The sequence below is a fragment of the Vulpes vulpes genome, chromosome 16 (assembly GCF_048418805.1).
Source record: "Vulpes vulpes isolate BD-2025 chromosome 16, VulVul3, whole genome shotgun sequence".
NCBI classification, from domain to species: Eukaryota; Metazoa; Chordata; class Mammalia; order Carnivora; family Canidae; genus Vulpes; species Vulpes vulpes.
The window spans coordinates 78,759,515-78,880,414 of record NC_132795.1 but is presented as its reverse complement, the minus strand read 5'-3'; the positions used below and the strand labels follow the sequence as shown (position 1 = coordinate 78,880,414).

General features: G+C 40.5%; 1 protein-coding gene and 2 pseudogenes across 1 annotated transcript; 1 reads left to right on the top strand and 2 right to left on the bottom strand.

Annotated features, from left to right (window-relative positions):
• Positions 1 to 5,092: 5,092 nt before the first annotated feature.
• PPP1R21 (protein phosphatase 1 regulatory subunit 21) lies at positions 5,093 to 70,782 on the bottom strand. Its single transcript, XM_025992609.2, has 22 exons — positions 70,606 to 70,782; positions 59,848 to 59,916; positions 57,170 to 57,316; positions 53,708 to 53,809; positions 52,426 to 52,590; positions 52,189 to 52,247; positions 51,110 to 51,204; positions 46,915 to 46,967; positions 46,271 to 46,420; positions 42,538 to 42,639; positions 42,360 to 42,448; positions 39,514 to 39,650; positions 34,395 to 34,487; positions 29,436 to 29,563; positions 26,625 to 26,777; positions 22,756 to 22,848; positions 19,506 to 19,748; positions 13,226 to 13,258; positions 11,934 to 12,050; positions 9,213 to 9,311; positions 8,055 to 8,183; positions 5,093 to 5,758 (listed from the first exon to the last, which is right to left on the bottom strand). Exons 1-22 carry the CDS (start codon positions 70,660 to 70,662, stop codon positions 5,729 to 5,731), a joined length of 2,343 nt encoding a protein of 780 aa, XP_025848394.1. The 5' UTR covers positions 70,663 to 70,782; the 3' UTR covers positions 5,093 to 5,728.
• An 8,974-nt stretch (positions 70,783 to 79,756) lies between these two features.
• On the bottom strand, positions 79,757 to 81,057 carry LOC112915338 (homeobox protein NANOG pseudogene; annotated as a pseudogene).
• A 15,932-nt stretch (positions 81,058 to 96,989) lies between these two features.
• On the top strand, positions 96,990 to 100,955 carry LOC112915392 (large ribosomal subunit protein uL16m pseudogene; annotated as a pseudogene).
• Positions 100,956 to 120,900: the final 19,945 nt, after the last annotated feature.

The window sequence follows — 120,900 nt, the reverse complement described above, 5'->3', positions numbered from 1 at the left end:
TAGGAGCTGCCTGCAGAGTACAGAAGAGAAGGGGAGCTGTCCTCCCAAGGCCAGTTTGAGGGTGGCTTCTAGTCCCTATTCCATCACCTGCTAAGAGTTGACTCCAAGCAAGTCATCTGGCATCTCAGCCTCTTACACAAGTGAGTCTGCTTCACTGGGAATCAGTCAGAATGAAAGGAGTGCCTGTGCCTTTTATCCTGGAGGGACATCCAACCCCAGGATGGGAGGCCTGGACTGGGTTTGAACAGACTCAGTGCGGGGAGGGAGGAGGACATTCCAGACCCTGGGCCTGGTGCTTTGGAGGCTGGCAAGACTGGAAAGCTTAGAGGAGGTGGGAAATGTTTGGATGGAAAGGTGAAACTGGCAGAAAAGAGGAAACCCTGAACATTTTTAACCAAAGGACTATTTTGATCCAGGTGGTGTCCTGTTCACTTTTGTATTCCCAGAGCCTGGCATACAATCGGTACCAGTAAATTCTGTGAACTCAAAATGGCCACTGAAGAATATTGACTCAACAGTCTGAAAGACAAACTATAGTCCAAGGAGAGGACTTAGAAGGCACTAATGAACATGTATGTCAACCTGAAATGCTATGCCTGGATGGTAGAAAGGAAATGAGGGAATTCCGTTGACACTTCCTTGCCTTTGCATAGCAATGTGATTCTCTTTTAAATGCTTTCAGGTGTAGGCTTGTTTCTGACCTTGGATGGAGTTCCTTGGTGAAATAGAAAAGATATTCAGTATATTATTCAACCACCAGCCTGAAACTACATTCAGAGAGGGCACAGGCATGCCTGAAGTCATCACCAGGATGTATTTAGGATACTTGTATTCTCAGATAAAATTTCTAGTTTGTTTATGCTTAAAACACCCTCAGGGAACAGAAAAAGGGCCTGGGTCCTCCTCTTTATTTCCTCCAGCTTCCATCTCACTGACCGTCAAGGGTTGAAGAAGGGCATGAGAGAGAACAGTAAGTCAACTGACAGGTAGCTTCTCAGAGACTATTCTGTGGAACCAGACAGGTAATGGCCCCAAGTCAGCCTTCTGGTGAGGAGCCGAGAGAGGTGCAGAGTAAGAAGCACTAACGAAGAAAGAAGCAGAGGAAGGGAGGAAAAAGGTGCCTTGACCCTGGGCATTCTGGCTGAAGCTCCAAACAACCTCCTCTGTACTGTGAGCGAGCCAGGAGGCCTTCTGGGGAGGCGGGCCCATCTCAGAAAATGCTCAGGTAACAACCTGAGAAAGGACTCCTACAGGAAACAATACCACACTTGACAAATGACAATCATCACTGTATTTAAATAGAGTTCTGAGTGCACCTTTTTAATTCTACCATCTTTGAGTAAGTATTAGGGCTTTGAATAATAGTAGGTTGCCCACCTGGTGGAAAAAAATCTCTTTGGAAACTTTGACACTCGATAGGACCTTCATTTTTTAAAGACCAAATATAGTTGGTAGAAAACCACTTATCTTCACAAGGGACTGTCCCTCCCTGTTCTGTGTGACTCATCGTTGCCCCAAAGATGGCCACTTTCACACATACAGACTTCTTTCTTGTAACTCCACCACATATTTCCAAAGACTCCTTTCTGGCAATGCTTCATTGTATCCAAATCTGGTGGTAAACAGCTCAGCCTGGCCTCAAAGAGCTAAACTACCACAGCCTTCTATCACCAGCAGGGAGCCCATTTTACTCCACTTCCTGTTCTTTTCCTTGCTCTGCAATAAGTAGACTCTCAGACTAACTCATTCTTTTTATTAACAATTTTTCTTTTCCTGGCAGCCTTTTCACAGAAATCATTTAAAACTTCCATGCTGTTTAACAAAAGGTCCCCAAAGTGTCTGTAGATATGACCTAGTAGATTAAACTTGGAATTCTACAAAACTCAAATCAGCTGAAACAGTCAGGATCAATTAATATAAATTCAAACCGGTTTGCAGAAATGCCTGCAGGGGACATGGTTGGAAAAAGCGAGTACTTCAGATTTAGGACAAGCTTAGCCCTAAATGCTTGATAAAAACATTCCTCTCTAAAAACCATACAAATCTCTATTTATATTACAACATGCATTCAAGATAGAGGGAAGGCTTTTGGAAAACTATATTCAAAAAAATATTACCAAGTGGATGGCTTCAACAAAAGTGAAAATGAAACAGGGGAAAAAATATCACCATTTTACATACATGATGCATTCTGACCTGATGTCTGAACAACACACTATTTTTAAACAACTTTTTCCATGAGGAGACCTGAATACTCTTTAGATAATTTCTAGAGATAAACAAATCTTCATTGTCAATGAAAATCAATGATAGTCACAGGGTTGGTCACTTACTTCAGAATGGCCCAAGGTTGGCTCTCCTTTGTTCTGGATATGGGACACTCTTAGCTGCAACTTGAGCTACAGGTGGCCAGTGCCTGCTTCCTCAAATGTTTCCAATTAGTATTTACTGGCTGCCTGCTACAAAACATTCTGCTAGACACAGTGGGAAAGCATGGATAAAAGCATGGTTCTTGCCTCATGGCATCTGTAGCTGCTCAGGAGACAGCACACATCATGGCGACTGCATGAGCTATGTTGATTAACAGAAAAGGTGTCCTGAAGAAATAAAAGAAAGCTGAAGAAGAGGGTGAATATTCCTTAGCATCTGAGCAAGCCATGAGTGACATTTTGTTCTTTGTTAGTTAACTGAACTGTGTGGTTTCTATTCTTGGACCTATGGTATGTCACTACTCAGCTATTCCACTGGTGTTTAGGGAGCAGGGAGGTTGAGTTCAGATTAAAGCTCCTGGTAAAACAAACACAAAGGTTGGAAGTGGGGGAGGTGCCTTCGAGACCCCTAGGCCCACAGACAAGACAGTAGCCCCCAGCCTGTTTCCACCCAGAGTCAAATCTTCTAATCCCCTCCTTATGAAAACAGTTATTTTGACGCTCAATAGCCTTTTCTTTCAAAGATTGGAAGAGCTATAATGGGTTTTCCTGCCCTAATGCTCTGATTGCCAGTTAATTTCCTAATTTGGAGCTAATTACTAAACTGCTTAAAAATTTAAGGCACAGGCAACCATCTACTGACAAGCTTTCCATTTATCACCATGGTGTCTGAGGACATGGCCCTTAGCCGAGAACAGAAGCTTCCTCCTCTATCACAGAACAGACTCCTCCTTGTCAGGGTGGCTCTGCCAGATGGTTTCTTAGCCATCACCAACCAAGTTGCTCTCTTCATATGTTAAAGTTACAGAGGAGTCTGAAGCCTTTCAAGAGCTGGAAGCAGCTTCCAGGTTTAATGCTGCATAAAACAAAACTATAAACCGCACATTTTTCTGTCTGGGGATTTTTATTATAAAGAAGGCTTTAATTCATAGTCCTGTGGAAAGAGGGTTGTTTTTTTTTTTTTTCCTCTGTTTTGCTGGCTCTCTTAGCTAACTGGCTCCTCATTCTACTTATTTTTTTCCTCACATTTTTATTCAGAAATAGTGTAGCTGAGTTTTTGTTTTGACGGATAATGAATTTGGAAAGTGGTCATGTTATTAAAAGTATGTTAGTTTAGGGGCACCTGCGTGGCTCAGCGGTTGAGAGTCTGCCTTCAGCTCAGGGCTTGATCCTGGAGTCCTGGGATCAAGTCCTGCATCAGGCTTCTTGTGGGGAGCCTGCTTCTCCTTCTGCTTATGTCTCTGCCTCTCTCTGTGTGTCTCATGAATAAATAAATAAAATCTTTAAAAAAAAAATAACAAAAGGCACAGGCTATTCATCAGTTTCTCAAGCTGTGCCCGGAGGATCTTAACCTGGCCCAGGCTGCACATGAGAACAGTGCCCCCTCAAGCTGTGTAGCCGGCTAACCAACCACTACCCTTTCCTATTAAAGAGCTTTTTTTTTTAATTTGGAATTTCATATAATCTCAATTTTAATGAAAACTATACATCTTTATGTATGCATGAAAAAAGAGCAGGAATAAATAATGTTAATAGCTGAATCTCTACTGAGAGATATACACTCCTCTTGATACTTTTCCTCATTTTCCAAATTCTCAACAAGCCTTTTTTCCTTTTTAGTTTCAATACTACATGGACTTCAGGCAACCAAGTCCCGATTCTGTGCCTAGACTAGAATTGCCTCTCACTCTGCACTCCCCAGGTCCTGAGAGTCCTTGACAAGAAGAAGCACGTCTCTTGAGAGGTGGGCTGCGGTGGTAAGGAGAGGGATAAGGCAGTCATGGGAAGGACTTCTCTGTCCCAAACCCTCCAAAAGAGGCCTAAAAACAGACCAGAAATGCCACGAGGACTGGCACTGGAACACTAAAGGCCTGGCAGGACCTGGAAATCCTAGGTTTAGAAGGGAGCTCATCAGAATGGTTCTTCGGTCTTTTCCCACAGGGACTGGGGGCCTAGGCTCAGCTGCAGTGAAAAACAGCTGGTTCAGCTGTAAGAGAAGGGGAGATGACTAAATCACGAAAACAAAAAGGCTAAGGAGCCAAGCCTGGACAGGCTGAGCAGAATGGGACTGAGTTGATTCACTCAGAGGTCCCCAAACCAGGATCCTAACACTGTCCTCACTGTGAGGACCAGGCCTCTCTCTATAGCAGACAGCAGAGGCTGTACAGGCTGAGGCCATAGAACTGGCCTTTGTGCTGAGCACAGAGGGAGCTGATGATGAGCTCTCAGGAGAGCAGAATAAAGCACCTTGGAGGGGGACTAGCAACTGGCTAGATAGAGAGGAGGCTCAAAGCAGACGCAGCAGGTGGGGAGGTGGGGTTTTAGGAACACCTGAGCGAATCTGGGGACTTGCACATGGGGTGAAATGGGCTGGTACAAGCAGCTGAGAAGAGTGATATATTTAGGGAATGCTGGAGAAACAGCCCTGAGGTTTACACTGAAATGATACAATGTTGATGAACTAAACCAACAGGAGCCTGAGGTATGGTCGCAGGTGCCTGTTGAGGCAAAACTCAAAAGCTGTAATAAAGGATTAACCAGACAATTGTGACAATCTAGGGAATTAGAAAGGTTATATCTAAGCCAACTGGGATTTTGTAAATTTTGTAAAACATACTTTAATAGGTTTCAGTTTCCCTTATCAAATTTTCATAGCCTGAAAGTTTGATGGAAGTACGAATTTATTGACATCAATTTCCTTAAGCTATTATTCCAACACAGAGAAGGTACTGAAGAGCTGAAGACAATGATAAACCCACAAGATCTGAAGTTAAGTTTGCAAGACCCACCCCCTCTGGAGAAAGAGAGAGACAGACCATGAATAAGTCTTCAAAAAGAATCTGGAGACTGCTTTCAATTATAGCAAGAAGTCATGACAGTTGGACAATTTAAGCATTTTATCCAGAAACATAGATCTATATTCCATAGATACCAAATCGATTACCATATAATTGAGTTTGAAAATATACAAAATATTTGTTGTTCTTACATACTGAAATTAAAACCTAATTTTAAAAAGTGCACAGTAAAAACAGCGTTAAGGAAACCTACAATATCCATGGTACATGTATTGTTCTTCATTTTACTGCCAACATTAAATTCTGTATTTGCCTTACTGGTTACAAATATATTTTAAATGTTTCAAGGCCATTTACAACACTGACTAGTTCACTAGGTCCAACAACACCCCAGCTTCCTGAAGGCGGCCAGCACTGGACACTGGACAAGGGGTCTGGGTCCTGTAGCTCCGTGCAACAGTAGCAGCTTTGGAAAGAAGTCGCCAACCATCTATGTGTAAACTATCGACTCTTGTTCTTTTTAGAATTTCCCTGTGCAAAGAAAAATATCAACAATAAGAACACAAATTTCTAGAAAAATAACTCCCTAGTTTATAGGCCAAGCTGTCTGGAAGGCCATACTTCACTTTGGAAAACTTTAGCTTCCAAGAGGGAGAACAGCTGATAACCTTGCATTGTTTTCATTCAGTAATCAAAAAGCAGTTACTTTTAACTCCCGGACTCTCTATTTCCTGGGACCCTATCCCACCCCCCTACCGCACCTCTACACCCCAGGGCTGAGGATCAGCAACAAAGGAAGAAAACAAAGCTATCCTGGATTTATTCAAGCCTCAAATATTCGTTTTGTTCCAAAGACAGGGAGTTTATTGATTTCAGATACTGAATAAAAACTTTTAGCCTGAACATGTTTCTTTGTTGCTTAATAGATACCTTCTAAAGGTCTTAATAGATACTAATTTTGAATATGTGCCAACTAACACAGCAGGGGTAATGATCTGAAAAAGAAAGCTCAGACTGGCTGAAAATGAGCCAAGTGCAGACGTCATAACTCATCCCCAATCCCCCCACATATGGAGATCTGGACTTTCCTGTTTTACGTAACTTCTTTCTGGAGAAGTTCACTTTTTAGAAAAACATAGTAACTAAATTCCTTACTTAGCTGTTAGGTACAAATACATTCCTGTCATGTGTATGGTTAATGCTTGCAGAACACAAGCATTAATAACAAGATGATAGCCAATGAATGGTTCCAAGATGTTTACTTGGCATCCAATGGAGATCATGTCAAGTTGGCCAAAAGATGATGCTCTAGCAATCTATATTACTAACAAACCGGGTAGGGAAGAGCGCAAAATACAGGGACCATAGAATGATCATATCAAGGTTAACAAAATAAATGAGCTCTGTGTTTTATTAATAATAGATATTTTAGGAATTAGATTAAAAAGTTCTGAGAGGACTTGAAAGTTTCCTAACTGCTAAAGTAGCTACAATATAGCTTCCTTTGGGACAATGAACCTTGCTAAACTCAACATTAACCCTTCTCAATTCCGAACCAAATGCCTCCTCGATTCTGGAGTCTGAAAAGACCCCTATATCCCCTGATACTTCTTTCCAAATGTTAGGTGCTAAAACAGGATTTCTCCTAATATTCACAGTAATGTCGTGCTGTCTACAAGGACTAGGAATATAACCTGTGAACTAGCTGTTGTCCCACTGGAACATCAAAAAAGAGGCCAAGGGAGTTGCAGGAGGCAAGATTCAAGAGGACTGACTCAACACCTCCAAGCTCGTTCCTGAAGCACAAGTAACTGGAGAATCATAATCAAAACCACACTGTCTGGCTACAATAATCACAAGATGCCCCAGGAAAGTATCAGACACTCTCTTGCTCTCTCCAAAGTAGCCAGAGGCCAATCAATATCAAAACAATATTACATAATGCAGATTCCAACACACTCACGTGACATATCTCCAAGGAGACACCAACTGAGCAGAACGCTGCCCTCACCACCCTAGCTAATGCTAAAATAAAGCTATAGTGTGTTCATCTCTATTTCTTCTGCTGTGCCAGCACATAGAAGGACCTCAATAGGTGGATACTAGGTCAATAAGAGGCAACAGTAGATTTCAAAGAGAACAGGTTAGAGACAGTAAACCCCTGCTGGCAGTAGTACATACTGTCTGAGTTACAAAATGTGCTAAACATCTGAGATGATGCATGAAACCAAGTTCCTGACTTCCTGAAGCCTAACTTTCACGGTAAAAAAGCATATATATTATGTTACAACAGATATAAGATATGTAGATATGCACTTCAACATACAGGTACTACTAGTATCTATTGACCCCAGCCTTGACAAGCAGCAGCTTCATGGGAAATGAAATCAAAAGAATTTCTGGAAAGGGACAAGACATTCCTAGGTTATATGGATGTGTATGAAAATAAATCTGCTAAAGAAGGTTATTTACTCTTCAATAGCACCATTTTAGACTCATATAAAGAAAAAAAATAATAATCCCCATCATAGCCTCCCTAAAAGTCCCCCTAAATGATAAAATAGTAGCAGAAATGCCAAAAGTGCCCCCAAAAAAGGACATAGTATTAGGCCTTCTAGAGGTGAAACCTCCTCTTAACTTATAACTCAAAGAAACTCAATTTTACTTTTGGATAAGAGGACAAATGATACGAAGAAAAAGCATTTAAAACCCCTTTAAACTTCTTAAACTTTGCCCCTGAAATGCACAGCAATGAAATGCCTTATATTAAATATATTACATATTAAATATTATATTGCAGACAGACTCCTTTCCTCTCCTCCCCTACCTTACTGGACATCTTCAGTGTGTCAATCTCTTCTCTCTGTTTAGATAATGTCTCGTTCATGCTGCACAGGTGGTCACTCATCATACTTAACTGATCCTCATAACTCCTCTTGGTCGTTGTCAGCTCATCCTAAATGGCAAAAGAACAGAGGGGGCAAAAAGAAAAATCAAAACCCCACAGTCACACCACTCCAGAGTTTTTTTAATTTACAGAAGGAATCTGAGAAAAGCAACCTATCAAGATGGCCTATCTGATCAATTTACATGAAGGACAAGCCACAGACCTAACAAGAGAACAAAATTAAAACATATGGGGGGAGGGGGGAGTTTTTCTTCTATTCAGCCTTGAAAATATGTTCTGAATTTCTTTGCAAAAAGACTGTCCTTCTATGTCAGGTATAAAACTGTCACAGAAAAACAAGAGGGCTCCATTATCTTTCCTAATTCCTTCAGGTTTTTCAGAGCCTTTGGTAGGGTGGGCCAGTCTGTCTCCAGCACGTTCCCACCAGCCCTGCACCTGATGGCTCATGGCTCTCAGCAATCAGGCCAGGACTCCCTGAGAGAAGCACCTTTGTCTATCTTCCCATCTCTCTGCTCTCTCCAGCCCCTTAAAATCTAATCCTGTGCTCCTAGCTAATCTGATAAACTAATCTGAAACTAGGAGGAAGCAGGTGTTACTGTGCTAATGTGTTTTTTTTCTCTGCCTGTATCACATTTATATTTAATAGACGCTCTCTGGAGACAAAGCTTTAAAACAAAGCAGTGAGTAGGAGGAATATTTTGCAGCCCTACCTTTCAGTTTAGGTCAGTTTTATGAAACAGTAAAGATAAGAAATAGAGTCATGTGTCCAGCCTGCTATGACAGGGATTAGCGGGGGAACAGGGGGAGGGAGGACTGTGGGTACATAAGTATCATTACAGAAGTGCTGACTACAAAGCTATTTAAAATAAAATCAAGTCAGAGAAACAAGCAATATACAACTTTTTGCCTGACAGAAGTAAGATGTTACTTTAAAATGAGGTAGAAATAAAGTGGTTAGAAATATGTATGTCTAGAGGTTGAACACCACTACTTTAAAAAGGAAATGCTGACTTTGCTGCCCAAGAACTTCCAGGGAAAACCATATTAACACCATGTAGGTAACACTTCTGAACTCACCTGAAGTCTACTGATGTTCTGACCGGCTACTTTCATCTCTTCTGTCAGTGCCTCTTTAGACTTTTCAGCCAAGGCCAGTCTCTTAGAGAGTGCTCGGCACTGTTAAATCAGAAAACGTTCCATTATCTCAGGAGGCATTTCCCCAAACCAAATTCACTTCAGGCCTATACCACACACTGGAGTACACATGAGATGTGGTCTCCCCTTTACCACTTTAATAAGGAAAAAAAAATCTACCAACCCAAGGTCATCATGGTTTTTCATCAAATCACTCATGACCAGAGGTTATAAAAAAAACTTAATTGTTTTTAAAGATTTAATTTTTTTTTAAAGATTTTATTTACTTATTCATGAGAGACACACAGAGAGGCAGAGACATAGACAGAGGGAGAAGCAGGCTCTCTGTGGGGAGCCTGATGTGGGACTCGATACCAGACCCCAGGATCATGACCTGAGCTAAAGGCAGATGCTCACTCAACCACTGAGAGCCACCCAGGCATCCCTAAAGATCTAATTTTTAAGTAAACTCTACACCCAACGTGGGGCTCAAACTCACAACCCCAAGATCAAGAGTCACACATTCTACTGACTGAGCCAGCCAGGTGCCCCTTAAGAAGTTTTTAACATTTACCCAGGATTCATTTGTATTCACACTGGATGAAAACAGAAGTGGTTATCTCAAAAGTTATCAATGGCATCTGACTATGCAATATGAATCCCAAGGCACTTTTCTTGTGCTTTTAAGTCCTCTATTAGAGACAACATTACAGGAACAATAAAAGCTTTATAGTCCCAGGCTACAGATTAGACTCGATCTATGGGGAAAATGAAGTGAATGCAGGAATGCAAAGATCCCAGCGGCTTCCCTTGGGGTTCTATCAAAGAGACAGAGCTGATCAGGAAGAAAAAAAGGAAAATTCTGTTTCTTGCTATTGTTTAAAGATGGTGTGCCATTAAGAGGGTCACTAAATTTTCTGATATTTTCAGCCATGAGACTGACAAGGAGAATCTGTTGAGACACATCTCAATGCTGTGTCGACATCAGCCACCCAGACTAACCATTCCAGTAAAGTCTGGAGGGGTCACCACTTCCTGTTTATAAACAAGGAAAAACTAGGACACTGTAACAATTCTTGTAGCACATTGTGCTGAAGACATTTACCAAGATACCCAAATCTCTTGGAAGTAAAACAGCCTCAAATATTTCCCAGCTACTCATTTCATTCCTCACAAGAGAATTTTAGGAAAGTTCAGCCAGTCAAATCAGCCACCATAAATTAACCAAGCTTCTACTATGTGCTCAGCACCAAACCTGGAAAAGAGAGAGAGTTTTGCAAGCTATGGGTCTTCATGAAGATGGCGATCAAGGCTCTGACACTAACTCAGAAGGAAGCTCAGGACCTCAAAAGCGATGGCTCAGAAGTTCAGCATCCCTAGTAGCTCCACTGTAGGTGGAGCTTTTCTACAGCCCAACAAGCTGTTATCCCATTTTCTACAGCCCAACAAGCTGTTATCCAACAAACAGGTAATGGTGGCTTATGGACAACATGGAGCTAGGCAGATTATTTATTTATTTCAGCAAGAAAAAAAGAAGCAAAGCCCCTCTCCACTTCCAGCACCTGGCCTCCTATCAACCATTCCCTGTCCACAGTACAGGAGAAAAATCACAAAGGCAATCCCAATAAAAGGTGTTGTCTTTTCTTTCTCAATTTCTTTAACAATTTAAAGCATTATAATTCCTTGTCTGCCATCTATAACTGACCTTTTAACGTAAAGTTTTATTTCATTTATTTATTTATTTTTAAAGATTTTATTTATTTATTCATGAGAGACAGAGAGAGAGAGAGAGAAGCAGAGACACAGACAGGGGGAGAAGCAGGCTCTATGCAGGGAGCTGAATGTGGGACTTGATCCCGAGACTCCAGGATCACGCCCTGGGCCAAAGGCAGGCACCAAACCACTGAGCCACCCAGGGATCCCCCAACGTAAAGTTTTAAATCAGATACTTTACAGGTATTTTTGTATGTTGAGTGACAGCCATTCTGTATCATTTGTCTCTTATTCTGATTTCTATACTCTCTTCCTTCATTTTCTCCCTTGCAATTAATGAACTGTATATTAATTTTTTTTTGAACTGTATATTATTTTATGGAGTATCTTACATAGTGTTTTTCTAACTCTCCTAAGAAAATGAATTATTTGGTTAGGTAAGAAGAAAACGTAACAAAAAGTAAGATTATATATCAAAGGTTTAAAAAGGTTACAATTTTCATTTCCTCATTTAGAAGAACTCATTTCTACAACTTGTCACTTAGAAATTAAAGAGTATTAAAAAAAGAAGAGGAGGAGGAATCAGGCATATTTTGCTTTTTAATTTCTTTGCATGAAAACTCCTTGACTTGTGAATGTCTACCTGCCTCTAATTCCCTAAAACAAGTAATCTCTAATAATAATACTACAAACATATGTGACCAGAGGAAGGGAGACCTAGAAGTCTCTCAATCATCCTTCAGTAACTTGGAAATGACAAATCAGTCCTGTATTTATGGAAATAAAGATTTTTGGTTGAATATGGACCAATCAATGTGAACTCCAACCAAATTCACATGGATACAAAGACACAGACATCTCCCTTCCAGAGAACAGCAGGAGACATGGACAGTGACCTAATTCGTGCCGGGATTGGGAAAAGCCACCAAATAGAATTAACTCTCCACTCACCTCCGCATAAAAGTGCACTGACTTACTGTCAGCCAGCTGCAGTTGAGATGTCAATTCCATGATCCTTGCCATGTAGTGATTTTTAATTAAGTCTTCACGAGATTCCACATCTGGAACCTAAACAGAGCACACATAACTAAGTAAATAAATGCCTGTGAAATGAAGCAGTTCTAGAATAGATGACCATTACCCTAGAAGAAGAAGAAGAAAAGACATTTTGTACATTTTCATTTAAAATCTGATGGGGAATCATAGTTTCCCAACCCCTTAAAGAAACTTGAAACAAACCAGGTAAATGTATATTCCAACTTTCTCTTATTCAGCATCCTGCCCATGTCAGAATTAGGTTGTGGCTTCAAAAGAAGAGAGCAGCAGCGAAGCACCGAGAGGCCCACTACCTCTGGGGCCACGTCCCTCCATCTGGCTTTGATAAGCCACAAACCCGGCTTTCAAAATCTCCATCCATCTGATGCCCCGGTCTTCCTCTAAGTGGAAGAAGGCAAGCATTTACTGGAACCCCTAAAATCCAAGCATTCTTTTCCTCCCAAATTATCTTAAGACAGCTCTAATTCTCTTAAACACACTAACCAATTAAACTCTTTCTATAATAAACAGTTTATGGCCCTTGTCCCAGGCCAATGTTTCTTCTAGTCACTCTAGCAATGGTACACTACTGAATTTAGTTTAGAAATAGATACAGAAGTTCGAGATGACCTCAAGTAAAAGGCCAATAAGGAAATCAAGAGAATTTACCAACTTACTTGAACTATATTTACCAGCTTGCCACACTGAGTGGAAAGTTGAGTACCTTCAGTGTTCCTTCTATAGTTATTTATAAAGTTACATCTTATAATATTTCAAAATTCAAAAGCCAAATCTGACACTTCACACACTTGAGGGCCAGAAAGAAGTAGCAAGCACAATGTCGGTCAAGGCCCCGAGAAGTCCTGCTCCCCAGCCTGCCTAGTGGAAGGGCTAATGCCTCCAGCCTCATGTGGAATGCCAGCAAGCTGATGGCCAAGCTCCCACCACACCTTGTCAAACTGCCAAGCCAAGCCAAGCCGTTCAACAAGGCAATTACAAAAACAGGCTATAATTTGTTGGTGACGGTTAAAATAGAACCAGAAAGAAAAGCAACATGGATCCATGGATGGAGGAGAAAAACACTGGCTGCACATTTGCAAAAAGTGTCAGAAAATAATTGGACAAAGCTGACTTTTGCAGGCCTTTGTGAACAAACACACAGCCAAATATTTACAAACAAATGTGACGCCAAATACACATTACATTACCTCATTGTCAGATGTCCTGGTTAAAATCCCAATCTAGAACAGAAGAGGAAAAAAAATCTTTGGAACAGACTGTTTTCACTTCAAATACAACAGCTGCAACCCTTGTAATGTTTTCTCTTTTCAGTTCACATCGTTTTTAAGTGCACTGGAAGAGCAGTTCTAGATCACCTGTATCATCTTTTTTTTTTTTTAAATATTTTATTTATTTATTTATTTATTCATGAGAGTGAGAGAGAGAGAGAGAGAGAGAGAGGCAGAGACACAGACAGAGGGAGAAGCAGGCTCCATGCCGGGAGTCCGACGTGGGACTCGATCCCGGGACTCCAAGATCGCGCCCTGGGCCAAAGGCAGGCGCTAAACCGCTGAGCCACCCAGGGGATCCCCTGTATCATCTTTTACTACAAGGAAGCAGTACCTACAGACAGCTAACTGTATTCACTATTTCCATCATGTGGCAGTAACAGATAATGATCACTATTTCCTCTATCAAAATGCTGTAGTCCTTTTCACTGAAACTCAACAAATTAATTGCCTGGGAAGGGAGAGAACAGCTTTGACTCATCTTGTCATTTCTATGCCTATTTCCAAAGCAGTAGTCAAGGAGAGGTAAAGACAGTTTTATGGTGACCATAACAACTGAACATTACAAACAGAAAACACAAATAACACCCTGCCGAAAGTCTGAAAGGAGAAAGAAGAAATACACTTTTGATATAATGTTATGACCTTAGTAAGAATTAATTTCAGATTTAAATTAATGAAAACGAAAATATAATTTCAGACACACTGAAGTACTGCCAAGTTTTTTAAAGCTTGCTTTTGTGGAGTAAGATTTCAAAACCAGATAGGCATGAATACTGATTTCAGGTTATTGTCCAAAGTGGAAAGGCACGTGCTTGGGCGCCATAACTTCAGGACACTCAGAAACTCAGTTTCAGCGGATTTTGATACTCTCACAGATGACACCCAATCAACAGTTTTCACGGATCCTACATCATCTCAAAAGTTATTACTCTGAACAGTGCTCGGTGTATCAACTAAGTGAATGCTAATGAATGTCATGCCCACCTAACTGTAAAAGGATTGTTTATAAGACTTTTTTTTTTAAAATAGAACCATAATTTTCTATTCACTGAAGCAGAACTAGCAATTAGTCTTTCTCTTTTAGTTAAAAACTGTTTATGGTAACACACCAATCATTTAATTTTATATATTCAAATATGACTACATTTGGCAAAAGAAATTCCGAGTGTGCATCTATATTCTCCTCCCAGGTCATGGTTTAAGAATGTGTGACAGCACAAGACCCACAAAGGAATGGTATTATATAAATGGAAGGAAAACTTAATGTACATAATTTCAACATTTTCTTCATATGATGCTAATGGGAGTGTAAACTGATACATGCTTTTAGAAAACTTAGCAATAAAAGGCCAAGAAACCCAAAAACATACATGCCTTTTGACCTAGTAAGTTCTAACCCTGAAAATACATCCCAAAGTCATCATCTGAGATGCAGAAAAAACCTTTGCATAAAAGAAGATGCTATTTAATATAGTAAAAATTACAACCAATGTCCACCTATAGGTAAACTAAGGCATATTTTATGTAGAATACTATGCAATCAACGGCTAAGTTTATACAGATTTCTAATAATAAGATAAATGTTTGTGTATCCACATTACTCTAAAAGATTTGAAATTTTATATAGCACAATATGAACCACGCATGAAATTTTGCAGGAAAAATGTTAATGGTAGTTGCTTGGATATTCAAGGAGCATGTCAACTTTTCTCTTCCTTTACCCTTCTGTAGTTTTTAATTATCTACAAGGTACGTGTACTCCCTTTATACATAAAACATATATTTAAAATTCTATGAATGCTTTTTAATTCTAGCAAGAAGCAGAAATTTGAATTATTCTGTGGCTTTTTCTTTCTTGAGGTTACTGCCATCTTTTATTACAATAAATCAGCAGGTGGCTGAAAGCTCAAATTACACTATTAGGTACTTTAATGACAAATACTATGCATTCAATTACTGAAGTGCCATAGGGTTAGAAATAATCAGTTTCTATCTGATGTAACTTTTTCAGCCCCAAGGTGCTTGAATCAAACTAATCTTCTGGGGGCTTGTAGGATGAGCTTCCTTACCCAGTCAGTTAACTTTAAAATGGGCACAGATTTGGGGCACCTGCGTGGCTCAGTGGTTGAGAGTCTGCCTTCGGCTCAATGCATGATCACATAGTCCTGGGGTCGAGTCCGGCATCAGGCTCCTGCAGGGAGCCTGCTTGTCACTCTACCTATGTCTCTGCCTCTCTCTCTCTTTCTCTCATGAATAAATAAAATCTTAAAAAAAAAAAAAAAAAGGCACAGATTTGCTCCCAATACCCAAAGGAAGATGAGAGAAATGGAAGGTCACATAGCTGCATACTTTGTTCAGTGAAGTTCACTAGGGGTGGGGGGAAGGGGATAAAAGGCTAAAAAAGAGAAACATCAAGAAAGGCAGAAAACATCACTTTTTTTTTAAAGATTTTATTTATTTATTCATGAGAGACACACACACACACACAGAGAGAGAGAGAGAGAGAGAGGCAGAGACACAGGCAGAGGAAGAAGCAGGCTCCACACAGGGAGCTGACGTGGGACTCAATCCTTGGTCTCCAAGATCACGCCCTGGACCGAAGGTGGCGCTAAACCGCTGAGCCACCCGGGCTGCCCCACCATCACTTTTTTATCCCAATGTTCTCTAAGGTTGTTTTTGGTAGGAATCCTCCATGTACAAGAGAGAAGGAGGGTTAACGTAGTTAAGATCCTTTTCTCCTGGCCTGAAATACTCTTCTCCTGCCTTGGACTCCTGTTCACTTTTGAAACCCATTCATTTTACCTCTCCTGTGTCATCCTCCCTGAGCCCTCCAGCAGCCTGCTCTGTGACCCCACAGCACGCCACGTATGTCAACCCATGCTCGTGCTTCTTTAGACTGAAAGCAACAAAGACCAACTGTGAAAAATGAGGAGGCCAATCATGTCTTGGTTCTCTAATCCTAACCATGAGAGACAATGCCCAGGGGTTCACGGAGAATGTGGCACCTCAACTGTACCTAAAATCATAGGCAGAATTCTGAATTCAGCAAAGTCAAGGAGAAGGAAAAAGGAGCTGGAAGGCAAAAGCACATGAGGTGATAGGGGTTATGGATGAACAGATAGGAAAAGAAACAGCTTAAACAAAGACAGGAAAGGATAAATCCAAAGAATGTTACCAGGGAAGAGCTCAGTGTGGCTTTGTACAAGGAAATGTGGAAGACAGGACTAGAAAGGTAATCTGGAAAAGGTATCCACATACCTTAAATGCCAAACAAATGAATGGATTATATTCTACAGATAACTAGAAACAAGAGAGTTCATAATCAGTTATATACTCTAGGAAAAGCACTTCATTAGCACCTTAGATGGTTGGTGGAGGGAAAGAGACCCTTAAAAGATGCAAACAGATCAAGGCCATGTACACACATGCTAACTGGACACACTGGACACACTGGACACACTGCTTAAAGTAACGGCGGCTTCCAAACTGACCAAACACAAATAACATCATCATCACTCATGGCCCAACAGTGCTCAGCACTAACAGTTTCCCCTGTCCCTGGAAATCCCTCTCACTGACATACCTAAGAACCATGCTTGCCATTGAAGATGTTCAAAGACAGTTCTGAACTTTCAGCAATGGACATTACTGACTCAAATACACCAAGGCTGCCAACTCTCAGCACTTGAAGAAAGGCAAGCAGTAAACAAATGAGTTTATGTCAGCTGATCTGTTTTCTGACACTGATCAGAGCATGAGGCTTTGGTGGTTAAGAAGGAGGGTATACCTTGGATTCCAGCCTAGTTCTGTCACTTACTAATAAGCATGTGACTTCAGCTGAGTTATCTCACCTCTCTGAACCCCAGTCTCATCTACAAAATAGAAATACGACATCACCTACAAACTTAGAAGACTGCCTGAGTTAACATACTCGAGTCCTCAACATCAAGGCTGGCTCACGATCACTACAATCATTACTGGTGTAGGAGCACTCTTCCTGGTCTAGTCTGGTCCAACAGTTACTCCCTGGCCACCAGTGACTCTACTGCTAGCGCAAATGAAAGCCAAGGGAAGTAACAGATGTAGGGAAGCAGAGAAAGAGAGGGGAGAAAGAAATCAGACCAGACCAGAGCAAGAAAAGTCTGACCTGATCAATGAAACAGACTCTGAAGGGAAATCCAAAGATAGGTGGTGGCGGGCTTGTACTTTCCCCAGTGGTACCTGAAGAGACGTCAAAATTCTGCTAGGTATGTTGAATGTGCCTCTAGGCAGTTAGTCAGCTTCCCCTAGCCAGAGGCAACATACAGGACTTGTGTCTGGGACTCAGACCTGTGATCAAGGGGTCACTATAGGATCATCCTGTGAGCATGGTGTCCACACAAGTCAAAACCCTGAGAAAATTTTTTTTTTTTTTTGCTTTTCTAAAAATTTAATTCTTTTTTTCTCCCCATATTTTATTAAGAAAAGTTTCAAACACACAGAAAGCTGGGGGAATGATATATCCACCATCTACACTTAATAATTAACAGTTTATTTATCTGTACATGTATATTTTTTCTGAACAACCTGAAAGTAAATTGCATATACTATGATACCATACCTAAGTACTTTGACATTTATCTCCCCAAATTAAGATACTCTCCTAAATAATCATAATACCAGTATCACTTCTAGGAAAACTAATAATAAACTGAGTTCCTGACACTGTTAAGATGCAATAGGGTCTACATACATCTCAAAAATAAAAGCTGGTTTGTATGTTTCACTATCAGGGATGCCCTGAATGAGAAGGACCATGACTTGCTCTTCCACTGTATCAACAAGCTATGAGGAGGATAAAGTCAAGTGCCTTAGGACCTGTCCTAAGGTGCTTTCAATAAGCACCCTGGCTCCCCTCAAGATCTTCAAGAAAGGCTTGTAAAATGTACCTAACAATGCATATTTCTGATTATAGGGGGTTTTTTTTCCTTCTGATTTCTTCTTTCTTGGATTTTCTTTTCTTTTTTTTTTTTTCTTACTGTGGGTAGAATATTATAATCAGGAAACTTTTCTTAAAGTAACTTTGAAATTACTTGAAGTAATTAACAGCTACAGTATTGATGTTTCTTCACCTTCTAAATCACTGCAGTTAGGGGCACCTGGGTAGCTCAGTTGGTTAAGCATCTGCCTTCGGCTTGGGTCATGATCCCAGAGTCCTGGGATCGAGCCCCACATTGGGCTCCCTGCTCTGTGGGGAGCCTGCTACTCCCTCTCTCTCTGTTGTTCCCCCTGCTTGTGTGCTCACACATACACTCTCCCCCATAAATAAATAAAAATCTTTAAAAAATCACTGCAGTTAAATATAAGGCAAGAAACAGAAGGTTGTAAGATAACTTACCAATATGACTATCTTATGGAATGTAACTAAACTGATAGGTTTCTGTATTATATATATGTTGTAAAGCTTTATACTGTCTAGGAACCATATTTAACTTTTTTTTTTAAAGATTTTATTTATTTATTCATAGAGATGCAGAGAGAGAGAGAGGCAGAGGGAGAAGCAGGCTCCATGCAGAAAGCCTGATGTGGGACTCGATCCAGGGTCTCCAGGATCACGCCCCGGGCTGCAGGCGGCACTAAACCGCTGCGCCACCGGGGCTGCCCTTTAACTGGTTTAAAATGGTATTTGTGGCCATTTCTATGAAAAGGCAGACATTCAAGCCCTTGGTCAGAAATATAATCCCATATTACAAATGTTTCTATGGAAAAACAGGATCATCTTCAATTTAACTTACTAGATCTTTTCCAGGAATACAGTCCTCACCATGGGAAAGTCTCACGCAAAATCAAAGGAAATATAATGGAATAGCTCTTTGAAGGAGGCATCCTACTTACCACTTGCTTTTTCTAGAACACGTGGATTATACCTGTTTTATTCTGACACTTACTTGTTTATTTATTTAAGGGGTGGATGGTGAAGGGCAGAGGGAGGGAGAGAGAGAGAATTGTAAGCAGGCTCCATGTTCAGCACAGAACCCGCCTGGGGCTTGATCTCATATCCCTGAGATCATGACCTGAGCAGAAATCAAAAGTTGGATGCTTAACTGATTGAGCCACCCAGGGACCCCCAATGACATGTAACTTAGATGGTAACACCAAACACTAGGTTAAGTCCTTACCAATTAGCATTTTTAAAAAAGAAGAAGAAAACACTTACCAGACTGGTGCTATGAGCAGGCTCCAGTGCAGCCCTAGCCGAGGTTTCTTCCTGGCCCGTCGCATTCGCCCCAGTGGGATTTTCCTGGGCCAGTGCGAGACCCTGCCCGCTGCTCGTACTCCTCAGCTTATCTGCAAATCGCTGGTTTTCTTTCTCTAGCTTGATTTTGGCTAACTGTGCTTCCAACATCCAATGTTCTTTCTCTTGCTCCAGTTTAGAGATCTTTTCCAAACTCTGCTGAACCTTGAAAAGCAACAAGAGTTCTACACTTTAGATGATGATGCAGAAAAAAACCTAGTGGCTCAAGAAAGGCTTCACAGAACATCAATCCCAACTACCTCCCAGAGGTGAAAACAAAAAGCCTGATTGTTAAACAGGGCAAAGGAAATACTGAACAAAACACAAGAGGCACAACTGGAAACTGAGGAAGTGAAGAATAAAATTAAAAATCTCTATTCATCCAAAGATATCAAGAGAGTGGAAAGGAAAGCCACAAAATGGAAGGCATCTGCAAAGCATGTATCCAACAGAGCACTCATATCTCAAATATATCAAAAACTCCTACAAATTAGTAAGAAAAAGACAGCCCAAAAGAAAAATAGAGGGGAGAGGGGATCCCTGGGTGGCACAGCGGTTTAGCGCCTGCCTTTGGCCCAGGGCGCGATCCTGGAGACCCGGGATCGAATCCCACGTCGGGCTCCCGGTGCATGGAGCCTGCTTCTCCCTCTGCCTGTGTCTCCGCCTCTCTCTCTCTCTCTGTGTGTGACTATCATAAATAAATAAATAAATTAATAAATAAATGAAAGAAAGAAAGAAAGAAAGAAAGAAAGAAAGAAAGAAAGAAAAATGGGGGCGGGGGGAACACTTGCAAGGACACCAAACAAGACTAAAAAAGAAGGTATTCAAGGTCACTATCAAAAAAGGCAATTTAAAACCACCCACATGACTAAAATTAAAAAGGCAGAAAATACAAAGGTGAGCATGCTTGTGGAGCAACTGGAACTACCATATAGTGGTAGGAGGACTGGAATTTGGGACAAACACTTCAAAAAAACTATTAGGCTAGATTTTTAAAGCTGACGACATCATATCCTATGACCCAGCAATTCTGCTTCCAGGTGTACACTCAACAGAGGATGCACGTTTACCAGAAGACATGGGTAAGGACACTCACAGTAGCATTATGATAGCCAAACACCTGAAACCACTCAAATACTCACATTCAGTAAAAGAGGATAATGCATATTCACACAGTAGAATACTAAACAACAATGAAAACGGACAGACTACATTCACATATAACAGATGAATATCACAAATATGTTAAACGAAAGAAACCAGACCTGAAAGAATATATATTATTATAACCTCATTTAATGAAAATTGTTTACTGAACTTTTCACTAATCTACTATATTAGAACACAGGATGATAGCTCTCTTTGGGGGCAAGGAGAGTAATACCTGGAAAAAGGCATGAAGAAGGCTTCCAGCAATTTTTTTAAAGGTATACCTTACAAAAAGAAATGTTCTTTTTTAAAAATTTTATCTAGATGCTCATTACATCAGTATGTTTATTTGTGAAAATTCATTGAGATATACAGTTGACCCTTGTCTGTCTGACCCTTGTCTCTCGTTCAGACCCAGGTCTGAACTACATGGATCCACTTACACAAGGCTCTTTTTCAATAAACACAGTACACTACTACAAATGTATTTTCTCTTTCTGACAATTTTCTTAGTAACATCTTTTCTCTAGCTTACTTTATTGTAAGAATGCAGTATATAATACACATAATATACAAAATATGTGTTAATCAGCTATTTATGTTATTAGTAAAGCTTCCAGTCAACAGTAGGCTATTAGTAGTTAAGTTTTGGAGGAGTCAAAAGTTAGGGGGGGTGGTCAATGCCCCTAACCCTCATGTTGTTCAAGAGTCAACCATACATTAATTATTTGTACACTTTTCTTAAGTATGTTACATTCCCTTCAGTAAGAAATTTAAAAAACTAATTCTCAGGACAAATAAAAACTTGAAATTACATGAAAATTAAAGTAATCTTATAGTAAATTCCAATGCTCTACCAACTATCATGGTTGAGCAATTACTATGCAGCAGACGCTGTTCATGGTACTTTCCTGCCATTATCCCACTGAAGCCTCACAATCCTTCAATTCTCATTTCTCAAAGAGCAGAACTAAAGCCCCCAGCAGCTGAACCACCTGCTAAGCTAGCAAATGGCAGAGCAAGGATTTGGGACCCCATCTGTCTGCCTCGCAACTCTGATTCTTTTCACTGTATCACACTGCCTCCCATTGGCTCAATTAATCCCTACACGACCTGAAAGGCAGATATTATTCTCACTTCAGAGAGGCAGGAAGTAACACCCAGAGTGCTTCTCAGACTAGCCTGCAGCTGGTCAATGGCAGAGTGGGAAAAGCAATAGCTCTGCAGCCAGACAGTTCTCCCACTTCCCAGCTACTCTGGGTAAAAGCTGCTTACTTTCTTTGAGTCTTACTTTCCTTACATAAAATAAGAAGATTGAAAATCAATTTTTAAAGTATTCTACATTTTATTGCTTATCGCAGGATTTTTCTCAGGAATTACTCTCTGAATTAAATTTTTAGTTCCAACTTCATAGCATATTAATGTTGAAAAGATAAGTGATATAGGCCAGTACAGACAAAATAAAAGTCTTGGGTGAACTTATTTGCACTCTCTTTGAAGATAAATACTTCAAAAACTTAAGAGCAAGCCTGCTGTTGAAGTAAGTCTCTGACAAAAGCTAAACCAGGTCCAGAGTGCACCAACTTCTGGAAAAGTTAATCCCCCTCACCTCCACCTAGCCCCCAAATTCAATTGACCAACTAAGTGAATATTGGAAATTTTTCATTATTGCTCATTTAAAAAATTAAGATAACTCATTGAGTCTCTAACTCCTCCCTCTTTTTTTGCCTTATTTCCATTTAAATCTAATGCGTAGCAAAAAAAAGAACTACTGCATCTCAGGTGTGTTAATATCACTTTGGTGGCAATTACAATACCAACTGAATCAAAATGACTTATTTAGAGTATCAACAAATGTTCTTGAATGAATTATGCTCATGGTGCTTTTCACTATGTGTTAAACAATTAATTTTACATGTTTACTTATATTGCCTTTTAAATGGTTCTATCTGTGTTAAAAGGCTTCTCCAGGGGATTTAACATCTATGCTCAATTAAATGGCATGATTTATCAGGTGCCATACCTGTTGTGCAAGGCCTTCTCGACTTTCAGTAGAGCTAAGAAGGACCCGGCGGTTTGCCAGTGCTTCTTCGTAAGGCACAGACTCCAAGAGCGGCTATGGAAAAAGCATCATAAGAGTTAAAGAGAGCATAGCATTCCCTGATCCTATCTACATGAATAAGAACGCTAAATGGGGTTCAATCATAAACTCAGATACATGCCAACATATACTGCTTCCTTTACTAATGTGACAAGGAACTTTTTTTAAAGAAAAATAATAAAGAGGGACTTGTCATTTCACTTATAATCTACACTAACTAAAACCATATGCACTTGAACCGAATACCAGATGATTTCACTTCTATGTGAAATCTAAAACACAAAACAAATTAAAAAAAAAATAGAAACAGACTCAGATACAGAGAACAATCAGATGGTTGCAGGCGGGAGGGGAGTGGGAACATGGGCAAACAGGGAAAGGGGATTAAAAGGTACAAACTTCCTGTTATAAAATAAATAAGACATGGGATACAAATGTACAGCATAAAGGATATAAGTAGTTAGTAACAACTTTGTATGGTAACAAATGGTTGCTAGACTTATCTTAGTAATCACTTTGTAATATATATAAATGTTGAGTCATTATGTGGTACACCTTAAACTATATGATACTGTATGTCACTTATATCTCAATTTAAAAAATAAAAAAGCAGATTACCAAGAAATGGGGCAGAGAAGCAGGAGTAAAGATTACTATGAGGCATTGTCTTGTCCATGATTTCAAAGGTGTAGACAATATCAAAACCTATCAAATTGTAAGCTTCAAATATATGCAATTTTGGGGCACCTGGGTGACTCAGAGATGAGTGTCTGCCTTCGGCTCAGGGTATGATCCCGGGGTCCTGGGATGGAGTCCCATGTCAGGCTCCCCACAGGGAGCCTGCTTCTCTCTCTATGTCTCTGCCTCTCTCTGTGTGTCTCTCATGAATAAATAAAATATTTAAAAATACATATATATGCAGTTTTTGTATGCCAATTAAATCCCCAATAAAGCTTTCCGAAACAAACAAAAATAGATAAAAGAGGAGGACAGAAAATCTAGAAACACACAATAGCATAGACAAAAAGATGTTACGTGATAAATGGTGCATTTTTTTAATCAGTGGAGAAAGAACAGACTGGATAAACACTGTAAGGACAACCAGTTAATAATTTAGAAAAATATCTACTTAGATCCCCTTTTCACACCCATATCAGAATGAATCTAAGATGGATTAAAGACTTGAACTTAAAAATTTAGACCATGAAAATAACGGAAGAAAATGTAGGTGAGGGCAGCCCGGGTTGCTCAGTGGTTTGGCGCTGGCTTCGGCCCGGGGCATGACCCTGGGGTCCTGGGATTGAGTCCCACATGGGGCTCCCTCCATGGAGCCTGCTTCTCCCTCTGCCTGTGTCTCTGCCTCTCTCTCTCTCTCTCTCTCTCTCTCTCAAGAATAAATAAATAAAATCTTAAAAAAAAAAAAAAAGAAAATGTAGGTGAACACTTCTATAGTCTTGAAAAGTATCCCTGGCTGAGAATCACCACCATAAAGAAAACGACTATAATGATATAAGATTAAAACTTAATATTTTGAAAAAATACTACAACAAACTAGGGGAAATACTTGACATAGTACATAGTACACAGACACAGTATTGACATTTTTACTATAAAAAATTAAAAATTAAATAAAATTCTTAGTATATTAGGGAGCTCTTTCAACTCTAATTAGGAACATTTTTCTAAAATAGGTTAACAATGAACAGAGAACTGACAGAATGAATATAAACAATAACTTTACAAAAGGACATTCCACTTCAATAAGCAAAGAAATGCAAATAAAAATAACAATAAAAAACCTCTTGTCTCTGAGATAGATAATTATTAAGTTCATGGGTTAAATGTATACTTCTACTGCTGGTAAACTACAAATAGGTAATCTTCTGAAGTGTAGCTGGGGAAAATGTGCCAAAATTTGGAAGATTTACAGACTTTGAAGCAATTCCATTTTGGGAAATTAATCTTAAAGACATAATTAATTAGACAAATATAGAGAGATGGGTAGCCCTATACATTGTTAAGAGTATAAAACTGTACAGCTACTCTTAAGGACAATTTACAATAAATATGAAAGTTTTAAATGTGCGAACCACACAATCCATAATATTCTACTGCTCAATATTCCATACAAGTGCCTGAGGTATTTACAAAGTTATTCACTGCAGTATTATCATAATAGTAAAAAACTGCAATGAACTAAATGCCCACCAATAGGGAATACCTAAATGAGCCACAGAACATCCATATTATAGAATAGCCACCATAGGTTAATGACACAGATCTCTAAAACATTTTTTCTTTTTTTAAAAAAATATATTTGACAATGCTACTTTAGTTTCAGGTGTACAACATAGTGATTCTGCAATTCTATACATCTAAAACATTTTAAGTTTTTTTAAGTTTTTTTTTTTTTTTTTTAGTTGTCTCTACACACAAAGTGGGGCTCAAACTCAGGACCCTGAGATCAAGAGTTGAATGTTCTTCTCAATGAGCCAGCCAAGCATCCCTAAAACGTTTTAAATGAAAAAAATCAAGTTGCACAATGAAACGTGGATTTTAGGTTAAAAAAAGAAAGAAAGAAAACTCTACTTATTGTATATTGTCTGGAAGTTTAGATAAATGCTCCAAGAGTTTGGAGGATTATATGCCAAATTGAGTACTATAGTCACCTCTGAAGAGAAAGTGGAATTAGGGACTGAACTTTAGTTGTAATGCTCTAATGTAATGTAAGAAGGGGTTTATGCATCATATATAACTGTTTTTAAAAATTAGGGAAAAGGGATCCCTGGGTGGCGCAGCGGTTTGGCGCCTGCCTTTGGCCTGGGGCGCGATCCTGGAGACCTGGGATCGAATCCCACATCAGGCTCCCGGTGCATGGAGCCTGCTTCTTCCTCTGCCTGTGTCTCTGCCTCTCTCTCTCTCTCTGTGACTATCATAAATTAAAAAAAAATGTTTAAAAAAAAAGAAAATAAAAATAAAATAAAAATTAGGGAAAAAGGTAATAACAAAGGCACAAAAAGTTACATGTGCAAGAATATTTTCTGTAATGCTGCATATAATAGTGAAAAACAGAAAACAACCTAAATATCCACAAGCAATGGATTGGTTAAGTAAATTATCACACAATTTACAGAATGAAATACTGTAACAATTATTTATAGACCTATATTATTTGATACATAAAAATCACAATTTTTACATCCATGATTCACTAAGAGGAAAAAACCAGATTATGAAATAGCATACATATTCAGATACACCGCTTTTCATGGCAAATACATGTGTGTGCTTCCTTGTGTGTGTGTGCAAACATGCACTAAAAGGTTTTTGGATATAGATATACTCTAATAAAGTAGCTACCTCTGGATGGTGGGGATCTGGTGCAACTATAATTTTCGTCTTCACATACTGCTGTATCTTCTGACTTCTTTTTGCAATGACCTTGTATTCTGATATTTAGGAAAAAATTATAAATATATTTCTATTTTTTTGTTTCTACAAGTTTGAGATTTCTGAAGTTTGATACTTACTGGCTGCCTGGCTGCCTCATTCTAGACACTCCTACCGGGAACTTGGGGACATGAGTTCAACATGGCCTATGCATAGATCACACATTAAGATGTGGGTCTCTGTCACCTCCTCCTTCCCAAAGACCTCCCCCAGTACCCACCTACCAGCTGTGCCCCCAGTTGTGTAAAATCTAAACAATATGAACTTGGATAGACTCTTGCAATTCTCTGGAATGATTCCTGATTTTTCCTCTGATATGAATTCAACAGCAGCGCACAAACCTTTCTCAGAGCCTTCATGTAGGCAGCAGCTTTTTTCTTGTACTGCAGCATGCATTCAGCTGAAAGAGGACTAATGAAGCCACTCGCTGTCTTAGGCCCGTAGCTCAGAGAAGCAATGAAGTAGTCCACATTGTTACTGAAGAAAGATGCGATCTAAACCAAGTGTGACAAGAAGATAGATTTTGTTTTCCAGTAATATATCTAACATATATATCTAATAGTTTTTGGAGCAGTTAAAGGTGCTGAGAATGGAAATGAAATTTCAACACCTGCCCTAAAGCCCATACTTACTTATTTAAGGAGAATACCTAGGGCGATGATTTGTAATAAAAAGACAATACCAATATAAAGGTTGAGTCCAGACTTCTGACAGGTCTTAATCTAGACAAATTTCTATTCTTCCTGAAAACCAAGACTAATTCTGGTTTATTCTGTAGATGATATTCATGAGCTATCTGCCTCAGTGATTTCTGCCACTACTCTCAAAATATCCATGTTTGGATTTATACATTCTATTCGTATTTTAACTTTGAATGCTTCAAATTCCAACATGAGACATGACATGGCATCTTAAGTAATGTCCAGGAAGGTTAGTAGCCAGAAAAACTGGCTGTGTTATTAGATACATTGAAGAATATCCTATTTTGATAAATAAGAACATGGAGAACAAAATATCCTACACCTTGGCAGAAATTGTTCAAAAAGGAAGCAACAAATCGCTAATGGTCTGAAAGTTTTAATTTCTTCATCAATTATTCTACTATGTCAAATGAAATTCTACATGAGGTAGTATTCGAAAAAATAAAGGATTCTAAGCCTTACATTCCTTCTAAATGACATAGAGAATCACATACCAAGGGTTTGCATTTTAGGTCACAACAGTATACGGTGAGGTTTATTCCTTTTCCACCTTTTAATATTTGTACACTTCCTAAATGTTCTTCAATGTGCATATATGACATTTTCTTACTGGGCTTTTAAAAATCATACACTATAAAATTTTGCTTAATCAAATCATATTAGCTAAGAATTAAACTGCTACCGACTAATGTTAGTTCAGATACTTATTTCAGTTAAAAACCACTTATAAAAATTCAGAATGAAGATCGTAGACCTGTCCTTGAGACATTTTAAGGTTTCAGGTAAAACAATTCTAAAATTAGCTGTGAAGGATCTAGGTATTTAATATTTCAGAGTTTTCATAAAAGGTGAAAAATGCAGAGATTCCTTTAAAATGCCAATGTTCCCTTTTTCTAGAATTTTTCTTAATGGAATCTAAGTTAGAATTATCTTCAGAAAGCTTCGGCATGCCTGTAGATGCAAGCATTCAAGAGGGAGCAGCAGGGATGCTCTTCTGGTGGAGGAACCCTGTAGGCACAGATCTGTGAACTGACAGGACCTTTAATGATGGCCCCAAACTCTAGCAACATGTCACAAAGACCAGTCTGAGTCTGGGAAAGATGACACTGAATATATTATATGATCTGTGATCACTTCTGATTAACTTAATTCCTCCCCCCCCCCAAAAAAAGTGCTTCTATTATAGACAACCTGTCAGAAAAATAATGGTATATAAATACAGATAGAGAAATTTCCTTGAGAAATTAGGTTGCATCTGCTGAAATAAATGAACTAAGATAGCTCTGAATACAGTCCTTCAGGTTACACACATAAGGGCTATTCTCAGAGAAATCTGAATCACTAAAGGCACATGAACACATACTGAGAACGGGACAAGTGCTGAAACCAGAATATCCAAGATAGAATTTTTAGAGAAAATGCATTTTGGTCAGTTTATAATAATTAAGTGCTTAATGATCCAAATGATCATATCTAGTATTAATGGCTCAATGAAAAGACACATGTTGAAATCACCTTAAAAGCACTTAAGAAATAAAATCACACTGTCTCTGTGTCTCTCATGAATAAATAAATAAAATCTTAAAGAAAAAAAAAAGAGAAAGAAAGAGGGGGATCCCTGGGTGGCTCAGCAATTTGGTGCCTGCCTTTGGCCCAGGGCGCGATCCTGGAGTCCAGGGATCAAGTCCCGGGTCGGACTCCCGGCATGGAGCCTGCTTCTTCCTCTGCCTGTGTCTCTGCCTCTCTCTCTCTCTCTCTCTGTGTGTCTATCATAAATAAATAAATAAATCTTAAAAAAAAAAAGAAAGAAAGAAAACCACAGACATAGCACTGTAACAAATGTTACCAAAAACAACAACAACAAAAAATACTAAAAGGGAAAAAACCAAAATATTAATGAAGGTTTTATTGGTTATTTTTTCTTTTTATATGTTACCAATTTCTATAAAGCAGACATTTGATATACACAAAGATGTGTACTGATCATCAAGTACTTCCTAAAAAAGAAACTGTGAGTGATCTACTTACTCATCACATATGCTAATCAGTCAGTCACTCCCATATTGCTTTATTTATTTATTTATTTATTTTTTTAAAGATTTTATTTATTTATTCATGATCGTCACACAGAGAGAGACAGAGAGGCAGAGACACAAGCAGGGGGAGAAGCAGGCTCCATGCAGGGAGCCCGACGTGGGATTTGATCCCGGGTCTCCAGGATGGCGCCCCAGGCCAAAGGCAGGCACCAAACCGCTGCGCCACCCAGAGATCCCCCCCATATTTCTTTAAATATTGGGTAGGGAGAAGGAAAAAGGAGACAACTTTATTTTACAAAAAAGTCGGATATTCCAAAATCCTTTTACAGATTAGTTTCCCTGTGTCATTCAAGGGGAAAAAAGGAGCTTACTTAAAAATTAAATTTAATGTCAATATAAACCAGAGAAAACTTACCTTTCCTGCTCCATTTGTTAATGCCACTACTGATGACAGGATACAGTCATTCGTTGTAATGAGCTTCTGTGTTGCTGTTGGAAGTTCATGCTCTATTGCAGCTTTCTGACTGTAATGTTTAGAAATATCTATAAAAGCAATCAAATGAAAATTATTATTATCCATATACAAGTTGCATATCTACTCTTAGAGACATACACAGTAATATTTGAACAGCAACAACAAAAATGGTCCCAACTCTAACAGGATCACCCTGAGTATCAGTTAGGTTACAAATCCATGTGGAAAGAATAGAGACAAATGAGGATCTCTTTTTTTTTTTTATTCATTCATTCATTCATTCATTCATTCATTCATTCATGATAGACATAGAGAGAGAGAGAGGCAGAGACACAGGCAGAAGGAGAAGCAGGCTCCATGCCGGGAGCCCGATGCAGGACTTGATCCTACGACTCCAGGATCGCGCCCTGGGCCAAAGGCAGACACTAAACCGCTGAGCCACCCAGGGATCCCCAAATAAGGGTCTCTTAACACCATCTCGGTGTCTCTATTACAGCCACCAGCTTGTGGGTCTGATTATCCCTCATTTGAGTGTTTACCCTTATTCTAGTGCTGAGTAAATGACCCTGACCAGTATTTACCAGTTAAAAACGCTGTTTGGATAGTCTGGGCAGGCACAAATGAAAATTTATCTTGTACTCATATAAGCGAACCATGGGGCTGGAACAGAACAACTAACACAGGTACAATGTCCCGCAACCCTCACTGGACCTTAGCTAGTTTGCCAGCACACACCCTAACACTGACAAGGGTCTGCAGAGCCAAACCGGGAGTTAACACTCCGGCCTGGCTTCACTGCCTGGCTTCACATGCTACATCCTCCAGTCCCCAAATATTCCAACAAAGCCTGTGGTTAGAAAAGCACAGGAGAGGGACACCTGAGTGGTTCAGCAGTGGAGTCTCTGCCTTCAGCTCATAGCAAGGTCCTGGTCCAGGGATCAAGGCCTGAATTGGCCTCCCTGTGGGGAGCCTGCTTCTCCCTCTGTGTCTCTGCCTCTCTCACGGATAAATAAAATCTTTAAAAAAATGTAAAAAGCACATGAGAGAGAGACTTAGATAAAAGTGTTAAGAGAAATTGCAGTAGTGAAACTGGCCAAACAACTAAACTTGGGGTTTTTCTGGGTCTCTGAGAAAAAACGATTTTGTCCTGTAAATAAGGGATAGTGGGAGAATTCTTAAGACAACACTGATTTAAAAGGAAGGGTAATTATATTTTTAAATAACAAAGTGTTCACAATTCATTCCCCTCTGAATGGTTTTAGAATATTTCATTCACAACAGCATTATCATTACCAGCAAAGTGAAAAATAAATCACAAAATATGAAAATTAATTTTTATAACAGATGTGTATGCAGAGAATTGCATTTACTCAGAATCAAGGAATCTAGTTGATTTTAGACTATGGAGAATTAAAAAGAAATAAGACTAGTTAGAAAGAAATGGTATTTGAAGTTTAACCTGATATGATCATGCTATTTTAACACAAAATCATTATTTTATGGATAGAATTATTTTTACTAAAATTTTAAAACTGGAGAATTGTTTTATTTATATATTTAGTATACATATATACGTATATATATAAACTATAATTTAAGATAGTTTTACATTCACAGAAAAGTTACAGAGATTTTCTGTATACCCTTTAGCCAGTTTCCCCTATTGTTAACATCTTACATTACTATGGTACAACTGTCACAGCAAAGGAACCAACTAATTGGTATATTACTCTTATGTTTATATTTTTACAAATAAGTGATTATCCAAGTGAATAAAAATTCAACTGGAATACTGAACATTTCTTTTTAAGATTTATTTATTTGAGAGAGAGCATGCATATGTGCACACACGAGCTGGGGAGATGGGCAAAGGGAGAGGGAGAGAAAGAATACTCAAGCAGACTCCCCACTGAGCAAGGAGCACAATGAAGGGTTTGATCCCAGGACCCTGACATTATAACCTGAGCCAAAATCAAGGGTCATTCGCTTAACTGAATGAGCCACTGAGGCAACCCACTGAACATTTTTATATACTGAACTTGCTAGTCCCTAACACAGACATTTTCTTTCTACACATCACAGAAAGTTGTAGTCGCTATTTTACTGCAAGTACACAAAGGTATAATACAACTTGGTTGGCAAGTAATCTTAAGTGATTGGTATATGACTGAGATACTTATGAAAGTTATACAATACTATGAACACTGACATGGTTTCAACTGAACAGTGCCACTGTAGTTTGACAGTAATAATCCTCTTGATTCAATTGTTTACTCTTTATTGAGTCCAAATATTTCAATTATTTAGGGTGCTCCTTGACATTAAATTTTAAATCCAAAAAGAACAAAGAAACCATGTGACCTAGGCCAGAGATTTATTTTTCTGTTTCCTATGAATCTACCTGCTTTAGACCTGAGCCTAAAAATCAACAATTCTCACTTAGAATTCCCTTGTTAAATGATTAATTAATTCCTATTTTGAATCCATGTAGGATAGATATGTTTATAAAACTCTAGCTCTCTTTTTACACTGACACCTGCCTGCCTGCCTTCTGACTTCGATCAAGCAATTACTCAGGGCAAAGCAGGAAAGGAAGAGGTTTGAGAGTTCTCTGAAACACAAAGCTTCTTCTGTTAATACCAGCTGATGTTTCATTCTGAGTCCCTGAGAGATAAACAGCAGTCTTCCATGCTCGGTAAAAAGACCAATTTGAATCGTATATCTAACAACAGGACCCCATAATCTTGCCAACTGCCTTTCCTGTTTCCCAATATTCTCTTTATATTATGTTTGCAAGGACAGAAACAAATGGAGGCACTAAGGGGGTTGGGGGGGTGGGGCTCTGATCCTCCCATAAGTTCCATCGACTTATGCCTCAAATGACAACAGTTAACATTCTTCAATTTGGACCACTTGGTGGATTCTTAATCTTATGTATGTATGAATAAAAGCATCTATATGGGGGGGGGGGGGGGGGGGTCCAGCTGGCTCAGTTGGTGGAGCATGTGACTCTTGATCTAAGGATTGTAGGTGGGATCCCTGGGTGGCGCAGCGGTTTGGCGCCTGCCTTTGGCCCAGGGCGCGATCCTGGAGATCCTGGATCGAATCCCACATCGGGCTCCCGGTGCATGGAGCCTGCTTCTCCCTCTGCCTGTGTCTCTGCCTCTCTCTCTATCTCTGTGACTATCATAAATAAATAAAAATTAAAAAAAAAAAAAAAAAAAAAGGATTGTAGGTGTGAGCCCCACAGTGTGGATAGAGATTACTTTTTAAAAAATCTTTTAAAAAAATCTGTAAAAATCATAGATTAATTAAAATAGAAATAAAACCAAGATTTTTTTTTAATGTAAGTGAAGCTTTAAAACCCTTCTTATTGGACAGCTACCCTCCACTTTTCTAGCCCCTTCTTTATAGGAATGCAAGAGAAACCACTAGCACAAACAAATCATAATATGGGCATAGCAAAATTTAGAAAATAGAACCCAAAAATGTAGCAACAGAACTACCTGTGGTTTCAATGGCCTATTTCTCAGTTAACTAAAGTTCTGGAAGAGAGGATCACAGCTAAGTCTGAATTCCTCAAACCCAAAGCTGCATAGGAAAAAGGCACCAACCAGGCTCTTAGTTTCTCTGCACGCCAGACTAGTTCTGCTGAGTTGGGGCTGATTATGGTCACTAGCCACCAAGAGTATCTATTTAAGCTGTGATTCCCACAGCCAGGGATAGCTCCACAAGTATAATGATTTTTAAAATTCCTCATAATTAGAGACAAGCCAAAGAAAGGCTCATTCTCCATACTGAAGGGTAAGATGGGGCTAGCTAATACTGCTGGCACTAAGAAGGGTTCCCTGCCAATCTACAGAGGGGCCTGAATATACCTGTCTTGTACATGCTTTCCAACACTTCTAGGCTTTTAAAATTATTTTCTGTGAAACTCGTAATGGGTTCCTAATTGTTACTTCAACACCACAAAGAATATCTAGCATATTATTAATCTGGGCTATTTCTGGTAACTGCTTCTGCCCTTTCCTCCATCTCCTGCCCCAACTGTCTTCAAAAGGAAAAGAAAGGAAGGAAAAACCCTAGAAGCCATGCAGACCTATAGATTAAAAAGTCGACTAAGAATCACAGTTGGCTAAGAATAATATGAAATGTCCTTCAGCCTACTATATTCTTAGTACATAGCAATTAAAAACTGACCAAAGCTTAAAACCAGACCTTCACTTCTTAAGGTTCTCCTGAACAAAACAGGACTTAAAATGGGAACTTTATTTTTATTTTTTATTTTTTTGAAGACTTATTTATTTATTCAGAGAGAGAGAGAGAGAGAGAGAGAGGCAGAGACACAGGCAGAGGGAGAAGCAGGCCCCCTGCAGGAAGCCCGACATGGGATTCAATCCCGGGTCTCCAGGATCACACCCCGGGCTGCAGGCGGTGCCACACTGCTGCGCCACCAGGGCTGCCCAAAATGGGCACTTTAGATGTAAAAATGCACAGGATGGTGGAAAGCCAGTACATTCTCTCTTGGAACCTTAAACCCTGGTTTCCTCAATTCCTAAACGCGTGGGCTCTAACGAGTGCGAAATGTTTTGCTAAATGCCTCTGAATGGCATGTCTAGCTTGATAAAATTCACACACCTGCCTTAAATCAGTGCAATGTATTTTTGGCTAAAGTACTGTGCACAAGGGTTTCTCTTCAGCACTTTGTTTACCTTCAGAAATGAAGCAGATGGAAAAAGCAGACGGCGGTGAGCTGTGCACTCCAACATAAGCCAAATGCTACTAAGCCTTTTTCTGGGGTCTATTAGCCTTGGCAGTATTTGTTTAAATCTCATTCAGGCAGATCTGAGAAAGTAAGATGAAGGTTTTCAGCTTATTTATGTTCTTTTCAAGCCTCACCTTTCATGACATCATGAAATCCATGCAGAGCAGCACCAACGTTTGTTAAGACAGAACTGTAGTTTGTCCGAAGGAGTCCATCTGGCTCTGTACCTAGGAAACCAAAATCACAAGTCTAAGCATTTTCCTAGGAGACTTCTGAAAAACTGACAGCCCACCCTCTTCCTCTACTTTTGGGAAGAGAGAGAATAAAGATTGCTTGTGATGTTTTGAAAATAATGGCCCTTGAAATCTTTGTAGCCACATTCAGATATAATGGTGATAGACACATGCAACTGATTTGCATCATCCATATCCACAAATATTTTTAATGGTTAAGAATCAAAATTAAATTGTTACGTAGGATTACATATTTTATGATTCTTTTTGAAATGAAAGTTTGTGAGCTTTCACCCTGTTACTACAAAATGCATTTCTCAATTTCTTCTTTCCCTATACATTATTATTTGTTGAACATAACTAAAAACACCATTATTCAGAGTCCCACTTCTGGCCTGACAGCATGAGTAGCTCTACAGATTCACTCCCCCAAAAAACTGGCGAAAATTATTTTATTTTTTTAATATTTATTTATTAAGGAAAGAGAGAGCACGAGCACATGAGGCGAGGAGAGGAGGGGGGGAGAGAGGCGAAGGAGTAAGTGATTAGAGACAAGCACACTCCTGCTGAGTGCAGAGCCTGACGCTGCTCCTTCCTAGGACTCTGAGATCATGACCTGAGCCAAAACAAAGTCAGATGCTTAACTGACTAAGCCACTGGGCGCCCCTGAAAATTGTTTTAAAATAAACAGACTCTGGAAATGGTCCTAAGTGCATACATCAAATGAAGAAACATTTATTCAAGGAAATCTTTTTAAAACAGGGGGAAAAAAAGAATAAAATCTTTAACAACTCAGTAAAAACAGCCAGAATCTGTAGTATTTGAACAAAGACCCATTCTCATCCTCCTCTCACCAGCTCGGTGAGCTAGAAATTGCACTCCAGACTGGTGAGGCCAAGAATACAACTCTCCCCTAACTTCCAGCTGGAGGCCTGCATCTTTCCCCTCGTCCCAAAACTAAGTTCTGGGTGAGTATGACAGGGGTGGGAATTTTTCCGCCCAGCCCCAACTCTTGGGATGGAGACTCTACCCTGAGCACAGTACTGCTGAGAATACTGGGATTCTCTATCCCCTTGCCCCGGCTCATTTTATCCACATTGAAAAAGGCAAGCCACAGAGACCATAGGCTGTGGCCTACCCCTTCCACCAGTGCTCAGCTACTAAAGCAAGACTGTTATTCTGAGGAAAGGGCATCACTGTCCCCACCTCCAGCACCAGAAACATGGCTCGGAGATTTGGCACAAGGGAGGTACAAGCCTTAAAACAGAAAATTCTGAATCTGTTCCCAAAGGAATTGATTTCATTCTCAACAGAGCATAGAGAAATTCAATTCTAAAGGTGCTCTCAGGAATAATAGAGCTTGTGATGAAAGCAGTTAACAGGAAGTTGGTAGATTCAGTAAAGATGTAAGTTAAACTAGATTCATTACCTAAATGGTAAGTTAAGCGATGGATTCATTAAAAATGTAAATTAAACTGGCTAGCTGGTTTACTAGAGAAAAAAACAACTAAGAAGAGCCCTCTGGGGTCATAGCAAACCTCAAACCCTAATCTCAAAAACTATATCTATAAAGAAGCCTAAATTCAACTGGATCAGCTGTAGAGCACTTTATGCCCCCAAGGCATTGCTGACACCGAGACAGCAGTCTGTCAGCCATGAGTAGAGCTTATCCTTAATAAGATTAAGAAACAAAACAGGGAAAGGGACTGACAAAACCACTGTTACCCCAAGGCTAGTGTGTGCATGCCCAAGGCTGAACCTCCTGAGAACAACATCAGGTGCTTACTCTGAAAAACTACGAAATCAAATTAAAGATGGCCTACCTAGATGGAAAAATGCACCATGATCATGAACCAGAAAACTTATCATCAAGATGGCAATACTCTCATAGTGGTTTTCCAGGGCTGCTGTATCAAGTACCACAAAGGAGATGGTTTAAAACAACAGAAAAGAGTTCTCTCACAGTTCTGGAAGCCAAAGTCAGAAATCAAAGTGCTAGCTGGACCACACTTCCTCCAAATCCTCCAGAGGAGAATAGTTCCTTGCCTCTCCCAGCTTCTGTCAGCCCTACAGGTGCCTTGGCTTGTGGCAGGATTAACTCCAATCCTTGCCTCTATCTTCCTATGGCCTCCCTGAGTCTCTCCTGTGTCTCTGTCTCCACATCTCTCCTTATAAGGATGGCAGTCATCAGACTGACAAGAGCTCTCTTTAAACTAGTAGAACCCCATCTTACTTTGATTACATCTGCAGAGATGCTATTTCCAAATAAAGTTACATACATAAGTACTAGGATAGAATTTCACATATCTTTTAGGGAGACATAATTCAGCCAACAAGACTCCCCCAAACTAATCTACAGATTCGATGTAATCCCTATCAGAATTCCACCTAACTTCTTTGTAGAAACTAACCAGCTGATTCTAAAATTCACACAGAATTTCAAGGGAACAAGGATAGCCAAACAATCTTGAAAATGAAGAACAAAGTAGGAGGACTCTCACTTCGTCTCAAAACTAACTACAAAGCAACAGCCAGTATAGTATTGGCACAGGATAAATAGATCAATAGAATAAATCTGAGAGTCCAGAAATAAACCCATATATCTATAATCAACTGATTCTTAACAAGTGAGCCAAGGTCATTAACTAGGGAAAGAACAAGTCTTTTTGATAAAATAATGCTGAGATGGGCAGCCCGGGTGGCTCAGCAGTTTAGCGCCGCCTTCAGTCCAGGGAGTGATCCTGGAGACCCAGATCGAGTCCCACGTTGGACTCCCTGCATGGAGCCTGCTTCTCCCTCTCCCTGTGTCTTTGCCTCTCTCTCTCTCTCTCTCTGTTTCTCTCATGAATAAATAAATAAAATCTTTAATAATAATAATAATAATAATAATAATAATAATGCTGAGACACCTGGATAAACACATCCAAAAGAGGACGTTGGACCTTCACCTCATCCCAGATACAAAAATTAACTCAGAATGGATCAAAGACCTAAACATAAGAGCTAAAGCTATTAAACCCTTAGAAGAAAACACAGGGGATAATTTTTATGACCTCATATTGACAACTGATTCTTAGATATGACAGCAAAAGCATGAGCAATAAAATAAAAATAGGGATGCCTGGGTGGCTCAGCAGTTGAGTGTATGCCTTAGGCTCAGGGTGTGATCCTGGAGTCCTGGGATCGAGTCCCACGTTGGGCTCCCTGCGCGAAGCCTGCTTCTCCCTCCGCCTGTGTTTCTGCCTCTCTGTCTCTCATGAATAAATAAAATCTTTAAAAATTAATTAATTAAAATTAAATTGGATTTCATCAAAATAAAAAACTTTCGTGCTTCAATGGACACCATAAAAAAAGTGAAAAGACAACCCACAAAATAGAAGAAAATATTGTCAATCATATAACCAAAAAGGGATTTGATCTAGAATGTATAAATAACACTTAAAATTCAATAATAAAAAAGACAACTCAATTGAAAAATAGAGAAAGGATCTGAGTAAACCTATTTCCCAAAGAGAGATAGATACAAATGGCCAACAAAACATGAAAAGATGCTTGACATCATTAGATGACAGGGAAATACAAATCAAAACTGCAATGAGATACCACTGCAGAAAGTTAGACAACAAAACTTAGATGGCTAAAATCAAAAAGTCAGATAATAACAAGTGCTGGTGAGGATGTGGAAAAATCAGAACCCTCATACTCTGCTGGTGGGAAGCCACCTTGGAAAACAGTATGGCAGTTCAGCTAATAGTTAAACATGGTTAACATATGACCCAGAAATTCGCCCTCCCACCACCATCCACCCCATCCCCCAGTATATACCCAAGAGAAATGAAGGCTATGCCTACTCAAACACTTCACAAATATCTAAAGCATCATTATTCATAATAGCCAAAAGGTAGAAACAATACAAACTGTCCATCAACTGATGGGTAAATAAAACGTGGTGGGATATATAATGGGTATTATTCTGCAATAAAACAGAATGGATGATTTTTTTTTAAGATTATTTATTTATTTATTCACAAGAGACACACAGAGAGAGAAGCAGAGATACAGGCAGAGGGAGAAGCAGGCTTCATGCAGAGAGCCCGATGTGGGACTCGATTCTGGGTCGCCAGGATCAGGCCCTGGGCTGAAGGCGGAGCTAAACCACTGAGCCACCCGGGCTGCCCAGAATGGATGAATCTTGAGAACATTATGCTGAGTGAAAAAAGCAGTCACAAAAGACTATGTTTCCATTTATATGGATTAATTAAATATCATTCCATTTATACATACAAAATGTTCAGAATAGGCAAATCTATAGACATAAAGTACATTAGTAGTCACTTAGTGTCAGGGAGATATGGAATGGGGGATAAGGTAATAGCTAAAGTATACAAGATTTCTTCTTAAGGTGATGAAAATATTTTTAAATTAACTTTGATATGTGATGATGCATATATCTGTAAATATACTAATAACCACTGAATATTATACTTTAAACAGGTAGATTATATGGTATATAAATTATCTCACATTAAAGCTATTATAAAAAAATAAATCAGAGTATGAAAAATTACGGCATTCTTAAAATATCATTTAAACTGAGATCCATTCAATTACAGAAAATACTCTCTTCAAACTAGCACAAAGGGAAACAAATGACATTTTAACTTCCAAACCTCTCTCCTATGCTACTCGTTGGAAAGTTGCTACCAATTCTTATGCTTTGCCGTCTCGATTTAAAAAAAAAGGATGGAGAGAAAAGGAATTAATATTTAATGCATGTCTTTAATGCCTAATATTGTACATCTTTAATTTAATAATCACTTTACTCGATTTTATCAATGGGAAAACGTACAGAGTAGTAAAGTGATTTGGCCAAGGTCATAAATGTGTAAGGGGCTAGAAGATTTGAATTCAAGTTTTTCTGACTCCAGGTCCTATACTCTTCCTATTCAAACAAGCTAAACAGCTCCCTTCTCCAGGTTCTTGTACTCTAAGTTGAACTACGAGCAACCAACAAACTTACTTGGCAAAGCAAGAAGACCGATGTAAGTCTGTAGCTTCTCAAACACAGCTGTCATCTTTTTCATGTCCTGAGACAGCTCAAGATTCCTGGCTCTCAACGCAGACGTGCAAAGAGACGATTCACATTCTTCTTCTAAACTAGGAATGAGTAGATATTTCAAAAGTGAGCATCGTAACAATTTTCAAACAGCTATAATAAATCATCTGATTTTTCAAACAACTATGCCCAAAAGAGAAACTTTCCAAAAAAAAATTTATCTCATGTATAAGGTTCCATTTTTTTAGACCTCAATACATACACCTATTTGCTGCAGCTATTAGTGCTAACAGATGACCAGATGGAAGTAAAAGGCAAAGGCAGGTGCTCATTGGCTTTCCATCCTAGGAGCAACACAAAATTATTTCCTTTAAAAATATTTTGAGGAAAAAAACATATTTTGAGGAGCAGTGCCTTGCTAGCTCAGTCAGTAGAGCATATGATTCTTGATCTCAGTGTCATAAGTTCAAGCCCCACAGCGGGCATAGAACTTACTTAAAAAAAAAAAGAGAGAGAAGAAAAAGAAGAAAGAAGAAAGAAGAAAGAAGGAAGAAAGAAGAAGAAGAAGAAGAAGAAGAAGAAGAAGAAGAAGAAGAAGAAGAAGAAAAAAAAAAAAAAAAAAACCTAATTTGGGCAGCCCAGGTGGCTCAGCGGTTTAGCGCCACCTTCAGCCCAGGGCCTGATCCTGGAGATCCGGGATCGAGTCCCACGTAGGGCTTCCCGCATGGAGCCTGCTTTTCCCTCTGCCTGTGTCTCTGCCCCGCCCCCTCTCTTTCTGTGTCTCTCATTAATAAATAAATAAATAAAATCTTTTTTAAAAGTTAAAAAATTTTTTTAAAAACCCTAATCCTGAGGAGAAAAATATTGCACATACTGAATTCCTAAAGAAAATTAAATAGGAACTAACGAACAAAATAATTTAGAAACCTTTTTAGCAAAAAGGTTAGTAAAAGCCAAAGAGATTGAAAAACCAATCTATACACCCAAATCTAAAATTAAATGACTAACACTCATATAATACATTGTATCCTTTTCAATTTTAAGTGGTTACTTGGGAAAACAATTATAAGGTGAGAAAACAATTATGAGAAAAAAACACATGGACTCTTAACAGTGTTTCTTAAAAATGTGCAGGTAAAGCAAGGAAAGTTATTAACACAGGAATGATAATCGTATCCCTTTCCTTCTCTTCCTCTACTTTGTAACAGCTTCATTCAATACAAAGCCCATATACTACCCAAAAAAAAAGTCATCTTGTCAATTAATGTGGTTTTTAAAACAATGATAAAAAGTTGTCTTAAAATATAAATATGGGGCACCCTGGTGACTCATGTGGTTAATTAAGCATCTGCTTCAGCTCAGGTCATGATCCCAGAGTCCTAGGATTGAGTCCTAGGATTGAGTCCATTGCTTCCTGCTCTGCGGGGAACCTGCTTCTCCCTCTCCCTCTGCCTCTCTCTGTCTCTCATGACTAAATAAATAAAATCTTAAAAAAAAAAACAAAAACATAAAAATGGGATGAGGATAGGGGATAAAACATTCCAAGAATAGGAATCTAAGATCAAAAAAGGACTTATTCAGTATTTCTAAAAAATGTAACAGTGAAAAAATAAATTAAGGTAAAATAAAAATGCACAATTGTTTCAAGTAGTAAATATCACTTTTGCAATGGTTCTCAAATAGGTTCCTCTTAAACATAAGCCAAATCAATAAGGTATATTCAACTTAGTGTTGTTTAAACTTCTAGAGTCTTTTCAAAAAACTTTAACTTCATTGAAGCATAAGATTAAGAATCTGAATGAAACTATAATTAATAATTATTAGTTTAAGTCCTAATTCCGATTCCTAAAATTCTGTTATACCCACAAACCGTAAAATTTGGTTACTGAAATGCCTGGTCAGGTTACAATCAGGTAATAAAATGGTTTTTAACACATATTAAATTTTTTAAGTAGTGGAAGTTTACATTTCTGAGAAAGTAAACCTACTATTTTAGTTTTATAAGGATTTATGAACCACAATTACTTGTATATTTTCAATATCTCTAAGTTATTCATCTACATATTTTCTAAACCTTATTGTGCAATATATTATAATACATATATGTTCTTATTTCTCTTATGTTCCAGTTGTATTATTCTTTGACTTTTTTTTTTTTAAGGTTAAATCTTTGGATGAAAAGACTTAGATGAATTAGGGGTCTTGGCAGTTTTAGAACAAAAGTATCAAAACAATCAAGCAATATTATCAAATTTCCAGTTACATGGATTATTTTCCCTTTCCCTTCCAGAAATACTTAACGAGGAATATGTAAGGTTACTAAATGGTATCTTCCGTGAGGGCTGGAGGAGATAAAGTTTTTAGTTTATAACTTAAATAAATCCCAATAATAAAAACAAGACACCACTTCAGAGAAACCTAAAGATTACAGATCCAACCAATTGTGGAAGCTAATTATTATAACCCCCACCTAAACATTTATACCAAAAGGATAAAACGGAAATATTTCTTTCAAGAACTGTGTGATTCACAATCACTGAAAATACGGGTTCACAGCATTACACAGTTATAGCGGTAGCCACACTATAGAACTACTCAAAAACCCCTGACTGATGCACTACAATTCAATTTTCTTAAATATAGGTTTGTGCTGCTCAAGCCATTATTCTCCTTGTTCACAGACATGCCAACTGGCTGTGGTGCAGAGCGAGCCGGTAGTTGCCAAGGGGCACGCGTCACTATTTTAACTTGGGCACAGGTCAGGTGACCCCCCATGAGTCCCCAAGCTCCTTGGCCTCAAGGCTAAGTACCTTTTTAACTGATAAGGAAGAATCTTCCTAAGAAAACATATGTAAGAGGTCAAATGCTCTGAAAAAGTTTTCAATTTCACAGTTGTCTCCTGGAAAAGAAAAATAATTCCAAGGTTAATAGTGTCATTTGACATAAAGGAGCTTCCACTTGCAGAAGTAAAACACAGAAGGAAATTACCAGGACAGTCACAGTATCCTCAGTAATACTTTCAAATAAATGAAGCATTCCTTCCTCAAGAGGGCGGACGTAGGATGCATTTTCATGAAGGTATTGTGAGAACTACGGAGAAGGGGAAGAACCATCAGTTATGTCACTAGAAAATAACAAATACCTAGAGATTTGTGAATGGACTCGCTGAGTTATAAATCTAAATTCTTTTGGAAACTTTTTGAGAAAAAGTTTGGCTTTTACAAAAAAGAGATGCTCACCCTCTAACAGTCCCAAATACAGTCCCCAAGTCCCCATCTCATTCCAAATGGAGGAACCTGAAGAGAGGTGACATCATTTAACCAGGTGTGGGAGGAAACACAGAGGGGACACTGCCTTACAACCCGCCACAGGCATTCCCCAAGCACCTGCTTCTCTAAAGAGGGCTCAGGAAAGAAAAAGAAAGAAAAGAAAGAAAAGAAACCTGTATGAAAGATTTTTATGTTATGTTCCTCATTTTTTAAAAAACAAGTCTATTAAGGACAGCTCCTTCTTTTTACTGTGTATGATGTTCAGGGTTAACAAATTCCAGGAATATATAATTATCACCAGAATGAGGATGTAAAAACTTTTATAACTGTCACTGATACCTTAGTATTTATAAAGAATTAATTCAGTATGAAAAATAAATTCAGAAAAAAAAATCCTACAGGCATTTAGACAATTTAGTAGCAAAAAGTTAATTTTCACTTAGGAAGTTTCTCAATTATCCAAATATTGTATAATGGCTCAAATTCTGATTTCTCAGTACAGATATGTAAAATCTCATTATGCAGAAATGTGATTCAACTGGCCATACTGCAAACTATAGATATCTGGCCCTGGGCAACTCATTTTATCTCTCTGAGCTTCAATCATAAATGTCTACTTTATGATTTTATGGACAAGTCTAAACCACTCTGGTCATCTTTTAACAAGTGGTTTCTGAATCTCCTTCAATAATACAGATTTATTAGGGGTGCCTGGATGGCTCAGTCGGTTAAGCGTCTGCCTTTGGCTCAGGTCATGATCCTAGAGTCCTGGGATCGAGTCCCATGTAGGGCTCCCTGCTCAGTAGGGAACCTGCTTCTCCCTCTCTCACTATTGCTTTTCCTGCCTGCATTCTCTCTTAAATAAATAAATAAAATAATACACATTTATTAGAAAAACCACATAGAACCTTTCATATGCCAAAGCACCAAAGATAAAATATTGAGAAATAAATGAATTCTTCAGAGTGATAAAGTGTTTCAGATAAGATTAACATATTTGATTCTCACTGTATAACCATTATGTAGCAACAAGCTAAAAAAAATTCCAAAAAAGGGACAAATATATTTTTTGATATTACAGGAAGTATAAAATAAAATATAACTTTTACATTAAAATGCTGCAATACTGTTTCCCAACCCAAATCATCTGAAAGCTTTTTCCCACAGTGAAATTAAAGGCCCAAAGTTTAACTGTTTATGAACGTCAATAAATTCATGAAGTCAGATCAAAACTGATGAAAATCAAGCCCCTCCCAAGGGCCTCCTATGTGTAAGGTATAACAATTATAGGAATTAACCTTTACTGAGTCCTTACTACGTGCCAGGCACTATTCTCAGTACTTCACATATATTATCTACTTAATCTTCAAACTTAAACATATATACCTGTGAAGTATGTACCCTATCCTCCATTTTAAATATTAGGACACTGAAGCACAGAGAGGCTAAATAAATTGCCCCAAGGGGACACAGAAAGTGCCTGGGACCCCCTTAGTTTGACTCCAGAGTCCAGCTTTGGCTATACTAATAGGTACTTATAGGATACATGGGCATAAACACTATTCAAACCCTGGAAACAGGGCAGCCCCGGTGGCTCAGCGGTTTAGTGCCGCCTTCAGCCCAGGGTATGATCCTGGAGACCCAGGATTGAGTCCCACGTTGGGCTCCCTGCATGGAGTCTGCTTCTCCCTCTGCTTGTGTCTCTGCCTCTCTGTGTGTCTCTCACGAATAAATAAATAAAATCTTAAAAAAACAAACAAACAAACAAACCTGGAAATACTGCTTGATACGCAGAAAACAAGCTGGAAAGAAGAATCAGCTAAGTAGGAAGAGTGGCAGATTCATTTCAGAAAGCCACATTATGATGTACTTCAAGTACATATCTATAGCAAGATCCCTCAATTTCCTCCCTGTGGGGGCCAGCCTTTGAGATAGCCCCAATGATCCCTGTCTCAGCTGTTTATGGCTTTCTGTAGTACTCTTGCATACTGTTTCAAGGCTGGTCTGTGTGACCAATACAATATGGTAGTAGTGATGGTACTCAGTACCCGGGATAAGTCATAACAGGCACTGCGGCTTCTACTCTGCTCTCTCTTGGATCACTCATTCTAGGGGAGGTTAATTGCTATGTCTTGAGGATACTCAAGCAGCCCTATGGAGAGGTGAGAAAGCTCCATGAGAAACCAAGGCTTCCAGCCAACAACCAGCACTAACTCACCAGCCACGTGAACGCATCCCCTGGGAAGCAGATGCCCCACCCTAGTCAAGTCTTTAGATGAATGCAGCCTCAGCTGACTCTTGACTGAAACTTTATGAGAGATCATGAAGCAGAAGCCCCCCAGCTACTTTTCTCCTGAATTCTTGACCCACAGAAATGGTCTGAGATAATAAATGTTTGCTGTTTTAAACTACTAAATTTTGGTGTAATTTATTACACAGTAATACAGAATTAATACACTATTTATTTTTTCCTTTTCAGTTAAATGTGGTCTTGCAAGCTACTTTAAATCCTTTTTTAGAACTAGCTAGGGAGAAAAAAGGAAAGAAAGGAGAGAAATTTGCCAGGCCCCAAAAAAGCACATGGACTGAAGGGAATGACAGTCAACCCTCTTCTTATTCCTTATTTAAACGTCACACACCCTGAAAATGCTCCAAAGCTCAACCAAAGAAGCAGTTTCACTCCCACTCCATACCCCAGCAGGAAAGATCAACTATACCCACATACACTTTTTTGCTTTTAAACATACCCAGTGATGAAAGTTACACAGTAAGTACAAATAGGGAGAGAGAAAAAGGCCAGCAAACTGATTTTTCCAAAAATAAAATGGCACTTTTCATTATATCACAGCCAAGTCAAAAAACTACAAAAGACCCCAATCCTACATACAAAGCGTAAGTCTGGGCCTTAGCCTGACCCCAGGGGCCTTCCAGAGTCTGGAGCCATGTTTTTGTCCTTGCAACCTGACCTCTCATTCCTCTACTTCGAGAAGACTTCACACTCTTGCCAAAACAGTTTGCTCCCTGCTCCCTCCCCCCCCCCCCACACACACACATTCCCTTATGCTTTCCTACTAGGGGACTTTGCTCCTGTCTTGCTCTCTTCTGGAGGAAAACACACCTGTTCTATTTCTCTCCTCTTACTCAAATCTTGCTCGTGTTTTGAAGCCTGTTCAAATCCCTAGACAACCTTTCCCAGACACTTCCACCAATAGCAATCTTCCCTCCTTGATGACCTTACAACACTTACTGGCCTTATCACCCACACTTCCCCAGTATTTAATTTCTTAAGAATCTCCATGTTTGCCACATTTTATCTTAAAGTTAAAGACTGTGAATTATAGTTTTCTTCCATTACTCCACAGCCCTTTGGCTGATGTGCAGTGGTCTGAAAAGAAATAACATGTCTTCCTACTTTTTCAGGGCAAAGAAAAGGTATCCTGAGTTAAATTTACCTTCTGATTCAACGGAGATATAGTGTCAATGGCAGAATCAATAGGAAAAATCTGAATCCTCTGTTCTGTATAGGTGTGAAAGTTCAGAAGAGCAGTCACAAGATCTTGAACAAAAGCCAGGGCCTGCCCGGCAATGTCCCGCATCTTCAGCTTTTAAATGAAAAGTACATAAAGTTAACTATCTAATTACTATTCTCAAGCAACTTTATTTAGTATAAATCTGCTTTTAGAGAAAACATTTAAATTCCAGTATAATTAATCTCGAATTTAAATTCATTTGCTTCCACTTGGATTTTAATATTCCCATCTAAGTAAATTAGAAAGCCACCAGTTTTGGCAACTAGACCTCCTCTATTCGATCTAGACTGTGTAAGTGCAAGGTCCACCAATCTAGCAGAAAAGGAATGGCTCATAAAATAAGTGCATCCTGTAATTCAGTTCCATGTTATCAGATGAGAGCAAAAATCTATATTACTTTCAAATTCAGTAAGTAGCAACTTATGCAATTTTTAAAAAATGTATGAGAAAGTAAAGCAAAAGTTAAACACAATGGGTTAGTGTACTAAACAGAGGCCCAAACAATAAATTCTTGTTTCTTAAAAGTTTGACATACATATCACTGAAAATCAAAACATTATCATTACCTGATGTCTCCTATTGTGAAGTGGAACGTTCAAAGCGTTATACTGACTATATTCTATAAAACAAAAATAGATGCACAATAAGTCATATTACGTTTATAGAAAAACAGCATACCTAAAATATAATGAATTCTCTGTGGCAAAATCAGCTTTAACTAAGAATTTTAAATGATCAAAGCCACAATCACAGTATAATAATGGAATTTATATAGAATCAGTTGTTTCTCAGATAAAGTAATACTTTTTTTTCTTTTTTTAAGTAGGCTCCATGCCCAACATGGGGTTTGAACTCACAGCCCAGAGAGCAAGAGTCTCTTGCTCTACCCACTGAGCCAGCCAGGAGCCCCTCACTTTTTTTAACTTTAGGATAAACAAACCCTGAGCTTCTGTTTCTAAGAAATCATTTCAAAAACCTGAGGCCTATCAAGATAACCTAGAAAGGCCCATGACGTTTTGCTACGTTCAGTCATGCTCCATTCTAAAATACCCGTGCACACAGCTGCCACACCAGTCATCCAGAAATACCACCATGTTCACAACACTACACTACTTGACAGTCTACCACTGCCTGTTACTGCTGATCCCAACAACTCAATCCTAACATTTCTGGGTTGGCTTCCTCATTTTCCCAACGTCCTTCTCTCTAACCTAGACTTTGTCCCCAACCTCGGATAGCTTCCCAACACTCAGGTTCAGGCTTCAATCCCCTCCTTCATCTCTGTTCCTCTCTGCATACCACTCCAGCCATTCAAACTGTCCCTCCTCCACCTGGTCCTCAGTCAGAAAGACCTGGTGCCAAAATCTGACTCAGAAAGTCCCCATGCTTCTCTCAGCCAGTTCTCTCTTATAACCACATTTCTACCAAGGGCCTGGTCTCCCATCCACAGTTCATCTACTTTCCTCTCGGTCCTCTCTGGGCCTTGCTTGTTTGCCTTCCCAGCCTGGTCCATTGTTTCCAACAATGCTCTTGCTGCACAAAAGGAGATCAGGGTCCATGACAACCTAATTTACCAAACTTAAGGGGCCTTCACGGCTTCCGCAATCCATAACTTCATTGCTATAGGCATCTGCTCCACACCTTTTCCATTTTAAGCCCCAGACACCATTCTTCCTCTCCTCCCCTGCCCTGGGATGGGGTGGCCTCCCACTACAATGGCAGGAAGACAAAGGCCAAAGCCCAAGGGGTTCTTATGTTTCCTACCATCCACCTCATAGTCCCTGGCTTCACGTATCTGGTCCTCAGCTAATCTTCCCTCTGGGTCCCCAGCAGTAGCTCCTTCTGACCCGTCAGGGCCTAATCCATCAACCACACCCTCCTCCCCACTACATCTTCACAGGTACCTTCAAAAAAAGCATTTATTGTAGCTTTTAAAAGTCTGTCTCCACAGTGACTTCCTCCTCTTTACTTTTATCATACTGAATCCTCTGCCCTCACCCATCTCCTGCACAACACCACCATTTTTTTTTATTCTGCTAGAATGCTGAGCTCCTAACCTTCCCCATCTTCATTCCAGCTACTCAAAGAACAGCATGTCTATGACTCTTTGCTCAGCACCCATTCACCTCTAACCCTCCTGCTAGCCATCTACCAACCACCTCCACCCCACATGGAAACACTCCTCTCAAAGTCACCAAAGCAGCTGCCTTTACTGTCACATCACCCTTTCTGAGCTCCCCATAGCAATGCTAGAACTGCCCAGCACCACCAGGCTGAACACTCCTGTCCCCCGCTTTCATGTCACCTCATTTCCCCAGCTCCTCACCACCTCCACCACCTCAGCCCTTCTTCTTCCTGACCACTGTGAGGGAAAACTCTCCAAGGACATTGTGTGGGCCTCTCCCCACATTTCCACCACTCTCAATGCCCATTCATCCCAACAGAGTCAACTCCAGTCTCTCTCCAGGCTTTTACTTAGAAATGCATATACCAAGGGGTACCTGGGGGGCTCAGTCAATTGGGCATCTGCCTTAGCTCAGGTCATAATCTCAGCGCCCTGGGATCAGCTCCACATCAGGCTCCCTTCTCAAGGACAGTCTGCTTCTCCCTCTGCCCTTCCCCTCACTTGTGCACTTCTGTGCACAAATAAAATCTTAAAATAAATAAAATCTTAAACACACACACACACATACACACCCCAATAGATAAATTTATACTGATCCATCTGTCAGAATATTAAACAACAAAGTTAACCTCATCATCTTTTCTATAAACCTGCCCGCTGTGTGCCTCTTTGATTTCTGTCAACGGCACCACATCTTTCCCCCACACTGCCTCCTCCAGTTCCCTTCCGGCCTGCATTCATCTCCCTGACAACTCAGGCTCCAGCCTCCAGAAGTACACACCACGACTAGCATCACAACAGTATTGGCCCCCTTTCCCCATTCAGTCTACACCCTTGCCAGACTAGCTCTGTGAGTGCACAGATCTCATCGTGACATTACCTGGACCAAAGGCTTCAACATGCCCATCACCTTGTGAATTGAGTCCCAACTCCCTGGCCCACAACTTTAGGGTCTAGCCCCATCTACCCTTTCAGAACTTGCCTACCCCACCCACTCTAGCCTTCCATCACACTTTAACTCATTACTACTCATCAGACCATGACAGCACCTTTTGTCCCACGTACCACACTCCACTTAATTCCCTGGTTTGTTCTCCTGCATCTCTGCCCAATAAAACCAATTCACATATCCAAGCCCTGCTCAAAGCACGATTCTTCCAAAAGACTTCCCCAAACAACCCCGCCAGCAGTAATCTGTCCTTCCTCTGAAACCCCAACAGTCTCTTTATTGAACAGGTTAGCTTATATTTTAGACATTTCTATACATTATCTCTCCCCTTCTGGAGAGGGCATTGCTATACATTCCCTCTCTGCTTCTTTTAGGGCAGAGATTTTTGTCTTAGAAATTTTTTTTTAAGATTTTATTTATTTATTAGAGACACACAGAGAGAAAGAAAGAGAGAGAGAGATTGAGAGAAAGAGACAGGCAGAAACACAGGCAGAGGGAGAAGCAGACTCCATGCAGAGAGAGCCTGATGTGGGACTCAATCCTGGGTCTCCAGGATCATACCCTGGGCTGAAGACGGCGCTAAACCGCTGAGCCACTAGGGCTGCCCAAGTCTTAGAAATGTTTATGTCCCTTGTACTCCCTATCCATCTGAGCACTCAACAATGATCTCCTAAATATTGCAGAACTAAAAGTAACCTACACTGACATGATAAGGATCTAAAGCAGGGTGACAACTAGTACTGGAAGAAGAAAGATAAATCCAAAAGAGATCCAGAAGGAAATTATTAGGACCTGATGACTAATTGATACAAAGATTAAAGGGAAAATGAAATGCCAAGATTTCAAGTCTAGAAGATCAAAGTACGCTAGTGCTATTTACATTAATGTAGAAACTAGAAACAGGTGTTATTTTCAGAGGAACTTAGGCTTTGATATAATAATGACATATGCTGATTTCAGTGTTAGATCAAACTGTTTTTCTCTGGTGTCTTTTCTTTCCTCTTTTCTTAGGTCTTCGGGGAGAAAAATTTAGGGGAAGTAAAAAATTTTAATCGTGTGACTATAAAAAAGGGAATCTGTACTTATTTGAATATAAGTTTCAAAATTTCAAGCAATTAAAATATATTCTTTTTCAAGGTTATGATTTAATTTTTCCTTAAACATTACAAAATTGGCACCTATTATACATGTAAGTTGATTTTTTTTGTTTTCTTGCTCTTGGTTATATAAATTGCCAGACCATTCCTATTCAAGATGAATAGGAAGCAGGATTTACTCAAGTCAGCTCCCTAACTATCAGTGAGGATCACCAAAAGTGCTAGAGATACCAGGCTGAGAAGATCCACTCCCACTACCCTTCCCTCACTCCTCCCACCATGAACAGCTTCTCTTACACAAATTTTCAGGTACTTTATGTTCAGGTTGGTTTTCACCCAGGGATATGCTAAATACATGCAATAAAAAAAAACAAAACATGGATTTGAACTTTTTTCAAGAAGGCTGACTTAGGAGTCAGTCTCCCAATGAAATATGAAGACCACAGCTGATCAAAAAATAAAAAGAAAGCTACCCTCTGTTGAGCCAATGAAGTTTTTTGCCAAATATATTAAAAACTTTTAAAACTAGTTTGTGACCACAGAGAGAGGTTCAAAGGTGCAAATAATGGAAAAGTGTACATAATACCTACTTGTATCATTAAAAGGTACTTTTTCCGTGATGATTGATAAGGATTCCTCTAATCTACCTGACAAATCTTCATGAAGATTCTTTAACTGTAATTGACTGAAAGGAAAAAAAAAAACACAAAACCACATGATCACCAATCAGACAGCGGATTCCTCACTTCCTTGCTACCATAACACCTGGTATCAAGCTTTCAGAGAATCATGCCTGACACCAGGATACTCGTGGTGGTAGATAATTATTCAATGATGAAGAAAAATACTAATCCTTGATTCCGAAGCCCCTGAGACTTCTATTGAATGATGTTAAGACTGTCAGAATTTATCACAGTCCCAGTATCTAATACAATCTTATCAGTTTATTTCCCCAAGTGCAAAGTAACCTTAGAGCAGTTTCAAAACCACAAATTTACTCTTTCCAGCACATAAATGTTAGTTCAAGTATTACAATGAAGTTTTTTTTAAGTACTGTATCAGATTTTTCCCCCCTTGAGCTCAAAATCTGATAGTTTTTCTATTTTTGATTCAATTATGAGCATGAGCATACATCTAAACCACACATGTAATTTGACCAATGCAACTAAACTGAAGAAATTCATGTGACTGATTCTATTGAAATCTAAAGTGTTATGTCATTTATCAAATAAATGCTGAGTATACTATTACTACCCATCAATTCATCATATTTGAATCTTAAGATTTAGGTATCTCCAAATTAGATCCCACTGCCTCCATTTTATTCAAAATGTACCATTAAAACATTGGCACAGTGAAAAAGAGTCAGTTTTCCTGCCTGGAACTCTCAGAAAACTCTCTCTTCAGGGTAGCCTGAATCAGAAAGTGACCAGTTCTCAGTACAGGAGCCCCAGACCGCCAGCTGCCACAGCCACAAGCATCTGCAGGCTGATGACTAATGCACAAGCCACTTGACAAAGAGTGTTATCCTCAGAGATAACAGAACTGAGATGGCCTGCTCCTTGCTCACTTCAAATGTGAAAAGATTAAGAGATAGAAGTTGCTCAACCAAAACTCAGGTCTTCTGATTCTTACTTCAGGGCCCCTTGGAATTCACGTTTCCACATACCATTCTTCTGTTCGAAGCCGACATTCCTTGGCCTCCTTTTCTAGAGTCTGAGATTTTACCTGAATATTAGAAGGAAAAAAAAGCAGATGGCTCAAGCTATAATGAGGGCACACTTAGGAGATACTGCAGGCAACAGCCTCCCCTTGAATGACTAACTTTGCATTCCACAAAGTGCACAGAAGATTTACAAGAGCCTTGACCATCTCTCAACATGCTCTCGCCATTAGTGGGGCTTACTTCTAGTTTGGCCTTGTCATTCTGCAGTTTCTCGATAGTTTCCATGTACTTCCGCGTCAAGCCATCGACCACGGCTTGGTGCTGGGCCGCCTCCATCTCCAGGGTGGCCAGCCGACTCCTCAGCTCCGCTTCCACATGCTTGTGCTGCTCATCAGCTTCAAAAAACTGCAGAGAAAAGATTATTTTTCTCTCCTCACAATATCTAAATATATACAAATGGAAAGAAAAACAACAGCCGTGACTATTCATTGAGCAATTTCCACATGGTTCCATGTGCTCACTAGGCAAAATCCGCATGGGCATATCTCACCAAATCCTCCCAGTATGTCAGAGGTAATGCTACTGCCATCCCTCCTTTACACATGGGGAAACCAAAGCTTCAACTTGCCAAATGCAGAAATGAGATATGAACACAGGAGATCAATGTCCCAGTCGATAACTCCTTCCTCTCCATCTCAAGGATTTCTTTAAAACAACTTCCGGCACACAGGAGATTCAACTGACCAAGGTATAACTTTTTTGCTACACTAACTTCCACAATTAAAAAAATCAAAATTCAAATAGAAGTTATCCCTAAAACAGGGAAAGCTCTTTTCCTTAGTAAGAATCCATTGCTAATTAAGAATTATGAATGCTTAATACAAACTGCACTGAGGCCAAAAGTTTATTTTTTTAACATTTGCAAAAAGACAGTATTAGTGCATATTTAGTTTCCATCATTTGGCTATGCTCACCATTTCACAAAAAATTCAGGAGGCACAGCTGGAGACATAACACTATGACTCTTAACTATGCTGAATGTTTGAAGGCAAACACGTATTATTCAACATTCCATAAATATTTGAGCTCCTGCCATGAGTGAGACTCTGCCCTGAGGGAAGGCATACAAACCGACATTGTGTATACCCAAACAGACCTTATAGACTAACTGGTGAACAAATACAAACCAACTAAGCAGCAATAATTTAAAAAACAAACACTACTTAATGATAAGCCCCCAACTAAATGGTCCATCTAATCATTTTCTAGATAAAATGAACAGTGCCTAGTATATTTCTCTACTGTTTCAAAGTTATACTGCCGTCCTCTAAATAAATGTAATACTCAAAACACACATCCAAATTAAGATATGAATGAGATTTAAGTAATGAGTCAATGACAGTGACATATATACCTAACAACCACAGAAGACATAAAAACACTCTATTCTGCATTGGTTTTTCCACATTCCAGATCATATGACCCATTTTTAATTCATTGGAAAAACAGAAAGTTTTCTCACTTGTATATGCAACCGTTCGTTTTCTTCTATCTTCTTTTGCAGATCTTCATCAAAGACACTCTTCTGCTCTTGACTCAACTGAGAAGAAGATTCTCCACTTTTCTGATGGAAAGAATAAGTTATGTCCACATAACTTTCATCCTTTAGAGAAACATCCTAAGGTACACAGATTCTCTATCACCTTAGTAGCTTGTCTCTTCTAGTGTGCACCATTCTCAATCCTGCAAGAAGTATATAATCCATCATTTACCTTTTCCTATTTGACATAAGTAGGAACTGCAAATTTTGGAATGAGCAGGAAAGCTTAAAAGGGAGAGAGAGTGAATAAACAACAGATAAGGTTCACTATTTTTTGCAGATAAATTTAGGAGTAGTTCTACTGGAAAACACAGCAGGCCCAGAACAGGGGCCATGAAAATATGCTAAAAAATATCATTTCCATCAGAGAGGAAGACAAACCATAAGAGACTCACTCTTAATCATAGGAAACAAATTGAGGGTCACTAGAAGGGAGGGAGGTAGGGGGTTGGGGTAACTGGGTGATGGACATTAAGTAGGGCACATAATGTCATGAGCATTGCGTATTACAGAAGACTCATGAATCACTGACCTCTACTTCTGAAACCAATAATACATTATATGCTAATTAATTGAATTTAAATTCTTAAAAAAATTTTTAATTTACATTGATCTTTTGGTTTGGGAAATGACAGTTTGACTCTGAGTTGCTAAACTCCTTTAAGAAATTGTAATAACTAGCAATCACAACAATAAATTCTTACAAAAGTTTACATAAATCTCTAATTTTTAAAAACATATATAACCATTAAAATAAAGCTACTGTAAATAAACAGAAGGAAAAAGCTCAAAATCATGAGAAATACCTCCCTTTTCTTTTTTTTACCAATATTAACTTTTTCTGCATAGAAGAATAGCACAATTTAAGCAAGCCAATAATGACCATTTGTTTTCGTGGAATACAATAGCTGAGACTATTCCAGAGAGGGCCTAACAATGAAACTGTGTACAGACATCACTCACCAGCCTTCTCTGCCTTTCCTGTGCCCTCACTCTTCACTTAAAATGAAATTACTTACTGATCCAACGTGAACCAATGAGTAGAAAGCCCTTTGAAAATGGAGTAGCTATGTTAAAAACAAAACAAACAGAGGCGCCTGAGGGACTCAATCGGTTAAGCAGTCAACTCTTGATTTCAGTTCAGGTCATGATCTTTGCTCATGAGATTGAGCCCCAGGTCAGGCACCAGCATGGAGTCTGCTCAAAATTCTCTCTCTCCCTCTCTCTCTGCCCCTTCCCTGCTTGCATGTTCTCTCCCTCAAATAATCAAATCTTTAAAAATAATAAACAAACAAATAAATAAATACAATTAAATATCCATCATGTTTGGGATACAAGAACTGCACAAGGAATACTACCAAAAGACATATTCTGGGCATTCTGGGTCATTGGCGCTTCCAAATTTGGAAAACTTTAATTAACATTAACTCAGAAGTTTTACACCCAAGCCTCTACAGAAACAGCATTGGGGGAGGATCTCACTAACCTGGGGAGCCTGTTTGAAGTACATATGGCTATTCGTTCCTCAAAGGTCTCTCAGAATTTCAAGAGCACATGTATTTTGACAAAATTTCTCAAGTGATTCTAATACATACCTGTTTTTGCCCTCTCTGTTACCACTCTAGAGTACTCTTTCATGTAGGGAACATGTATATGGAAAGGTACTAACATACGATTATGTCAACTGCCCAACATATGGCACATACAGTCCTAGCCACCTTTACAGGATCCCATTTAATACTCAACAAACTCAGAGAATCATCCCCATGTTGCTGATGAAGAAACTGATGTTGCAAAGCTAAAATGGCAAAGAATTCAAGCCTGGGCTTAACTTCAAAGCCTTCACTCTTCCCTCCACACCATGCTACTTCAGAGTTATTATATGCCTTCTTCCTCCTACCCTTCTACTTTTATTGCCTCAATCCACACATTTGTTGGGTGCTGCTCTATATACATACAAGATATAAGGATTGAATCACTAGCCTCTACCCTTAAAAAAAAATGCAACTTCTTAAGCATAGAATTTTCAAAAGTACCAGATCATCCATCTTAGGGAATGAGAATCATGTCTCACTACAAAAACTATGATGGAAAAAGTTTATTTTTACATGACCAGACAAGAATAGTAAATGGGGCTCATAAAAATAAAAACTAAGAAATACTTGCAGCAAACTTACAACAACTCTAAGGAATGAGTATTTCAATTGCTACTTCACATGAGCTGTTATGCTTCAACACTGTTTCTCATTTTATTTGCCCTACCTTGAGTTAATGGCAACTTAGGATAATTGAAAGATATCAGTAATTTCAACCAGTATGAGATATTCCTTTCACTTTTCTAAGACACTAAATCCAATATGTGCACATTTGCTCCTAACAAATTATTTAAAACTTACTTTCAGGGCACCTGGGTGGCTCAGTGGTTGAGGCCCTGCCTTGGGATCAGGTTGTGATCCCAGGGTCCTGGGACTGAGTCCCACATCAGGCTCCCCACAGGGAGCCTGCTTTTCTCTCTGCCTATGTCTCTGCCCCTCTCTCTCTGTCTTTCATTAATAAATAAATAAAATCTTTAAAATGAAATAAAGCTCACTTTTGTATAAAAATGTCTCTACTTGGATCCCTGGGTGGCTCAGCAGTTTAGCACCTGCCTTTGGCCCAGAGCATGACCCTGGAGTCCTGGGATCAAGTCCCACATCAGGCTCCCTGCATGGAGCCTGCTTCTCCCTCTGCCTCTCTGTCTCTCTCTCTGTGTCTCTCTCTCTCTCTCTGTCTCTCATGAATAAATAAATAAAATCTTAAAAAAAAAAAATGCCTCTATTAGGGCCCCTGGGTGGCTCAGTTGGTTGGGTGTCTGCCTTTGGCTCAGGTCATGAACACAAGGTCCTGGGATCAAGCCTGTGTTTGGGGCTCCCCACTCAGCTTCTTCCTCTCCTCCCTGCTTGCTATCTCTGTCTCTGTCTCTATCTCTCTCTCTCTCAAATAAATTTTTTAAAATCTTTTTTAAAAAAAGTCTCTAGGGATCCCTGGGTGGCGCAGCGGTTTGGCGCCTGCCTTTGGCCTAGGGCGCGATCCTGGAGACCCGGGATCGAATCCCACATCGGGCTCCCGGTGCATGGAGCCTGCTTCTCCCTCTGCCTGTGTCTCTGCCTCTCTCTCTCTCTGTGACTATCATAAATAAATAAATAAAATTAAAAAAAAAAAAAAAGTCTCTAATATCACTACATATATTAATAGTAAGTGTCTGCTTCCTTGACCCAATATCCAGGCATAATAACAGAACATTAGGGAATCTGGAGGGGAGGTGTTCTGTTAAAACCCAGATGGCCTGTAGATGTCTGTACCTAGCAGAGAAGGCCTCATTAACTTGCTTTTATTTTGACCTACCTTGTTTTTCTTGCCTCGGGGTTCACTTAGAGCCAATTCATCTTGAAGTAGTTCTACCCTCTTGGCAAGCTGCAGATTTCGAAATGTCAAACTGTCCATTTCCTGCTGGAGCTTTCTCAATGACTGATCCTTCATTTTCAGTTGTTCCTACATCAAAGTGGAAACAGATCATTCCTTATAATTTAGCCTTCAGGTTTCAAAGAGTGAAAAGAAATTATTTCTGTTTCACTAAAATATTATCAAATCTCTTGCTTTAGGAAATTCACGTTGTATGTTTATCATGCCAGTTCCCATGTTTTTAGCTCTGTTTTGTGACAAAATCATTTTGGGGGGCCAAACCAAGTACATTTAAAAATAAAATTTAAAAAGCAAATATACTGAAGTAACAGTCAATCATCAACTTAAAGTAAAATATCTACAACTCTATGCATAATGTTGTTATGTATAGGGGTCTGGCAGTGAGGAGGCACAATGCCCAAGGCCACAATTTTATAAACCTGAACTGGGAAAGAGAACCTCCTACTCACTGCTGATGCTCTTCAGCAAGAATGGGAAGCAATTTATTTGCACTCATTTTTTCAATAAATCCTCCCTGCATCTTAGTCAAAATGAAATCCTTCCTCTACACTTAATTTTACTTTAAACTATCTTGATTTGGGGCACCTGGGTGGCTCAGTGGTTGGGCGTCTGCCTTTGGCTCAGGTCATGATCTCCAGGGTGCTGGGATCGAGTCCCACATCAGGTTCCCTGTAGGGAGCCTGCTTCTCTCTCCCTCTGCCTGTGTCTCTGCCTCTCTCTGTGTGTGTCTCTGATGAATAAATAAATAAAATCTTTAAAAAATAAATAAATAAAATAAACTATCCTGATTTGTCAAAGATAAAAAGCAATAGTATTCTAACACAGTGGTGTCTACAATTTACTGACATTACCAGCATGTTGAGAGCAACCAGAAGGACAGAATAATGTTCCCATTAAGTAGAGAAACATTTTTCTTTTCTATTGTTTTTTTAGTAATAATACTTGGGAATCTGATGGTAAATACAGACCCAGACCACATCCAAATTATCATGTATTTCAAATTAAAGAAATCCAAATCAACGAATGCTGTCTCCAACAACTCACTGAAGAGGCAAGCCCAATATATGAAAGGTCTCTTCTACCAGAAGACATCCCAATCTTCCCATCGAGTAAACCAGCCAATTACCATTCTTACTAGAACTGTAATGACCACTGCAATGAATGGTAAAACAAAGAGTAATTTCTTTACATCCTTAGAATTAATCACCAGCTGACTAATGCTCCAACTCCATTAACCAATCATTAATTTCAGAAATCTGCTATCTCAATCTCTCTGTAAATTCTAGTTCCTGCAATGGGGAGGATGATAATGTTATCTGCTCTCACAGACTTGTGTGAAGACAACTGACAGAGTGGACATAACGTGCCTGGCAGAGTGTCTGACACACAGTAAGAGCTCAATAACTAGAACCTGCCGTCACCATCAACAATGTCCCCACCATCACCAAGGCCACCATCGCAGAGTTAGTCAAATGCAACCAGCCACAGAACACTGTCATATGCCAGAGTGGGCGACTAAGACACACTAGGAAATACCTTTTCCGCTAATAGCTTTTAAATATCATTAAGAGAGATAACGATGATTTCTTCAATGATTTAGGCAAGATAATAACTTGACTGACAAATCCTGACTATAAGTAAGCTTATTTTTCATACTTGGACGCAGAGAGCTTCGAACGTATGAGAACAGTGTTTTGAGCCACCTCAGCCCTGAGTCCATACTACAGCACCTGATTTGGGGGCACTCTCAAGTCAGAGTTCTCTAGGTAAAGGTCCAACACCAGTTAAATGAAAGGACGTATTTCTGGGTTACCTGAGTGGAATCACCCTAGAAAGATCACTGGTTAGGGACTATTCCAGAAAGAGGTAAGAGTAAAGGGAATCCTAATTCCTTTTGTCTAAACAGGGAGCAAGGGAAAGAGTGAGGAATGACAGATGGTATATTTAACGGAAACAGGCCAAGAAGAAATCTATATCCTAGAATTACTTTAGCCAAGTAAAAATATCACTAAGCAGTACTTATGACATGCCTACCAGAATGAGGTAGAAACAAATTTCTTCATCTCCTGTCGTATTTCTCCCTCTGTTAACAAAGATGCTGATGATAAGATGTATCATTCAAATAGAGTAACCTGATTTACACAGGTTATTACTATTAAATAGCTCAACCCAAAAGTAAGATTAATGGACTAAATGATTCACCCTTTCAAATCCATTCATTAGGGGACAACCATCTGCTGAATGCTGGACATATGAACATGACATAGACTCCCTCAGAGTGCTGTCTAGTGATGAAGACAGGGAAGTAGCTCCATTAATCCAGATGAATTTCGCTAAAGAGAGTCTGTGAGATCTAAGAGAAACAGGAAATAGAGTCAAATAATTCCTTTTTGTAATTTTTAGCTAAGGAAATCAAGGTGCATCACATTCATACCTAAGCAAGAAACAAAGTTAAACACAAAGGCTATACTACCTTCTCCTATCCCTAGTGATTCAGTGTCATAGTTGGGACTTTAAAACAGAAAGCCAGCTGAATTCCTTGCTTTGAGTATCACCAAACACTAACTTAATTGTCACAATACAAATACATTGTTTCATACCTTTAAAGCAGCAGAATTCGCTTGTTCATCCACAACACCTTTTTTCAGGACCTGATTCTGGGCTCGAAGCTGAAAACAGAGGAAGCAATAATTAATTTTTAATATAAAGCAATCATTGTAGCAAGGAAATCACTTACCATTATTTCACAGGAATGATTACACTGAGGAACTACCTTCTCACATATATATGAGAATAAAAATATTAGCATGGAAAAGGATAGAGATATCATCATTCTGCCATTTTTCAGATTAGCACAGAGGCTGAGCTGCCCAATGACATAATAATAATCAGCAGCAAAACTGACACTATAGTCCAGGTCTCTTGACTTCCATATGGTACATGGTTCTTTCTGTAAAACCAAGTCTCCCCTTTAAACAAAAACTAATACAATATACTAATACTAAATACAATAAAGTAATGTTAAAATGAATAGAAAACTGATATAATAAATAACAGGGTATCATGTATGCCATTTTCCTTGAAACTCTGGCACACATCCATTTGTAAAATACATATATAATTGGACTAATTATGAAAAAAGAACTCTCTAAAGAATCAAAGTGTAGGGCATTGAACATACCCAGCAGGACACTGTCATCCCCCACAATAGCCTCAGGAATGATAGACTTGCAATAAGGCATCAGCTAAGGCAGTGTGCTCAAGTAACTAAGAAACAGACTAAATCCAGAAGCTGGCAATAGCAGCTAACATTTGAAACCTCATCCTATATCAGGCACTGTCCTAAGTGCTTTCCTTGTACTCCCTCATTAATCTTCACAACCCTATGAAGTACATACTGAAATTGTACATTTTACAGATGAGGAAACAGTGAGGTATAGGAAAGTTAAGTGGCAATACTGAGATTCAGACCTCAGCAGATTTGACGGAGTCATAATGCCATTAGACAACACTGGTTACTATTTTCTAAAGCTATGTATAAATGAGAAAAGAAGTAGGCGGGGGAGGTTGGGGAAGTCTTTGAAGAGGTAGGACACGGGCTTATTTTTTTTTTTATTGAGATATAACTTTATTTTAAATAGGGCATACAAATCAAGAATTATACAGCCAAATGAATTTTACATATGTATATATGTATTCATCTATCACTTGCAAGGGTTTCGAAAGATAAAATCCACTTCTGTAGGGAGAGGAAAGTTCTCAGCAAGGTTAACACAGACCATGTAAGTATAAATACACAAATCCTATGAAGCCAAAGTGAAAGATGTACAGACTCATATCCTGAAGATTTAGTACAAAGACCATGAAACACCAGGTTCTTCTCTTAGAAACTGAACAAATGGAATGATTTTATCTGTGAGCTTAAAAGAATCTACTTCTAATTCTGCATAACTCCGATCTGTCTCCCAAGAACAGAAATGACCCTCCCTCTGTGCCAAAAGAATAGGAATACTTAAATACTAAACCTTAAATTAAGTATGTGAAATTCAATAGAAAATTTAGCTACAAATTGAAGAAGAAAAGCAGGAATACTGCAGGATATTCAACAGTCTGATCAAAAGACAGATTAAAAAGATGAGCTTTTTCTATTTTTAGAAAGTTAAAGATACAGCTCACTACCACAACAGAAGGAAGACCCAAATCTTGCTCTGCCATTTAGTAGACAATTTAAACTTGAAAAATTCACTGAACTGTTCTGAGCCTCAGTTATAAGGTCTATATGTATTCACCCATATACCCTATCTTCCTTCTTCTGACATTGTTGTGAGAACCAGATAAGAAACCTATGTCAAAGCACTTTCTAAATCTTAAAATGCCCCAAGAATGGAAACAGTTCTCTTAGACTAGAATCAAAGGGATAACAGATAACATTATAGCTTGCCTGGTATAAGGCATTGTGCTAAATGATATTAAGGAGAAAAAGAAGTGAAGGAAGTGGTTTGACAAAGAGCTTACAATTTAAAAGGGACAATACAAGATAACTAGAAGTACTTACTAATATTTAAATTCCCTGCAGCAAGGGTTGCAAACTAAGGTCAATGGGCCATACTGGCCTGCTACCTAATTTTTTAAAAAAATTGTTTGAAGATTTATTTACTTGAGGGAGTGTGTGCAAGGAGGGGAGGGGCAGAGGGAGGGGGATAGTCTCAAGGAGACTATGCAGAGCATGGAGCCCTCACACAGGGCTTGATCTCACAACCCTGGGATCACAGCCTGACCTGAGCAAAAACCAAAAGTCAGTACCACCTAGGCACCCCCACTAATTTAAAGTTGTACTAGAACAGAACCACACTCCTTTCCGCATTATCTACAGTTGCTTTTGAGCTACAATGATAGAGACAGGTAGTTGCAAGAGAAAACGTACAGTCCTAAGCCTGAAATATTTACTCATAGTCTCTTTCCAGAAAAAGTTTGAACACCTCCCCTCTACAAGTTCAGAAAAAAGTACCACTTTTTTTTTTTTTAATTTTTTATTTATCTACGATAGTCACAGAGAGAGAGAGAGAGAGAGAGGCAGAGACACAGGCAGAGGGAGAAGCAGGCTCCATGCACCGGAAGCCCGACGTGGGATTCGATCCCGGGTCTCCAGGATCGCGCCCTGGGCCAAAGGCAGGCGCCAAACCGCTGCGCCACCCAGGGATCCCTGAAGTACCACTTTTTAATACTGATTTCCATCACATAGTATTTTCTTTTGGAGCAGGATCAACATACTCATGGATAATGTGCTACATTAGGTAACAGAATTCAATAAATATTTTCAAACCCACATAGCCAGAAGACAGCAATATGACGTCGGGGCTTTAGGTTTCATTTCATGCCCCTGCCCTAACTTTCACCTATGGTCTCTTACACATATTCTTTCTGGGATATTTAGAAGATCCTAATGACTGTTTCCAGATCTAGGGATGAAGCCTGAAATTTGCTGAACTGATGGTTTTCTATAGGACCAGAACCATGACACTTTAAAAAAAAGAACCTCAACTTTCATTTCTAAGAAACATTTAAAAGCTACTTAAAGCAAACTGAACAGTATACTTTGTTAAAAAGCAAAATAGGAGCAGCCCGGGTGGCTCAGTCGTTTAGCACCGCCTTCAGCCCAGGGTGTGATCCTGGGGAACCAGGATCGAGTCCCATGTCGGGCTCCCTGCATGGGGCCTGCTTCTCCCTCTGCCTGTGTCTCTGCCTCTGTCTGTCTCTCTCTCTCTCTGTGTCTCTCATGAATAAATAATAAAAAATAAAATAAATAAAAATTTTAAAAAGCAAAACAAAACTTTCTTAAAGATTTTATTTTTAAGTAATCTCTATACCCGACATGGGGCTCAAACTCACAACCTCAAGATCAAGAGTTCCACGGTTCACTGACAGAGCCAGCCGGCAGCTCACAAAACAAAATTCTGAAATTACTGCTATATAGATTTTAATCTGATTACAACAGAAAATGATTTGGATATTCCTTTGGAAAATATTGTTTTCTAAACAACAATATGGTTTCAATAAAATTGCTTGGCAGAAAATGATCTGGATATTCCTTTGGATAATACTGTTTTCTAAACAAAAACATGGTTTCAATAAAACTACTTGGCAGAAAATGCAGCCCCTTTAGAAAGATCTACCTAAATACGTACTATTTATTAAGGTAGAAAAGGATGACAGGGGATCCCTGGGTGGCTCAGCGGTTTGGCGCCTGCCTTTGGCCCAGGGCGCAATCCTGGAGTCCCAGGATCGAGTCCCGCATCGGGCTCCCGGCATGGAGCCTGCTTCTTCCTCTGCCTGTGTCTCTGCCTCTCTCTCTCTCTCTCTCCCCCTCTCTCTCTCTCTCTCTCTCTATCATGAATAAATAAATAAATAAATCTTTAAAAAAAAAAAAAAAGGATGACAATCATAAGCTCAGCACATACCACTGCCCTGTTAATTACACTTCACAGCATCTGGAGTTTTCCTGCATTTCAGCATCACTACGGACACAATTGTGCATTAGTGAACCAAAAGCTTGTCAAATGGTCAGTCTGGTCTTTTAGAATCCATCTTTCTCCTCACCAGCATTTCACCACAGTGGGGAAGCAAATGGGAGACTGTCTTACTCTTTTAGAAATAGGTACAAGATCACCAGATGCTCACTAATGCCTCCAGGAGATACAAACAGAGGCTCCAATGCATGTGGGCGTAACCAGGAAACACCTGCCCTGAAGTCTCCAGTGGGACAAACTCTCCAGAAAATGACATAGCCTACTTCCAAGCAGCTGTCCACCAAGCTCTTCTGTTCCATCCAGCAGAGGAACAGCACCTCTGCATCCCTACTCTGAAACCCTTACCTTTTTAAACGTCCTTTTTCATAGTCTAGTAATCTTCTGATTGGCATTACCTTTCCTTCAAAAGCACAGGCCTTTCTCATTTTGACCAGCCAACCCCAGATGTTCTTTAAGGAACTTACTTCCTACAACTGGCCCTATTTTGTCAATAAGTGTTTCCTAACCACCCAGTATGGTCCGCAGGGAGCTTGCCCCTCTGTTCTTAGCTGGTAAAAAGACATCTCTTATTAAACCATTCTGCTTTAACTTTACTTTTTAGAGTAGTAGATTTTACATTTACTAATTTAGGTTTGACTTCTGTACTCACCTCCCATCTGCCAATAAAACTGCAGCTCATGGTAAAGACTACAGCCTACTTCCCTGTATCTCCTGCCTATAGTGAAAGATCAAAGCCATGGATAGAGAAGGCACTCAATAAATTTTTAGTTAACCAAATTAGATACTGTATATAAGAGGCATTTGAAGGTAATGCATTATACAACTATAAAGCTTCATCACTCTAACAGTCCCTCTCTGACCTTTTCCCGATGTTTCCTACCTCAGTGACAGAATAACTCCAGCCACCACCACCTGGCACTAGAGAGGGTGCAGGTAGTTTATCGCCTCCCCTTGTTCCTCCTTGGGAGGAACAAGCAAGTAGGTAGAGAGAAAGACCAAGTGGTTTTCCCAGGAAGAAATTTTAGAGATCATCGAGGCCAGAGATTCTGAAGCTGGGGTCTGCAGATGACTTCAGTATTTTAAAGCTTCAAATCAGGGTTTGGGTGAGGCTTAGGGATGGGCTTGGGTTGTATGTTGCACACACTACTTTGTAATAAAGACAAGCTTATATGTTTAATAGTTTGGTTTTTTGGGTCATAAAATTTATAAAATGCCAAAATGTCCATTATAGGAAATAGGTAAGAGTGATTCTAACATAGAAAATCGTTGGGGATTAGGTGAGGAAATGTGTATATGTGATTCATCTCTCTTTCCTCACAGTTTGTGATTGAAGGTAGTAAATCCCTAATCTTGGGCCAGTTATCCTATCATGGATTGTCAAAGTGGCAGGAGAAATCATAGTCGACTTACCACCACTCTCTCTCTGTCCCTAGAGAAAGAGCTGTGTGATAAGCCTGACTATTTCAGAATCAGAGTTATGTAGAGCAGTCTGCAGAGTGGTCTTTAGCAATTTAGGCTCAGGGCTTTGGGGATTCTTGGTGTCCAGTAGGACCACATTGTTCAAACCATTTGGAGAAATACCTGTAGGCTCTGCAGTACCAGGTAGTAGTGGCTGGAGTTACTCTGTCTCTGAGGCAGGAAAAAACCTTCTTCTCTCAGACCTGCCCTCAAATGGAAGCCCTTTCTCCTGCTCCAGCTCCTAAGCAGGGAAACTCATTAGGACAACACCCTACCTCCTACCCCTGCAATCTAGCTGCCTCACTAGTGACTGGATGAGTAGAGTAGCTGGATTAAAGAGGAAGAGTAGGACACCCTTGGCTTTTCTAAGGCCTAACTATTCAAAGTGTAGTCTGTGTACAGCTGCAACAGCATCACGTGGGAGCAGACTCTCAGGCCCCACCTCAGACCTACTGAACCAGAATCTATGTTCAATAAAGTTTCAGGGGAGTCAAAGGGACATTTTGTGTCTGTGATGCACTGGTCTAGGGACTAAGCTAGTATTTTCTAACAAGGTAGCCAAAAGCTATATGTGCCTATTTAAATTTATATTAAATCTAACATTCTGTTCCCTAGTTGCCCTGGTCATATTGGAAGTACTCAATAGTATCACACAGCTAGTGGTTACCCTACCGGGCAGCACAGATACAGAACATTTTCATTCTCATGGAAAGTTTCATTGGATAACACTGAACACAATGCTGTTTTCCAATCAAACTTTAGTAACAAACCCTATGCATTTGAGGGGGGAAAAAAAAAGGCTGATACTAGATTTTAATACAAATAATACTCATTTTTAATTCAGCTTCTAAGTCAATTTCTCATACAGGAAGGGGCAATTAATCAGGTTCCACCAAGCTCCACTATCTAAAAAGCAAACACAGCACATCAAAACTGCCCCTTCACCAATGTGAATAGCTATTTCCTAAGAGCATAAATCTGAAAAGCTCCCAAAGGCAATCTTCTTCATAACTATAAGAAGCATCAATTGCAAAGTAACTGTTAAGAGAAACACTGGATGTCTGACTTTCCCACTAGTTTTTACTGCCTCAAAAAGAGCTTTAAAAAGATTAACTGAGCCAAAGTTAATATGCTGATGCCAGACCTTGAACAATGGTTCTCAAATTTTGGTGTGCATCTAAATCATTACAGAGGTGTGTTACACAACAGATCGCTGGGTCTGAACACCAGTTTCAGATTCAGTAAGTCCCAGGTGGACTAAGAATTTATATTTCTTTTTTTTTTTTTTTTTTTTTAATTTTTTTTATTTATTTATGATAGTCACAGAGAGAGAGAGAGAGAGGCAGAGACACAGGCGGAGGGGGAAGCAGGCTCCATGCACCGGGAGCCTGATGTGGGATTCGATCCCGGGTCTCCAGGATCGCGCCCTGGGCCAAAGGCAGGCGCCAAACCGCTGCGCCACCCAGGGATCCCAGAATTTATATTTCTAACTCATTCCCAGATGCTGCTGATGCTGACCCAGGGGCCACACTTTGAGAACCATTGACCCAGAGTAACAGAAGCATTGAGAAAACAGTTAGAACTTGAAACATGCTTACACACATAACATGATGCCAGGCAGGGGTGCAGTAGCTCATGCAAAGAAACCAGGCTAGGAAACCAAATAGGGCCAGGACTCAGTGCCCTCAGCCTCTCCTCCCTATGAGATATACTAGAGCATAAGAACCAGACCAGGCTGTTGAAGAGACACCATATAAGAAACAATCTTTTGATTCTTAATCTACGGTGCAGTAACTGAAGTCTCGACTGGCTTTCCCTCACATCTCAAAGAAGTAGTAAGCACCGCTTATCAATTAACTTCATAAACTTCTGAAAACCAACTGCATACACTTTTCTCCTCCCCGAGAACTTGATTAAACCTGAAGTTTCAAAAGCCTCCAATGATCTCCTAATTGCCCAAACTACTAAGGTCTTAACCTCTCCTTTTACTACCCTTTCCAAAACATTTCACATTTTAGCAGTATGTATGCCTCAGAAATTGTCATCTGCTCTGACCTCTGATGGTCCATCTTTCATCTAACTAAACTTTCAGTCTCTTAAATTAAATGCGAGCTCCTCAGACCTTTTTTTTTTCCTTCTCGGGAAGAAAGAATATTATGACCACAGTTCTTAAGCAAAAAATGGGCTCCCTGGAAAACAGGCTGAGCTCTGCATTATATCGAACAAGGAAATCCTGCAAATGTCTTTGGTTTAGAGATCATGCTTGTTGCTGTCTTTATACGCAGCCTCCTTCTACTGTTGATGAGGAAATCTTGGGTCTTTGTATGCTAAATAAGGAAAAACGCCTAGCTGGATTTCAACATTAGCCCATAATTTCTGCACCAGGGAAGGTAATGCAAAGGTACAGTGCCCCTTCCTCAAGGCTCAAGGCTAAAGGTAGCATAGATCTTATCTAGAAATTGCTTGGCACTAGAATTGGCAGAGAAGAAAAAGCACATGAAATCTTTTGACCAATCTCTGTTCTCTTATGTTCTGAAATTTCCATCCGATTGTAATTAAAAGGATGAAAAATGATCTAGCCCAATCTCAGAGATAAATAACCTCAAGTCTGGCAGACCGCCTACAATCTACTTAGCATCTCCTCCTTTCTTCATACCCTTCCCACAGGTGTTCCCCAAAGAGTCTACCTAAAGTGTTCCACCCTGATTAACTCTTGAAGTTCAACTACTTGTCTTTACAGGCATTCTTCCAAAAGCTCTAGCCTTTGTCCTGACTTTTAGCCAGCCCATCTCCACTAGAAATTTTTAGTAGTTACCCCAACAACACCTCAAGCTACTATGTGAACAAGATAATTTTAATGTGCCTCCCAACCTTAAAATTCTATAATTGCATCTAACCTTTACTATACCCCTTTGCTCTAAATTGGCTCACCTTCCTGGCAGTGGGATCTATCAGTGGCAGTCATGTCTCTTCATCTCAGAACTGCAGGGTCAACTCTTCAGTCTCCCCTCACTCACCTCATCCCACAGGATGAGTAAGACACAAGGATGAGCGCCTCATATACCATATATTTCATAAGTTTACTGCTACATACAAAGCGGGCACTCAAAAAAGAGGTAACTAGGGGCACGGTGCCTGGGTGGCTCAGTTGGTTAAGTATCTGCCTTCAGTTCTGGTCATGATCCTGCAGTCCTGGGATCAAGCCCCACATCGGGCTCCCTTTTCAGTAGGGAGTCTGCTTCTCCCTCTCCCTCTACCCCTCCCTGCCACCCAGCTCTTGCTCTCTCACTCTCTCCAATAAATAAAATATTTAAAAATAAATTGAAAAATAAGAGGTAAGTAAAAATGTACTTTAACCGTAAGTCCTAAATCTAGGCCCTCCTCTCCATCTTAACAGTCACTAATCTGATTTAGCCCTGTATTACACTCCCCAAAACTATTCCAAGAGCCCACAGTCTGGTCTTCTTTTCACCAGTCTTTCCCTATTTCAATCCATCCTCCACATAGTTACCAGTTCCCCTCCTAAAAGTAATGTCATTATCCTGCTTAAAAACCTTTGACATCTATTATTCAAAACAGAAAGTCGAGACTTATTTGACATCCACAACCCTTTGTGATGATCAGGTCCAAACCAGATTTCACCACTCTCACCTTAACGTGCTTTTCACGTCTGCAAACAAGACCTTGTTCTCTTTGCCGGGGATGCTACCAACCCTCCCACTTCCCTATTTCCCAGACTGAGTAACTTCTCTGCTCTTACCCTCCACCTCTTCCGTGCTCTCACCGACCTAACACTTGTCATACTGTATCATGATTATGTACAATGTCTGAACATTCTATTAAAAGATTCTCCTTAAACTGGAACTCCGCCTCACTCCATCGACCCTGGCACCGTTCACAGGAGGCACGCCATAAAGGTCTGTTGAAAGAAAAAAGCGTATATACCCCCAAAATAAAACCTTTCAAAGTTTTTAATACTTTTGGAAGGCGATATAATTATTTCAGCAATGCGGTCCACCGGTTAAAACATTTTTAGAGCTCTCTTTGGCCATCCAGAATTGCCTTCTGAGATTGTTTACACTCTGAAGAAGAAAATCCGTCCCCTTACTTTATACCATAGGACATTTTCACCGAAAATAGTAGAGCCGACTCTGAGTATTGCCATTCTCCACCCACCCTCCTCCATCCTATGGATTTGTTCCAAACAAATTCTGACCCTTCAAGCCAGAAAATATTCGTTCAAAGGCTGAAAACTTGCCATCACTGACGGTTGTGCTACAGGCACAATTTGAAATGTAAATGCAAAAAGTTTTGCCAATAGCAGCACCGGGGGAGTAAGTATAGTATCTCAAAAGGCTCCCTTTTGATGGTGAAAGGACCTCTTAGGCGTGTACGTTTAGGCAAAGGTTTTATGTTTCAAACAACAGCTCATTTCACCTTGCTGAATGTGTGTTAAGTGAAACCCTGGGGGGGGGGGGGGGATGTGCGTCTGTTTCTCCAAATTGTAAAAAGGGGGGAGGGGGGCTAAGTCTTCCCAAGGCCCCCGTGAGGATTGCTGAACCAATTCCTGAAGATGCGAGATTCCTTTAGAACTTCATTAGAATATTAAGGCAGCAACCCCTCAGCAGCAGCACCGCCCTTTTCCAAGGGAAGGGTTCCATCATTTAAAGACGGATGCCACAAATACGACAAAGGGGCAGGTCCCTATTTTGCCTAATTCACCATGTATTGAACACCTGGGTGTTCTGCCCCAATCCAGGTGGCCGAGGAAGAAGAGCGAGAAAAGGACACAGCCCTAGCACCCAGCCTTCCAGGAGCATCTCCAGACGACCCCCTGCCAGCGCCCTGAGCGCACCCGAAACCACCCAGCCCCAGCGAAACGGTGCACGCGAACGGCTCTCCCTGCCCTCGCAACAGACTGGGGACACGCAAGCCTCTCGCTCATCTCATCTCATCTCATCTCATCTCATCCAGGGAGAAGGAAGAAAGCTCGGTCTTTCTCATCACTGGGTTAGGAATACTGAGGAAGCAGCAGTGGAGGGACTGGTCCTCACCCTTCCCTTCCCCTCCCGACCAGCACCAGAGGCAGGATCCAGGGCTCGGACACCCCCGTCCCGAGCCCGCTACTTGAGCGAGAGGGAGGAACCGAACTCCTGCTCCTTCCCGCAGAAACGCACAGGGGCCCAGCCGCGGCCCGGCCCCATCTCCTGGGAGCTGCAGGTGGAGGCACGGTAATGGTGGACGGAGAAGGCAGACAGGAGCCGCACGCTCGCGGACCCCCATCGCCGTTCCCCTCCGTCCCGACGAGCAGCTTGCACGGCACCGCGAGGCCGCAGGGCCGGGGACCCCCTACTCCCCGCCCACGATGGGTACCTTCGAGTACTCCTGAGCCAGCTTCTGGTACTTCCCCTGCAACTCTGCCGAGGCCATGGCCTCCCCCGCCCCGTCCGGGCCCGGCTGCCCAGGCCGCCGAGCCCCGCCCCCCGCCCCCAGCCCCAGACACGCGCCCGGGTTGGGCTCCGCCAGCGCCTGCCCGCTCGGCCACCACCGCCGCGCCTCCTCCTCCTCCACTTCCGGGTTCGCCCGGCGGGAGGAAGGCGGAGCGGGGCCGGGGGCGGAGCCACCGCCGGGGGCGGGGCTGCGTCTGGACGTCACCGCCCCGCCCCCGGCGCCGGCGCCGCAGCACGTGCGTGCGCAGCCTCGCTGGAGCGCCGGGGCTCTGCCGCTGCCGCCGGGGGCGCCATCTTGACGCATGGCCCAAGATGGCGACGTAGGATGGGGAAGGAGGGAGTCAAGAAAGGGAGAGCGTGAGGAGAGCCCACAGGAGGGGCGGGAGGTGGGGGAACCGAGGAGAGGGGCGGTGGTTGCGAAGAGCCGAGGACCGGAAGGAGAAACATTCGAAGCGCAGCAAGAACTCTGGCGGGTCGTCTCTCCGCCTCCCCCTGCTGGTTCCCATGGCAACCGTGTGGCGTTGGATGGTTAGAGCTTCAGAACGTTCACGGGGAGAGAGACCATTATCTTCCTCTGTCTCGTTATCCCGATGTGGGAGCACCAGGCATGCCCTGCATTGTAAACTCGGACCTCCCCCAGGTTTATAACGCTCGCTGCTGCCACCGTCCCCTGCGCCAGACCCTGCAAACCGTTGTCGTAGGTTTTGACATTGAAGTTCCTTTGTGTCCGTTCTCCGCCCGCGCCATCCACACCCCCTGCCCCCGGACACACACCACAGCTGGGCCTTCTTCAATGGATTGAGTCAAAAGCCGTTAGGAAATGACTCCATAAATAAATAAATAAATTTAAAATTTTTTTAAAAAATTAAAAAAAAAAAAAAGGAAATGACTCCTGCCACGCATGCAGATAGGGTGGATGAGAACAAATAACTGGAGGATTGAAGCAACACAATGGTCTGCCTGAGATACTCTACGGCATTTCTCTTGAATTAAAAGCTTGCCTCCATTCAACAAATATTTGTGGCCGATCTACTGTATATTCGATATTGTTCTAGGCATTGCCTTTATTGCAACATTAAAAATGTTCATTGATAGAGGAATGGAGACATGAAATTAGACTATGTTTGCCATAAATTACAACACAGCAGTTGAAGCTAATAACCTGGATCTGTATATGTCTGTGTGTATCTGTACGTATCAACATGACAAAATACTATGTTAGCAAACTGCGGTGCACTATAGGATGAAGAGATACATTTAAAAATAGGAAACAGGGAGGCTTGGGTGGCTCAGCGGTTTAGCGCCGCCTTCAGCCCAGGGCGTGATTATGGAGACCCGGAATCGAGTCCCACGTCGGGCTCCCTGCATGGAGCCTGCTTCTCCCTCTGCCTGTGTCTCTGCGCCTCTCTCTCTCTCTCTCTGAATAAATAAATAAAAATGGGAAACAATATTTGCATTGTTCATGAACATGTGAACATGTAGGAAAAATAGAAAAATATAGACTGGACAGATACACATCAAATTCTGAATAGTGGTCACCTCCAGTGGGGAAAAAGAAATGGAAATGAAACGACAAAACAAAGGACCGTAAACTTTGGTTAATTAAAAAAAAAAAAAAAAAAACACACAACAGGATTATCTGATTATTATCAGACAGATTATTATCTGTCTAGTTGGTACAGGAATTTTAGTTATATTGGCATTTGAGGATACTCAAAATTTTCTATGATTAAAAAACTGTGCCATCCTAGTTTCCCGTTTGGCTATGAGTAAGCCTGGGATTTTATAGTGAAAAGCTGGGCCTATATGCATTCTTCAGCGATTGTAAATGTATAAGAGGATTATAAACTTTTTAAAAATGTTTATTTTTTTTTAATTTTCTAATAGCCAAGTCCTACTGTCCAGCAAACATTCAGAACAATCCTTTTAAATTATTATTATTAGTTTTCCATAACACCACCAAGCGGGAGAATTAAATATTGTAAGTGCATTTTTCTGGTTTGTAACATAATGGAATTTTCATTCATTTAAAAATAAAATGTCATCTCAGAAACAACATTCCAAAGAAAGAATGTGCAACTTTGGCTAGAGTGCCTTTGTGAGTTCATTTTACTGAGTTGAAAAATTTACTTTCCACTGCTTGATCTAGTTACTCTGTCAGATACACTGTTTTCAAATCCCCGTTGATAAGTCTGAATATATTAAAGATTCTCTCCCTCAAAAAAATACCATTAGGTGAGTGAAAAGGCAAGCCACAGAGTGGAAGAAGATGCTTACAACATATATATTCAATAGAGTTCTCTTAGTCTCTTATTCAATATATAAAGAGCTCTTACAAATCAATAAAGAGCAAGGCAATCAAAAAGAAAGATAGGCAAGAGACTTCAACAGGCATTTCACTAAAGAAGACATACAAACATCCATTAAATTTGAAAAGGGTGTTCAGTTTCATTAGCGATCAGGAGGAAGTGAAATTAAAACCACAGTGAGATACTACGCACACTCCCACAAACAGCTAAATTTAAAAGATTGAGAAGTGTTAGGATATGAAACAGAAGAAACTCTCATAAAATGCTGGTAGGAATATAAACTGGAAAAATCATTTAGGGTAAGATTTTGGTATTATTTATTCATCTGGAAAGATACATATTTATGATCTACCAATTTTACTCCTAGGTAGACTCTCAAAAAAAAAAGTGTGCATGTATTCACCAAGAATATTTACACCAGTTATTATTCATAAGAGCCAAAAAATATCTATCAACAGAATAGATAAGTGATTGTACATTCATATCATATTATGGGGTACTAAGCAGCAATTTAAAAAAAACTGAACTATAGCTATAGCTAACTACTGGTGAATATCAAAATATAATCCAGAACAAAAGCCAGATCCTCCCCCCCAAAAATTGCATTGTATGACTTCAATTATACAATGTTCAAAGAAATGGCAGAATTGAATCATAAGGTTCAAGGATATATGCTTGGGTAATATAACTAGAAAGAAAAATAAGGAAGTGATAACCACAAAAATGAGAAACCTGCTTGGAAAGGGACATGAGATGAACTTTGGGGGTGTTGGCACTGTTGTTTCCGTGTTAACTTTGTGATAACTCCTCATCCGGTATATTTTTGTTTTGTGTACTTTTTGCTATGAGTGTTACATTTCACAATAGCAAATATTTTTTTTTTTTTAAATCTCAATTATCTCATGTGCTTGCCAGCAATAGTTCCCAGTCTGTAAACAGTATACTTATGGGGAATCTTGTGAATGAAGGTTACTTGCCTGGAATTATTGTAAATCTGCAAGTGCTATGATGATCATTAAATCATTTAAAAGCTTAATTGTTTTAGGATTTTCTTTTCAGTTGCAAGTATGACAAATCCAATTAAAACTAGCTTAGACCAGGGATCCCTGGGTGGCTCAGCGGTTTCTAGGCTGTCTTTGGCCCAGGGCGGAATCCTGGAGTCCCGGGATCGAGTCCCCGGTCAGGCTCCCGGCATGGAGCCTGCTTCTCCCTCTGCCTGTGTCTCTGCCTCTCTCTCTCTCTCTCTCTCTCTCTCTCTCTCTCTGTGTGTGTGTGTGTATCATAAGTAAATAAAAATAAATCTTAAAAAAAAAAAAACTAGCTTAGACCCCGGGGGTAGAGGGGGAGTGGATTTATTAGAAAGGTAAGTAAATAGCTCACAGAACAGGAAAAAAAGAGGAGCACAGGATTTCAAGTACAACTTAGACCAGGAATCTGACTGTTTTTGCAACTGTTACACTCAATATGTGCTCCTTCCTGCAGAGCTTCCTTTACTTCTTCGAGGTAGCAAAACAAAACAGCCCACAGGTCCAGAGCCTCCCAACTCACAACTCTGCCTCCCAAGAGAAACTAGGTTGCTTAGTTCCAGTTTGAAAAATCCTAGGGAAGGTCTCTGACAGCTTGGGTGAGATGCCCATCCTTGGATCCATAAGCTCTGACCTGAATTCTCAGTCACACAGGACAGATAGGTCAGCTGGAAAACCCCCTAGGCCCTGACCAAGCCTGGAGACTAGAGCATTCTTTTCCCAAATGAAGACTTCTATGGCAGATGCCACCAGGGTAGGCAAGGGGCACACCACTACAGAGGACAGTAAGGGCCAGAAAGCAACACTGGGACCCTCTGATGCAGACCCAAGGCACCCTGCCCCACTCTCAAGGGCATAGTGTACTCTCCATACACCCAGAAGACATCCTGGGAGGTGAGAGAGAGGGGCCAAAACTCAGAATAAATGAGCTTTTCCCGAAAGAAGGGACTATCGTAAACCTAAATAAAGAAAATAACAAAGCAACAGTTTTGACTGAAGAGACTGGTAAGTTACTGACAAATTAGGCTAATTAGGCTTTTACCTTCCAATGGAGAGAAGATTGTGAGAAGACCAGATCTGCCATAGAGAAAGGAAAGGCTCCATTTTCTCTGCCCATCTAAGCATATCTTGAGTCAATTATGATCACATAACATGAGCAAGAAAAAGTTTTGGTTTGTGCTATTCATACTCCATCCTGAACGATAAAAGATCTGGCATAAAGCAAGACTTGGGGACTTTCTTACACATCATGAAAGGATAATGATGAAGAACAGAGCTGTTGGCCCTTATTTCAATGTTGATGAATAAACAATCATATATTAAATAAGGTGTCTTTAAAGAAACACACCTCAAATAAAGTTATTGATTCATTGAAGAAAATGTTGTGACCAGAGGCTTGTAGGAAGCTAGCCCTTTATTTTCTAACCCCATTAATTGCTAATTGAGTGTTTATGGCAATTTTAGAACCTAACTATTGCCAAGTAATGGGAATCAAATGTATATAGATTGGGATCAATGTGGAACTTCCCTTGATCATACAGTAACCAGTTATGCCATGGGGTTGCTTAGGAGATATTGTCAATCTCTAGGTGCACATTACTTCATGGTACAATAGAGTCATATGTTTTCCATCTTAGCATACACCTGAAAATCAAGAACACCTTTCAAGCTTCAAAGCTCTATGTTTTGAAATCATACATTCTACTTCACAATAACCTGCTGTATGTAGCGGCTCCTATAGTGACATTGGAAGACCTGCTAGGCCCACCTGCACCTCCCCATACAGGCCTTAAGATAACTAAGCAACAATTTTCTCTGGTCTAGTTTTACAATCCCCATAGCTGGTGACCACACCTGACTACTGAGATAATGGACAACAGAGTCTGCATGAATGGATATAAGGAAAGCACTAAAGAAGTCAACCTTTGGGTCTTTTGTTATAGCATATTGTCCTTATGTGATTTATATTTTTAATCCAGTGGGAAAATGCATTATCACTCTACAGGTACAATTAAAGAAGGGTTTGGGGGAAGGGGAAGGAAAAAAAGAACTTTCCTCCACTTGATTTTTCTCTTGAACAGTTAGCTCCAAAGTTCAGGTTTTGTAATGAATGCTCAGTGAGGCAAAATCTGAACAGAATCTGATGATTTGCAACTTTGAGGAGCTCAACTCTACTAAAAATAGGAATTCTGGACTTTGAAGTTTTGCAACTCCTTCCTTCGGCTGAGCCCTAAAGCTTTGCCTCCCTCAGTCACAGAGCAAGAAAGAAAAATGACAGAATAAGCACAGAACCCTGACGCAGCGTGTCCAAAGTCACATGGCAGACACTAGCAGAATCATAACTAGAGCCCAGGTCCTTTGCTCCTGCTGCAGGTTGTATTTTCTGTAAGTGCCCATATGCAAAAAACACTTTGCTATTTAGCTTGAAGATCAGAAGGTGAATGAGTCCTAGATTAGGGGTGAGGATGCCAAAGGGTGTGTTATACACCTTGGCATTTGTTTTAACTTGTATCTTCCTGAAATTAAAGGTACTGCATTGGAGCTATTTAAAGAGAAGGGGCGGGGTTGGTTTAAGATTTCAGGGGTTTCTCATATAATCCAAGGGCAAAGTCTGGGGGCAAGGAGGTGCAGGTAGGAAGCAGAAACAGAAACATGTTACTGCTTATGCCTTACCTTAACCCTGCTCCCCTGGCTCTTCACTTTATTATTGTCTTTCCGCCCCCCCCCCTTTTTTTTTGTCTTTCCCCCCTTAAGACTGGTTTTCTCTGTCTCTCTGTTTTATACGAGGAAATGGTCACGAACAGCACCCAGATTTCTATAAATTAACCTATCACATCTTTTTTAAGTGTGCAACTTGTTGTTGTGGAGAGTTTTGAAAACACACACAAAGAGAGAATAATCTAATGAGCTCCCATGTACCATCTAGCTTTGACAATGATCGACTCTGCCCTACAACTCCATCCATGTTGTCCCACCCCAGTTGATTAAGTTGAAACAAATTCCATACATCATATTATTTTTTAAAGATTTATTTATTTATTTGAGAGAGAGAAAGAAAGAGCATGAGGAGGAGGGGCAGAGGGAAGGAGAGAGAGACTCTCATGCAGAGCTGAACACAGGGCTTGATCTCAAGATGCTGAGATCAGGAGCTGAGCCAAAATCAAGAGGGAGAGGAGGAGGCAGGGAGCCCAGCAGGGAGCTGGATCCCTCAATCCTGGGACCCTAAGATCTTGACCTGAGCTGAAGGCAGACGCTTAACAGATTGAGACAGCCAGGTGCCCCACATATTATAACTTTTTATTTACTCTTCTAGCAAGAGAATTTTCAAATTCAAATACATATCTTTTTTACATTGAAGTATAGTTGACACAATGTTACATTAGTTTCAGGTGTACAACATCAGGATGCAGCAAGCCTATCCACCATGCTGTGCTTCCCACAAGTGCAGCTACCATCTCCTGATATCCCTTTTCTAGTCCTCTTGGCTGTAACAGTTTCTTGGACTTTCCTTGTTTTTGGTGACCCTTTTGAGGAGTACCAGTCAAGTATTTTGTAGAGTGTGCCTCAGTTGGGATTTGTCTAATGTTTTCTCATGTTTAGACTGGGATTAGATTTTTGGAAAAAAGATCAGAGGTAAAGTGCCATTCTTAACATGTCATGTATCATAACAAGAGCAATACGAGCAACATGTCAATCTTGATCATCTTGATAATCTACTAGATGTTAATCTTGATAATATTGGACTGTGGTTTTAAAGAGCTTCATTTGCTTAAGCATGGAGTCTTTTCTTTCTCCATTCTTCTGCCTTTAAATTCTAATTTTGCTCTTTCTCTGGAGTGTTGGCCTATACAATGGCTATAAAACAAAGGATGTATATTGAGGGACAATGGGTAATAAGACCAGAAATGGGAGGACATGTTACAGTGGTTTGTTTCTTTATTTTAAGTAAATTCTATGCCCAACATGGGGCTTGAACTCTTGACCCTGAGATCAAGAGTCTCATGCTCCACCAACTGAGCCAGCCAGGTGCTCCATGTACTAACTTTTAAGTTTGGCCTTTTGGCAAGGGATGAGGGGAGATAGAGAGGTGGAGAGTAAAGACTTAACTTTCACATTTAAAATTTTTTAAAAATTTTTTTACTTATTTATTTAACAAAGAGAGAGAGCACAAGCAGGGGGAGTGGTAGGCAGAGGCAGAGAGAGACATAGGCTCCCCACGAAGCAGGGAGCTTGATGTGGGACTTGATCCTGGGACCCTGGGATCATGACCTGAGCCAAAGGCAGATGCTCAACTAACTGAAGCACCCCCACTCTCACATTTTTGAAAGTCCACTCCTGAATTCTGCAGTATGGGCATCCTCATTGTGTGTGTGTGTGTGTGTGTGTGTGTGTGTGTAGTAGAACATGCATAACAAAAAAATCTACCATTTTAACTATTTTTTAGGCATACATTCAGTGGCAATAAGTACACTCATATTTTTGTGCAACCATCATCACCACCCATCTCCAGAACTTTTTCATCTTTCCAAACTGAAACTCCATATTGTTAAGCCTTAATTCCATATTCCCCTGTCCCCCCAACCCTTGACAGCCACTAGTCTATTTTCTTTTTCTATGAATTTGACTAATCTAGTATCTCATACAAATGGAATTCTACAATCTTTGTCCTTTTGCGTCTGGCTTATTTTACTTAGCATATGATCTTCACATTTCAACCATGTGGTAGCATGTGTCAGAATCGCATTCCATTTCAAGGCTGAATAATACAACCACATCTTACTTATCCATTCATGCATAAATAAACATTTTAAAAATAATAGCCACCCTAATGGGTATGAAGTAGTATCTCGTGTGGTTTTGATTTGCATTTTCCTAATGCCTATGATGTTGAACATCCTTTCATGTACTTATTGATATCCTCAATTTTTCAAGATGCTTTACCCTTCCCCATTGTTTATTTGCATACTGTACTGCAAATTTCACCATCTTATTCCTTGCCAGTGTCACACAGGATCAGAGTAAAGACGCAAGCCTCTTGGACTCTGTAAGTGGCTGACTAAGGACAGGTTTGTATTACCTTTCTCTGCAGCTCTACAAATGGTTCCTATCAGCAGGCCACAGCTGAGGCAACCAATCTACCTAAAAATGGCCTCCAAACTGTCCTCCCTGACTCTAGGCTACCCTCCTTGTTGCCACAGATTGCTAGTTTCATGCATTAGGAACAGTTTCCTATTTCCATAGGAAAACACCTGAATCCTTGGGCTTCATCCATTTTTCCCACATTCTACCTCACTGCTTGTGATTTTCAATCACCATCCCCAACACCCTTCTGTCTGTGAGGGCACCCCCTTCTGTTACTCTAAATGGCTTCTCTGTTCCCCACCATCTGGACACGTGCTTTGCAACATTAACTCCTTCCCTCTTTCTCAGTTACCTTTTTAAATCCTTCAGCATTTTAAAAAGCTGGACCCTTATTGGCACTTACTTTCTTTCTTTTTTTTGAATGGGTATTTTATTTATTCGTACTTAAACCTATAAACCAACCAGACAAACTGGTACTATTATCATGATAAACTAAAATACAAAACATCTTCCTACAAATACCAGAATACCGAACAAATTAGGAGTTGTAGTAAAACAGCAGAGGGCAGAGGAAATCAATGAGGCACATTACAGTTTAACCCTTCACCATAACGAGGCTATTAACAAGTAAAGCCTGACAATCTCAGAAAATGAAAATAATCCTTCAGCACGTCTTTGTATTTTTACTTCCTATTCTTGAGGGTTAGATTCTAGAGCCTAAAGATATCCAAATTAATATTATATTCAGCTATCTACAGCCAGAAACATCTTTCATCATGTTGCCCATAGCAGCCAATGTTACTAAAACCTCTTTGATTAGACTCCAATCACTCGCCCCCCTCAATTGACCCAATAAGCATAATAAGATACAGAATGTCAAAACAGAGATACAGGACCCTAAAATACAAATCCTAGGAGAAGTAATACAGCCACTGCCCAAACTGAGATTGAATAATATACTCATGGTCACATATCTTCCAGGCTGTATGTTCACAGAGTAATTTGGGAATAAATCCATTATTTGCTGGGTACTGAAATACTTAGCGGTTTGCAGCCTTACACTATGGCTTTCCCCAGCAGTTTCTAAGATGAACTCCAAATCGCCGATAGAATTTTGCTGGAACTGGATCTGGAGCTACAGGAACTCCTCTTCACAATTGTGGAGCTGACTGCTCTAGGTGTGGAGGTCCCAGGTCTGATTGTTCCAGGAATGGTTCTCCAAGACTGGCTGTTCCAGGTCTGGTTGCTCCATATTCGATGGTTTCCAGAAGTGTCCATCAGGTATCTCTGGTGATAGGAACAGAAGCCTGGCATTCTGTAGTTGCTGACTTGTTCTGAGTCACACTATTGCTATTCTCTGGCCAGTTGTTGTTTGGCCACCTCTTACATTTCATTCCCTGGTTCTGGAACCAGATCTTAACCTGCTCATAACTACAGTTCTGAATGCTGTAATGTTCTTGCACCTATTGGAGACTGAGGTATTTCTGTCTCTGGAATCTATCATTGAGCACATGTAGCTGGGTCTGAGAGAACACAGTTCTGATCTGTTTCTTGCCCTGGGCTGCATCTTCCTTCTTCACTGCTTTCCTCTACAGAAGTGGGTAGTAGTTTTACTCTGGGACTGGTGGAAGAATTGGTGCTGTCCCGAATAAGCAGATCCATTGAGGAAGGAAGAGGAGGGATGTTCTCCATCTTGTGGGGTGCCTCAGCAGATGACATTTGCAAGGATACATAATTTTCTTCAGGCCCATAAATCTCAGGCATTGGAGAAGAGTCCCTAGGACTGGATGCTTCAGGGCCAGGAGGGCATTGGGGGTGAGTGGGATCCATACTCATAATGCTAAATTGAAAGTAGAGGGGAAAAAAAAGAGTGAGATTGTAAGAAAGGCCCAGGTTTATGTATCATGTATCTAAGTGGAAGAGCTTAGAGAACATGAAGATCTCCAGATGTAAGAGTATCAGAAAGATGAGGGGGGAAGGTGCCTGGGTAGTTCAGTCAGTTAAGTGTCTGACTGTTGATGTCAGTTCAGGTATTGATCTTGAGGTTGTAGTTCAAGCTCCATGTTTGGCTCTGTGCTGGGTCTGGAGCTGCCTTAAAGAAAAAAAAAAAAGAGTATCAGAAAGATAGGCTGAAGTGGGTCACCACCACAATAACAAAAGCCAACCAGCCCAATCCAGCCATAGGTCAGCATTTGTTTTCTTTATATTGTTACTACACCATGGATTAAGACATGTTCCCTCAAGTAAACTGCAAAACTGTAAGGACGAGAACCAGATTTTATTCAGCCTTTTACACTGAGTGATGCCTGGGAATACACACACATCCAGGTTAGCCCCAGATGGGCTTGCAGCACCTGGAACGGCCTGGGGGACAGTCCATCCCCCAGAAGGAAAGCAGTCTCATCACACTCCCACAAACACAGAGCATTTATTTACTTTCCCCATTGAGTTTCTCACAGTTAGACTTTGTCCTGGATGGGTTTCCAGTTTTGCCCTCCCCCTCTGGGATGTCTTCCTCTCTTCTCCTTCCTCCAGTGTCCCTCTTCTATGTTTCCACACTTTCTCCTCTGCACCGCACTTGGTTCCATTACAGAAGCCCATCCTCCCAGGGCAGCACTCCATTCCATGAGCTCAGTGGAGTCTTTTGGCCTGTCAGAGTCTTCAGAGCAGAGCATATATAAGGCCATCTATTTTTTATTTTATTTAAGAAAAAATTTGCTAATGTTGACTGCATCCCAAAACATAACTTCAGTGCTTGTCAGGCTACCAAGTCTCTGTCTCTTTACTCTTGCTTGCCAAGAACTCCCCCTCTCCACCAATGGCACAGAAAAAAATCCTGACTTGCCACATACATAGTACATATATTTATATAGCCCTGCATTTCAGGAAAAAAAGATTCTTTCCAAGCCAATCCATTAGCAGGACCCAAACCTCTCCAATATTTCCCATCTCCATCGCTGTCATCTCTTGTCTGGATGCCTGAAAAAGCCTCCCAGCTGGTCTCCCTGCTTCCATTCTTGCCCAATTACAATCTTTCCTCCACATAGCATCCAGAGTGATCTTTTTTCATGGGGCTTGAACCCCCACTCCTGAGATCACGACCCAAGTTGAGATCAAGAGTCAGACACTGGGCAGCCCGGGTGGCTCAGCAGTTTAGAGTCCCGCGTCGGGCTCCCTGCTTGGAGCCTGCTTCTCCCTCTGCCTGTGTCTCTGTCTCTGTCTCTCTCTCGAATAAATAAATAAAATCTTTAAAAAAAGTCACTTAACTAAGTCATCCAGGTGCCCCCAAGAGTGATCTTTTAAAACATACCACTCTTCTTAAAATCCTCACAATTCCCAAGAACACATAGAACAAAATTAAGATTCTTTACCATGCTAATAACCCTTTATGTGATCTTGTCCCTGTGATCTCCTCACTTCATGTAGCAGTTATCCATTGCTGCATAACAAGATACCTCAAAACTTGGTGACCTAAAACAGTAACACTTTATTATTTCTCATGATTCTGTGGGGTTTTCTGCTGGTCTCTCTTAAGACCACTCACACAGCTGCAGTCATCTTGATGGAGCAGCAGACAGAGGGTCCAAATGCTTCATTTACCTATCAGGCAGTTGGTGTTGGCTCTTGGCTGGGCTCCTCAGTGCTTCTCCTTGTGGCCTTTTAGTAAGCTAGTAAGCTTAGTGAGCTTCTCTGCAGCACAGAGAGGTTCCGAGAAAGTGATGGCAAAATCTCAAGGTTCCTTAACGTCCGGGCTCTGGAATGTGTGCATTAATTCTGCCATATTCTATCAATCAAAACAAATCAGGATAACTGGGTGGCTCAGGTGGTTGAGTGTTCGACTTGTGATTTCAGCCCAGGTTATGATCTAATGGGTTGTGGGATTGAGCGCCACATCAAGCCCCAGGGAGTCTGCTTGAGATTCTCGTCCTCTCCCTCTACCCCTCCCCACTGCATTCTCTCTCACTCTCTCTCTCTCTCTCAAATAAACAAATATTAAAAAAAAAAAAAGCAAGTCACAAAACAAGAGCAGATTCATGGAGTGGAGAAAGACACATCACCTTTTGAGGGAAGGAGCAGGACCGCTCATTACAAAAGGATGTGGACAAAGGGAAGCCTGATCCACCGGGGGCCAATATTAGAACAATCTCCTCATCTCCTATACTGCTCTCCTTTCTGTTTCTCAAACATACCAATCTTCAGAAACTTGGTACTTGTTTTTCTCCAGTGGCATGTCAGAATTTCTCTGTAGGAAGAATGTAAGAGGACAGATGTGGTTGAGAGCGGGAACTGCATAGGAGACTTATCTAAAGTTGAGTTTGGACAGTGAACCCACTGTACTTATTTAGGATGGTTTGAATGTCCTAGATCCCAACCACACCACCTCCTCTGTGGTGCCACCGCTCATTATACTTGACCAGCCTCTCTCAGATCTGGGAATGGCAGCCTCCTTCTCATCATTCAGGTCTTAGCCCACACATCACCACTTAAGAGAGATCTCTGACCATCTATTAAAATACCTCCTCTCACCTCTCTCTGCTCTATTGTTGCATTTTCTTTGTAACACTTACTGCCACCTGAAATTACTAGAGGCAAATCAGCAGCTTTTATGAAATCCACCTTGCATCTCACCTCGTAGGACTCCAAGTACCTTCTCCAGCAGGCCTCCAGGAATGCGGTCTGCGGAGAACTAGCTGCAAATATCTCTCCACATCCCTACATGAGACAGAATAACAGCCTCCCAGAGATGTCCACATTCTAGTCTGTGGCACTTATGTATACATCAAGTCACATGGCAAAGGAGAATTAAGGCTGCTAATCAGCTAGCCAAAGAGAGAGCCAGAGAGGTGGCAGTGTGACAAGGCATCGGCCCAATGCTACTGGCTTTGCAGATGGAGGAGGGAGGCCGCAAACCAGGGAAAGCAGGTGGCCCCTAGAAGCTGGAGAAAGGAAAAAAAGGATTCTTCCTGGGGCCTCCACAAGGAACACAGCCCTGCCAACACATTTATTTTCAGTTCATTGAGACCTCTTCCTGACTTCTGACCTCCAGAACTGTGACATAATAAATTTGTGTTATTTTAAACCACTAAGTTTGGAGTAATTTGTTACACCAGTAAAAGGAGATGACAACCCTCATTGCCGAGGTAAGGACGTAACTCATAATGCTACTCCTAGCTCCTTTCTTCTACTGAGTCCTGAGGCCATTGACCATCCTAGGCTCAGAGCATCATCCCAGTCACATTTTTCCAAGTCCCCAGGCATATATTTTATACTACAATGGCTACACTGCAGTATTGCAATGGGTAAAACAGTGGTTGGCTGGAGCAAACTCACACTAACTTGTCAGGGCAAACTTAAATTTTTAGAAATTGTGCAAGCCAGTTATTCAATACAGCCATCATTAAAAATTAAATTATAGGTCAGCCTGGGTGGCTCAGCAGTTTAGCGCCACCGTTAGCCCAGGGTGTGGTCCTGGAGACCCAGGATCAAGTCCCACATCAGGCTCCCTGGATGGAATAGAGCCTGCTTCTCTCTCTGCCCGTGTCTGTGCCTCATTCTCTCTCTGCCTCTCATGAATAAATAAAATCTTTTAAAAACTTAAATTATATAAACGTATAATTAAATAAGTTATATTATAAACATAAATACTTAAAACTCATCACTTTTTTATTTTGCTATATCAAAGTTAACCATTATCTGTGCTCTAAAGGCATTTACTTTTAGTGTATCTCTGTGATGCAGTTACTATATAATGGTGTGTTATGCATAGGTTTATAATTCTGCATTTAGTGGCATGATGTTGGTAGCTGTACCTGGCCATGATGAGAGTATTTACAGTTTATGATGGGGAAAAAAGCAAATACTACTTAATCTGGGCTTTCCCCCAGTGCTACGTTGGCCACCTGTGTATAGGGGCAGGTGACATCTGATTGTGGAGTGCTGCCTGTTACTGCAGTGTGTTCTTCATATGTCTCCTAACAAAGGCCGTGAACACCTGTACAAGGCAAGTCCCAGGAACCGCTGATGCAAAATTCATCTGCGAGACCCCTTGAGGCCTCACAGGGTCTGAGTCTAATTCATCTTTGCTTTCCTGAAGGAGTGAGTGCTCAATAATTGTCAACTGAACAAAGAGATGAATCCGTGGTTTTTTTCAGAGTTAAAAAGTGATACATAGGGCACCTGGGTGGCTCAGCCGGTTAAGCATCAGACTCTTGTTTTTGCCTCAGATCATGATCTCAGGGTCCTGCAATCAGCCCTACATAGGGCTGGGTACTCCATGCTCCGCGGGAAGTCTGCTGGACATTCTCCCTCTCCCTCTGCCCCTCCCTTGCTCACACTCTTTCTCTCTCAAATAAATGTCTTAAAAAACAAAAAAGTGAAACCTAACCTGAATAGAGCCCGTGGGTTACACAATGACTAGTACTCTTTACTCTGTAACTATTTAATTATTATGAAATTAATTAAATGTCATTATTAGTTCATTAACTTAATTCAATAGGAAATGTTCCATCAATGTTAGTAACTATTATCATTACAATTATTACTCTTTTTAAAGATTTATTTATTTTAGAGAGACAGAGTGTGTATACACGTGAGTGGGGGGAGGGACGGGGGAGGGAGGAGAGAGAGAATCCTTCAGCAGAGTGTGGCTCGATTCCAGAACCCTGAGATCATGACCTGAGCAGAAATTCAGAGTCCACAGCTTAAGTGACTGAGCTGCCCACATGCCCCAATAATTGTTACTCTTTAGCTCACAGTCTCTCCAGGTCCATTGACAGGTCAGTGTTCCTCTATCTCATGCACGATTTTCTTCAAGTGAAGCGAGGGAATTCTTATGCTTTGAGGAACACTTGATTAGGAGAGCTTTTCTTGTCAGAACCTTTTTAAGTTTCTAACAATCAATAAGCCAAACTAAAAATTTTCACTAGCACATTATAGACAAATAGTGAAGTATTTTTCTTTCCTGTCCTACACAACAGTGAAGGAAGATTGTTAAGGAAAGTTTCCTTTTTACAGAAGAATCCCATGTGATAAATGTGGAGGGTTGATAGAATTTTTAAACACATTAACATTTTGCAATCCCTAACAAAAATTCAAGGCAAAGATGATTCAAAACAATTAGATACGGGGTTGATGGGGGACATTTACACTGGGGGGGGATCAGTCTTAGTGTCTTAATTGGGAGTGACATAACCGTGTCACTTATGTACCTTCCAATGAGTTGTAGGATGGAGTACACGACATCACTTCTGAAGCATTCTTGCTGAAGGATTTAAACTGAATCCCATCCAGGTTTTTTTTTTTTTTAAGACTTTATTTATTTATTTATTTATTTATTTATTTATTTATTTATTTATTTATTTATTTATGAGAGACACAGAGAGAGAAGCAGAGACACAGGCAGAGGGAGAAGCAGGCTCCATGTAGGGAGCCCGATGTGGGACTCGATCCCAGGACTCCAGGATCAGGCCCTGGGCTGAAGGCGGCGCTAAACTGTTGAGCCACTGGGGCTGCCCTCATCCAGGTTTTTAAATCAAACTTCTAGTTTATAGGCAACCCAGGGGTAGAGGGACAAGGTAGGGAACACCTCAGGGAAGCTGCTGGACGTAGGCAGGATGCAGAACAGTCAGTCGACCAGAAAGTGGTAAAGCAGAGTGTGCTCAGGAGAAGAGACTCGGGGTTTCCTTTAAGTGAAACATACACATTCACTGTGGCAAGGTATTCTACTCCGGGGTACTTCCCCAGGAGAAATGAAAACATACGCCCACAAAAAGATCAATACAAAAATATCCATAGCAAGGGCAGCCTGGGTGGCTCAGTGGTTTAGTGCTGCCTTCAGCCCAGGGTCTGATCCTGGAGACCCGAGATCGAGTCCCACGTCAGGCTCCCTGCGAGGAGCCTGCTTCTCCCTCTGCCTGGGTCTCTGCCTCTCTGTGTGTGTGTGTGTGTGTGTGTGTGTGTGTGTGTGTGTGTGTGTCTCTCTCATGAATAAGTACATAAAATCTTTAAAAAAATATCCATAGCAGCTTTTTTCACAGTAGCCCACACTGGAAAGTACTCCAATGTCCAGCGGCAGGACTGTGCACAAGCAAACTGTGGTACGTGTGTAAGATAGAATGTAACTCACAATAACAGAGACCTTTAACAACAGGGATGAACGTTGAAAATATTATGCTGAGCGCAAGTAGCTACATAAAACAAGAAAGAGGCAAAACTCATCCATGGTGAGAGAGATCAGAGTAGTGGTTGGGGGCGAAGGGAAAGTTGTCTGTGAAAGCATAGGGGGAAACTTTCTGGGGTGATGGAAACATTATCTTGATAAGGATATGGGCTACCAGGTGTATGCATTTATCCAAACTCTCCGACCTATATGCTTAATACCAGTGCATTTCTGTCTGTGTAAAGATAAGTTAATTAAGACGGAAGGAGGGAGGGAGGTTGAGAGAAGGAGAGAAAGTAAGAGAGAGGGAGAACCAAACAACCAAATGTGGTGCGTGGACTCCTTGGAGTCACAAACTGTTGCAAAAAGAGAGTTTTATATTCAAGGAGACTTAAATGTGGACTGTATGGGCGTGTAGATGACTCCAAGGGATTATGAATTTTTAGATGTGAAAATGGCATGTGTTCATGTAAGAAAATGCCCAGTTTTTAGAAATGCATACTGAAATATTTAGGGTACAGTAACATGATGTCTAGGCTATAATATTTAAGGGGGGAAAGCAACTAAAAAACCTTAATGGGATATAAAAAGGGACCGTGCCAAAATCTTGATAGCTCTGGAACCTAGGCAGTGAGTATATGGGGATTCACTGTACTATTTTTGTCCATATTTGAAATTTCTTGTAGTAAAAAAAAAAAAAAAAAAAAAGTAAAAAAAAGAACTGTTCTAATTAAACAGAGAATGTAATACCCACAGTGTGAAAGAGAGTATATGGAATCTCTCAAGTTATGTTCTCTTTTCTTATCAAACCAGAGATCAATTTTCCTTCTTTTCTGTCTTGGCAGATTTTTTGCTTTGATTAAAATTCACATTTTCCAAAGATCACAACTATAAAAGGATTATATTAATCACACTTATTTTATATTTGAACCAATCAATAGTTATTGAGAAATAATATTAATATGACCTCCAGAGAACGTTCCAATAGCAGCACCTACGCCCACTTAACTTTCCTACCCAGGGAAGGAAGGAGTCACTGGCTCACGATTCTTCCTGCCTAGTATGATCGCGTATCACCACCAGGAGGCGCGTCCTCACCGAATTTAGGAAAGATAAAATCAGTCCCACAGTCTGAGTAGCTGGTAACCAGTCCTCTGGCGCGCCCATAACCAGAGTTTCTAATTGTTTAGGCACGTCTCTGGTGACCTCATCCCACTACACTTGAGTCTTTTTGAGGAAACAATTAGCCTGTTTGAACAGAACAGGTAAGGCAAATTAGTAACTGGAAAATTACTAAGTCGTTCTACAGGACGTGTTGGGACATCCTGTGGTCCCTTGAGGCTTCCAGTTAGGGTGTGGACCTTTTTTCTTCACTTGATGGTTGGGAGAGGAGAGAATCATGCCTCTCAGCTTGGTGCAGCCCCTTTGTTGTCCTGGGGAGACTGGGCAGCCAAAGCAGAAATGGAGCTGGCCTTCGTGGACAAGGCTTTGCTGGCACAGACAAGCCTTCCTCCTCACCCCTCCCTGGTTCCCAGCACCCTGGGAGGCCACTGACCGGCAGCTTTCAGAAGCCTCTGTGTGGGGAAGACCCCAGGCTGGGACCTGCTTTAAACTGCCTTGTGCTCTACAAACCCAGGGAGCTGATTGTCCTGGGCCCTCGGCTCTGTCTGGCCATTTGCTGAAAGACCGGTGGGTTCTAGGCCACTTTGCTACAATTTGGAATCTAAAAAGTAAAAGAAAGCCCCAAACTCACAGAAAAAGAGATCAGACTTATGGTTAACTGGTGGGGGTGGGGGGGACAGGTATTTGGAGAAAGTGGTTAAAAGGCACAAACTTACAGTTATAAGATAAATAAGTACCAGGGATATAATGTATGACACGATGATTATGGCTAACACTGTTACGTATGTTTGGAAGTAGTTAAAAGAGTAAATCCTAAGAGTTCTCATCACAAGAAAAAGCATACAAACATGTAAAACTTTTTTTTATCTATATGAGATGATAAATTTTAACTAATTGGGTGATCATTTCATAAGATGTGTAAGTCAAGTCATTATGCTGTACATCTTAAACTTATTCACTGCTGTATGTCAAGTATATCTCAATAAAATGGAAAGAAAAAGAAGAAAAGGACCCAAGGAAAGTGGCACCAGAGTGAAGAATGTGTGTGGGGACAAGGAACTATCCTGAAGCCCCCGGATCACACCACTGAGGCAGCTGTCTTCTTTCCCTGTACTTAAAGCTGACACTACTTAGCCTGGGATCAAAAATCAGAGGTTTGAAAGGTGAGAGAAACAGCCGGGGAGAGGGAGAGTGTGAAGAGCAGAATAGAAAGAAATCATAACCCGTCTACTCAGAGCTCAGAGCACAGAAGACTCCCTTCTGACCCCACGCTCAGTGCTGCTCCATGATCGCTCCCCATCCATCCTTCCCTGCCTCAGGCCTTCCCAGCAGCACCATCACGGGGGGCAGGGGGAGAGCTCCAGATGAGAAGATGAATCTGTGTGAGGATCGTGTTCTGCCTACCATTCATGTGTACACGCATGTGCTCAGTTAACAGCTTGCAGTGGGGGTCGCGTGTAGGCAGAGGTGCTGGAGGTGCCATCCAGTGGGGGAGGCAGTCCTAAGAGAATCATCATGATATCGCAGAAGCACTTCAGAGCTGCAGGTATAATGTGGAGGAAAAGAATCAGGACAAATTATGGATGGAGAGAAGGAGAGCACAAAGCTCAGGGAAGGTTTATTAGAGAGGAGGTAGGCATGTGGAGATTCGGTCAGTCAGTTAGCCAAGAGATGCTTACTGAGGGCCTTCTGGGAGCTGGGCACTGGATCACATCCATGGAGAAAAGAGTCCAATGCCTGCCCTCGTGGAGAGGGCATTTGGAGGGGGGAGGGGGGCCCAGACTGTAAATAATAAACAGAAGCAATAAGTAAATTCTATAGTAGTTAGAATGCTGTGGGGGGAAGTAGAACAGCTAAGGTCGGGGTTGGCTTTTATGGTGAAGAAGTCAGGTAAGCCTCATTGAGGAGGTGACATTTGGGCAAGGACTTCCAGGAAGAGAAGGAATACGCAACCCCTGGGGTGCTGGCATGTGTGACGAAGGGGAGGGAGGCCAGTGTGGCTGGAGCGAAGGAGTAGGAGACAAGGTCAGACCTCAGAGGCCTTGCAGGCGGTCACAACTTTGGCTCTTACCCTGAGGAAAAGAAAAAAAAAAAAGAAGAAGAAGAAGCAGCAGCAGCAGCCCCAGCCCTGTTTTTTTTTGTTTTTTTTTGTTTTGTTTTTTTGTTTTGTTTTGTTTTAGCATTTGCCAATTTCTGTGGTGTAAATACACCACGGCCAATTGTAAGCTACTGACATGACACCACCGAACACAGAGAGCATGCGCAGGAGTGCCTCTCAGCCCAATCTTGGCTTTGGATAGTTTTGTGCAGGGTATGACATGATCTGACTTCCGTGTTAAGAAGGTCACTCTAGCTGCTGTGTTGAGAGCAGGCTATGAGTGGGTGGGAGGGCAAGGGCAGGAGTCAGGGGGCCATTTAGGAAGTGAGCGTCATGATTGATGTGGGGGACAGTCTCAGAGATTAGCCATAGTGGAGACAGTAAATCCTAGGCAGACTCTGGGAGTATTCTTTTTTTTTTGGGGGGGGGGGGCGTATTCTGAAGTAGATATACCGAAATCTACCTAGATTCCTTGGCAGACTGGATATGGGGTGTGAGAAAAAGAAAGCAATAATACATGATGCTCTGAGGTTTAGAAGATTTGGGGGGCGATGCAAGGAAAGCCATTCCAGGCATAGGGAACACACCTGAAAGCCATGTATTTGAGAATAAGAAACAAGGTCATGTGGCAGTGAGCCAGTTATGAGCCAGTTATGACCTTCTGGCCAGGTGCATCACGGAGAGGAGCCAGGATCCAGGCTGTGGCAGTGGAGAGCCACTAATGGGGCTTTAGCAGAGAAGTATGTGAGTAGGTTCATGGTATTAAAAAATAGCTGGAGAAGCTGGAGGCAGTGAGACCAGTTAGGAAGCTATATCACTGGTCCAGGAGAGACCGTGGGAGTCTCATCAGAACAGTGGTGGTGAAACTAAAGGGAAGACAAAGAGGTGAGTCTGAGGGTCATGGCACCAGTTCCAAGGCTAACCTTGAACACATGTGAATCATGATTACCGTGGGTACTCCGTACATGTTCACTTAATAACTAATCAGCTAATTGGTATGTCTTATCCATACAGAGCTTCTCCCATCCTCCCACTTATTTCCCAAGTTAATGTCTTTTCCAGAGGACAAATACATTTTATTATATAAAAATATGGTTTGGGCACCTGGATGGCCCAGTGGTTGAGCGTCTACCTCTGGCTCAGGTTGTGATCCCTGCATCCTGGGATCGAGTCCCACATCAGGCTCCCCGCTGGAAGCCTGCTTCTCCCTCAGCCTGTGTCTCTGCCTCTCTCTCTCTCCACGTCTCTCATGAATAAGTAAATAAAATCTTTAAAAAATATATGGTTCAAATGCTCATGTGCTTGTGAAGGATCTGAAAGTGTTCTCACTCTTAGTCTAGGGGGTGTTTGCACAGGTGTACTCATTGAAAGGTTCTTCAAGCTGTACAATGCACATTTGTGCACCTCACTGGGTATATGTATATACCTATTGATTGGCCATCTTGACTCGTTTTACCATATCAATGACAGAACACAGACCCCTTCCTTAGACCGAGCCCTCATTTCCAGGTGGGAGAAGAAGCCATTAGTATTGGGCTAGAACAGACAGAGGGAAGGGTAGTACACAGAACATGAACAACCTGTCAACTTTACCCACTAGTTTGCTATTGAAAATTCACGTGGCTGGGGTTATCTGTAACATCCAAACCTTTCAACTTAAGTAACACCTTAAAGTGTATGTGATGTGAGGGACCCTGTGTTGGTGGCTGGCCTACAACACAAGACTCAGGGAACCCAAATTTACCTCTTATCAAAGTGATGGGGGACCATCCCAAGACACCATTTTTTATAACACCATAAGCCTCTGTCATCAGCCTCGTGGTCCACCTGTCCCAGAGAAAATGGACTTTTTTGGTCCTTCACATTGCCTCCCACCCCACCGGGTGCCTTCACTTCTCCTCCAAGGCAGAGCACATGTGCACCTCTTCCACAGAGCTTTCAGCACAGCATTTGTAGCCACAGACCCATAAACTGCTCCAGATGGATCATGAAGTCCAAACCCCACCTACACCGCAAAATCCAGCTGTTACTTACTCAAGTGCAGTCTTGGATTGTTCCTTATACTTAGTAGGTTTGTGTTCCCAGTTATCCTGGAAGTGTGAGTTCAGGAGCTGACCTAGCCAGGGCTGGATTCCTGGGGGCATGAAGGGATAGTTTCTCATCTTAGATACTGATCCCCACCCCAAAAAGCAAAGAATAGATGACTGCCTTTCATGCTCACATTCCGAGGAGAGTATTCATTCATCTCCACCAGTTGGTCTGCCTGTAAAAGACCCAGAAGAGAGAATGTGTGTGCATGCACACGCACATATGTGCCTGTGTGTAGCTGTGTCGGTTTTGAGGCTATAAACATATTAATAACTATAATTTACTATTAGATGCCCACTGGGCACCAATAACTTGATACTCTCATTGAATCCTCACAACAGCTCAGTGAGGAAAATGTTCTTATGGATTTGCTGATTAAAAAATCTGTTACAGGCTAGTTGTGGGAATGACATATGAGACTTCATTTTCTCTTTGGAGACGTTTGATGATTTTTATAGCTAGGCCATATTTTTTTTACACTTAATTACTTTTTTAAAAGTTTTATTTATTTAACTAATCTCTATACCCAACATGGGGCTGGAACTCACAATCCCAAGATCAAGAGTCGCATGCTCTTCTGACTGAGCCAGCCAGGCACTCCTCTACTTTATCACTTTCATGAGATTACACTGGCTGTAATTCAGACTAAGTTATTTGTGATGATCAAGCTTAATAAGACAAATACTAATGCATTTCTGCATTTAAACATTTTTAATGAATGGTGATATTATTCGTGAATAACTCTACACCAAATGATTTTACTAACATTTTATAATTTCATAAAATTATTTGCTCTCATGTGTAATTGCTAGATCATGAAAAAGAAGTTTTGAGCAAAAGAGAAAATAATGAAAGTAATAATGTCTGTTACAAATGGGTATTCAGGGTGCTTTGGCAACTGGTCCTCAACTTTCCCTCAACAATAGAGATCATTAAATGCCTCAGTTGCTATCCCAGTACTCAGGGAAGTAGAGACTCACCCAGGGTCACACGAGTTCAGTCTCTTGATTCTCTTTGTCTACCACTTGTGGGAATAAATACAGCTGTCTCTGTCCTCAGTGTGGGCGTGAGCTGGGGCCTGGGCTCCTTGCTGTTCAGGTTGGAAATCCCCAGGAAACAGTCATCACAGAAGCAGCACTAAGCCAGGAGCAAAACGAGGATGAATCTTTCTAAAGAAATGTTATTCCAGAGTTCACACTGGGACTATTGCTGACTGGCCCTCACTTGCTTTCTGGACCTGAGCACATTTCACAACAAAGGATTTTCTGGGGATGAAGATTCCAAAAAGTAACTCGAAAAGAAGCCTGACAGTCACGGGATGGTCATCAGGTGAATGCCTCACTTAACCACATCCTCAGAAATAATGACACCTTCGCCCCTGTTTGGTTTCTGTCGTCCTGGCAACAGCCCTCTCTAACCAGTGCCTATCCCGGCACCTCTGGGAGAAGACCAGCCAAGGGCTGGCTCGGGAAGTTTGACAAAGGTATCTCCCAGTCTGAAGTGGGTTGAGATTTATCTGGGGAGAAGGTAAAGATTTAACCCCCTGCCCAACAAGGATTGTCCTTATTTGTTTCATACCCCTCCTGGCAGGGGGGGAGGGGGTACTGGGGTGTCAAGGAAGTAGGCCATGCCCCTGCCACCCCCTGCCCAGGAACCGAGTGATGGAATTTTAAGGGGGATTTGTAGTTCCTCAGTTGTTTCACAGATGAGGAAACACACACAGAGCGGTTAAATTACCTGCCCAAAGTCACAGAGCTGCTGACTGTCGTCTGCTCCAGCGACCTGCCCCGGAAGATCCGCCACCCGCCGGTTTGCACAGGGCCCCCTGTCCCCCTGATCTGCCCGTGCCAAGCTCATAGGAGACACTGCCGCTTTGTGTCGCCCTCCTTGGCACAAGATGAAATCAGGTGGTCCCCATTCTTCCTGTTCCACTCCGCCAAATCTCCCTGCACACACTTCCTGTGCACAAAGCCAGCTCGCCAATTATCTGCTCCAATTAAGGAGTGTGAGATGTGGTTAATTCCGTCGCTCCGGAGGGGTGACCAAGGCGATCGGCGGGCTGGCCATGCTGGCTGCAGGTGCCCTCAGTGCCCTGGCACTCCTCCCCTACCCCCAGATGGCCATTGTGGTTCCCTCACCTCCCCGCTCTCTCCTTTCTCAGTCCCTGGAGTTCCAGAACTGTGCCTTGCTCTCCCTCCCCCTCTGTCAACACAGAGTTCTGGCCTAATTCTGTGTCCTCTGAAAAACTAATGTGTACGGAGTTGTCGGTGGCGGATCACGGATTAACACTCAACTCTCTCGGAGATAATTAGCTCTCAAATGGCGGTGCACATGATGCATCTTCTGCACTTATGCCTAAAGCCTGGCTTGCCACAGATAAATGTAAAAAAAAAAAAAAAAGGCCTCTTTTGCTTGACGCATAGACCCCAAACACTCATCTCTCTACTGCCAGTCCTTTCTGCCTTTTCACACGAAGGCAAAGAAAGCAGATGGAGGCTGAGTGTGTATGAGTTAGGACGACAGACACTGGCAAGACCAATGCCCTCCTCCCCACTTGATGGAACACACTTTATGATCCTGACATGAAATACATAGATAATATGACCTACCTACCACACACCTTCTCAAAAATAAAATCAGCATAATGCCTTGACTGGAAAGATTCAAAGAAGAAATAAAAGGGTGGTAATTTGTAATAAAGCAATATGGATTTCAACATGGAAATGCTTAGGCTCAACTATAATAGAAGATAAAACAAAGGAGTCAGTGTTGTAATTGTTGATACACTCACCACGGATGGGACTATATGCTTAGACCAATATAGTGTGTTACACTGCATACAATTAGCTGCCATTGGTGATATAATTTTGCAAATAGTGAAATCTTTGTAATGTTCCAAAAAACAGTATAAATTTTTTTTTTTAAAGATTTTACCTATCCAGGGGCACCTGGGTGGCTCAGTTGGTTGAGCGTCTGCCTTCAGCTCAGGTCATGATCCCAGGACCCTGGGTTCAAGCCCTCTGGGATCAAGCCCCACATCAGGCTCCCTGCTCAGCAGAGACCCTGCGTCTCCCTCTCCCTCTGCCTGCTGCTTCCCTTGTTTGTGCTATCTCTCCCTCTCTCTCACCCTCTCTCTCTCAAATAAATAAATAAAAATCTTTTTAAAAGAAAGATTTTACCTATCCATTTGAGGAGAGATACTGAGCCACCCAGGCACCCTCCAAATTTTCGTTTTACAAGGCAGTCACATTCCTGGAAAAAGTAGGTATATCTGAAACCATGCAAAAATACATTTATTTGTAAAATGCAATTATGTTTAAGACACAGGTAATTATAAACATTTTGTTGCTGTTGTTTTAAATCTCTATGAATATCTGGGACAAGACATCTCAGGCTCTTGGTAACTAAATACAAGTAGTGCCGTATATTGTGACAATAAAAACACATCTCCCCTCCAAAAAAATTTACAAAGTGCTCCTAGCGGTACTACTGTGTCCTTCACCCCATAGAAAGTCATTCTATTAGCAATTACCTTTAGCCTTTACTAAGAGAATCCTCAAGTGACAGTAGTTAAACAAATAGGGGTTTGCTTCTCTCTCAAGTAAAACAAAGCTTGGAAGCAGGCAGCGTTGGGCTGGTCTGTTCAAGTCTCCTATCCTTTCTGCTTTAATATCCCTAGTATTGATTTTCGACCTCAAGTTTGTGGCTGCAGAATGGCTGCTGGAGCTCCAGCTATTGTGTCTGTGATCTGAAGAAAGAAGCAAGGAAGTCAGGAAGATGGATAAGGATCCTTTAGGAATGGTTCTGGAAGACCCACCCAGCAGCTTCCTTTCTATCTGTCCTCAAAGCAGGTCTGGAAATGAAATTTTTTAGTTAGAGGCTTTACTGTCTCTAATAATAATATTGGTTCTATAGTAAAGAAGCAGGAGTGAATAGACATTGGGTAGGCAGACAGCCATTCCTGCCATATTGTTTCTTTCACCCACTGACAATATCCGGGGAACCTGCCAAAGCCCCAAATGCAGATTCAGCCCACAGATCCGAAGAGAGGTATTCAACCTTTTGAGTTCTTTGGCTCAGGGTCTCAAGCTTCTAATGGCTTCAATTTTTGCCTGCTATTTCACCCAACGGAACACAGTGGCCTCATTACAATGATCAGTTCTTACTGGACCCTGGTACTGAATGAATCCGGGGACAGTAGATCTAAGCAGGGGCTCAAAACCCAAAATCTGCCTGAACTTATAGTGTGAGAGCATAAGATGACAGTGGTTGTTTCTCACTTTTGATTTTAGTCATTCGAGTATATGTATGTGTGTTTGCTTTACAGAGTTGGTGCCAACCCCTCTAGAATTTTCCTAGAAGAGTTTTGCTCAGTCTTACAAACATGTATTCCATTGACTGCCTTTCTCCTGCTGCGTGCCAGGGATGCAAGATGAAGCCAACAAAGGCTCTCCCCTGGAGAGCTCTCAGCCTGGGCGCAGAGTGGGGGTGCGGTGTGGTGAGGAATGGCAGAGACAGGCCACTGCACTCCAAAGTGGTCAGTGCAGTGCACACTTAGTAGGTGCTCAATAAATAGTTGTATTTTGACCTGTAATCTTTATTGAGATGCTTGGAGATAAATCCATGCTCTTCGAGGCTGAGACTTCCTGGGACGAGGAGTTACTCACATTGCTTCTGTTGCCAAATGCTCTGTTTTTCCTTCCATTTCACTCAGTCAGCTCTACCCTAGAATAAGTTCCTGAAATATGCTTTTATGATCAACCTTGCAGAAACCCTTCTTGTGTTGAAGCCATGCCAAAACTCTTGGAACTGGGAAATATCCAGAGATATGCAAAGATAAAAAAAAATAATAATCTCGGGAAATTCCTAGTTCTTTCTTAGTCTCAAAATCCCTCCAGAGGGCAATTTGGCAAGAATTTTCAAAGTTTTAATGAAATGTTTATACCTTTTGACCCTGCAGTTCCTCTTCTAAGAATTTATACCAAGAAAATAATTAAGGATCTACACAAAGATACAAAACTAAGGATATTTGTTAGAGACTGGTTTATAACCATGAAAGACTGAAAAGCACCTAGATGTGGTTGTTTGCAATGTTTTCTAACAAAAAATAGAAGATCAGTGACTATAGTACAATCCATACAACAACACTGCATCTACTTGAAATAATTCATTGAACAATTTTATATTGATTACTTGCAATATGCCAGGCATATAAATAGAAGGATACATTACTAAATAAACAGACAATGTGGATCTCACATTCTGGCTATGGGCCATAATTGTATTTATTGGCATGAAAATATATATTTAGGATATATCATTAAATGAAAAAAGGCAAGTTACAAAATCATTAAGAATGAAGATGATACTGATAATAGATAATACACTAGCACATTTATTATGTGCCAAACATCAAGTTAGGAGCTTTACATACACTTGTCATTTTATCTATCTAGGAACCCAATATGATCCATTGCTTGTTTAAAAATAATTTTTATGGGGCACCTGGGGGGCTCAGGGCTTGAGGGTCTGCCTTCAGCTCAGGATGTGATCCCAGGATCTGGGGATCAAGTCCCACATCAGGCTCTCCCAGGGAGCCTGCTTCCCCTTCTGTCTATGTCTCTGCCTCTCTGTGTGTCTAGTGAATAAATAAATAAAATCTTAAAATAAATAAATAAATAAATAAATAAATAAATAAATAAATAAAATACTTTTGATATTCATTCTGTTTTGTTGAATAAGACAGGCACAAGGGCAATACTAAAGCAGCTGTTTCCTTTCTCCCACATTTACTTTGGACCTGGTCTCTGGATTTGTCCTTTTGCAGCGTGTGGGTGGAATCTCAGGCAGGTCTCAAAGCATTTCTGGTCCCTTTCAGTCAGTTGGACAGTCTTACTCTGAGAATTAAAACGTCCTGGGTGGGGGGGTGCGGCATCTTCAGCAGCAGGCACAGTCCTGGACCACGTTGGCTCCTGCGGGTGTCCCACGTGCACCTCTGCAGCCTCTTTCTCTGGCAGGTGCTTCTGCAGGCTGCTCCCAAGATTCCTCGTGGAGGACTGTGTCTCTCACAGCCGAAAGCTTCCCGTTGTCTTAGCCCATGCGGTCTCTGGCAGTCCCCCTTCCACTTTCTCCTTTGGGCCCTTTGCCCTACTGCTCAGGAGTTTTGTGGGGCGGTTCCCTTTTAAAAAGACCCCGGCCAGCTCCCTCCTCAGGTTCCCAGGGTCCCAGTGAAGCTGATGCATCTCTGCCTGCCACCAAGGAAGGCCAATCCTTTCCCCTCGCTGTTGTGCAGACTTAGGCACAGCTACAATCTCTCACCTGTGAGCATCTCTTGGCAAAAGGCAGACATCAGTCCCCAAGCTCTAGGAAGCACACATCTAGCTCTCTGGGTCTCCTCAATGGTCTCCCACTTGGCTTGGGATGAGGGGCTGCACTCTTCTCCCCCTTGGAGGTGGCAGGCTCTCCATAGAATTTTCTTTCACTGCTCTTCAGCCCTCACTGTTATAGGCTAGAAGGGTGATTGCTCAAAGCTGGCAGAGCTTGTTTCATGATCTCTCAGTTTACCTGTGTCAGTTGAACAGAAGTCATACCACCTTAATTAGGATATTTGGGATATAGGATCCTTGGGTACCTATTGTATTGTTATCAACCTTCAGGGCTTCAGCCGAAAGTAAGCACAAAGTCTCATTTTAAATCCTGTTACAGGGACGCCTGAGTGGCTCAGTGGTTGAAGGTCTGCCTTTGGCTCGGGTCGTAATCCCAGGATCCTGTGATCGAGTTCCACATCGGGCTCCCTGCATGGAGCCTGCCTCTGTGCCTGTGTCTCTGCCCCTCTCTCTGTGTCTCTCATGAATGAATAAATAAAAATCTTAAAAAAAATAAATCCTGTTACATTCCTGCATTATGTGCATGTGTCTAAAGGTTTCACTGCAAAATGGTACTAGTTATCTTCAGATCATGGAGTTGTTTTCCTCTTTTGTGCTTATCGGCTCTTCACTTGTACCTGCATTGAATATATATTAAAAGAAAAACTATTCTTAAAAGGAAAATATTCTTCCATGTGCAAAACAACAAATCAAAACAAAAACCCTAGACACAGATATCATACCTTTCACAGAAATTATCACAGACCTAAATGTAAAATGCAAAACTGTAAAACTCCCAGAAGAAAACACAGGAGAAAACCTGGGTAACCTTAGGAATTGTGGTGACTTTTAGATACAACCCCAAAGGCACGATCTATGAAAAAAACCATCAAGAAGCTGGACTTCATTAAAATGAACACCTTTCTCTCTGCAAAACCCAACATCAAGAGAATGAGAAGACAAGCCATAAAGAGGGAGAAAATATTAGCAAAAGAGACCTCTGATAAAGGACAGGTCTCCAAAATATACAGAAAATTCTTAAAACTCAATAAGAAAACAACTGATTAAAAGAATGGACCAAAGGCCTTAACAGACACCTCATCTAAGAAGATAGCAAATAAGCATATGAAAAGATATTCAACATCATATGTCATTAGGAAATGCAAATTAAATCAAGGTAATACTAGCAGCCTTGAACAGATTCCAGTGCTGCCACCCTTGTCCCTGGTGGAGGTAGTTGCTGTGGTAGCTGTGGCCACCCCGGCTAGCCTGACCCACATGGCCGTGTGATGGCTGCTGGCTTATGTCAGGGTGCCACTCTCGTAAGCACCACTGCCTGATTTTTGGGCAGCCACTCCCACCAGCGCTGGCCTACAGATGTTACTCCTGGTGCCAACTTTTGAGGATGTTTCCATTCCTGAAAGGCCTATGCTTGGATTTGTTGAAAGGGCACCACTGTGCCAAAAGGAAGAAGAGAACCTCAATACTTGAGTGACATACGAGGACCTTCTATTAAAGCTACTGAGTTCCCAGAAGGCAGTTTTGGAATCTTGGCACTGGGTGGTAGTTACCTCCATTGGGGACATTTTGAATGATGTGCCTGACAATCTACTGCTCTATGAACCCCAAGAACATGTTTGCCTCATAGAGAGTCAGCCCCTTTCAAGTCCATCACTTGCATGTGGTGGAGGAGGCAAAGGTGCCATTGATCATTATGTGACTCCCGTAGAGGAAGGCTGGTGGTCTCATAGTAGAGATGGGTGTGGGTTGTGAATTCAAAGAGATACAGTGTTTCCTTGACCAGGTTGACCACAAGTTGCCCTTCCCAGCAAAGGCAGTGAACCATGAGACTCTAGGAAAGATGCAGAAAGATCAAGAGGAATGAAAACAGAACAACCAAACCCTCTGGACCTTTGAGCTCATAGCCACAGTCAGCATGCTGGGGATACAGAAAGTCCTAAGCCCGTATGACTTGACCTAGAAGAAGCAGTACTGGGGCAAGCTCCGTATGTCTAAACATGTGTAGTGAGAATATGAGAAATAAATCTAAAAAGGCTACTTGAGAAAGAATCTACATGGTTCTTCCCCTTGGCCTACCCTTAAAGTCTTTGGGTAGCTCTAAAAATCTAACAAAGGAGCAGCATATGAGTAAATGATTTCTGAAAAATTGTGAATATTTGTTGGTTTTTTAAAAGTATGTTATATTTACATTAAAGGAAGTTTGAGTATCACCTCAAAATAACCCAACCAACCAAACCAAAAAGAGTGAGATACCATTACATTCCTTTTAGAATGACCAAAATCTGGAATACTGACAATATCAAGTGCTGGTGAGGATATGGAGAAACAGGAACTTTCATAATTGCTGGTAGGAATGCAAAAATGAAAAAAAAAAAAAAGGAATGCAAAAATGGTACAGCAACTTTAGAAGACAGTCTTATGAAACTAAACATACTTGTACTATATGATCTAGCACTTGAGCCCCTTGGTATTTACCCATAGGAGACAGAAACTTATATCCACACAAAAAACCTGCATATGGATGTTTATAGCAGCTTTATTCATAATTGCCTAAACTTGGAAGCAACCAGGATATCCTTCAATAGGTGAATGGATAAGTAAACCTGGTACATCCTGGCAATGGAATATGATTCAATGCTAAAAATAAATAATCTGTAAACCCATGAAAAGACATGGAAGAAGCTTAAATATATATTACCAAAGGAAAGAAATCAACAGAAAAAGCTATATACTCTACCATTTCAACTAAAACACATTCTGGAAAAGGTAAAATTATGGAGACAATAAAAAGATCAAGGCGGGGGTGTGCCTGGGTGGCTCAGTCAGTCAAGTGTCTGACTCTTGATTTCAACTCACATATTGATCTCAGGGTCCTAGAATCAAGTCCTGCATCAGGTTCCACACTCAGCCTATAGTCTGCTTGAGGATTCTCTCTCTCTCTCTCTCTCTCTCTCTCTCTCCCTCCCTCCCTCCCTCTAATAAATAAATCTTTAAAAAGATCAATGGTGGAAGAAAGGGATTAATAAGCAGAGCACAGAGGATTTGGGGGCAGTGAAGATACTCTGCATGATACCATAATGATAGATGAATGTCATTATAAATTGTCCAAACCTATGGAATGTACAACTCCAAGAGTAATGATGTAAACTATGGACTTTGGGAGATTATGACATGTTAATGTAAGTTCATCAGTTGTCACAAATGTCTCACTCTGGGGGACTATGGATAATGGGGGATATATGTGTGGGACAGAGGATATGTGGGAAATCTCTGGCGCTTCCTCTCAATTTTGCCGTGAATGTAAAACTTCTCTAAAAAAAAATTCTTCCAGAAAAAGTGCTTATATACACATATTTCTTTTCTTTTTTTTTTTTTATAAAGTTGGGAACTTTTTTTTTTTTAATTTTTATTTATTTATGATAGTCACACAGAGAGAGAGAGAGAGGCAGAGACACAGGCAGAGGGAGAAGCAGGCTCCATGCACCGGGAGCCTGACGTGGGATTCGATCCTGGGTCTCCAGGATCGCGCCCTGGGCCAAAGGCAGGCGCCAAATCGCTGCGCCACCCAGGGATCCCCACATATTTATTTTCTATTTTCTTCTTGAGTCAGTTTCAGTAATTCATTTCTTTCTAGGGAAGTTTCCATTTCATAAGTTAACTAATTTATTGGCAAGCCGTTGTTCATGATTTCCTTAGAATTCTTTTCATTGCTGTAAAGTTGGTAACAATGTTCTTATTTCATTCCTGATTTCTGTAATTTGTTTCTTTTGTCTTTTTTCGCTCTTGGTCAGTCAAGCTAAAAGTTCGTCTATATTCTTTTCAAAGAGACAATTTTTCATTTTGTTACAGTTTTCCGTTGGTTTTCTACTTTATTTCCACCCTTACCTTTATCATTCCATTTCTTCCACTTCCTTTGGGTTTAGTTCATTTTTCCTTTACTAGTCTCTAAAGCTGAAAGTTTAAGTAATTGATTTGAGATCTTCCATCTCTTCTAAAATAGCATTTAGCTATAAATTTCCCCTTTGGCAGTCCAACCGTACCATGATATTTTGGCTGTCTGGGCTCTCCTTGGATTGAATAATGGGTGTTGTTTCACACCATACAAGTTAGACAATTATCAGCTATTTTCCAACAAACACTTTATTTTGGCTATACAAGGGTGAAAAGTTTCATTTAGACATTTCATAAGTAATCTCGGCATTATACAGCAGCTATACAAAGAACCCATTCAGACCCATTGGGTACACTGATTTACAAAAGTTAAATGCAAACAGTGGGGCATATGGACCAGAAAATGGGCTACTTTGTCAGTGTGATAGTGCCACATCAGGATGCTAAGGGAGCACATGTAGGTAGAGGTCTGGGATCAGGGAGGAAATGACATCTACTGAGATCTAAATCTCAGTAAATCTAAATCTCAGATCTAAAAAAATCTAAATCTAAATCATTAGATCTCAGTAAATCTAAATTAAATGTTGCTTGGAAGTCAACCCTTGGAAGAGGCCAGGGGTGTGCAGCATCCTCCCATGTGCCACAAAACATGTCACCTGGAGACAGAGCTCAGTTCAGCAAATAGATTTGCCTAAGAAATATACAGGCCATTTGAGAAGCTCATATAGTTTGATACATTGAAATCCCTCATCTTGCAATACTTCTATCCTTACCCTAAAACCTCTGGAACTCCTACCTACAGGCTCCTCTTCACCATGCACTCCAGAGCCTACCATCCAAGGCCAAGACATGGAGAAACAGGAGCCCTGGGTCTGAGGCTGACTGATTCAGTATGGAGTAGGCCTAGAAGCTTTCTTTTCTTTCATTCTATACTCCATGTTTCCTTGTGACCCAGTCCTTGCCTGATAAATGCAGTACTGTATGGCTCTTCATCCTCAGCATGCAATAATCCCTTGCAAATCGAGTTCCTGATTCATGCTGGCGGGTTCTTCCTCATCCTTTTGGTAGCCAGATCTTGGCTAATTGTTCACCTGCTGGTCCTCTAACAAACACCACTGATCCTGACTCAGCTAAGCCAGACTGTCGGTTCTCACCTGGACCCGCACCTTTGTGTGGGGATGAGCATAGAAGGAGCCATGGCCCTCAACAAAGGAAAGTCCTCAGAGGATAATTTGGATGATCCATTCATCTTATTAATTCTACCTATAAGTAAACTTATTATCAATCTCATTTGGGTGAATTGGCAGATACATTGCCATACGTCTGTCCATCTCTCAACTTACTATCCCTGTGTGTCTGTCTAGATTCCAAGGCTTCCCCTTGCCTGATCTGACATACTCTCCCAAACCCTCTCCCTGGTTCTGACATGTCCTGGACCATCCCACAAACAACCCATTTCTCCACAGGTTGAAGTACTTAACTCAAGTATCAATAGTGTGGGTTTATGTTCCAGGACCCTGACCACAGACCTGGTTGTAGGGTTAGCCAAAGCAGGACACGTTTTAAAAATAGGCAAACTGTCATTGTATCTTTTTGGTCATCCTCTTAGCATCTATATCTCACCTCTAACTGCCTTGCCCCCAAAGCACTGGGAACACAGGGCACCCCTATGCCATGTTCCCAGGCTTGCCCAAATCAAGTCATTCACCCTTGCTACCACCTCTCACACCTCCTCCTCCTCAGCAAAGCCCCCAATTCCTCCAGTGCACAGAATCCCTGCCCAGTTGCAGGAAGACACCTGTCTGTCTGCCTTGGAGCCTCTCAAACCTTCCTAAGGTCTGCTATGTGCTTTTGTTGTTAGCCACAGGAGACACAGCAGCTAACTCGATGGTATCTGCCCAGCAGGAGCTTTTATGGTGGACAGTGAGTCGATTCCGCTCAGCAGAACTGCTTGGACTTCCAACAGACTGAATCTGACCACTTTTGCAGGAGGTCAAGGAGCCTCCCTCCACCTGGTGGCCTGGTGGCCAGTCCTCCCTGGAGATAGTTGGTTTAGCTGGCCTTCTCTGCACAGCTCTCTTCTTTGCCTTTCAAAAGCACAGATTTTCTAAAAGTTCCAAGTTCTTTCCCTGCTGCTGAGTGACAGAGGGCCCAGGCCCAAAGAAGGCCTTGCATACGATTAAGTTGTTCATTGGTTAATTGCTTGTAAAGACAAGCCTCCTCATGGAGCAAATTAAAGATGCCATTCAACTAATCTGGAGAATTGAACACCATTCTAGAGATGTCTTACTCCAGAAAAAAAAGAGAAAAAAAAAAAACCTCTAAAAACAAAACCAAAGCTGGACTAGTCTTCAAACAATATCTCCTTTTCCTTACCAAGTGGCAACTACTCTCATGCAAGTGCCTGATAAACGTGTGTGTTTTTGGATTATAACAAGGACAAGGTCTGGAAACAGCGCTTCTCAAAAACTGGAAAAAGGCTTTTGTGAGGCAATTGGGACAGTTGAACACTGTCTAGACATTTGTCCTTATCTTTCAGATATACATAATGAAGTTATTTATGGATAGAATATGATGTATGCAATTTATTTTAAAAATAATCCACTGTAGGGCAGCCTGGGTAGCTCAGCGGTTTAGTGCCACCTTCAGTCCAGGGCCTGGTCCTGGAGACCCAGGATCGAGTCCCACATCAGGCTCCCTGCATGGAGCCTGCTTCTCCCTCTGCCTGTGTCTCTGCCTCCCTCCCTCTCTCTCTCTCTCTCTGTGTGTGTCTCTCATGAATAAATAAATAAAATCTTTTAAAAAATAAACAAAATAAAATAAGCCAGTGTAGGAGAGGGTGGAATGAGGGGGGGATTATCTGAGACAAGACTGGCCATATGTTGACGGGCACGTGGGTGGCTCAGTCAATTAAACATCTGACTTTGCTTAGGTCATGATCTTAGGGTCCTGGAATTGAGCCCCACATTATCAGGATCCCTGCTCAGCAGGGAGTCTTCTCCCTCTCCCTCTGTCCCTCCCCCTGCTTGTGCTCTCTCTCTCTCTTTCAAAAAAATAAATAAAACCTTAAAGAAAAAAAAGATTGGCCGTATGCTAATAATTGTTGAAACTAGGTTACAAATATATGAAAATTCATTATCCTATTTTTTGTGCCTTTTGTGTTTGCTTGAAAACTTTCATTACAAAAAGAAAAGAAAAGAAAAGAAAAGAAAAGAAAAGAAAAGAAAAGAAAACTTTCATTATGAAAAAGTGAAATAGAAACAGACCAGGGCTTCTTAAGCCTCCATTTATGTACCTCTGAATGCAAAGGAAAGCAAACGCACCCATGTCCCAGGAAAATTTGGGGGCTATAGTGTGAAGTAGCCCCAATACAATTAAGATATTTGATATTTTCCTGTTTTACTCCAAAAACTCAGATGGATTTTATATTCTGCTAAATTGACGTTTATCTTAAATGTAAAAAGCTTTAAATTACTAGAGTAGAGGGAGAAAACAATTGTTGCAGCAAACTGACAAAAGAATTACTTTCAGTAAGAAATCTGTCTTGTCTTAGGACCCCCCCCCCCCACCCTTGGCCCAGTTTTGTTAAAAAGACAAGGCTCCTGTAGGGTAGCTGGATGGACCAATGGGGACAGAGACATAGGTAAACTGTTCTCCCTAAGAAATGAGCAGTAGTTTATGATTTGGGGAGCTTTGAACTGAGGAGGAGAAAGAGGGGTGCCTGGGTGGTTCAGTTGGTTGAATGTCTGATTCTTGATTTCAGCTCATGCCGTGATCTAGGGGTCATGAGATCAAGCCCTGCATTAAATCCCATGCTGCTTAAGATTCTCTTTCTCTCCCTCAGCCCCACCTGCTCATGGTCTCTCTCTCTCTCTCTCTCAAATAAATCTTTAAAAATGAATAAAGAGGAAAAAGAGGATCAAGGAAGAAGAGAGGAAACCCAAAATTACAGCAGGAAGACAAGCAAAAGTGACAAGGTTCTCCCCAGTCTTGAAATGGCCAATGTGCATTTAAAGATAAGAAATTCTATCATTCAGCATTAAGTGGTTGTCTGTGTTTTATTCAGTGCAAACCCTTCTTTGCTCCAAACTATTAATAAAGCCTGCTGTGGTCATTGCCTTGAGTCACGATGGTATTTGGGAGAGTGAAGAGATTGGAAAGCAAAATATCTAGTTGGGTCATACAGCATATAAAATAGGGAACAGGTGTGGGAGGCAAAATGCAAAGTGGAGATCAAGAAAAGTCAGTAGAAATTTGGAGATGGGATATTTCTGGCAAAAACAAAAGCATTCCTACACAACCTATTGTGGGCTCAGAATCTCCGGAAATCTTTACTAGGGTGTTGACTTCCCATCAGATATTTCAGTAGGCCAATTCTACTTCAGTACTAACAATTTTATTTAAGTAAGATAATCTCAGAAAAACTGGAGGACTTAAGGGCATCTAGGCAGCCAGCATGGGGGTTCTAATCACCACCTGCCAAGGCAGGATGGTCTGCAACCTACATCATTGGTTAATGGGCAAGATGCTGATACATGAAGGTTATTAATTTTGAATATTAGGGAAATGTTGAAGACGTTCAGCATGCAATAATTTCTCTTGATGCCATAATACATTTTAAGGCCCAGACTCACAGAATAGATTATTACAGATGAGGATGCATTTAGTCTTCGCATTATTAGTACTGCTAGAGAAATGCTTAGAGTATCAATAACGAAGTGATCCTGTCCCATATTTTCAGGCTATTCTTGATGTATAGCTCAGAAAATGCATTTTTTTACTGATAGATCACATAATCTATTGCTATTCATTTCCCTTGCTGTTACAACAAATTACCACAAACTTAATGACTTCACACTAATTTATTATCTGGAGATCATAAGTTTGAAAGAGGCTTCCCAGGACTAAAATCAAAGTAGCCACACACAGGGCTGTATACCTGCTAGAGGTTCTAGGGGAGTCGCTCACCTTATCCTTTCCAGCTTGGACAGGCTACTGCATTCCTTGGCTCCCAGGTCCCCATCTTTCTGCAATGCCAACAATGACCGGTAAGCCTTCCTCCCATCATGCCATTCCAACACCGATTCTTCCGCCTTCCTCTTCCACGTAAGGACCCACTAATTACATTGAGCCCACCTGGATAATCCAGGAGACCCTTAGTTTGAAGTCATCTGATTAGCAAACTTAATTCTATGTGCAACCTTCATTCTCCTTTCTCATCTAATGGTAACATAGTCACAGGTTTCAGGGATTAGGAAAGAGAAGTCTTTGGGGAGGCATTATTTTGCCTCCCACACTTTGGTTTCATGAGTTTCTGAGTCCCTGGTTGGGCTCTTTCACTGTGTGTAGGAAAAACTAACTGATCAACAAATTTTCACAAGGAAAGAATTTTGGCATTATTTTGTAACTACTGTTTTCATCATTTCAATGAATACTCATACTCCTGGAATCTCATAACTCACAATCCCAACAAACAACCATTTTCATCCAGCTCTGAAACTTCATTTGTAGTTTAGCAAAATTCATGCAAAGTAAGTCAGTTTTGTTTTCCAGTTATTGATTGTGATGATGCAACCTTAAATGTATCTGCCAAGTAAGTCCAATTTGTGAACCTTTATTTTTGTTGTGTGTGTTAATAGCTCTCAATGCTGTTCAGGGTTTTGTTGTAAGAAGTGGAATCTATTCTAACTGGCTGAAACAAAGAGAATGCCTTACCGGGTATTAAATGACTTTAAAATAATTGGAAACCTGAAGAAAGAGAAAGAAATTTCAGGAAGAACTTTGAGGATCACGTCTCATAAGTGGCCATCAAATGAACTATTTCTTTTTCCTCTGTCTCTAAGAAGAACTAAGAAAAGGAAGAGAAAAAGCAAGCATATTGGCATAATGATGGTAGTGGAAATTAGTAGAGTCAAAAGTTACATTTGATCTCATGGGGTAATAGCAAGAGAGATAGAAACACTTTTATTTATCTATTTATGTATTCATGTGTTTATTTTTTATCTACCTGCCTACCTACCTATCCATTTATCTATTTACATAAGTGCTAATCTTATGTTTACCTCTTTATACTCAGGGTAAAATTCAAACAACACAGAACTACATAAAGTAGCTTCCTATCACACCTAAGAGATAACCTCTCGCACATATTTAGGAATCCTTTAGACTTCTCTGAAAGTATATGCAAACACATCTATAAACATAGTGGTTTAATTTATGTTAAATAAATAAAGCGCAACACATTCTGTTCTATAATCTCTTTTTTGCACTTAACAATAGACCATGGATGTTTTTCCATGTCAATACATATATTCAATTCCTATTGAAAATTTTGTAGTATTTGTTGTAATCAATATAATTGATCTTAACATTCCCAGTTGATGGCCATTAGAGTTATTTCCAAATTTCCTCAATTGTAAACTATGCCATATGAGCTTTTAAAAACGTATACATTTTTGCATGTTTATTCTATTATTTTCTTTGGATAAGTTCCTTAAAATTGAATTTCTAGGTTAAATGGGAACATTAAAAAGTTGTAATGACAGCTCTCCCGTGAGATTATACCAATGTATATACCTATCAATACCAAGCCAACATTGAGTTACATTAGCCTTGAAAATCTTTACCAGTTTTACATTTTGTTGGAGATTGATAGCATTTTTGTGATATTTTTCTGGTTTTGGTATCAGGGATTTATAACTTTGTAAAATAAACTATGACACTTTCCTCCTTTCCCTATTGTTTGGAACAGTTGAAATAAGAGAGAAATTATCTGCTCCTTGATAAACTGGTAGAATTTATCTGTTAAACCATCAAACTGGTACTCCTTTGGAGAATGGATGTAGGATGTAGGGAGGTGTTTGAGAAACTTTTCCATTAATTTCTAGTAATTGGTCTTTTTGGATTTTCCATTTTTCTTTTACATTATTCATTTTATCTAAATGTTTAGTTTTTTGTTTCTGGAAGCAGATTCCACGTCCAACATGGAGCTGGAACTCACAACCCTGAGATCAAGAGTCACATGCTCTACTGACTGAGCCAGCCTGGTGCCTCTCTAAATGTTCAGATGAACTGTATAAAATTGCATGTATTCTTATAAAAATTTGTTGTGCCTTTTGTTGCCTCTCTTCTACACTTTGAATGTTGTGTATCTGTGGTTTTGCTTATTTCCATAATCAGACTCACAAGAAGTTTCTCTATTTCATTGACCTTCAAAGTAATAACTCTGGGTTTTATATAGTAAGCCTATATTTTGTTTTTTCCCCCAATAAATTAGATTCTGCTTTTATCTTTTTATTAATTCTTACTTTTGCCTTCATATTATTTTGTTGTTCTTTCTACCTTCTTTATTTCAACATTTCATGTTTATTAATAAAAGCATTTAATTTTATGTATTTCCCCTGAATACATCTTTTACTGTGTATTTTCGCATGTGAATGTCTAAATTATCTATAATTCCAGTTTTGATTTCCTCTTTGATTTAAATTCGTATGAATAATTTCTGAGTAATTTAATTTGATGGGAGGAAAGTTTTTTCTTATTAATTTCTTGTTTTATTTCACTATGGTCAGAAACTGACAGTGTAATTTTTACCTTTCAAATATCTACTTGACAAGGATAGATTTTTGTTGCATACGAAGTCCTTCACATATCTATTAATTCAAGCTTTCTAACTATATGTAATCCAAACTTTATCTCATTTTGTTCTTTGTGTTGTATAAATCCAGAGGAATATTTATTTATTTATTTATTTTAAAGATTTTATGTATTTATTCATGAGTGACACAGAGAGAGAAGGCAGAGAAACAGGCAGAAGGAGAAGCAGGTTCCATGCAGGGAGCCTGACGTGGGACCTAATCCTGGGACTACAGGACCACGCCCTGGGCCGAAGGCAGGCGCCAAACCGCTGAGCCATACAGGGATCCCCAGAGGAATATTTATTAAAATTTCCATTATAACTGTGATTTTACCAAATTACATATTTCTACGAATTTTTGCTTTATTTATTTTGTCCACAAATATTTACAACATATTATAACATCTTGGCGAACTATATATACATCTGTAAAAATAAAATATTCCTCTTTAGGGCAGCCCGGGAGGCTCAGCGGTTTAGCACCGCCTTCAGCCCAGGGCCTGATCCTGGAGACCCGGGATGGAATCCCATGTGCAGCTCCCTGCATGGAGCCAGCTTCTCTCTCTCTCTCTCTCTCTCTCTCTGTGTGTGTGTGTGTGTGTGTGTGTGTCTCATGAATAAATAAATAAAATCTTTTTAAAAATTCCTCTTTATCCTATCTCTTTGCCTCAAATTCTATCTTGTCTAATACTAATTTTACCACTTTTTTTTTTTCTTATTTGATATGTTTGTCCAGCTCTTTATTTTTAGTGTGTGTGTTGTTTGTTTTTCTAGGATGGAGCCCAACTCAGAGCTTGAACTCAAAACCCTGAGATCAAGACCTGAGCTGAAATCAAGATTTGCTCACTCAACCAATTGAGCCACCCAGACATCCCAGTGTAAGAATGGTTTGTTGGGGCACCTGATTGACTCAGTGAGTAGAACACGTGACTCTCAAACTCAGGGTTGTGAGTTCAAGCCCTACATTGGTCATGGAGCCTATTTAAAAAAATTGTTTTTAAATTAAGGATGTCTTGTCAACGTACATAATTTTGTTGCTTAAAGAAATCATTTGAAAGTCTTCAGTAGGAAATTTAATATGTTCACATATATGTGGTCACTGTTCCCACTACATTATATGGATCTCCCTGGACACAAGGATCTTCTGTCTAACTGGAGGGATTAATAAAGAATACAGATGATTTTAGCTCTTAGAATGTTGGCCTTCAGAGTTCATCTAATCCAACCTGCTTTAAGACAGATGAGGAAATAGACTGGTGCAAAGTACAGTACCATTTAGGAACAAAGTGCAAGCCAGTAGTAAATTTGAACATAAGACTGTAATATCTAATATAACTTCATGAAGGGTTTGTTAGAATTACATGAAATCATCTGTTGTCAGCATGGACTTTTCCTCTTTTAGACGATGTAATATTTTCCAAAGAGTAGTACTATTATCACTGAAGCCTTGATATAATTTTAGGTGGCACACAGATCAACATCTTTTCATTTTAATAGTTACATATCTATTTTAATGTACATTAGAAAATAATATATGTCTAGCATACATTTTAATCTCCTGGGTATTACAATTTAGAATAATACTCAAATAAAAAGTAGGGCTAGGATGCATGGCTGGCTGTCAGAAGAGCATGTGACTCGATCTTCAGGTGGCAAGTTCAAGCTGGATGTAGAGATTAATAAAACAAACAAAACAAAATGAAACAAACTTTTTAAAAAGTGGGCGGGGGCAATTTGAAGAAAAATGTCAAAGAAATAATAGTACAGGTGACATTCAGATATGAAAAAATATGAATGACTGTTTGGAAAATAATGATTTTAGGATAAGGAAAGTTTTGGTAGTCAAATGACTGTGGGTACATCCTGGATTCATGCTCTGTGAAGATTAAATAAGATTTATAAAACACTTGGCTTAGTAAATCTTTGGCCGTGTTATTTCTCTAATTTATCTTGTTTTAGTCCTGTCTCCTTATTGTAAAAAACCTTCAATGATGAAAACAAAACAAAACCAAACACTTTGCAAAGTTAAAAAGCTGATACTAGATAAGGCATATAGCAAGGTCAATGAAAATGTTATCTGTCCTCCGCATACTTATAACCTAAGTTCATCTCCACACTGACCTAATCATAGGGAAACCTGGCTAAGCTTTTAACTAGGTATATTAATTGGTTAGTTATTTGGGTCTCAGTTTACTCAACTGCAAAATGAGTGTTATACTAGATAACATGAAAGGTGTCTGACAGGGGATCCCTGGGTGGCTAAGCTGTTTAGCATCTGCCTTTGGCCCAGGGCGAGATCCTGGAGTCCGGAGTCGGGCTCCCTGCATGGAGCCTGCTTCTCCCTCTGCCTGTGTCTCTGCCTTTCTCGCTCTCTGTGTCTGTCATGAATAAATAAATAAAATCTTAAAATAAAAATAAAAACATTTATAAAAAAAAGGTGTCTGACAGTTTTAACATATATAATCTCTCCTGTTGGATCCCCCATTAACTAATACCATTAACTAATTAATCAATTAAATAATTAACTTATTAATGCAAAGATATATGTGCACTTACTATGTGCCAGGTACTGTTAGAGAAAACATGGTAACCGCTGTCCTCAAGAAGCTCACTTAAAAGTGTATGCTAGGGACGCCTGGGTGGCTTAGCGGTTGAGCATCTGACTTTAACTCAGGGCGTGATCCCGGGGTCTGGGATCGAGTCCTACATCAGGCTCCCTGCAGAGGGTCTGCTTCTCCCTCTGCCTGTATCTTTGCCTCTCTCTCTCTCTGTCTCTCATGAATAAAGAATAAAATCTTTAAAAAAAAAAAAAGTATAGCATGCACTTTTTTTAAAAAAGGATTTTATTCATTTATTCATGAGAGATACAGAGAGAGAGGCAGAGGGAGAAGCAGGCTCTATACAGGGAGCCAGATGTGGGACTCGATCCCGGGTCTCCAGGATCAGGGCCTGGGCTGAAGGCGTCGCTAAACCGCTGAGCCACCCAGACTGCCTGTACGCTATATACCTTTTATTCTGGTGACTTCATTCCATAACTGAAAGCCTGTATATTCCACTTCCCTTCACCCATTTGGCCCATCCATCCGTTCACCCCTGCTCCTATGGAACAGGAATAAAAGGCACAGCATAGGGAATATAGTCAATGGTATTATAACAGCATTGCATGGTGACAGATGGTAGCCGTACCTGTGATGAGCAGAGCATAGAGTATAGAGTTGGTGAATCACCATGTTGTACACCTGAAACTAATGTAACATTGTGCGTCAACTGTATTCAAAGAAAACCAAAAACAAAACACAAAAAGTGAGATAATAAACTATATCCCCGACCTCCCTCCAGAAAACCAACCCTAAAACTGTCTGGTAATTGATTTATTTATCTGGCTAAAGAAAAAAAAAAAGATTTCTTGAGGAAATCATTACATCATGTAACTATTGAGGTACAGAAAAAAATGTTAAACTATTATATCTTTCAAATCCATAAAAAATTAGATTTATGAGAGAAAAAAATCTAAATTTTTCTCAAAACAATCATCTGAAGGAGATGATGATAGAAATCCAGTATGGAAACAATACCACCAGGCCACACCTGGGTCTGTCCAGACCGGTGCTAAGTTTTCTAACAGAGTCAAGTGAAAGAGGAGGGACAATCTTGAACTTTCTGATTAGTCGGAAAAAATAAGATGTACTTTTATCCCCCTGACCCCCTACACACACAAGAGCTCATATAACAACTTTGTGTAAATTGGGAAAAGCAACCCCTCCAGGCCGACAAATGACAACTTGGTGCCTCATCAAGGCAATGAAATTGATAAAGGACCTTTCTGAAGAGGGGGGCATCTTGGCAAATGGAGCTCAGGCTGATTTCAGCGCCACTCACCCCCCTGTGGTGTGATTTTGTGCAGGGCACAGACTACACACCTGTATGTATGTTGTATGTGGGGAGCAATCATCAACTAGCAGGTCCAGACATGCTGATAATCATGAGGCTTAAACTGTTAACCATTATGAAAAGGAGGTTGTAAAAATTTCTAACTTTACCAATCTTTTCAAACTGAATAATGTCCTTAGCCTAAATAGGAAGGGTCTTCGTGTTGCCTTTAGGAACACAGCTTGAGAAAAAAACTGTAGTGTTCGTATTAGGCCTTTTGTCCACAGATTACTGCCACACCAGCAACAAACAGCCCTGACAGCGTGAGGGTTAAATGTTTTAAAATTCTCTTCCACTGAAGGCTGGATCTTGTTGCCTAGTGACTGCTGCGTTGCTTGCCGCTGTCACTCACCTTGTCTCCAGAGAGTAGCCCCCACTCTCATAAGGAAGGTTATGATTGGACAAAGGTGACATCATAGCACATAGAGGAACGGCATCTCTTTGTCAAGACAGCACCAATAAGATGACTCAAGAGTTGGTAGCAAAGTGTTGTGGTTCCTTTGTTTTGTTTCTTTAATATAGAGCTATTGCATTTAATCAAATGTTGTCTTCATTTCTTGCAGAGCCCATCTTGCAAGGGTCAGTAGCGGATTTTTGCCCAGAAAAATATTCCTTGATAATACGGATTATCTTCAAGCCCATTTAATCAATGCCAGCCCAGCCAAAGCCTTTTCCCTTCTAGCACTTGGTCAGCACTTGAGAAGCTGAAGAGATTACGGGCAGAAAATGACTATCCCGCAGCTCATTAACACACCACTGGTTGCAGAGTGGAATTTCACAAAAGGCAGAATTTTCTCGGACTTACCTGAGAAGTACCTAAAGTGGTTCCAAAGCATCAGTTTCAAGGACAGCCCTATAATAAGACTTCAGGGCACATACATAAGGCGTCAAAAGAGTTAAAAAAAAATGATTAAAGTTGAAAGCACTTCTACTTGTAAAATCAAGCAGTTGGAGAAATCTCACGCGTTGTAGATAATAAACATAAGTTCTTTGATTACTTTTGAAATTCACATCACACATGTTTGCACTGTTTTGAAAATCAAGGCTGAGAGTCTTTATTTTATTTTTTGCACTGACTCGAGCTACTTGTATAGTCTTGACTATTTCAGCCACTGAAGACATTAGCTGTGTGATTGAAGTGTCGGTTGCAGATTATTATGCCAGGCTGCTATATTAAATCATCTGTTAAATGCGTTCCTTTCTTGGTAAATATTCAGTATACAGCATAGTCACAGCTGGTATAATTGGATAATTGTTTTCAATTAATGCTCTATTTTGAGAGCTACAACTCCATATAAAGCTTATAGTTGAGCTGTAACAAAGGCAATCTCCCCTGGGAAACAGGAGAGCGCAGATTCCTTCCTGCAATCCTACCAGAAAGCAATTAGGAGAGAGAGAGTACTAATAAATTATATATGGCCCTGCTTTTACCTCCACTGATAAAGAACCTGTAGTATGTCAGTTGAAATGTGTAAGTACACCACCGCCTCTCCCAAAGAGCTGGCTGTAAGTGTTTGCATATTGCAATTTCTCATTTGAATAATCAACACTGTTCTTAAAGTGAATTAAAGCTGACCGTACATTTCCTGGGAAAAATTCATCTAAAAGAAGGGAAAGATAGTATTTACACAGAATTAAGTTATAAGGAAACATTGATTCTCTGAATCATCGTCAAATACATTCAGGAAAAAACAATTTCATAAATAATTGCCTTTAAGAATTGAGATCGGTGTGTAAATGAAGCAGAAAGTGGGTGTGAGTTCTTTTAAATGAAATCTTGATACGAAAAAAAAATCTTGATACGCACGAGGGGAAAGTTCTGCTGTTGGCGTGGTTTTTGCTCATTTGATAGGAAAGAGAGCAAACATCTGTGTTCTTAAAGAGTCTGCTTGGTAGCTGTAACTTATGGTACTATAGAACTGATAGCACCAGGATTTGATCAAGATTCAGTTTTATATTTTCTTTTACTCTACCTATCACGAGATTTAATACTATAAACAAGATCTTAAGGGAATGCTTAAGTTACTTAATGAAACCTGTCAGAGGGCTAATTATACAATTATTCTTCTCTATTCCCTGAATGCCCTAAAAAACTTGGATGGCTTAGGTCCAATTACACTTAAAAGAGTAATAAATATGTATTTTAATATGCTTTCCAATAATGTAGGCTGACCTTTACATTAGTAAGAAATGGTAAGATTTTTATCCTAGAAAACACCTTGCTCATATATGTACCAGTTTAGAGAAACAACCTTTTCTTTCTTAACTTCCTGGATTATCTATTTCTTGGGTTTGGGAGATTTTGGCTTGAAGGATTACAGTGTGCAGGATGTAGTATTTTGTCAGAAGGTATTTGATTAAGAATGTATATTTAAGATCTGCAATGAACGATCTCCAGATCTCCAGTGTAATGGTGATCCTTTGAAAATGTATGTGTGTGGTTCCATTACCACCCCCCCGCCCCCAGTCTTAGATACTCATTTCTTACTGTGGCACTTCCAGAGCTCTGCCTGGCATGGCCTCTGTACCTGAACACTCCTCAGGTCATCTCCTCCAGCCTTTTCTCTGCACACGATGCTCCAGGCACAATAGCCATTCCTCTTGGGGATGCTGTAAAAGCATCACAGGCTCCCTCTGCACTGTAGCCCTCTCTGTTCCCTACCTGGAAGAGCCTTCCTCTGGGTATTTGTAGGTCTCACTCTGGATCATCATTCTAATGCCTGCTCAAGGTCACCTAGGTGAGCAGTCCTCCCTGTCCAACCTTTCTAAAATAGCAACTGTCACCCCCGCACTCCCCTTCCTTACCTTAGTTCTCTTCATGGCCCTTACCACTTCTGAAATTTAATTTTGAATTTTTATTTTGTCAGTCTCCTCCCACAAGAATATAAGATCCACGAGGGTGGAGACTGTTGTCTGTTTTGTCCACCACCAAACCACCAGGGCCGAGCTTGGTGATGTGATGGGCATCTCACGAGCGCTCAGTGAAGATTTGTGGGATAAAGGAATAACAGGTGAAAAGTTTCAGTTTTTGTTTTTTTGGGGGGAGGGGGGATAAAGGAATAAAAGGTCAAGCATTCCTCTTGTGCCTGGATATTCCTATAAATTAGAGGCAGTAACATCCAGGAGTACCGGCACACATTTAGGAATCAGACTTGGTTTTTTCACCATTTACTAGCATGTGTAAACACGGGTGATCTAAGCTCCTTGAGTGTGGATTTCTTCATCTATAAATGATAACATTTACCTCATTAACCTCAGAGAGCTGATGTCAAGATTAAATGAGATAACAAGAAATATCCAAATATTTGGCTTGGTGCTCACTGAGTTGCTGAGTTAGAAAACATTCAACAAGTAGTTGTTAGAACATTCCAGATCAGACCCATCACAGATTACTAAATCAGCTTCAGGAAGCTCTTCATTTAATTTTTTTAAAAAAGAGCCATTGAACTTCTAGCAACTGGTCCCCCACGCCCACCCAACCCTGGCCAGAAACCGTTTAAGATTTCTCCCTCCCCAGTGCATCTCAGAGTCTATGTGGCAGGCATCTGTCTGATTCCAAGGTTTTTGTTTGTTTAAGATTTGTTTACTTAGTGAGAGAGAGAGAGAGAGAGAATGAGTAGGAGGGCCAGAGGGAGAATCCCAAGGAGACTACACCCTGAGTATAGTATAGAGCCCTCACACACACACAACCTTAGATCATGACCTGAGCTGAAACCAAAGTTTTTTTATTCATCTCTCTCAGCTCTGAAAGTAACAGAGCTGTTGAACGCATTTCAACGAGTCATCTGTTGCTTACTAACACATTTTTATTATCTTCTTTATTCTTCAGTTCAAACAGGACACATTATTATTTTTGTTTCGTTTAAAAAAAAAATGAGAATCCCAAGGAGCTTTCCTCTGCTGGGTTTTTAGCCCTTACCCTTCTACACACACACACACACACACACACACACACACACACACACGCCCTGGGCAACTGATCCACTTTCTGTCCCTATAGATTTCATTTGTCTTTTCTAAAATTCCATGTAAATGGAATCACATGGTGTGTATTCTTCTAAGACCGGTTTCATTTACATTATTACTAGCATCAGCAGTTTGTTTCTTTTTACTTCTGAGTAGTGCTCTCCTCCAGGAATCCATCCTAATGTTTTTATCCACCTGATGAGAGCAGTTATTTCCATTTTTTAGCCATTTAAAAAATATTTTATTTAAATTCAATTTGCCAACATATAGCATAACACCCAGTGCTCATCCCATGAAATGCCCTCCTCAGGGCCCATCACCCAGTCACCCCCTCCTACCCACCTCCCCTTCTGCCACCCTTTGTTTCCCAGAGTTAGGAGTCTTTCATGGTTTGTCTTCCTCCCTAGTTATTCCCCACTCAGTTCCCCCCCTTTTCCTTATGGTCCCTTTCACTATTTCTTATATTCCCATATGAGTGAAACCATACGATGATTGTCTTTCTATGACTGACTTATTTCACTCAACATAATACCCTCCAGTTCTATCCACATTGATGTAAATGGTAGGTGTTCATCCTTTCTGATGGTGGAGTAATATTCCATTGTATGTGTATATATATCCCACATCATCTTTATCATTTTGGAACCATCTTGAGTTTGATGGCTATCAACATTCAGACACACACCTTTCATTTCTTCTGGGTAGATACCCGTGAGTGGAATTGCTGGGTGTTCTGGGCTGAGCCCCTCCCCCAAATTCCTATCTTGAAGGTATAAGTCCCACAATCTCAAAATGTGACTGTATTTGGAGATAGGGACTTTAAAGAGGAAATTAAGTTAAAATGAGGCCATTTAGAATGGGTCCTAATCCAATCTGACTGTTGTCCTCATTAGAAGAGAGAACATGGACAAAAAAAGAGGCACAAAAGAGATGCCAGGGGGTACATATACACAAAGGAAAGGCCCTGTGAGGGCGCAGCTGGACAGCCTTCTGCCAGCCAAGGTCAGAAGTCTCAGGAGAAACCAAAGCCTGCCGAGGACCTTGATCTTGGGCTTATAGCCTCCAGAACTGTGAGAAAATAAATTTTTGGCTTTTAAGCCATCCATTCAGTGGCATTTTACCTTAGCAGCCCTAGCAAACTAATACACTGTGCTATATGATCATCGTAAATTCACGTTTTGCTTTATAAGAAACTGCCAAACTCTTTTCCAAAGTGGCTGTGCCATTTTCTATTCTCACCAGCAACATATGAGATTCTCAATTGCTCCACATTTTAAAAAATACTTGGTATTGACTTTTAATTGTCTTAACACTTTTAAATTTCAGACTTTCTCTTGGATGTGTAGAAGCACCTCATTTGCACTTCCTTGATGACTAAAGATGTTGAACAGATTTCCATGCTCTTATTAGCTATTCGTAGATCTTCTTTGGTTAATGGGCTGGTCTAATCTTTTACTGTTTCTTTTTTTTTTTTTTTAAGATTTTATTTATTTATTCATAGAGACACAGAGAGACAATGAGAGGCAGAGACACAGGCAGAAGGAGAAGCAGGCTCCATGCAGAGAGCCTGACGTGAGACTCAATCCAGGGTCTCCAGGATCAAGCCCCAGGGTGCAGGCGGCACTAAACCGCTGCACCACCGGGGCTGCCCTCTTTTACTGTTTCTTTACTGGCTTTGTGTCTCCTTGATATTGTGTTGTGGAAGCTCTTTTTATATTCTGAATACAAACATTTGTCAGACACATGTTGTGAAGATTTTTTCCCAACAGGTTGTTTGCCTTTTCATTTTCTGAAAGGCAACTTTTAGAGAGTAGGAGTTTTTAATTTTGATGAAGATCAGTTTATAATTTTTTTCTCTTATGGATTATGTTTTGTGTGTCCTAAGAAATCTTTGGCTGCTCTGAGGTCAAAAAAGATTTTCTCCTATGTTTTTTTTCTAAAAGTCTTCCAATGTTAGTTTTAATATTTAAGTCTATAATTGATTTCCAACGCATTTTTATGTATGCTGAAAGGTAAGAGTTGAGGTCCGTCATTTCCCACATGTATACCCAATGGTTCCAATAGCATTTGTTTTTTAAAAAAAAAAATCATCCTAATCCTTTAATTTAATTTGGGACCTTTGTCAAAAATCAATTGCTCAAGGGCACCTGTGTAGCTCAGCTGGTTATGTGTCTGCCTTCGGCTCAGGTCATGATCCCAGGGTCCTTGTGTTGGGCTCCCTGCTCAGCGGGGAGTCTGCTTCTCCCTCTCCCCCTCCTCCCCACTCATGCTCTCTCTCTCTCTTTCTCAAATAAATAAATAAAATCTTTTAAAAAATCAATTGCTCATATACATGTAGATTTTATTTCTGAACTATGCTATTCCATTGATCTCTACATTTAAATTTATGTCAAATACCATACTGTTTAATGACTATAGCTGTACAATAAATTTTGAAATCAAGTAGCATAAGATAATAAGATATCAATTTCTTTCTTTCTTTCTTTCTTTCTTTCTTTCTTTCTTTCTTTCTTTCTTTTTTGGCAAT

What these genes read in the sequence shown, in the direction of transcription:
- PPP1R21 (XM_025992609.2), bottom strand. Translation starts at nt 70,662, where the DNA reads ATGGCCTCGGCAGAGTTGCAGGGGAAGTACCAGAAGCTGGCTCAGGAG. An exon ending in CGAATTCTGCTGCTTTAAAG is followed by an intron (nt 57,317 to 59,847) that starts GTATGAAACAAT and finishes ACTTTGATGTAG; the next exon opens with GAACAACTGAAAATGAAGGA. An exon ending in CGGTCTTCTTGCTTTGCCAA is followed by an intron (nt 34,488 to 39,513) that starts GTAAGTTTGTTG and finishes TTGGTTTCCTAG; the next exon opens with GTACAGAGCCAGATGGACTC.